General features: G+C 38.2%; 4 protein-coding genes and 3 pseudogenes across 11 annotated transcripts; 2 read left to right on the top strand and 5 right to left on the bottom strand.

Moving 5' to 3' along the window:
* The first annotated feature begins 6,539 nt into the window (after nucleotides 1–6,539).
* On the top strand, nucleotides 6,540–10,704 carry OR1F1 (olfactory receptor family 1 subfamily F member 1). Its single transcript, XM_069106960.1, is given in 3 exon segments — nucleotides 6,540–6,859; nucleotides 6,861–7,352; nucleotides 10,674–10,704. Coding segments are annotated over 3 exon segments (783 nt in total). The 5' UTR covers nucleotides 6,540–6,599.
* A 10,503-nt stretch (nucleotides 10,705–21,207) lies between these two features.
* LOC138176182 (gap junction gamma-1 protein-like) lies at nucleotides 21,208–27,563 on the top strand. Its single transcript, XM_069106957.1, has 2 exons — nucleotides 21,208–22,347; nucleotides 22,760–27,563. The coding sequence occupies exons 1-2, from the start codon at nucleotides 21,447–21,449 to the stop codon at nucleotides 22,765–22,767; spliced, it is 909 nt and encodes a 302-aa protein (XP_068963058.1). The 5' UTR covers nucleotides 21,208–21,446; the 3' UTR covers nucleotides 22,768–27,563.
* Nucleotides 27,564–38,118: 10,555 nt separating this feature from the next.
* LOC138144130 (eukaryotic initiation factor 4A-II pseudogene) lies at nucleotides 38,119–45,347 on the bottom strand (annotated as a pseudogene).
* A 1,865-nt stretch (nucleotides 45,348–47,212) lies between these two features.
* Nucleotides 47,213–50,655, bottom strand: LOC138176147 (gap junction gamma-1 protein-like). Of its 5 annotated transcripts, none has more exons than XM_069106941.1 (4): nucleotides 50,549–50,655; nucleotides 50,000–50,063; nucleotides 48,857–49,804; nucleotides 47,213–47,705 (listed from the first exon to the last, which is right to left on the bottom strand). In XM_069106941.1, exons 3-4 carry the CDS (start codon nucleotides 49,770–49,772, stop codon nucleotides 47,698–47,700), a joined length of 924 nt encoding a protein of 307 aa, XP_068963042.1. In that variant the 5' UTR covers nucleotides 49,773–49,804; nucleotides 50,000–50,063; nucleotides 50,549–50,655; the 3' UTR covers nucleotides 47,213–47,697. The 5 variants fall into 5 exon arrangements, with proteins under 5 accessions (XP_068963042.1, XP_068963025.1, XP_068963036.1 ...); XM_069106924.1 differs by having other exon boundaries at nucleotides 49,996–50,063; nucleotides 50,549–50,653; XM_069106935.1 differs by having other exon boundaries at nucleotides 49,996–50,063; nucleotides 50,556–50,653.
* Nucleotides 50,656–71,128: 20,473 nt separating this feature from the next.
* LOC138143933 (voltage-dependent anion-selective channel protein 2-like) lies at nucleotides 71,129–81,664 on the bottom strand (annotated as a pseudogene).
* A 395-nt stretch (nucleotides 81,665–82,059) lies between these two features.
* On the bottom strand, nucleotides 82,060–110,142 carry ZNF200 (zinc finger protein 200). Of its 4 annotated transcripts, none has more exons than XM_069106920.1 (6): nucleotides 109,716–110,142; nucleotides 105,809–106,279; nucleotides 104,115–104,464; nucleotides 103,242–103,333; nucleotides 102,764–102,893; nucleotides 82,060–83,586 (listed from the first exon to the last, which is right to left on the bottom strand). In XM_069106920.1, exons 3-6 carry the CDS (start codon nucleotides 104,362–104,364, stop codon nucleotides 82,841–82,843), a joined length of 1,218 nt encoding a protein of 405 aa, XP_068963021.1. In that variant the 5' UTR covers nucleotides 104,365–104,464; nucleotides 105,809–106,279; nucleotides 109,716–110,142; the 3' UTR covers nucleotides 82,060–82,840. The 4 variants fall into 4 exon arrangements, with proteins under 4 accessions (XP_068963021.1, XP_068963023.1, XP_068963013.1 ...); XM_069106922.1 differs by lacking the exon at nucleotides 109,716–110,142 and adding an exon at nucleotides 109,608–109,628; XM_069106912.1 differs by lacking the exon at nucleotides 105,809–106,279.
* A 10,129-nt stretch (nucleotides 110,143–120,271) lies between these two features.
* Nucleotides 120,272–121,662, bottom strand: LOC138176216 (adenosine 5'-monophosphoramidase HINT2 pseudogene; annotated as a pseudogene).
* Nucleotides 121,663–131,328: the final 9,666 nt, after the last annotated feature.

Below are 131,328 nucleotides of genomic sequence, written 5' to 3'. Positions count from 1 at the left end.
AGAAGAAGAAGAAGAAGAAGAAGAAGAAGAAGAAGAAGAAGAAGAAGGAGGAGGAGGAGAAGGAGAAAGAGAAGGAAAAAAAGAAAGTCATACCAAATTCTTTTTATTATGCAGATATGGTTCTGATACCTAAACTGGGAAGAACCAAAACAGAGAAAGAAAATTATAGACCAATTTTCCTAATGAATATAGATGCAACCATTTAAAATATTAGCAGAGATTACAATAACTTATCACAAGGATAATATACTATGACCAGGTAGGATTTATGCCAGGATTGCAGGGGTTGGTCCAAGATTAGGAAAACTATCAGAATAATTGACCATATCAACAACAAAACTAACAGAAATTATATGATTATCTCAATAGATGCCAAAAAAGCTTTTGACAAAATACAATACCCATTCCTATTAAAAACACTATAGAGCACAGGAATAAATGGAGTCTTCCTAAAGTGATAAGTAGTATCTATCAAAAATCATCAGCAAACATTATATGTAATGGGGATAAGCTAGAAGCATTTCCAATAAGATCTGAGGAGAAACAAGGATGTCCATTATCACTACTGTTATTCAATATTGTACTAGAAATGTTAGCAATAAGAGAAGAAAAAGAAATTAAAGAAATTAGAATACGCAAAGAAGAAACAAAGCTATCACTCTTTGCAGATGATATGATGGTAAAATTCTTAGAGAATCCTAGAGAATCAAGTAAAAAACTGCTTGAAATAATTAGCAACTTAAGCAAATTTGGAGTATATAAAACAAACCCTCATAAATCATTGGCATTTCTATAACTAACAAAGTCCAACAGCAAGAGATAGAAAGAGAAATTCCATTTAAAGTTACTGTAGACATTATAAAATACTTGAGAGTCTACCTACCAAGACAAACGCAGGTAAGTAGTATGAATATAGGTAATATGAACAAATATGGACAAAATTATAAAATATTTCACACAAATAAGGTCAGATCTAAATAACTGGAAAAATATCAGCTGTTCATGGGTAGGCCAAGCTAATATAATAAAAATAACAATTCTACCTAAATTAATTTACTTATTCAGTACCATACAAATCAAACTACCAGAAAATTAATTTATAGAGCTAGAAAAAATAATAACAAAATTCATCTGGAAGAACAAGAGGTCCAGAATATCAAGGAAATTAATAAAAAGAAATGCAAGGGAAGGTGGCCTAGCTGTACCAGATCTTAAATTCTATTATAAAGCAGCAATCATCAAAACTACTTGGTACTGGCTAAGAAATAGAGTGATGGATCAGTAAAATAGGTTAGGTACACAAGTCAATGGCTTTAGTTATTTACTGTTTGACAAACCCAAAGACTCTAGCTTCTGGGATTAAAAACTCACTATTTAAAAACTGCTGATAAAACTGGAAAATAGTATGGCAGAAACTAGGCACAGACCAATATCTTACATTGTATACCAACATAACTTCAAAATGTGTACACAATTTAGATATAAAGGCTGATACTATAAGCAAACTAGGAGAGCAAGGAATAGTTTACCTGTCAGATTTATGGAGAATGGAAGAATTTATGATCAAACGAGATGAAGAACATTATGAAATGTAAAATGGATAATTTTGATTACATTAAATTGAAGTTTTTGCATGAATAAAAAGAAGCAGAAAGCTGTGAAATAATTTTTTACAGTGTCCCTGATAAAGGCCTAATTTCTAAAATACATAGAGAACTGAGCCAAATTTATAAAAATACAAATCATTCCCCAATTGATAAATGGTCAAAGGATGTGAACAGGTAGTTTTCAGGGGAAGAAATTAAAGCTATCTATAGTCATATGACAAATGCTCTAAATCACTATTGATCAGAGAAATGCAAATTGGAGTAATTTTGAGGTACCACATCATACCTTTCAGATTGGCTAACATGACAAAACAGGAAAATGATAAATGTTGAATAAGATGTAGGAAAACTGGAACACTAATGCATTATTGGTGGCATTGTGAACTGATTCAACCATTCTGGAGAATAATTTGGAACTATGCCCAAAGGGCTATAGAACTGTGCATACCCTTTGACCCAGCAATACCACTTCTAGGTCTGTATCCCAAAGAGATCCTAAAAATGAGAAAAGGACCCACATGTACAAAAATATTTATAGCAGCTCTTTTTGTGGTGGCCAAGAATTGGAAATTGAGGGGATGCCCATCAATCAGGGAATGGCTGAACAAGTTGTGACATATGAAAGTAATGGAATACTATTATTCCATAAGAAATGATAAGTAGTTGGATTTCAGAAAAACCTGGAAACATTTACAACAGCTTCCCAGAATCCATATCAAATCACAAAACACTTCTCAAAGTGAGCCCCCAAAACAAAGCTACACATCAGGGCTTATATAGCCTTCTCCTGGCTCAGAGAATGTAACAACCTTTTTGACTCAATGGCCAATCAAGAAGTATCTACTGAAAAACAAGCCTCCCACCCCAGGCTTCAGGTGCACCTAGGGGCAGGGAAGATCTTCCAAATTTGCATTCCCATTACAAACTCTCCATCTCTTAAAGGACAAGGAAATAGGTTGTCCTATGACAATTATGGGCAGGAGGCTGGAAGGGGGGTGCCATCTCTCTTTTAGTCATTACCAGTAAGAACATTGCTAGTGTCTTCCTTAATAAGCTAATCCTGCCCCTGAAAGATAGGCATTTACCCAAGAACAAGTACAGCTTCAGAAAGAGCCAAGGAACAGTCAATATGGTGTTTGCTGCCCAACAAGTCCAGGAGAAATGCCAGGAGAAGAACAGATCATCTGTCTGACCACAGTCTTTAATACTGTCAGTCATGAGGTCTCATGGAAGATCATGGCAAAATTTGGTTGCTCAGAAAAGTACATCAGTTTCATGATAGCAGGCCTGCATGAGTTCTAGATAATGGATGATTTTTGCTTTCTCAGTCACTAATGGAGTGAAGCAGGGCTGTGTGCTTCCTCTCATGTTTTTCAGCACATTTTCAGCAATGTTGTCAGATGCCTTTAATTAGGGTGAAAAATGGCATCAAGGTCAGTCAGTGATGGCTAATTATTTAACATGAAGAGGCTGCAAACCACAACTAAAGTGGAGGGAGAGTTGATGCACAACTTTTTGTTGACAGATGATTATTCATTCAGGGAAACCTGAGCTTGAGATGCAACAGAGTATGGAATGATTCTCTGACATTTGTGCTAATTTTGACCTGATGAAAAAAACAAGAAAACAGAGAGTTTTTGAAATGCTATGGATAAGTTCACTTAGTGTGGCAGTATACTTTCCAGGGATGTACACATAGATGATGTACACATTGCCAGAGGAAACTCCAAAGTTAAGTGTGGGAGAGGAGAGGTATTAGACTGACTACTAGACTGATCTACAGGGCCACTGTGCTGACCTCACTGTTTTATTCCTGTGAAAACTGGACAGTCTACCAGCACCATGCCAGGAAACTGAATGATTCCATTTGGATTGTCTTAGAAAGATTCTGAAGGTTACCTGGAAAGATAAGGTATTGGACACCGAGTTCCTTCTGCCAGCTGAACTGCCAAGCATTCAAACTCTACTGCAGAGAGCATAACACCAATGGGCTGGTCACATTGTTCAAATGCCAAACATATGTTTGCCTAAAAGACTATTTTATAGAGAACTTAGCCAAAGCTAGTGCACACACAGATGTCAGAACAAGTGATACAAAGACACTCTCAAGGTCTCTCTGAAGAACTTTGGAATAGATTGTGAGACATGGGAGACACTGACACAGGACCACCCAGTATGGCATGCCCACATCAAAGATGGTGTTGTGCTCTATGAGCAAAACAGAATTGCAGTAGCTCGAAAGAAATGTGCGATGTGCAAATTTAGAGACATCTCTACTCTAAATGTTCATATGGACTATTTGTGCCTGTATTCCAAGTTATATTGATACGATCAGACACAGTCGGACCCACTGAACATTGACCCTGATATAGTGATGTCATTTTGGTCCTCTCTGAGTATGAAGAACAACCACCACCAGCCAGCCAACCAACTACGTACCAGGAACCGTGCTAAGTGTTTTATCATTTGTTCTTCATATGCTCCTTACAACAAACCTGGGAAGTAGGTGCTATTATTTTTCTTATTTTATTATGGATGGGAAAACTGAAGCAAACAGGGGTTAAGTGACTTTCCCAGGGTCACACAGCTAGTAAGTATATGAAGCCATATTTGAACTCAGAACTTCCTGACTCCAGGGTCAATACTCTATCCTCTGCACACCTAGTTCAGTAATTTGAGAATTTCAGCAACCTGAGAATCACTGGACATATGAATTGTTTCCAGTGCACGTTTTTGGCCATTTAAAAAAATTGTTATAATTTTTATTTATTCTGTTTGTATTTTTACCATCTATAGTTAGAAAACTGATAAACTTGGAATGTATAAGCACATAGTGTGAAATGTTTATTTAATCCAATTTTGTTATGCTATCATCTAATCTAGCAGAGTTTTAATCCCATTTTTGCCACGATGCTAAATAATACAGCTTAATCTAGCAGAGATTTAGTCATCTGTCTTCACTCAGATTTCATCATCCTTGACATAGCCAAAATTCTAGAAAAAAAAAGTCATTAAGTTTTTGGGTGTAACTTCATTGCCACTAGAGTGTTAGGTCCAACAGGACCAGGGAGAACATGCGGCAATTATTTTGTTTGCCTTTAATGGCCCTCTGAGGGAATCATGTCCCAGGGGTCAGGTAACACACCTGTGTTTCCCTTCTTACCCCTCAAACATTTGCTCCTATACTGGGAACTGAAGATAAGAGCTCACAATGGTCCCAATGAGCCATTCTTTTTCTGGAGCATGTTGGGAATGGGTCCAGTTCAGCAGAGGAGAGGAAGAGCTTGATGCTCTTCATAGCAGTGAAGTCAACCAGGTCCTTCCAAGTAAGATAAGCTGCACAGGAAATTTTATCAATGTGTATTTGGCCTGATACAAATTCTCCATAAGACTCCTCAATTTTATTTTTTGAAAATAGTCATTTTATTTTAGATTTCATTGACAAATAGTTATTCAGTCTATGAACTTATTTTAAAGAAATTTTATATTACAAACTTAGTAACCATTAACAGAAACATGTAGATCAAAATGTTTAAATTGAGTTATCCATAAAATAAACTAATTTATTTTCAATATATATTTATCTTAAATATATATTATCTTTAACAAAATAGTAAAAAGTGGGTGCTTTTTTCCTTCCATGTTCTCTTCTAGTCTTTTTTGTGTGTGTGCTTTTGCTAAATCTTGTTATTTTTCACACATAGTCATAATTGTTTTTACTCTATTTTCTTCACTCTGCCTCATATTACACTTATCTTTTAAAAGTTTCTTATGGTAAAATATTTGTTCAAACTAACATACCACAACTTATTCAGTTATTCCACTGTCAAAGAACATACAAGTTGTTTTTAGTTTTCTTGTAATTTAAAATAAATAAGTTACTAAAAATTATTTTTTTGTAAATTTGAAGTTTTAAAAATCTTTTTGTCATGGTGGTGGTGGTTCATCCATCATCCTTGGAGAGGACCAATGACATCACAAGGGTGATGCCTTGACTTGCACATGAATTGGATTTAAGTGAGGCAGAGTCTCACTCTCTCCTCCAGAGCCATCAGAATCCAATGTCAAGAAAACCAGAGATGGCCCAGGACACAGTCTACATTCACATTCACAGTCGTGCTGTGTATTTCTCTCCATCCTATTTTTCACTGTTTAGTCTTCTTTCTTTCTCTTTTTATCCTGTCCCTTCTCAAAAGTCTGCTTCTCACCACTGCCTCCCTTAATCTACTCTCCCTTCTATCAGTCTCCTTCCCCTTTGCAAAATCTCTTGAATATACCCCCTTCTATCCTCTGATACTACAACTACAAAGGTACAGGCTCTCATCTCCGTTAGCCTGGACTATTGCAATAGCCTGCTTGACCTGCTTGCACAAGTCTCTCCCCACTCTAGTCCATTCTCCATACAGTGATTTTCCTTAAAGTTCAGGTTCTACCATATCACACCCCCCCTGCCCATACCCAATAAACTCCAGTGGCTCTCTAACATTAAGATCAAATATAAAATCCTCTTTAGTTTTCAAAGTCCTTCATAACCTAGCCCTTCCTACTTTTCCATTCTTCTTGTACTTCATACTCTGCCCCAGTGATACTGGCCTCTTTACTGTTGCTCAAACAAGACACCTCACCTCCCAACTCCAGGCATTTTCACTGCCTGTTCCCCATTCCTGGAATGGTCTTTTTCCTCATCTTTGCCTACTACTGGTTTCCTCCAAGTGCTAGCTAACATCTCACCTCCTACAGGAAGCCTTTCCCAACCCTTCTTAATTTTAATGCCTTCCCTCTGTTGATGATTTCCAATTTACCCTTCCTTATAGTTTCTACGTGGTTTTTTGCTTGTTATCTGCCCCATTAGACTCTGAGGTCCCTGAGGGCAAGGACTATCTTATTGCTTTTTCTGTGCTGTTAATGTGAATCTGTATGAAGACTTCATGAATATTAGCTTACTAAATTTGTAGTTTATCTGAATTTGAATTTAGAAGCTACATTTGACCTATGGAAAAAGGAAATCAATCCACTGTCATGGAATTTCTTCTCCTGGGGCTTTCCAGTCAACCAGAACATCAGCAACTCCTCTTTGTGTTATTTCTATGTGTGTATTTGATGACGCTTCTAGGGAACCTTCTCATCATCCTGGCCATTGTGACAGACTCTCACCTCCACGTTCCCATGTACTTTTTCCTTAGCAATTTGTCCTTTGTGGATATCTGTTTCACCTCAACTACGGTTCCCAAGATGTTGGTGAATCTTGTAACAGGAAGGGTGCCTGACACAAATGTACTTTTTATTTGTATTTGCGGACATGGACAATTTCCTTCTGGCTGTGATGGCCTATGACCGATTTGTGGCTATATGTCATCCCTTACACTATACTACAAAGATGAGCCATCATCTCTGTGCCCTTCTAACCATTGGATCCTGGATTGCTGCTAATCTGAATGCACTATTGCATACTCTCCTAATGGCTCACCTCACCTTCTGTGACAATAATGTTATCCCACACTTCTTCTGTGATGTGTCTCCTCTCATGAAGCTTTCCTGTTCTGATCCCTTGATCAATGAAATGGTCATTTTTACAGAGGGAGGGCTGATAATGATCACCCCATTTATCTGTATTTTGGCCTCTTATATCCATATTACCTCTGCTGTCCTGAAACTTTCCTCCATGAAGGGAAAATGGAAAGCCTTTTCCACCTGTGGGTCCCACCTTGCTGTGGTTTCCCTCTTCTATGGGACTATTATTGCTGTGTATTTTAGTCCCTCTTCCACTCACTCGATAAAGAAAGATATGGCAGCAACTGTGATGTACACAGTGGTGACCCCCATGTTGAATCCCTTTATCTATAGCTTGAGGAATCAAGACATGAAAAGGGCCCTGAGAAAAATGGTTAGCAGTAAAAATCCCTGCTTGATGCTTTCATCAGAGGTTCCATGGACCATAACTTAGACTAGGATTGGACCTGTGTTTTCATTGATATAGAGAATTTTCAGATAAGTAAACTCCCTCTACCAATGTAGGTTAGCATCTTCTCTGCAATTTAATCTTAGAATGTTGCCTAGGACATTGAAAGGTTAAGTGACTTTTCCAAGGTCATACAGCCAGTACGTGTCAGAGGCAGAAACTGAATTCGTGTGTTCCTAATGCTCTGGCCAGATCTCTACTCACTATGCTATAGTTGTCTCTTCCAGAGTCCATAGAAAAATGATAACTCACATTTATTTCATATGTTAAGATTTCAAAGCTCTTTCCTCAAAATATATCTCTGGGAAGTGGGTTAATGTAAGGTTGGGGTCTTTTTTTTTTTAATCCTGGTCTGTGATTTCATCAGTGTGGGAACTGCTTAGTGTAGCAATTCCTACACTTATGTAAATTCTGAAACATCAGTGATTTATAGTCTTAAAAATGTTGCTGAGGGTTGTAAGAGGTTAAATGAATTTCCCAGAACCATGTTGCTACTGTGTTTCAGTGGCAGAACTTGAACCCTGGTCTTTTAGACCCAAGAATGGTTGTCTCTTCACTACTCCATGCTGCATGTTTGGGCATTATTATCACTACTTTATAGATGTGAAAATGAGATTCAGAGAAGTTAAATAACTTGTACATGAGTATATAGCTCTTAATTATCTAAGGTGAGATTTGAGCCTAGTTCTCCTTAATTCACATCCAAGATTTTACTCACTATTCCATGCTGTCAGAAAATCTTGTTGTGGCAATGAAGGCATCTGTTTTGTATGAGACAGTATCCTCCTTGCATCATCTCTAACCTAAATGGAAGGAACTCTTATTGTCTATCCAAGTATGTAGGCTATGTGTATGTATAGATGTGGGGAGGCATGCCTAATAATAAATTATTATTTGAATTAAATTAAATTAGATTTAATTTAATTTAGGTCTACAAATTTGTCAAACAAAGTTACTGTAACACAAACATTTGCTGCTGTAAATTGTAGGTCTACTTTGTACCTCTTTTCTTTAAAGGAAACTTTATGTAATACAGAGCTATGTTTTCGTATACAAACTTTTCTGTCCCACTTTGTATATGGAAATGTTCTTTTTTTGGTGTTAGTTAAATTTTGAATTTTAAAACAATTTAATTTGAAAAATATTGGGGCAGCTAGGTGGCGAACTGAATAGAGCACCAGTCCTGGAGTCAGGAGGACCTGAGTTCAAATCTGACCTCAGGCACTTAACATTTACTAGCTGTATGACCTTGGGCAAGTCACTTAACCCCAACTGCCCTGCCTTTCCCCCTCCAAAAAGACAAAACAAAAACAAAAAATATTGTAGCCATTTTGTAGATGAGGAATCAGACACAGGAAGGCTAAGTGACTTGCTGTAGCAGCAAGCACCCTAGCATACCCAGGGTGGCTGCTAGCATAGGTTCTTAGATCTGCTTTTTTAAAGGAAAGCAACTCAAAATGGGTTAACAATCTTATTTTAATCAATCAAACATCAGAGAATACAAACAGAAGTTACAAGCAGACAGAGAGACAGATTAGCAGACAGGGCTTCCCACTGTCTTCCCACATCCATACCTAGTTAGTTACCAGAGAAGGAAGCACCAACATCTGGGTTCTCAAAACCTGGGGGTGGGGGGTGTGCTCAAAGACTGCTCAGAGTCTCATCTGGCAAAATCACACAACTCTTCCCAAAGTGAGTCCCACAGCAAAACCTCACATCAGGGTATATAAAGCCTTCTCCTGGGTCAGAGACCATCACAACCCTTGTGACCTATGCTCAATCACAAAATAACAAGGTGTGGGTGATCCTGAAAAACAAGCAGGCTCCAGGTGAGCACATTTAGCCTATTAGGGGGCAGAGTATATTCTGAAATCAAGGAAGGTTCTCGGAGTCACTTAAGCCTATCAAAGGGCCAAGGGACAGGGAAGATCTTCAGATTCTCATTCCCATAACACTTGCCAAGGGTCATATGGCAGTTAGTCTGAGGTAAAATTTAAACTCAAGTCACCCTGATTCCAAGTTCAGTACTCTTGTCTACTTCACCACTAGCAACCTCAACAGAAAGAGCTAGGAGACCTGAGCTTTCATACCAGCCCTGCCACTGAGGGTTTGCTTGGCCTTGGACAAATCAGTTTCCCTCTCTTGATGTTAGCTGCAGCATCTGTAAAATGAAGAGGCTGGATTAGATGATCACTAAGGTCCCTTCTAGCTCCAATGGTCTATTTTCAGTGTTCCAAGGCCTCTTTCAGTTCTGGCATTCTTTGACCCTGCTTTATACTCTCATTTGAGTTTTATCATGAAAAAGAACCCATAGGAATAATTTTTTAAAAATTACCACTTGGTTTTAGTATTTGTTTATAATATGTTTCTTTTTCTTTTCTTATTGTGTATTTAAGTTTTATTCGGGTTTAAAAGAAATTAATTTTAAAAAAAAGTATGACCTGGACAAAAGAAACTGGACAGTTCCTTCAGATTTAAGAAAGAAGGTTTTGATTTTGAATGAAAATTGGCAACAATCAGGACTTCTCTTTTTTTTTTATTTTACTTATTATAGTCTGAACTTAAAAAATAAAATAAGCATTTCCATAGCATAGTAGAATGTGGAAAAAAAGATGATTGCACATGAAACAGTAAATCTTTTACGTACAACTTGCTATTCCTTTTAAGTATATGATAAAGTTATCATGTAACTTTCTTTTTTCCCCTTGAAGTAAGGTACAGCTTCACAGAGGGTGCAGTGGCAAGACTGGCTTTGGACTCAAAGGACCAGAGTTTGGATCTCAGTACTGACCTTAGGCAAGTCACAGTTTTCTAGACTTAAATTTCTCATTCTCAAAAAATGAATGGGCTGAACTAAATAACCTCTAAGGGTCTTCTCTAGCTCTAAGAATCAATGATGTAGCCTGTGCCATGAGATTAAGGGAAGTGGCTAGAGTTGGAGATCAAACAGCTTATCAACTCTGTTTTACCCCTTGACTTACATTCCCCATTTCACCGGGAATTTTAAAATTTCCTTTTATTATTTGGGACTCAGGGCTATTCCTCCCACGATTTGATTTTTGGTTACTTAAAAGTCTGTTTCAGTATCACCTTCACCTGAACAAAAGCTGTGCCCTGGTATACAAAAAAGTTACTTAAGCCTTAAGTATTCACTAGATAAGAAGCCAGAGGAAGAATTTCAATTTATATGTTGGTAACATGTAAATTCAGTTCAGTGGTTTTTCAGTCTAGTCTAACTCTTTGTGATCAAGTTGGGTTTGTTTGGGGTTTTGTTTTTTTTTTTGGCAAAGATTTGCCAAAGTGGTTTACCATTTCCTTCTCCAACTCATCTTACAGATGAGAAAACTGAAGCAAACAGTTATATGACTTGCCTAAGGTCACACAGCTAGTAATTGTCTGTGACCAGATTTTAACTCAGGAAGAAGAAATCTTCCTGCCTCCAGGATGGGCAGTCAATCCTCTGTGCTGCCAAGCTGCCCCAAGATATAAATCCTTCTTTTCAATCAGTCTGTTCATGAATCCTCTAAATGGGGTTTAATCTGTAACCTGACTTAGTTTACCTATAGAATTTGTTTGATGAAGTTTGTTTCCTTAGGGGAAGTTTGAGATTATGACTCTTTTTAACTGTTTGTTCAACTTTTATGACTTTGAAGGAATTATAGGACTATGGACCTATCTTCTCTTTAACTTTTATGACCTAAGAGGAATGTACAAGATTGCAATATATAAAAGAATTATTTCCCTATCACTCTGATACAATTTTGCCCATAGAAAGCCTTTTCAAATCCTTGTGATGGTTCAGGTTTTCTTTGAGGATAAAATAAAACCTCGAGCATAAAATAAAACCTAGGTTCTTGCCTCCATAATTTCTGTGTTGTGGATTAAACATATATGTGAAAGCAGTTATATACCATATGAACTGAGAACAAAGATAGTTCTTCCATAAGAGAAGGGACCTCAGTGGAAATCTAGGTCAGCCCACACCTGAAAAAGAATCATCTTTTTAACATTCTTTGTAAGTTTTAGCCAATCTTTGCCAGAAGACTCTTATGAAGAGGGACCTAATACCTTTGTAGACAATCTATTTCATTTCTGGAAAACTTGCTTAGAAAGTTTTTCCTGATTATAAAGCTAAATTTGCCTGTTATTTCAGGAACTCTCCCGCCCTTCTTTTTCTCCTTTAGTCCCAGATCCCAAAAAGATTGAATTAAATTGAGATAAAACAAAATTAAAATTTATGCAGTACACTGACTTTATACACAAGTCTGGGTTCCCCAAATAGATCTTCAACTCCTTAAAGGCGGGGACTTTAAATTATAAATACATTTTTTATTCTTTCCCTTTTTTGAAAACAGAAACTCAAACCTTTTTTTTTTTTGTATCTTCCCTCCCCTCCCCCCAGTTCACTCATCGTATTAGCCTCTGGGCAAACATTTGTCTAAATATGTAGCAAAAAAGTATAGATCAATGACTTCTTTCACTTTGACTTTAGTTGGAGGTAATTTTAGTAAACTAGAAAAAATTCTAAAAATGAATAAGTTAAAAAAAGATTAAAAAAAAGAAAAGAAAAACTGAATAAATGCATGTGACCTTTTGTATCGAAGTGAGGAAAACACAAATGCCTGACTACAGGAAGGTCAAGTATAATAACAAGCACAAAGGACAATCATGAATATAAATGTCTCATCTCCACCCATATTAGCAGACTACTTTCCCCCTCATCCCCACCCTGCACCACCCTAGAAAGGAAGAACTTGTTGATTCAATACAAAGATCTGAGAACTAAGACAAGAAATTTACATAGGCAGCCTATAGTGGCTGGTCCGGTTCCTGTGTCTCTCACCTCACTTCCTCCTTATGGAGCTTTGAGCAGGTGATACACAAAACTTTTCACAAAATAAAATTGTAGGGGTTAGTGAGAGTCAGTTAGTCAATCAGTATGTATTAAAAGTACTTACAATTTTCCAGGCATAGTGCTAAGTGCTGTGGATACAGCTAAAGGCAAAAACATTCCCTACCTTCAAGGAATTCATTAATGGGTGAGACAATCTGAATATTAACTACATACATAACAAGAAATATTCAGCATAGGTTTAAGGTAATCTTCCTTAGGGCACAGTGGGGAGAATGCTGGATCTGTAGGCAGATAGACCTGAGTCCAGATCCAGCCTTAGATATTACTAGCTGCATGAATCTAGACAAGTCCCTCCAGTTTCCTTGCCTGTAAAATGGGGATAAAAATAGGACCTATCTCCCAGGATTGTGGCAAAATAAAATGAGACACCATGGATTGGTAAAGCACTTTGAAAACCTTAAAACACTATAGAAATGCAAGTTGTTGTTTTCTGAGAAGGGAAAGCAAGGTGGGACCAGGAAGGGCCTCCACTAGAAGGTGGCACTTGAAGCAAGTCTCCAAGGAAGACTAGAAAACCAAAAGAGGTCAGCATATTCCAGGCAAAAGCAGTGACAGGAGACGGAATCTGAGGAATGGCAAGGAGGCCAGCATAGATCACAGAGTTCTGAGGAGAATGGAAAGCAGGAAGAAGCTAGAAAGCTTTAAATGCCAGATAGAGGAATTCACATTGGATTCTGGTGATAATAGGGAGCCACTGGAGTTAAGTGAAGGGGGAGGGGACAAGGTCAAACATACACTTTAGAAAAATAAATTAACTTGGCACTTGGGGAGAAATAAGGCAGAGCAACCAATTAGAAAGCTATTAAAGTTGTCCAGGAAAGAGCTGATGAAAACCTGATCAAGGTTCCTGGCTATGTGAGTGAAGAGAAGTGGATCTATGTGAGAGGTCCTGTGCAAGTAGAAAGGACAAGACTTGACAATGGATTGGGTATGACCAATAAGAGTCACTGAAGATGACACGGAGGTTGGGAGTTTGGGAGACTAGAAGGATGACATCCTCAGGAGTAACTGAAAACTTAGGAAGGAGAAAGGGTTTCAGAGCAAAGACAATGAGTTACTTTGAAAAATATTAAATTTAAAATATCAATCAATTTAAGATGTCCAAGAATCAGCTGGTAATGATAGCCCAAGAGAGAAACTAGGAGTGGATATATAGATCTGGTAGACATCTGTTGAGTGATCTTAACTGGACCCATGAGTGCTAATGAGAATGCCAAGTGAGACAGTTTGGAGCTAAAAGAGAAGACGAAACAGATCAGCTTTGGAAAACGCCCACATGACATGGATGAAAAAATAACCAATAAGATTTAAAAGGAATGATCAGAAAGATAGAGGGGAGGAGCAGCTAGGTGGCCCAGTGAACAGAACAACAGCCCTGGAGTCAGGAGGACCTGAGTTAAAATCCCGCCTCAGACACTTAGCACTCACTAGCCTTGTGACCTTGGGCAAGTCACTTAACCCCAATTGCCTTGCCTTCCCTCACTCAAGAAAAAAATAACAAGAAAGAAAGAAAGAGGAAACAGGAGAAAATAGTGTCATGAAAAACAGAAAGGAGAGAGTACAGAGGATGAGATGATGATGGCAATAATGATAAGAGCAAGATTATTATTATTATAGCTGACATTAACATAGTGCATACTATGCACCAGGTATTGTACTGAGTACTTTACAATGATCTCATTTGATCCTCACAACAACCCTGAGAAGAAGGTGCTATCATGATCCTCATTTTATAGACAAGGAAATAATTTTATAGACAAACAAATAACAAAAAACCCAGCCACAACAAAAACTGCCTTGCCCTTCAAAGAAGCAAAGGTAACACCAATTAGATCATCAGTCACCGGGAAACAGGTGAAGGGAGAGGCAGCTTTGTGGATAGAGTGCTGATGGGGAGTCGGGTTTAATTTAATCATAGCCACTTACTAGCTGTGTGACCCTGGGCAAGTCACTTAACCTATTTTCTTCAGTTTCATCATCTGTAAAATGGAGGTAATAATAGCATCTATCTCCCAGGTTTGCTGTGATGATAGAATATTTATGAGCTAATTTGCAAACCTTAAGATATATATAAATGCTAGCTCTTCTTCTATTATTACATGTGGCAGTAGAAATAGTCCCTATTCCTACCTGACAACTAAGGCAGGAGACATATAGAAAAGTAAGGCACCTTTATGGTAGCACTCAGTTAACAAGCACTATTAAACACTATGGGTCAGGTACTATACTAGGTGCTAGGGGATACAAATTAAAAAAATTAAACACCACCAGCTAGGTTAACTCTGTTCTATAACTCACTCCTGTGTTCCCTTCCCTTTATAGAGGGCTCAGACTCCCCTCCCCACCCCCTAACTTCATTACCTTCAGTTGCTCACTTTGGTTTGACTCCTTGGCTATCCTACCTTCCCTCACGGTAAGCTCATCACCCAAAATCTTGTCATTATGGAGATTGATAACAGCTTTCATATTCAACCTCCACCGAATGCTTAGCTGACTCTCATCTCTGACTGGACTGCTACAGCACTACTGTACAGAGTGTGTCAATGAACTTCTGAGGCTTCCTTTGTAGAGGGCTCAGCCTTTTCCAGCTAATATCTTTCACTATTTCTGCTTGATTTCAACTCAATGAAAATCATGTCCTCTTGCTGGGTACCATCTGATGTCCCCACTCCCCTCTTCCTTCTACCTCTTTACCTCTTTCTCTCTTCCACATTTTTCAGCTTCCTTTAGTGGGTTGTCTTCCTCTATTAGATTGTAAGATCTTTGAGGGCCGAACTGTCTTTATTTTCCTTCTTTGTATCCCCATCACTTGTCATGATACCTGGAACAAGGTAGGTACTTAATGTGTTTATTGATGATTGAATAGATTACATGCCCCAGAGAAGAAGGATCTGGGGTGGGCCTTTTACTCTGGATTGGTGACCCATGTGGGATGGCAGGACAAAGGTGGAGTAGGCTGGGGTGTCCCTGCTCCTGCATGTACTTTTGCATCTTTTTTGTTATTATATGCCCCTGTTCATAGCTTGTTTTTTGGCCTGGACCTACGACTTCATTTGGTTTAGGGAACTTTCTATGTGGAATGGCCTTCCCTTTTAGAAACTAGGGAGCATGTTATTAGGGGTTTCTAATAGGGAGAGTCACATTCTCTTTGGGGCTATCTTGATCAGCCAACACGTGTATGATCAACCAGCTGGAGAATGGAAGATTCATCAGTAGTTCAGTAACTAAGAAGTTGTGACTAGTTCTCAGATCCTTGGTCTAATCCTCTATTCTATCATACCTAGAGAAAAATTTCAGAGGGACTTCAGGAGCCAGAGTCTAACACATGCCGAACAAAAAGCCATTCTGCAATCTGCCTGACAAATAGTCATCTACTTTGCTGGAAGATCCCCATCCCTCAGGGTAGGAAGAAGGGAGGAACCTACTCCTAACTTATGTTGAAGAGTAGAGACTCAGCTTAGGTCTTCTGACTGCAAGTCTGGTGCCTGTCCTAATACGAGACACGACACATTGCTTCTCTATGAATGCTACCTAGAAAATGCACGGTCCCAACATCAAGAGAGGGAGTAATAGGACTGGCTGGCATGATGGGGGTGTAAATTCTGGAATCCAAGAGCAGAGGATGCCAACGCAATGGCAATGATCCAGTTCATTGCTTAGCCTGCTTTCTTCAAACAGGAAAGATAAAATAATTCCAAATCCTGGGAAAGAGTGGGAAAAAAAGCACAGTCTAAACTTCCAAATCCAATTGAAGTGAGTGGTGAAGGCATAGATAACATTCTTTTCAAGTCTGAAAGTGGCACAGAGAGTGATAACTAAGGGACTTGATGCTATTGAGTGTTAAAATCTCTATATAAAGATGGGACTCAGACTAGACCTGACTTTGTTTGTTACATACACCCCCCATATTCCATAGAGTACAACACCGCAGATTGCAGTTGTAACATTTATTAATATTTTATAAATGAATAGCTTTATTGATAGTTCTTATTTTATATAATGTTAATTTCTAAATATATCCTTCTTGCTCCTCAACCCATTAAGCCATATATCTTATTTTTTTTTTACTTTTTGGGGGGGAGGGAGGAAGGCAGGGTAATTGGGGTTAAGTGACTTGCCCAAGGTCACACAGCTAGTAAGCATTAAGTGTCTGAGGCCAGATTTGAACTCAGGTCTTCCTGACTCCAGGGCCCATGCTCCATTTACTGTGTCACCTCACTGCCCCCAAGCCATATATTTTAACAAAGATAACAATAATAATGATAACATCAATAAAACAAAACACTCATGAAAAAGAGTTGGAATCAAAGTAGAGGTCTAAGATCCTTATGATTCTGAGTTGTAGGTTGCCAAAGCCAAAACTCTCTTCCTAATCACAACTCCCTGATCCCTTATACCCATCTATCCATCTGAGCCCTATCCCTTTAATGTCCCTATTCCTTTCTTCCTTACCCTTCTCTTGCAGCCTTTGGGACTCCTGTTCTATTGTTAACAAACTACCTTTCATATTAGACCTAAGCCCACCCCACCCAAGCCCCCAAATGCTAGCTCCTTGGGGCAAGGACTGTATAATTTTTTTTTTTTAATATTCAGTGTCCGACATAATATGCACCTCATCATTCAACTGACACTGCTGTCTCCAAGTTACCAATGATCTCTTTTTCCAAAAAAATAAATTTGCTGTTACAAGTTACATGATAAGAGATAGAGATAACATAGTAGTAATAATAATACCTAGCATTAGTGATAAGTAACTAGCATTTTTTTATGCAAAATGTATTTCTATGTTAGTCATGTTACAAAAAAAAAAGCAAGAAAAATAAAGTGGAAAAATGTGCTTCAATATGTATGCAGAGTTGATCATTTTTCTCTCTGGAAGTAGATAGTATTTTCTATCATGAGTCCTTTGGAATTGTCCTAGATCAGAGTAGTTGTCTTTCACAGTTGACTATTGTTACAGTATTGCTGTTACTATGTACAATATTCTGGTTCTGCTCACCTTACTTTGCATTAGTTCATACATGTCTTCCCAGTTTTTTTCTGAAACGATCCCCCTCATAATTTCTTTTTTTTGCCTTTTTGGAGGGCAATTGGGGTTTAAGTAACTTGCCCAAGGTTACATGGCGTGTGTGTGTGTGTGTGTGTGTGTGTGTGTGTGTGTGTGTGTGAAGTGTCTGAGGTCGGATCTGAACTCAGGTCCTCCTCCAGGACCTGCTCTTTACTCACTGCGCCACCTAGCCGCCCAGTGTTGATAATTTCCAGTCTTGCATATATACCTCTTCTACATCTTGCATTGGATGTCCTGTAGACATCTGAAACTCAACATGTCTAAAACTGAACTTTCTTCTCTCAACCGAACCTTCCCCTCTTCATAACTTTCCTAATACCGTTAAGGGAACCATTGTTCTCCCAGTCACCCATGCTCTTGACTCCTCTTTCTCTCTTTCTCCTCCCCCATCCAATTTGTTGCCAAGTTTTCTCAGTTCTACCTTTGCAACTGCTCTCCTCTTAAACTGCCTTCTCCCATGCTTTTCATCCCTACACACCTAAATTATCCCCAATAATTGCTGTTGGTCTCTCTATCTCAAGCCCCTCTCTACTCTAGTCCATCCTCCATTCAGCTGTCAAATTGATCTTCCTAAAGCGCAGGTCTGACCAGGTCATTCCCCTACTCAATAAACTCCAGTAGTTCCCTCTCACCTCAAATAAAATTCTCTGTTTGGCTTTTAAAGCCCTTCATAACCTGGCACCTTCTTACCTTCCCAGTTTTCTTATACCTTGTTTTTGTTCAGTCATGTCCTTTGTGACCCTGTAGACCATGGGATTTTCTTGGCAAAGATACTAGAGTGCTTTGCCAATTCCTTCTCCAGTGTTTCCCCATTTTACAGTTGAGGAACTGAGGCAAATAGTGACTTGTCCAGGGTCATACAGCTAGTGTCCAAGGCAAGATTTGAACTCAGGTTTCCCTGATTCCAAGCTTAGTGTACCACGTAGCTCCTCAGGGACATGCACCTCCTTTCTATTCCTCACACAAAATACCCCATCTCCCTTCTCCAGACATTTTCACTGACTGTGCCCCAAGCTTAGAATTCTCTCCCTCCTCATCCCTGTCACTTGGCTTCTCTGGCTTCCTTCAAGTCTCATTTTCTGCAAGAAGCCTTACCCACTGCCCACTAAGGCTAGTGCCTTCCCTCTAAGATAATGTCCAAGTTATCCTGAATACATCTTGTTTCTATATAGTTGCTTGCATGTTATCTCCCCCCTTTAGACTGTGAACTCCGGGAGAGAAGGGACTTTTTTTTTAACCTTTCTTTGTATTCCCAATGCTTGGCACAGTGACTGGAACATGGTAGGCACTACATAAATGCTTGCTGACTGACTCAATAAATGCTTGCTGAATCTAGTTGAAATCAATCATGTAAATAAAATGACAGTTCTGAAAAAGAAAAGAATATTTTCATCTGGGAAGATGACCAATGGCTTCACAGAGAATGAATGCCTAAGGTGGAGGATGAAAACGGCTTAGAATGTCAAATATGAGACAGTAAATGGAAAATCTAATTTACTGCTTTATGAATCTTCATGTTCTGTAGGCAAAGTTTTTTCTATTTGCCCATTCTTCAACCCATACTCTCTAAACTTACTGTGCCCAGGGACTGTGAAAGCTGAAAGAAAACTGGACCACTGCTTAATCCAGGATGCTTCCAGAGACATTCCATAGGTCCCAGAAGTCGGAACCAAGTTATGTGAAGGGTAATTTTCACTTATTAATTCGCTATATACACTCTGTGAATTAGATGAAGTTATAACACAGCAATACACTTCTGGGGTTGTATCCCAAAGAGATCATAGAAGTGGGAGGAGGACCTGTATGAACAAAAATATTTATAGCAGCTCTTTTTGTGGTGGCAAAGAATTGGAAATCAAGGGGATGCCCATCAATTGGGCAATGGCTAAGCAAGTTGTGGTATATGAATGTTATGGAATACTATTGTGCTATAAGAAATGAGGGACAGACTTCATAATAACTTGGAAGGACTTATATAAACTGATGTTGAGTGAGGAAAGCAGAACCAGGAGAAATTGGTACACAATTACAGACACAACATATGTATGATGACTAACCTCAATAGGCTGTACTCCTCTCAGCAATATAAGGTTATAAGACAACTCCAAAAGACTGGTGATGGAAAGAGACACCCACATCCAGAGAAAGAGCTACAGAGTCTGAATGCAGATTGAAGCAAACTACCTGCTCTCTTTCTTTTTCTTGTTTTGTTTTGATTCCTCTTTCCCATTGTTCATTCCATTGGTTATAATCCTTTACAACCTAAGGTTTAATGTGAAGGTATTTGTAGATCCTATATTTGAATGCAGTCTGCCATGGGGGAAGGAGAGGGAGGGCGAGAAAATTTGAAACTTAAGGGATTGTGGAACTGAATGATGTAAACTAAAAGTAAATAAATAAATTAATTTTTTAAAAAACATGAAAATATGGATTTTTCTAAATACCAAAGTAATTTATGAGGAGGCAGAAAAGCACATATGGGAAGAGGAGAGGAAAAGAAAGAAAGGGAAGGAGACAGGTGTGGGGGAGGCGAGAATGAAGATAGAAAAGGAGAGAAAAGGGGAAGGAGAAGAGGAGAATAGGAGGGAGCAAAAATGACTTTCGTATCTTTCCAGCCTCAAGCTTTCCAGGTGATCCTACCTTAATCATTCCAAAACCTCTTCAGGGGAGCAAACCAAACCACTTAGCTCAAGGGATGGGAGTGGAGAACTTCATTTAGTCTCAGACCTTTTCATATTAGAATCTGAGCCTGAGAGGCACCGGTGTGTAATAATATCTTGCTCATACACAATTGTTTTCATGTTATCTTCCCCATTAGACCATGAGCTCCTTGAGAACAGCAACTTTTTTTTGGCCTTTCTTTATATCCCTGACACTTAAGAGTGCCTAGCACACAGTAGTCACTCAATAAAAGCTTGTTGACTTCACTACACTCTTTTCCAGACTCTTTCTCCAGCAATCCAAACCAAATATGGGAGGGAGGGGCAATGCGCAAGACCCTGCCCCAACTTCCTAAGGTCCAACCCCTAGCGCCTCTCAGCCTAGGATTTAAATTTTCCCTCGGTTCACCGCCACCTCTTTTCTCTGGTGTTACTTTGGAATCTCGGATCCTAGGTGAGCCTGGGGCAAAAAGATAGATTTAGGGTGAAAGTGGAGGGAGGGAGGGTGTTCTAGGAAGATTGGAGTGGGAGATGGTGCAAGAATGTGTGTGTGTGTGTGTGTGTGTGTGTGTGTGTGTTGGAGGGAACGGAGGGAGACTTTCTGTGTGTTGGAAGGGAGAATCCCCCAGTCCCCAAAGCCTTCCAGGACACGTGGGAAGACAATCAGAAAATGAGCTCTTCTCACACTCCGCCTAGAAGATAGGCAAAGCCAGTATTCACCGCACAACTGTTAAAAGGTCCTTGCAGGGGGTTGAGACGACCCTATTGCTTTCTGACCACTACAATCCTTATCTTTGCCTGTTGGGGAACTCGTTGTTTGGCCACTTACCTAGAGTCGGCTCCCTAAACCTTTTAGGGGGCGGTGGAGGAGGAAGCGTCTGCCCAGGGTTGCCGGTGTTGGCCCACTCTTTACTATTTGTTCCAGCTAAGGACTTCACCCTCCCCATCCCTCCTTTCTGGTTCAGCTTCAGCACAACCCCAAGATCCAAATCAGCCTGACTGGGAAAACTGGAGCAGAGGATTCAGGGGAGCAGAGCAGATCCTGGGTTTGTGGTAGAGGGAAAGAATGTAGAGAACAGGGGTTTTCGTAGGTAAAGGTTGTGGATACGGGAAGGTCAGATACTCGGGGATTAGGGTCCCCGAATCTGAACGATCTGAATTGGGGTCTGGGACACCCACGCGTTCCTCACTCGCTCCTCCGTCCTCAGGTTACGCCGCGTAACCAGGAAGATCGAAGATGAGCTGGGCCTTCCTGACGAGGCTGCTGGAGGCTGTGACCCAGCACTCCACCCTGGTGGGGAAATTCTGGCTGTCGGTCCTGATCGTGTTCCGCCTGGTACTCCTGGCCGTGGGCGGGGACGCCATTTACCGGGACGAACTAAGTGGTTTCTCCTGTAACACTGCACAGCCGGGCTGCCAAAACGTTTGCTACGACGCCTTCGCACCCCTCTCCCACGTCCGCTTCTGGGTGTTCCAGATCATCCTGGTCACTGCGCCCACCGTCTTCTATCTGGGCTATGCCGTGCACCATCTGTCCCGGCGCCAGAGCACCCAGAAGCAAGAGGAGGAAGAGAAGGAGCCCATGATCAAAGAGAAGAAGCCCCACAAGTCCCCTGAGGATGGAGCCCACGATGGTCGCAGGAGGATCCGCAGGGACGGGCTCCTGGGGGCCTATGTTGGGCAGTTGCTGGTGCGATCTGCCTTAGAGGTGGTCTTCCTGCTGGGCCAGTACCTGCTCTATGGCCTGGAAGTGCCTCCCTCCTATGTCTGCCAGCGCAGCCCTTGCCCCCACACCGTGGACTGCTTTGTATCTCGTCCCACAGAGAAGACCATCTTCCTGCTGGTCATGTATGCAGTCAGTGGCCTCTGCCTCCTGCTCAACCTGATTGAGTTGCTGCACCTTGGTCTGGGAAGCAGGAAGAATGGGGGATACAGCTCTGCCCCACCTCCCCATTCCAAGGGTCTCAAGTTGGAGCTGGAGCAAATGCAGGAACAGCTGCATCAGGTCCAGGAGCACCTGGACTTGGCATTGCATTTAAATGCACCTGCCTATTCAGGCCACTCTCCATCATACAGAGTATGTGCTCAGCAAGATCTGCAAAACCAAGCCCCAAAAGAGGCTCCATTCTCTAAGACAGGTACGTTTGGGGTAAATTAAATCCCAGTTTCTATTGCACTATTATTCTGCCTTGTCTCCTTTAGTTCTTTCCTAATAATCGAAATTCTTTCTTTATATTTTTCCCATTTCATTTCCAGCTCAACCTACTCCTTTTTCCCTTAGGGGAGTTTTGCAGGCATTGGGAGGAGCTAGAGGAGACCTCTGAAAGGGAGAGAAATAATCAGCTTTAGTATATGATCAAACCACTGTACCAGGAGTCCAAGAATCTTACTAAAAAACCTATGTAACTTTCAGTAAGTCACTTAACTCCAGGACTCCCCTTTCCTCCTGTAAATAAGAGGAATGTACAAAATGATTTCTAAAGTTCCTTCCAGGTCTTAATCTTATGATCTTTTTCATTGTTATTGATGCTGATTTTTTTCCCTTTGCAGATCTGTGAAAACTAAATTTACTATTGTTTACACACTTCAATCTGAACTTGATTTGGGGAAGACAAGAGAAGCTGGTTTCTGGACTCTAGAAGAGAAAACCTGGAGATGTATCTAAAGGAAATGGTGTTTTGTTTAGTACTTTATATTTTAATTAGCTATTTGGTGAGTGTGATTAAAGGTAGTCCTTTCTATACCTCCCCAGGACTTGAAACCAGTCACAATCCAATGCCTACCTTTCCCTCAAACATCACCAAATAAAATAACTTAATGAAATAAAGGGACTATCTAGGAATAATGGACCTGGAAATAATCCTGAGAATTGGGCCCACAATGGTCACAGAAGAATCTGCAGGGCTGGGTTGGGGGAAGGGGTTGTTTTGGGGCATTTGCTGCTGCTATCTTAGAGATATCCTTCTGCTATTTGTCCTATAACTGAATGTCTTTTGGTACTTGAGTTTGTAAGTTTTGTGGGCCAGTAAATAGCTGTTTGTATTAAATACTCTTCCTTGAATTTGTTTTGGATGGGAAGGAATGTTGAGTTGAAAAAAGAAAAGTCCCAGAATCCCAAGCTACCATGGAACCCATGGTCCCATGAAATTGGGTTTTTAGAACCCAATTCAAAGCCCAGGGGACCATATTATTTTCAGCCTGGATTTTGAGAGATGTTCTGGTATAGGACTGAGAGTCCTTCCTTTCCATAAAAAGAACCGGGGGCCCTGGATCCAAACAGATATGAGAGAGTAGGAGGCTTTGAGATTATAGTGCTCCAGATATCAGGCACGATGTTCCCAATTGTTCCCAGGTCATCCATTATGTTGGTCCTACAGAGACTGAGAACTGCATATTTAGAAGGCAGAAGCCAATCTCATTAGAAAAATGAAGGGGGAAGGCTCTGGTCATATAGCACAGGATAAGGCAGATGCTTCATTCTAAGAGAAAGGGGGGAAAGAAATAAACATTGATATAATGGCTTTTACAAATATTGTCAAATTTAATCCTCATGACAAACTCTGCCAGGTGGGGTCTATTATTATCTCCATTTTATGGTTGAAGAAATTGAGGCAAAGAAAAGTTAAGTGACTTGCCCAGTTATACATTAAGTGTCTGAGGCCAGCTTTAAACTAGGGTCTTCTGATTCCAGTCCCAGTGCTCTCTCCACTGCAATACCAGCTGCCTGAGTTTGGTGCCTACTTAATAAAATGTCTTTCATTCATTCTACCTCCATACTTTTTGCTGATTCTGAATACAGTGTAAGTTCTAGAGAGACATTCCAGTTATGGGGCTTTACCTCTCACTACTAAAACTTAGAAGATTAGCACTTGCACACACATCCTTTGGTAGCATAGAAACAATTTGGCATAGTACCTAGTTGGGAAGATTAAATAGTTAAAACAGGGATCTATCAGAAGGCAGCTTGTCCTGCCCCAGATGAGACACTACTCTCCCTGTTCATTTCCTGAGACATAACCTTCCAGATCCATAGTCTTGTCGTGAATTTCATGTCATCAGTTCTCAGTTGAGGTAAAATTTGTCTTGTGTTAACATTTCTAGTTCTCCTTGCTTATTACCCCTGTTTTATGTGTAGTCATCTGAGACAAGGATTTTGTTACTGATTCCTGTCTTAGCTTTTGTCTCCTGTGAATTTCTTGGTGTTTCTGCTGCTATTCTTCCTATATTGTAGCTACTTACTGTATGCCTTCTAGCCTAGTGGATAAATATTTTCCTTTTTTGATTCCATTTTCCTTTTTGATTCCATTTCATTTTGAAGCCCTCATAATTAGATGTGTGAGACTTCAGACCAATACATTCTTTTTAGCCCTTGTTAGGTACACAGTCCTTCCCTGGACAAGAGCATGTCATAGCATATTTTACGCTTGATCAAGAAATCCACATTCTTGGGGCCGCTAGGTGGCACAGTGAATAGAGCACCAGCCCTGGAGTTATGGAGGACCTGAGTACAAATCCGACCTCAGACACTTAACACACACACACACACACACACAAACAAAAACTAGCCATGAGACCTTGGGCAAGTCACTTAATCCCAACTGCCCTCCAAAAGAAAAAAAGCAAAAAACCCCCAAACAAACAAGAGAAATCCACATTCTGTTCTCAGTTACTATCTTAACCAGGCATTCAATGGACATTAATAAGCAGAAGAAAGTCAAGAGGAGAGCAATCTAGATGGTGAAGGGGTGTAAATCTAAGTCATGAACATCAACTGAGGGAATGATATCTTGGAGAAGAGAAGGTTCAGGGAATTCATTGCAATGGTTGTCAAGTATTTGAAAGACAGTAAATAGTTACTGTTTGACTCTTGCAGATAATAGAAGTTACAAGGATGTAAATTTAGTTGATAGGAGGAAAAATTCATAAGAACTAAAGCTTTCCACTTATTAGGATTTTTTCCAGCTATATGTAGAGAAAGTTTTCAATATTCACTTTTATAAGATTTTGAGTTCCAAAACTTTTTTCTCCCTCCCCTCCTTTTTCCACAAGAGGGCATGCAATCTGATATAGATTATACATGTACAATCATATTATACATAAGAACCAAAGCTTTCTGGAGTTTGAATGAACTAGGAGGTAAGGTGAGGAAAGGAAGGATGGATAGTGGATTCCTTTCCCTTATTGAAGGACTTTTTTTTGCTTTTTGGAGAGGAAATTGGGGTTAAGTGACTTGCCCAAAGTCACATGGCTAGTAAGTGTTAAGTGTCTGAGGCCAGATTTGAACTCAGGTTCTCCTGACTCCAGGGCCACTGCTCTATCCACTATACCACCTAGCATCAATTTGACTGAAATTTGGAATGTCAGGGAAAACAATGTGAAACTAATCTAGAAAGGTAGACTCGAGTCATTGTCAATGACTTTCAGTGCCACGTTGTAGAGTTTGTATTTCATTATAGCACTGGTAGGAAGTCACTGAAGTTTATTGATCAGGGGAATGACATGGTCAGACTTGTGTATTAAAAATATTGTTTTGAGGCTGAGTACCAATTCAAGAAGGAATTAGGATTAGGAATCAAGGAGTCCAATTAGGAGACAGTAGTAATAATTCAGGAGAAAGAAGATGGGGGACTGAACTATGGTGGTAGTCAAATGAGAAGAGAGACAGAAATGATTGTGAGACCTTGTAACAAGATTTGACAGTTGACTTTATATGGGATGGGGGGAAAAGAGGAAAGGACTGAAAATGGCTCCATGATTGCCAACCTGGGTAATTGGAAGAATGGTGGTGCCCTCAACAGAAATAGGGAATTTGGAGACAGGCTGATTTAGATTTAGGAGGTGATCGGATACAGGCCCTGGGAAGCCCCTTGAACTCTGATTGAATCTTCCCATTTGATGAAACATTTACTTGAGGTCATAAGCCTTTCATTATTGCTAGGCCCAAATCTGTTACCCTAAACTAGTTTAGCCCTCCATTGTCTGTCATCTCTAGGTAGCCTTCAGCTATTTTCCACCTTTAATCCCATTCTTAGAGTCTGACCTCAGTCCCATCTAGAACCTCTTTAGATAGCTCCTCAAGACCCTCCCCAAGCCCCTCTTCTAGACCACCCCTAGATCCCTCCCACAGTCTTTCTGTATATAAGATCCATCTTGACTCCATGAGATTAATCTAGTGCAGACTCACTCTGTGTCAGATTATTTTGGCTGCTTTTTCAATACAAATATCACAAATACTTAAGAGTCTACCCATTATGGTGAATCTTTAATAAACTTTGTTTTACTTTGACTGAGAGTAGGCTTGAGTCGAATTCATTCGACAGGATCTGGTGTGTCAGTATTTTGGGGTCTCGACCACTCCTAAAACCCCCATACCTCAAAAGAGCGAACATGACAAGTTCCATTTTGAACTTGAGACCTCTATGGGTCCACCAGCTGGAAATGTCCAGTAAGCCATTGGTGACACAGGGCTTGAACTCAGGAGAGAAATTTGAACTGGATGTATAGCTGGGTACCATCTGCAAAGAGGTCATAACTTAAGCCACAGCAAGATGACAAAGTTTGTGAAAGAGTATATGGAAAGAAGAGAAGTCCCATAAAAGAGCCTTAAAAGACCCTTAAAGTTATGGTTGATACATGGAGGGAAAAATAGCATAGGAAACTAAGAATAAGGGGTGGCTAGGTGGCTCAGTGAATAGAGTACCGACCCTGGAGTCAGGAAGATCTGAGTTCAAATCCAGCCTCAGACACTTAACACAAAACTAGCCGAGTGACCTTGGGCAAATCACTTAATCCCAGTTGCCCTACCTTTCCCCCTCCAAAAACAAGAAACTTTAAGAATACAATTGTTATTTGTTGTTTGTCTTTAAAGAGGACCTTGACATCAGGGAGGTGATGTCAGGACATGTAAATGAAGTGAAAGAGGATTGTGCAAAGTCACTAGCCTCACTTTCTCCTCCAGAGCCATCTTCAAGAATTCAGTCAGATTGGGAGAAAATGACAAAGAAATTGAGGAATGTGTCTATGAGGAGGGCCTGGGGGACTGGCTCTTAATCCTGGGAGAGGTCAGGAAAGGTAAGGAGTGGTGAGAAGCTATCAAAACATTATCAGGTACAATTTAGGATCCACTTAACTAATTATCTTAATTAAAGATAATTCTTGGGACTTGTGATAAGAAATTCTCTTCACCTCCAGAGGAAGAACTGATGGGATCTGAATACAGATCAAAGTATTTTTTTTAACTTTTTTTATCCTGTGGAGGGTTTTATTTGGGGGGGGAGGGGCGGTGTATGTGTTTTCTTTTATGATATGGCTAATATGAAATATGTTTTGTATAATCTGTTATCTAATTTCTTGTTCTTAGGGAAGGGGTAGAGAATTTGGAACTCAAAATTAGAAAAAAGAAAGTTATTTGTTTTACCATGTAATTTGAAAAAAATAAAAATTTTCACCACAAAATTCTCTCCTTCCTCTGTCCCTTACTTGGTATCTCCTCAGATAATACCTATAGATAATATCTAAGTTCCTGAAACCATAAGCAGCTTCCTCTTTGCACCTGGTATCTGTCTCCTTCCAAAAAATCCTCATACCTATTGGTTATAAATCTCCAATGGACTTTTCCTTTCTCTGCTACATGACATTCTAGCTTCAACTGTCTTACCTCCTGAGGGTTCAGGACTCCTAGTCCTCTTGAGATTTTTTTTTCATATTCCTTGATCATCTCCATAAGGGAAAACTAATTTCTTTTTGAAAACCTTTTGCCACCTAGTCCCTACCCTTCTAGTCTTCTTACATTTTACTCCCCTTCACGTAGTCTATGGTCCAGAGACACTGACCCTTTTGTTATTCCTTCAACTAGACTCTATGTACTGCCTTTTCCCTCGATGTTTCTCATCCCTTAGAATATTCTTCCTTCTTACCTTTTCCTTCTGTTTTTCCAAACTATTGTCCTGGTTTTTCCAGATTCCTTCACACAGCTCAAATTCAGACAATCTACTAGAGGTCTTACCTTATCCCCCCTTAAAGTTAGTGTATGTGTGTATATGGCACATATCCTGTTTGTATTTAGTTGTTTGCACGTTGTCTCCTTTATTATACCATGATGTCCTTGAGGGCAGGGATTGTTTGCCTTTCTTTATATTCCTCTTTGTTTAGCTATGTGCCTGGCACATAGTAGGCATTTAGCAAATGCTAACTGACTTGACTTCTTTCTATAAAATTTTCTGATTCTTAATTTAGCAAATATCACACAATGTGTTTCCATAGATGTTGCAGAATAGAAGGAAAGGCCTGTACATTGAATGGCAATAATGATCACCATAACTAGCATTTATATAGCACCTACTATATGCAGGTGCTTTACAAATATTATCTCATTTGATCCTCTCAACAATTCTGGGAGGAATCCTGTTATTATTATCCCAATTTTACATTTGAGGAAATTGACTGAGATTGCACTTACCCAGGCTTTACACAACTAGTAAGTGTATGGGATCACATTTGAACTCAGATCTGACTCCAGACCCAACACTATTGACTGACCACACCACCTACCTGCCTACTTTTGACTTTATAAATCTCCATTACCTCGAACTTGCTTGAGCCCCTCCCCCTTAGTCTTCTAGGAGGGAGAACGTCCTAGATCTACAGCACAGATAGTGATTGTTTTGCAATTCCCAAAACACAGATACCACACACTCATTGAAAGTCCCCTAAAAAAACCCCAAAACTCCCTTTACTCCACAGCCTAGAAATGAGGTCCTTAGTCCATTGTCATAAATTCTAGCAGCTCCCCAGAATAGCTGACAGGGTAAACTGCCAATGGGTGAGTCTTTAATTCTTTTTTTCTCTTTTAGGGTTTTTTTTAGGTTTTGTTAAAAAAATTATTTATTTTTTGTTTTCAACATTCACTTTTATAAGATTTTGAGCTCCAAAATTTTCCACCTCCTTCCTGTCTCCTTCCCCAAGATGGCATGCAATGTGATATAGGTTATGCATGTATAATCATGAAATATATTTCCCAATTAGTCATGTTGTCAAAGAAGATTCAGAACAAAAAGGAAAAACCATGAGAAAGAAAAAATAAAGGAAAGAAAATACTTCATAGTTCTTTCTCTGGATGTGAATAGTATTTTCCATCATGAGTCTTTGGGAGTTGTCTTAGATCCTTGCATTACTGAGAAGAGCTAAGTCTGTCAAAGTTAGTCACTGCACAATGTTGCTGTTATTGTGTACGATGTTCTCCTGGTACTGTTCACATCACTCAGCTTACATTACATCACATCACTTACAGTTCCTGTAAGTCTTTCCAGGTTTTTCTGAAGCCTGCCTTCTCATCATTTCTTATAGCACAATAGTGTTCTGTTACATTCATATACTTACAACTTGTCCAGCCTTTCCCCAATTGATGGTCATCCCCTCAATTTCCAATTTTTGTACATGTGGGTCTTTTTCCCTTTTTTTATGACCTCTTTGGGATACAGACCTAGAGGTAGTATTTCTGGGTCAAAGGGTATACATAGTTTTATAGCCCTTTGGGCATAGTTCCAAATGTTTTCCAGAATGGTTAGATCAGCCCACAACTCCACCAATATTAGTATTCCAATTTTCCCACATCTCCAACATTTATTATTTTCCTTTTCTCTCATATTAGCCAATCTGATAGATGTGATACAATACCTCAGAGTTATTTAATTTGCATTGCTCTAATCAACAGTGATTTAGAGCTTTTTTCACATGACTATAGATAGGTTTGGTGCCACAGTGAATAGAGCACTGGCCCTGGAGACAAAAGGACCTGAGTTCAAATCAGACCTCAGATACTTGACACTTACTCGATGTGTGACCCTGGGCAAGTCACTTAATCCCAATTGCCTTCCCAAAAAAGTGAAAGTCATTCCTCAATTGACAAATGGTCAAAGGATATGAACAGGCAATTTTCATTTGGTCTTTAATTCAAGAACCTCCCCTCATGGTGATTGTCCTCATTAGCACTTTCTCACCCAGTTTGTACCTTGAAAGCCAGACCCAACTTCTTTTTACTTTTCTTAAAGCTCTTATGCTACCAACCTCCCTTTTCTCTAGGTCTTCTAAAGTTATTTTCCTTCCACATTTTCTCCATTTCTCCTCCTCCCCAACTCCTTCTGCTGTAGTCCACAGAATCACAGAATTTAGGAATTTGGGGGGACCTCAGAAACCATCTTGCTCAATCCATATCTAGAAAGGAATCCCTTAACAAGTGATCATCTAGCCCAGGGATGATTTTTTCTGTGAAGTTTGGATTCAGTCAAAGGGCCACACTTGAGGACCTCGAAGGCCACATGTGGCCTCAAGGCCACAGGTTCCCCACCCATGAATTCTAGCCTCTACTAGAAGGAGAAACTCACTACCTGTAAGGTAACTCATTCTACTTTTGGCATTCCTGTTTCCTTTGTTGACCTCTAGACACTCTCCAGAGCACAGGTGTTCTTATCCTGGGGTCCACAGACCCCAACATGATCTGTGAATAGTGTTTGGGATCCATGGATTTGAATGGGAAACAATTACATTTTTATCTCAATATAATTGATTTCATTCATAATCCTATGTATTTTACATTTAGACACCATTTTGTAGTTAGTCATGTCCAACTCTTGGTGACACCATTTGGAGCTTTCTTGACACTATAAGTATCTAGAGTATACTAGAGTACTTTAGAGTATGTAGTATAGAGCACTATACTATATACTAGAGTAGTTTGTTATTTCCTTCCCTTGCTCATTTTACAGATGAGGAAACTGAGCCAAACAGGGTAAAGTGACTTGCCTAGGCCATATAACTAGTAGGTATCTAATTAAAATTGAACTCAAGTCTTAGTAACTCCAGGTCACCCAGTTTCCCTTCAAAAAAAATGTTGTGAGTAAAGATCCATAGGCTTTACTAAACTTCCAAAGGGATCCTGCCACAAAAATGATTAAGATCCTATGCTCAACAGTGTCGATATTCAATGACAATGTGGCAGAAGGACTCCAGGGGACTACCCCAAGGATCTATTCTTAGTCCTGTGCAATTCCAACACCTTTAACCATGATTTGGATGAAGGCATAGATGGTATGCTCATCACATCTGCAGAGGACCTAGAACTAGGTGTTACAATCCTTCTCCTTTTAAAATTCTATCTAGCCTTCAAATTCAAACACTATCTCCTCCATGAAGGCTTTTTTGATGGCCAAGTATGAAATAATCTTCCCTTGCATGGACCTTATGTACTTATAATGTTTTAAAAGTGTACCATATATATTATATGCCTTATAGAGAATGTATGTATTGTATCTCCCTCTTAGTTTATAAGGTGGACTGTAACACTTTTCCTTGTCTCTTCCAGTGTCCAGCTTTGTGACTGTACACATCAGATACATATTTAACTTAAATTTGGCAAAAGGAGGTAATATCTGCAAGCCTACCTCACAAATCTGTTTTTTGGGGGAAGGCCAGACCTGTTATTTTAACCAATATAAAAAATTCCTGGGTGAAAAAATTCTCTTTATCAAAGCATATCAGTATTGATTCTGTAATTTAGAACTTTAGAGAACTGACTATGGCACTAAAATCTTATAAATGCCTTAGCTAGGGTCACAGAGCCAGTACTCATCAGGTAAGACTTAAAACCAGGTAGCCTTTACTTTAAGAAGGCCAGCTATAGATAGTTCTCTCTCCACTATTTCTATCTACCCACTATACACTCACAAATATTCACTATTGTGTTTCCTAAACTTTCTGGTCTGTCTTAAAATGTTTACAAAAATAATATAAACAATGTTGTTGTTTATATTATTTGTATTTATCAGTATTATTCCATTAGAAATTATAAAATATCTTTAGTATTATGAAAATAATTTTGGCCTCATCGACCCCCTGAAAAGGAAGGTCCTCAAACCACAATTTGAAAACCATCACTACTCCATTACTGCCTCTCAAAGAACTGCTGTGAGGGATCAAATGAGATTTTAGGTGTGAAAGAAAGTATTTTCCAATCTATAAAGCTTGTAGGATAGCATTAGATATCTCTCCCTTTCTCCATTTTATTCCTCTTTGCAATAAATGGAAAATGGTCCTATTTTCCTAGAATCTCCTTTTGAGAATCTCATACTTTCTTCTTTTAACAATTCTGTTTGAAGAGCAGCTGTGAATAGAGCACTGGCCCTGAAGTCAGGAGGACCTGAGTTCAAATCTGACCTCAGACACTTAACACTTACTAGCCACGTGACCTTGGGCAAGTCACTTAACCCCAATTGCCCTCCAAAAAAGCAAAAACAAAAAACAAAGAACAACAATTCAGTTTGTCATCTGTTTAAGGACTACTCTTGGCAGACAACCATGTCAGGTACTAGGAGCCTTACAAAGCTTGGATAACGTACAGACCCAGCCACTGGGGGGCTGATAATTTACCAGGAAGTTAGAAAACTAATACAAAATAAAATTTAAGAGCATCAGAGAGGTATAAGCAAGATGCTATGTCAGGCCCAAGAAAGGGAAGATCTCTGTGCTTTGAATCCTTCATCTTGGACAAGAAGGGCCTCTCAGCCCACTAGCTACTCTGTAATGATGGCCTCTTTGATGATAGACAAATCAATGAGTTCTGTCTCTCCAGCATTTAACCATATCCATTCTGAGGATCACTAACTGCTGGTCTGTCAATGGATTATAGAAATGGAAACAGCCATGGATATTATTTAGTCCAATTTCCTTATGTTGATATTATTGAGTAATTTTAATCAGGTCACACTCTGTGTGACTCCCATTTGGGGTTTTCTTTTTTCTTTTCTTTTTTTTTGCTTTTTGGAGAGGGGAAGGTAGGGAGGGCAGTTGGGGTTAAGTGTCTTGCCCAAGGTCACATGGCTAGTTTCGTGTTAAGTGTCTGAGGCTGGATTTGAACTCAGGTCCTCCTGACTCCAGGGCCAGTGTGCCACCTAGACACCCCCATTTGGGGTTTACTTGGCAAAGATACTGGAGTGGTTTGCCATTTCCTTCTTCAACTCATTTTTACAGATGAGAAACTAAGGCAGAGTTAAGTGACTTGCCCAGGGCCACACAGCTGGTAAGTGTCTGAGTCCAGATTTGAACCCCTGACGATGAGTCTTCCTGATTCCAAGCCCAGTACTCTAACAACTGTGCCACCTAGCTATCCCAGTTGAAGGCCTTATGTTAAAAATGGAAAAACAAAAAAAGCAGGAGAATCAGAGAGGAGAGGCTGCTTATGGTCAAGCAGCAAAGTTGGCCTTGGGATTAATACTCAATACCTCAGTTTCTAGATTCAGTGCTAATTCTGCTGTACTATGGCATCCATGGAAGAATTCTTTCCACTGAGTCACTAGTTTCCAGGATCTCAGGAGTTGGGACTAGAGCCAGAATATTTAAAAAAAAGGATAGTCTCTAGAAACAATCTAGTTTTGCACTAGATCCCCCTCCTCTAATTTCCCCATCTAAATCCTGTCCACCCCTTCTTATTCAATTTAAATCCCATTACTACTTGAAGCCCTCTTGGGCTACACAAGTTTTCACGGATCTGATCCTCTGATCTCCTGGGGTATATGTTCACTGTACAATTTAGTGAACTCTTCTAGGTCTATTGAGGCTAAGATCAAGTTTAGTCATACACATACATTACACTTATAGGGTTAGTGTAGCTAGTTATTACAAACATACGTGTAGCAATCCTACATGAATGAGACTCCACTTGTAGAAATCACAATCTCATAGAACCTTAGAGCTGGAAGGATCCAGGGCCCCCCAACCCCAGTCTCCTCACTCTACAATCCGTCCTCCAATCAGTTGCCAGTTGACATACCTAAGTATGGTTTTATCCTGTCACTTCCTTGCTGAAGAAACTTTAGTAGCTTATAGTAACCTCTGGAATAAAGTATAAACTCCTATGTTTGGCATTGAAAACCCTCAAAAATTTATCTGCAACTTACCTTTCCAGTCTTCCTGCACTTTACTTTGTTCACACACCCTCTTTTCTAGTCAAGCTGCCCTTCTCAGTGCTCTCAATGGCTGAGGCAGCTAGGAAGAGGGGTGGCTAGAGCACTGGACCTGGAATTCGAAAGAACTGGTTAGCTATGTGATAGTGGGAAAATCACTTAACCATTGTCAGCCTCAATTTCCTCATTCATGGAATGGGAATAATAATAGCACTTACCTCATAGGGTTGTTGTAAGGGTCAAATGAGATATTTGTGGGGTCTTTGCATTATTAGATTGTAAACTCCTTGAAGACAGAAACTTGTTTTTGCCTCTTTTTTTTATCCTTAGAACTTAGCACAGTGCCTGCTTAATACATGTTTATTGATTGAATGAGGATGAGGAACAGACACCATTGCCTTGTTAGTTCACATCTAGTTTTGAGATGAAATGAAACAAGCTTAAATTATTGAATAGCTAACTAAAGGAAGTTTACTTAGTTCCAACAGGGCAAGGATATGCAACTGGGATACATTACATTTAGCTTCTATAGATGCTGGTATTCATATGGAAATGAACCTGGACCACAGGGTAGGACCACCCACTTGGGTGCAATTTTTAAATGTCCTTAGGTGACCAGGAAGCTGCATCTAGGAAGGCAAGGTCCAATCACATCCTGGAGATAGCTTTGTATCCTTTGAGGAAAACAAATCCCTGTTTCTGTGAAATGGAAGTGAACCTTTGGCCTATCAGACCCATATATCACACTCTTTTTCCTGTCCAAATGTTTTTACCCAGACTTTTCCCCATGTCTACTATAATACTGCCACTCCTCACTTAGCATAGTTCCTACCACTAGTAAGCACTTAAATGATCAGAGTCAAGACTCACATTTACCTGAACAGGAATTCACATGTAATATATTACAAATGGACACCCAATCTCTTCTTGAAGACTTGTGGCAGCAGGAGCATTCTATGTTCGGAGCAGTGCATTCCAATTTGAATAGCTCAAATTGGTAGGATCCTAGTTAGCTAATTCTCTCCTTGTATCTTTTCTGCAATTTCCTAGTTCTCTCTGAAGGAGGAAAACAGAACCAGACTCTTCCCTTTTCCATATGGCTGTCCTACAATTATTTGATTTTTATTTTGAATATTATCGTGTCCATCTTAAGTCTTTTCTGGGCTGAATATCTTTACCTACTTCCTTCAACCACTCCTCATATTGCATGGCCTCCTATATCATCAGCACCTTGGACATCCTTTGCATACAGTCCAACTCATTAATACTTCACAGAATCACATAATATATGTTAGGTTAGAAGGACTTCAGTGGCCATTTAGTCCACCACAGAATCCTCATTACATCAGCTGATAAATGGTAACAGCCTTTACTTGAAGGTGTCCACCACCATTCCGGGCAGTTCATTTCACAATTCAAATTGTTAGGAACATTTTTCCCTGATGCCATGCCTCAATTTCTCTCCTTTCTATCCATTGTTCTTGTTTCTGTCCTCCAGAGCCAAACAATAGGTCTGCTCCCTCTTCCACAATAGCCCTTTTAATACTGGAAAATAGCTCTCATGTCTTGTATGAATATTTGCTTTTTCAGACAAAAAATCCAAGTTCCTTGGACCAGTCTTCATCTGATATGGACTCAAGGTTCTTCTTCATCCTAGTGGCCCTCCTCTGGGCATCCCAGTATGTCAATGGTTCGATGTCCACATGGCAGAAAGACTCCAGGGATCTATCTATACTTGACCCTGTGCTGTTCCACACTTTTATCAATGACCAGGATAAAGGCACAGGTGACACACTCATCACATTTGCAGATGACACCAATCTGGGAGGAATAACTAACACATTGGATGATAAAGTTAGAATACAAAAGCATCTTAACATGCTATAACATTTGATTGAATCTAATAAGATCACATTCAATAGAGGTAAATGTAAAGTCTTGGATGTAAAAAATAAATTTCACAAATATAAGATAGGGTAGGCAAGGTGAGAGAGCCATTGTTCTGAAAATGATCTGGGGTTCTTTGTGGATTGCATGCTCAATGAGTCAGCAGTGCAATGTAGCAAGCAAAAAAAGTAAAGTGATCTGGGGTTACGTTGAGATTATATCTTCCAGAAGTGGAGAGATTATAGTCTCACTACACTTTGTCCATGTCAGACAGGTGGAGGGAGTACTGTGCTCAGTTTTAGGTACCATAGTTTAAAAACAATGATGAGACAAGAGAGCGTTCTGAGGAAGGTAACCAGGGTGATAAGGGACCTTGGGTTCATGTCACATGAGGATCAATACTGTACTACTCACAGGACTTATGGTTTTCTGAGTGTGGGAGAGAGAACTCCTAGTGCGAGATCTCCCTCCGCTAATGAAGATTACAACCTATTTATGATTTAGTGGATAATTCTGAGAGCATTACTTGAAATGTACAGAAGTTACTTGCTCAAGATCACATAATAGTGGAAAAAGATGGGATTTTGGACACTTCTTGACTCCAAGTCCAGCACTCAATAACAGAGGTGTCAAATACATGGCCCAACACTCTTGAATGGGGGCCAGAACCAGATGAAAGTGTAATTGGTAAATATTTAATTAAAAAATGCAATAGAACATAGATAATGTTAGTATGTGGTTTTCTAAGTCAATATGTAGGTGGCAGGGGTATGTACTATTATGTACTATTTGAGTTTGACATCACTGCAGTACACCATGGTGCCACTATTATCTTATCAATATCCTTCCTAAATGTGACACCAGAAATGAATGCAATATTCCAAATTTGGTCCAAAAAGGGTAGAGAACAATGAGGTTATTACCTTCTTTCTTCTGGATACCAAGCTGCTCAATGCAGCCGAAAATCACAATTAAAAAAAATTTTTTTTGACCCATTCATATTGATTTGTAGCGAGTTTCTTTGATAAAAGTCTCATTTCCATGATATATAAAGAACTGATTTGAATTTATAAGAATAAGAGTCATAATTGATAAATGGTCAAATGATATGAACAGTTTTCTTTTTAAATATACAAGTAATTTATTAAACATTCAAACTTCAACTAAAGCATGTAATATGGCAATTTTATAGAGTTTTAGCCTTATCTAGCTTATGGTTATTTGCTGGGGCTTACCAACAGGGTCTAGTTCACAATTAGCACTAATCAAATAATACAACACTAAGTAAAACATATTGAAATGATTTCTTTAAAAAATTAGTCCATTTGAAAAGCCTTTCCTAATCAGTCTACTGACTAACACAAGAAAGTTTAACATAATTGACTGCACTTATGTCCACAAGTGAATTAATAAATGTTAAATAACATCTAACACATCATTTCTAAGTCTTTTTGTCTTTTTTGGAGGGGGGAAAGGAAATTGGGATTAAGTGACTTGCCCAAGGTCACACAGCTAGTAAGTGTTAAGTGTCTGAGGTCGGGCTTGAACTCAGGTCCTCCTGACTCCAGGGCAGGTGCTCTAGTCGCTGCACCACCTAGCCACCCCTAACACACTATTTCTACAGAACTAGGAAAAAAAACTAGTAGAGAGATATTTTATAGATCCCATATCTTTTACCTTCAATCTCAGCAGTCTGACTAAAGAAGAAAGCTAATATCTCTTACCCAAAGAGATGTGACACCATACAGTATTGTTGGAATTCTAACTGTGTTTGATATGCTACATAGGAGATATCTTTTTCCAAAATGGATCAAGTTATTTGTGTTGGACAAAGCAGATGAAACAGTGAGTTGTGGGTTTAAATATCAAATCTACAAGATTTTACAGAAATGAAGTATAAATATTCAAGTTGTATTGTTTTCTGCAATGCACAACTAGAGGCCATGATTAAGGTTGCTTTGCTATCAAAAAAAATGTATTTATGAGAACTGAGATATTCAATATTCCCAAAGAAAGAAGCACAAGGCATATTGTTAACCACCAATTCAATGATAGTGAATACTACATTCAAAATAAGCTCCACCCAGGGATGTCTTCTTCAGTAACAAAATTTATACCTTTCCTCCAACAGGCATCTTTGCTAAATCTGTTAATATAATTTTCCCAATTGGTAGATATTTCATAGTTTATGAGCAAAGACATTTGCTGCACATTAATTTAATGAACCAACAAGTGATCAGAACTGAGCTTGACCCTGATCTGAAATCCCTCATGATAACATCTTCCTCCTTCTGGTCCATGTCACCATGCAAAACAGAAATTGAAATCCTGGCAGGCATTTTTATTTTTTATTTTTAACCTTCCTTCTTGTGTTCAGATAGTCGATGTCTCAGAGAGTATCCAGCGTCTATTTCTCTCAAATTCATGTAGGATCATTTGATTTCTCCCCTCTCCCCACAAAGGTCAATTCTTCCTTCTTTACTAGAATATAAACAAAATCTCTTATGAATTTTTTGATTAGTTCTAACACATCAGTTGGCATTGTGATGGAAAGTAACACAATTTGAGTATGTTTACTTCATTTCTAGAAAATTTCAGAGATTTGATCCTTAAATTCTCAATTCATCATTTCATCCTTTTTGTCCAAGACATACATCTTGATCCATTCTGGAGAAAGATATCTACTATCTAGCATATCAAACACTTACCTTGGTGTTCCAACAATATTTTGTAGTGTCTCAGTCTGCAGTTTTTGCATTTCATTTCTAACATTGGTGTCACTGAATCAGGTGTGGCATGTAGTCCCATATAGTCTCCAAGAGCCAAAAGTACCTTCTGGCTCTTTAATGCAGGGGATGATAGCTTTCTGCTGAATAGTGGAAAGCTTCTCAAAACCACAAGCATAGACACCAGAGAAGAGATGTTTTTAAGTTCATATCATCAAAGTTATTCACAATTTCATTGCAGTTGCTCTCAATGATATCATCAGGGTCTGTTCTAGGACCTACCACCACTCCTTACCCTGAAACACTACCCCTAAGTACAGGTCCCCTCCTCAGCCTGTCCTGGATTTATGACTTAGAATTGGGTAATGAGTTACAAAATTGCCAGTTGGCAGCTGTTCCTGCACCATGCACATACTTTAGTCTCTCGTGGTAGATCTGAGATTCCTTCTTCCCCAGAGATGATTGTTGCAGGAGGAAAGGTATAAATTTTGTTACTGAAGAAGACATCCCTGAGTGGAGCTTGTTTTGAATATAGTATTCACTATCATTGCATTGGTGATTAACAATATGCCTTGTGCTTCTTTCTTTGGGAAAATTGAATATCTCAATGCTCATAAATATGGTTTTTGGATAGCAAAGCAACTTTAATCATGGCCTCTAGTTGTATGCTGCAGAAAACGATACAACTTGAATATTTAGACTTCATTTCTGTAAAATCTTGTAGATTTGATATTTAAACCCACAACTCCACAGATTCCTTCTTTCCCTGCGCTGGACTTCTTAGTGGTTGTTCTTTGCTGAACACCAACCCCAGTGTCTACACATCTCTCTGTCTCCCTATGCTGTGTTGGTTTAGAAAAAAATGATTCACTGTGATTTTTTTTCTCCTTAGATTTCCCAATTAGGATTCTGCTTTCTCTAAAAGTATTTGGAAAAGTTGTAGGTACAGGAGAAAGCTTAGCACATGTCTTTTTGCCATCCTACTATCTTGGCTCATCGCTCCCTACCCTCCCCCCCACTTCCCCCAAGAGTTCTTTAAGTAAACTAACACATTACGTCCCCAAAGTGATAATTTTGTTTCCTCTTTGCCTATGCTTTTTCTCTCAATTCATTTTTCTTGTCTTATTGCTATAGCTAGCATTTCTAGAACTATATTAAATAGTAAGGGTAATGATGGACATTCTTGATTTGCCCCTGTTCTTGTTGGAATAGCAACTAGCTTATTCCCATTACAAATAATTCTGGCTCTTGGATTTACATAGAAATGCTTATCAAATTAAAGAAATATCCACTTATTCCTATGGTTTCTAGGTTTTTAATCAGAATGGACATTGTATCATATTAAAAGTTCTTTCTCCATCTATTGATATAATTATATGATTTTTGCTGTTTTTAGTATTAGTACGGTCAATTACATTTACAATTTTCCTAATATTGAACTTGCCCTGCATTCTTAGTTTAGCCCTGCAATCCAGCTTGGTCATATGTATAATATCTTGGTATTGTGTGTTTATCCTTGATATTATTTTATTTAAAATTGTATATGAAAATTCATTAAGGATACTGGTCTATAGTTTTCTTTCTGGTTTGATTCTACCAGTCTTAGGTATCAAGACCATATTTGTATAATGGAAATAATTTTGTGGGATCCCTTCTTTTCCAGTTTTTCCCAAAAGTTTATGTAGTACTAGAATTAATTATTCTTTAAATATTTGATGAAATCTGTTCATAAATCCATTTGGTCTTGATTTGGTTTTTTGTTTGTTTTGTTTTGTAGTTCATTTATGGTTTGTTCAATTACTTTTTCAAAGATAGGTTTAAGTCTATTACATATTATATTATTTTATCTTTCATAATTATAATGTAGTTATATACAGTACATAATTTATAATACAACATATAATAATTATATTACTATATATCATATATCTTCCTGCTTTGTTAATTTGGGCATTATATCTATATCTATATCTATATCTATATATATATATATTTTTTTTTTTTTTTTGCTTTTTGGAGGGCGATTTGGGGTTAAGCAACTTGCCCAATGTCACACGGCTAGTTTTTGTGTCAAGTGTCTGAGGCTGGATCTGAACTCAAGTCCTCCTGATTCCAGGGCCGGTGCTCTACTAATTGCGCCACCTACCCACTCTGGTCATTTTATATTTTTGTAAATATTTACCCATTTCACTTATATTGTCAGTTTTATTGGCATATAATGGGGCAAAATGGTTCCTGGTGATTTCTTTATTTTCTTTTTTGTTAGTTGTGAATTCGTCATTGATTTTTGATACTGGCAATTTAGGTTTTTATCTTTTTTTTTTAATACCAAGTTAGCAAATGGCTTTCTCTTCTATTTTACATTTTTAAGAACAGCCTCTAGGCACAGGATCAGTTGAATAGGAAGGAATGATATCTGAAAAATAAAATTAAGAGGTGAGAGAGGAATATAATGAGAGAAGGAGAAAAGGAGAGATAGAATAGGATAAATTATCTCATATAAAGGAGGCAAGAGAAAACTGTTACAATGGAGGGGAAGAACAGGAAGGTGAAAGGGAATGGGTCAACCTTACTCTCATTGAATTTGGCTTAAGGAAGGAATAACATACACATTCATTTGGGTATCTTACCCTACAGGAAAGCAGGGGGGAAGGGGATAATAGGGGGGATGATAGAAAGGATGGCATATTGGGGGAGGAGTTAGTTGGAAGCATACACTTTTGAAAAGGGACAGGATCAAAGTAGAAAATAGAATAAGTGGGGGGAGGGATAGGATGGAGGAAAATATAGTTATTCTTTCACACTATATCTACTATGGAAATGTTTTGCATACCTACACATGTACAACATATATTGAATTGCTTATCCTCCCAGTGGGGGTGGGTGAGGAGGGAAGAAGGGAAAGAAGCTGGAAATCAAAGTTTTAAAAACAAATGTTTAAAAAAATTGTTTTTTTACATGCACCTGGGAAATAAGATATACAGGCACATGGGGTATAATTGCCCTACTAGAAAGTTAGAGGAGGGATGGGGGAAGATATAAGAGAGAACAGATTGGGGAAAGGGGTATTCAGTAGGCTCCTTATTTTAGGGTGGGAGTAGGGGAAAGAGGGAGAAAATTTGTAATTCAAAATCTTGTGGAAATGAATGTTGAAAATTAAAAATAATCAAAAAAAGGAAAAAAAAACCAACCTCTAGTTTATTATTTCAATGCTTTTTTTTTTACTTTTAATATTGTTAGTCCCTTTGATTATCAGAATTTCTATTCTGATGTTTAATTGGAGATGTTGAATTTTTTTGTTTTCTAGGATTGATTGGTTTTGGGGGTTTTTTGTTTTTGTTTTTTGCATGTCCAACACATAGATATGTTCTTTCACTCTTTTATTGATCAAAGTATTTAGAGATATAAATTTTCCCTAAGTAATGCTTTGGCTATATCACAAAATCTAATCTTTCAAATTTATCTTCCATAGAGCTGGAGGACTGATATTCCTAATCTGATCATATCGCTCCCCTATTCTATTAGTTTCAGTTTTACTCTGTTGCCTCTTGGATCAAATAAAAATTCCTCTATTCAGCATTTATTACCCTTCCAAATCTTATCCAGACAATCTCCCAAGAATTATTTCACATTACTCCCTCTCACTCTGTGTTTCAGCCAAATTGGCCTACTTCCTGTTCCAAAAGTGACATCCCATCTCCCCACTTCCATGCCTTTACAAGACTCTCCCACTCCTACCCCTCATCTTTATTTCTCTGAATTCCTGGCTCCCTTCAGGGCTCAACCCATGTGCGACCTCTTACATGAGATTTTTTAGCTCTAAATTTATGATCCTATGATTATCCCAATTGTTCATGCTCCCCTCTAAAATTATTTTTTTTTACTTTATATACTTCATATGTTTACTTGCACACATGCTGTACATGTAAACTACCTAGTAGTAGAATGTAAGTTTTTTGAAGATAAGAACTTCAAAATTTTTGTCTTATATCCCCAATCCCTGGATCTTTTGAACACACTTGAGATTTCATTGTTGAAATTGAACTGATTTGAAAATCACAACCCCTTTCAGTCTCAATTTCTTTATATGTAAAATGGGTGTAGTAATAACTCTTACCTCAGAGTTGTTGTGAGGATCAAGTAAGAGGAGGTTAATTATAATTATAAGCTAAGTGAAATAAGATTACTATTATATTCATGCCAATACTCTAGCTTTCCAAGGTCTTTTTGGATCTCATCACCCAACAGGTAACTCCATAGCTTCATGTCATCTGTAAATTTGTTAATCATCTGTTGATTATTTCAACTAATCTTTTATATAATTTGTTTGTACATAGTTATTTGCATATTGTCTTCTTGAGAGCAGGGATTGCTTTTTACCTAGCTCACAGTAAGAACTTAATATAAGTGTTTACTGGCTGAATGATTGGCTGAGTCCATCCAACTCACTGATTAAAACATTGAACAACACGGGACTATGAGCAGCTTTTATTCCACTTGAGATCCTCATTCAGGTTGACATGGATTTGTTAATAAGATTTTTCTTATTCAATCATCAGTCTCAAATCCCTCCTAAAATGATATCTTTTAGAAATGGAAAAAAATAATTAGAAGGCTCCAAATGATCCAATGGATATGAATCCATCAGAGGCCAAACCAAATATACTGTGGCTCTGGTTACCTTTTCATATAGTTTTGACCACAGCTCTAGAGTTAGATTCCTGGTTTCCCTGTTTAATTTTTAGCAAAATCAATATGAGACATTGCTCTAGTCCCAGCTGCCATATTCAGAATTGTATTTAGCCTTCTGACCAAAGGAAGGAGGCACAAAAAAGGAAAGATTTATTAGGAAATAAAAGAGATGAAAATAATACATGTTTCAGTCTGGGAACCAGATGGTGAAAGAGACAACTAATTGGCCAGTGGGAAAAACACTAAGCATGCAGTGAGGAGACTCTTATTGATGGGATCATAGACCAAGAGCTAGAAATAATCTCAGAGGCCATTTAGCCCAACCCCTTCATTTTACAAATGAGAAAACTGAGGCCCAGTCACACAGGAGGTATATATCAGGGGCAAAATTTGAGCTCAAGGCCTGTTAGTTCAGAGCCAGTCCCCTCTCTTCCCTTATAATACCACATTTAAATCACTCCTGGGGCACTTAGTCACTGTGTGACCCTGGACTAGTCACTTTTAAACTCTCTTAGTCCCAGTTTCCTTGGCTACAAAATGGGGCTTATAGTAAGCATAGCACTTACTGCATGGGGGTGTTGTGAGGATAAAATGAGATGATACATTTGAAGCAGTTATCACAATTAAATTACTATATAAATATCAGTTATTATCATTGGTAGAAAAGATTCTTATTGGAGAGCGTGGGATTCTGAGTTGGTGTACTTTCCCTTCCTTGTTCCATCACTATTAACACTGTGAAATTAGCCAGATCCCTTAACCTGTTTTCCCCATGGTAAAATGAGTGAAAGGGAATAGAAGGTTCCAAGTCCCTTCCTGCTCTCATCTTACATTATTCTAAAAGGAAGTATCACTCATCATAGCAAGTATTACTCATCATAGCAAGGATGTTTTACTTGACAGTTTGTCAAGTATTAGGATGAATTAGTCATTGGCCTATGGAGCCTCCTTCTTTAAAGACAGAGTGGAAAATGGCAAAGCCACAGTTGGCCTTCAATGAGTCCAATAGAAGAATGGGGGAGGAGCTCTGGAATTTGAGTGCAATTTAGGGATGATATAATTTAAGGAAATGAAAAATCCTTTATAAAAATCTGCCTGCAATGTCCATGCTATTTTGTCTTTTTGAAATTCCAGACTTGTAGAAATAAAACTACAGACTCTTATTGCTCAAAGTACCTTAAAAATTTCTGAAACAACCCTCTCATTTTATAGAGGAAGCCTAGATCAAAGAAAATAACTTGCTGTAGGTCCCACAAGCAATTATTATCATTAATGGCTGCAAACATATAGCACTTTAAGGTTTGCAAAATGCTTTATCTATTTTGTTTCCTGTGATTCTTATAACTTTGTAAGGTAGATGCAATATCTCTATTTTACAGATGTGGAAACAATCTAAGAGAGATTGAATGTCTTGCCTAGTCACATAACCAAGACACTTACACATAATAAATGTCTGAGGCAGTGTTCAAACACCAAGCCCAACACTCCATCTACCTTGCTATTAACTGCCTCAGGTCATTGGACCGGCATGTTTTCCAAAACACCATAACACAAGTTGGTAGAATTAGTTCCATCCTTTTTCTTGAGGTATAGTCCTGTATATCTAACTGTCCTCTGGACTGTTCCATCTGAAAGTCCTAACAAAACTCAATATTTTCCCTTCGGAACTAGCTCATCACATTTTCTCTATTGAAGTCCAAGGTACCATCCCCATCACTCAAGCTTACGCTTTGGAGTCCTTGGTGACTCCTCCCTGTCCTTCGTTCTCTTCTCACTTGGTGACTCATGAGTTCCCATAAGTTCAATGATCTTCTCTATGAAGATAATTAATCTCCATAACTCCAGCCCTAGACTTTCTCCTAAGCTCCAGTCCCACATTGCAAATTGTCTATTTGACCTTTCAAACCAGATGTCTCATAGGCATCTGTAACTCAACCCATCCAAAATAGAACTCATTATCTTTTCTCCCAAACCCACTCCTCAGCTGAACTTCTCTGACTGTAGATTGTATCACAACCCTTTCAATCACCTAGGTCCATAACTTTGTCATCCTTAACTCCACCTTCTCATTTCAAATCACCCCAAATAGCCAGTTTTGAAATTTTGCCATCTCTATCTCCAAAATAACTTTCTTATATATTCATCCCTTTCTCTGCACTCAAAGCCACCTTTCTAATTCAGGACTTTAACATCTCTTACAGAATGATTACAGTTGTCTACTTATTGGACTCTGTCTCAAGTCTCTTTGCCACTCTATTATCTTGTGCAACTAGGTGGTGCAGTGGATAAAGTGCTGGGCCTGGAGTCAGGAAGATTCATTTTCCTGAGTTCAAATTTGGCTTCAGACTAGCTGTGTGACCCTGGGCAAGTCATTTAACCCTACTATTTGAGTCAGTTCTTCATCTGTAAAATGAGCTGGAGAAGGAAATGGCAAACCCCTCTAGTATCTCTACCAAGAAAACCCCAAATGGGGTCACAAGAGTCAGAACTTACTGAAAAATGACTGAACAGGAAATCTAATTGGTCTCTTTTCCATCTGTTCTGTTTCTTGTGTATGTCTATTTAGGTACACATAAATTTATGTAATTTCATAAACTTATGTACATATAACCACACCCCCCCCATGAGAATGTGAGATCATTGAGGGCAAACTTTTCTAGTTTTCTCTTGTAGCTTCAGCATTTAGCATAATGCCTGGCACATGGTAAAGGCTAAGAAATGTTTGTTGATTTATCAATGGTCTCTATACAGTGAATCCAGAAGTCCTTATAAAATGGGCACCTTTACAAAAAGATAGGTTCCAATAATTCACACCTTAAGTTTGCATTTAATTTAAACTGAGAAATAGACATAGCCACTGGAGAGTTTTAAGGCCTAGAATGTGGGCTTACCAGTTTTGTCATCTTATGCAAATCACTTATTCTCCCTCAGTATGAGGGGAAATTCCTCATTTTAAATTGGATAAATGTAGATAGGACACATTTTGTAAAGTCATGATGAAATGAGATAACATATAAAAAGCATTTTCTAATTAGTGATACAGAAATGTCTATCAATACTCCAAGGGATCTGTGATCTTATTTAGATGGTAATTCTATCCACAGAGAAGGCCAGAAATCCATGCATGCCCACCCATTTTGTGAGAAAGATACACAGAAACATAGGTAATTATTCTTTCTCCTGAGAAATTATCAATATCAGCACTATTCTTCTTGAGAGGAGAGAAAATATATTACTTATAATAGCCAATATGTGGTTCATAAATTACTATATACACATTCTCATTTGATCATTATGTAAACTCTATAAAATAAGCAAGGCATACAAAATTCTTGTCATCTCCTACTTTACTGATGAGAAAACATGCTTGAGGTCACAAATCTAGCAAGTTTGGGACTCAAGTTCATAGCTCCACATCCCCCCTCCCCCCATTATTCAATCTACTGTACTGTTTTTGCCAGATTTGTGTAATCTTGAAGAGGGAGGAATCCAATTGAAGCAGGGCTAGTACTTCAGAAAGGAAGGTCATAGTAGGTACCAATGGGGTTGGCTCTGAATAGCCAAGAGAGTATCAGTGCTACTTAAAGTGAACAGAATGGGAAAGAGTCCCCACTTAGCAAGCTTCTTCAAACTTCAATATTTTACTCAGGTCCACACAGCCCAGTTTGTCATTTTATGTTAGCTTTTGTTGTGATTCACTCACTCTCCAGCTACATCTATACTTAGTGATGGAAGAAACTGTGGACAGAACAAAATAAGTCTTTATTGGTAAAAAAAAAAAAATTCAGGCTTCAATGCCAATTGGCACCACGTTTGGAGGCTAAGTCCCTGAGATGATCAAAGTTTCAAGTATCTAGGTTTCAAGTTTCCAGGTTCATTGTCCAGTAAAGCCAGTGTTCTGGGATTTGGGGGGAAGGGGAGGTGGAAGAACATCAGAGAGAGGGTGAAGAGAATGATCTCTAAGGAGATCTCTAAGGAGAATTACAGGCCTTGATGGTCTATCCTCCACCTTCTTTGGGACTATGTGTGGATACATATATGTATCCACATATACATATGTATACACATACATACATATATCTCAAAGGGTACAAAAATTACTTTAAAATATAAAGCTTTTATGGGTGGAGATTCTCAGGTCCTTAATCCTGTGGATCCCAAAGCTCTCATTTCTCCTCATCATGTGTGGTGATCCAAATGCTGTCGAATAAGAAACATCCCCTGTAGGTCACAGCTCTGTGGAGAATAAGATAAGAGTAACCACCGTACCCAGGAAGGACTATGACTATATCACTTTGGGAAGGAGACTGAGGTTCCCCAATTGCTTAAAAGGACTCATATTCAGTCTTCAAGAGGAAAAATGAACAGGGACTGTGGATGCATAGTGTCTATTTCCTCCTGCTATCTTTGATCTCTATGAGCCCGAGGCAAGTTATTTTCCCCCTCTCAGCAACAGTAACCATCTGTAAAACAGCAACAGTACAACTTGCAGTACCTTGGAAGACATTTTCTGTATTAATAGCAAATGGTGCTTTCTGGTTTACAAAGTGCTTTCCTCACAAAAATTTCATGGGAATACTATTGTTTCTAATTCATAGGTGAGGAAATAGATTCAGAGAGGAAGACAGAATTGGTTAAATTCACACTTGAAGAGAGTGCTAGGATTCAAATCTAAGGTCTTGTGACATCAAGAACCAAAAGCATTATTGGGCTACTTAAAAAGGAATTTTGACAATTCAGTGCACAACATTAGGTGGAGGGGGTGGGGAGGGTACACAAAAGACCCAAATCACAGCCTTTAAGGAACTAGCATTGCATGAAAAAGAACAGATGGTGAGATGAGAAGTAGGAGAGGGGGTGGTGACCAGACTGAGTCGGTGGAGCTCCATTTGGAAGAAGCAGTTTGGCTCAGTGACTAGCCTGAGGGCCAACTTGGAGACAGGAAACACCAGATTTGGGTCTCATCTCCACCACTTACAAGTTGTGTGCTAAAATCCCTATCTCTCCAGGGTTAGTTATCTCTACTGTAGAAAAACAGGACCATCGATTTAGAACTGCTCAGAGTCCTTTGCGGACATCTGGTTCAGTCCTTTCCTTTTGTAGGTGAACAAACTGGGGCCTGGGGAATCTAAATAACTTGCAAGTAGTAGGTGAAGGAGAAGAGATTTAAATCCACGAGTCCAAGCCCAAGTCTTATACTCTGTTCATTATGGGAAATCAACCCAAGGTAGTTTCAAGAAAAGCACTTTGAATGACTTTAGGTCCTATGGAGCCACCAGGAAGGTCCTGAACAGGGAAGCACTCAGACAAAAACGTTATTGCTCTTCGGCTTCACGGGAAGGAAGAGGGCACTAGGCTGAGATTCGGGTCAGGTTATTCCTACATACCTGTCTTGGAGAGCCGGGTCTCTCTCTGGGCTTGGTTGTGCCGGTTTTGCTGAGTAGAGATATTGTAGATTGGAGGCCGACCCGAACAGTCAGGCGCTGTTGCCAGAGGTGTGCCCAGATGCAATGCCATGTCCATTTGCTTCTGGACCAAATGCAGCTGTTCCTGCATTTGCTCCAGCTCCAACTTGAGACCCTTGGAATGGGGAGGTGGGGCAGAGCTGTATCCCCCATTCTTCCTGCTTCCCAGACCAAGGTGCAGCAACTCAATCAGGTTGAGCAGGAGGCAGAGGCCACTGACTGCATACATGACCAGCAGGAATATGGTCTTCTCTGTAGGACGAGATACAAAGCAGTCCACGGTGTGGGGGCAAGGGCTGCGCTGGCAGACATAGGAGGGAGGCACTTCCAGGCCATAGAGCAGGTACTGGCCCAGCAGGAAGACCACCTCTAAGGCAGATCGCACCAGCAACTGCCCAACATAGGCCCCCAGGAGCCCGTCCCTGCGGATCCTCCTGCGACCATCGTGGGCTCCATCCTCAGGGGACTTGTGGGGCTTCTTCTCTTTGATCATGGGCTCCTTCTCTTCCTCCTCTTGCTTCTGGGTGCTCTGGCGCCGGGACAGATGGTGCACGGCATAGCCCAGATAGAAGACGGTGGGCGCAGTGACCAGGATGATCTGGAACACCCAGAAGCGGACGTGGGAGAGGGGTGCGAAGGCGTCGTAGCAAACGTTTTGGCAGCCCGGCTGCCGGGTGTTACACACGAATCCGCTCAGTTCGTCCCGGTAAATGGCCTCCCCGCCCACGGCCAGGAGTACCAGGCGGAACACGATCAGGACGGACAACCAGAGTTTCCCCACCAGGGTGGAGTGCTGGGTCACAGCCTCCAGTAGCCTCGTCAGGAAGGCCCAGCTCATCTTCGATCTTCTTAATAATTACTTTCCACGACCTGAGGAGCGAGAGGGCAAGTGAAGGAACCCGCCTTCTCCGCATCCCACCCCCCTTCGCTTCACCTCAGGCTGTTCCTCTGGGTACTGTCCTCCCCCACCCACTAGGGCCCCGACCTTCAGGCTCCCAAATCTTTCCCAACATCCCAGGCCACTTCCCCCCCCCCCCAACCCCCCACCCCTTCCCTCTTACCTACAATCTCTTCTTCAGGAGCCCAGGCTAGTCCGAAGCCGGGTTAGCAGAAAGACCTGAGGGGAAAGCTGCAGGATTCGCAGGGTATTACAGAGGGGCTAAGTGGCGGGAACAGATCCCCTTTCAGGCAGTGCCCTCCTTTCACCACCCTCCCCCAACCCTGAGGCGGGCGCTGGGCGTGGGGGGGCTAGGAGTTGGGAACAATACTGAGGCTGAAGAGTCTAGAGAAGGGGGCGTGGTGGAAGTGGAGGGGAGGGCACAAGGCCAAGGGAAGCAGAGAAAAGAGAGCAAAGGAACCCAGGCTCTCTGCTTGTCCCATAGTCCCAGGCTCCGGCGCCACTTTGAAGCCAGGAGCCAGGAAACCGCAGCAAGTTTCTAATCAGTCTCGGGGACAAAAGAAGTGCAGGAAAAAGATGGATTTGGGGCAAGGCCAGGAAAGAGTGTTCATCCCGCTCTGGAAGTTTACACCACCGACCCTCAGTGCAGCCCACCTCCTTCAGCGCCGCCTCGGAGACCCCTTATCTCCTCCCTCTTCTCCCTGGACCATGCACACCTCTTACGGGAATTTTGTTCCTGCCTCGGCACGGCACAGCACTCAGGAGGGGAGCTGCAGTTGCAGGCGCGGGTGGGTCGAGTCCATCTTCAAATCCTTGGTCCCTCCCCTGGGGCGGGTTCCAAAAGGGGTCCGCCCCTCCAGGGCGGGTGGCCAGATTAAGATTAGGTTCTTGTTCTCTGAGGTCTGTTTTGAGTCCCTGGTCAAGATTCTGCCGAACCTTTGGATCCCACACTCAGAAATCAAGTACTCCGAACCTGGAGCAGAGGCTGTGTCTCCCTCCCAGATGCTGAATGAGTCGAATCCCACCCCAGATAATTACAATTGTTGGAGCCAGGAGCGTAGCGGAAAGTGGAATAGCGGGAAGAACTGGACCTTGAATCTGCAGACCTGTCTTTGAGTCTTGTTTCAACCACGCTTTAAACTTACTTGTCCAATGCACTTCGCATTCCTAGTCACAATTACCTGCTCTGACAAAAAGGAGGATTGTATCTATAAGGTTCCTGAATGTGGAGATAAAAATGGGTTAGCACCTTGGCCCATGGTTGTAGGAGATGTGGGGCTCCCCTTCCCCTACCCACCACCTCAAGGAATTCTAAGCAGGTAATGATTTCCAACATTTTTATGGCACTTTAAAATTTCCAGAATACTTTAGGTACAGTATATCATTTGAACTTCTCAATAGCCTTACAAAGTAAGTCCTTATAGTTATTATTATCCCCATTTTGCAGAGGAGAAAACTGATATTCAGAGAGGATGTTTGCTCTTGGTCATAGATAACTCTTGGTGGGCTTTGAATTCAGGTCTTCCCCATTCTTAAGGCCAGCACTCAATGCACTACATCATATTGCATATTCGAAACACCTCTGGTGTCTTCTCTTTGATTATAGAATAAAATAAAATTCTCCTAACTTGACATTTTACAATTTCCACAATCTGCCACTAACCTAACCTAATCTTTGTTGCATATTATTCCCCTTTACACAGTCTATATATGTAAACTGTAGCACTTGAGATTCCCCTTGATATCCTGCTCTTTCCCAACCGATAAAATGCTCCTTATTCTTTTGTGTGTTTACACTAAAAAAAAAATTTTTTTTTCAGTTCCAAATTCTCTTTCTTCTCCACTTTTCCCACACATTGCAAAGGCAAGAATGCAATACTCAATAAACATAAGAAGCCATGCAAAACATATATCCCCATTAGCCAAGTTGGGAGGTGGGGGAAGCAAGAAAAATAAAATGAAAGAAATATATGCTTCAATCTGCATACTCAGTGTCCATCAGTTTTCTCTCTGGAAAGGAATAGTTTTTTTTTTTTTTTAAACAATCACAAATCCTTTTGAATGATTGTGAATCATACTATTCAGAGCCACTAAGCCTTTCACAGTTGATCATTGTTACAATATTGCTAGTACTGTGTACAATGTTTTCCTAATTTTGCTCACTTCATGTTGCATTAGCTCATATAAATCTTCCCAGGTTTTTCTGAAATCGTCTCCTTCCTCTTTTCTTACAGTACAATATCATATACTATAATTTGTTCGCCATTCCCTAATTGATGAACCTCCCCTCAATTTCAAATTATTTGTTCCCACAAAAAGAGCTACTATAAATAGTCTTGTACATATGGATGCTTTCCTTTATTCTTTTTTTTTTTTTTTTTAAGCAATGGGGTTAAGTAACTAGCTCAAGGTTACACGGCCAGGTGTTTCTGGGTGGGTGCTAAGTGTCTGAGCCCGGGATTCGATCTCCAGGTCTTCTCAACACTGGAGCCAGTGCTCTTACTCACTGTGCTACCTGGCTGCCCCTTTCCCTTATTCTTTGATCTCTTTGGGAAACAGACCTAGAAGTGGTATTGCTATGTCAAATGGGATGCAGTTTCCTAGCTTTTTGAGCATATCTCTAAATAGTTCTTCAGAATGGTTGGACCAGTTTACAACTCCACCAACAATGCATCAGTGTACCTATTTTTCCACATCCCCTCTAGCATGTTATTTTCCCTTTTTTTTGCCTTCAATCTTTTCCAACATCAGAGTCTTTTCCAATGAGTTCTGTCTTCTCATTATGTGGTCAAAGTATTTAAGCTTCAGCTTCAGTATTTGATCTTCCACTGAATAGTCCGAATCAATTTAAGTATTGATTGCTTTGATCTCCTTGTTGTGTCCAAGGGACTCTCAAAAGCCTTCTCTCCAGCACCACCATTTGGAAGCATCAATTCTGTGACACTCAGCTTTCCTTGTAGTCTAACTCTCACAGTCATACATTGCTGCTGGAAAAACCACAACTTTGACTATATGGACCTTTGTCAGCAAGGTGATATCTCTACTTTTTAGTATATTGTCCAGATTTGTCATAACTTTCCTTCAATGGAGCAAGCATCTTTTAATTTCATGGCTGCAGCCATCATTTGCAGTAATCTTTGAGCCCCCAAAATATAAAATCTGACACTACTTTCATTTCTTCCCCCTCTATTTGTCAGGAAGTGATGAGACCAGTTGCCAAGATCTTAGTTTTTTTTTTTTATGTTAAGCTTCAAGCCAGCTATTACAATTTCCTCTTTCACCCTCCTCAAGAGGCTTCTTAATTCTTTTTCACTTTATGCCATCAGAGTGGTATTGTCTGCATATCTGAGATGGCTGATATTTCTCCCAGCAACCTTAATTCCAGCTTTTGATTCATCAAACCTGGATATTGCATGATGTACTTTGCATGTGGGGCAGCTAAGTGGCACAGTGGATAGAGTGCTGGGCCTGGAATCAAGAAGTCTCATCTTCCTGAATTCAAAGCTGACTTCCTGAAAGTAAGCTAGTCACTTACTAGCTGTGTGACCCTGGGCAAGTCACTTAACCTTGTTTGCCTCAGTTTCCTCATCTTCAAAATTAGCTGCAGAAGGAAATGGGAAACCATTCTGGTATCTTTGCAAAGAAAATTCCAAACGGGGTCTCAAAGAGTCTGAAATAACTGAACAACAACAAAACACTCTGCATATAAGTTAAATAAGGTCACAATATATAGCCTTATTGGACTTCTCATCCACTCTTAAATCAATCACTTGTTCCATGTTTGGTTCTAACTGTTGCTTCTTCACCAGCATAAAAGTTTCTCAAAAACCAAATAAGATGATATGGTAAACCTATCTCTTTGAGGATTTATCAGATTTTGTTGTGATCCACAGTTAAAGGTTGCAGAGTAGTCAATGAAGCAGAAGTAGATTTTTTTTTGGAATTTCCTTGCTTTCTCGATAATCCAGTGAATTTGATATTTTGGTCTCTAGTTCCTCTGCTTCTTTTGAAAACCAGCTTTTATAATTTTAATTAGTCTGTGCCTAGTTTTTGCCAAATTGCTTTCCAGTTTTCTCAGCAATTTTTGTCAAATCATGAGTTCTTACTGCAAAAGCTTACATCTTTGGGTTTATCAAATACTAGATTACTATGGTTATTTACTTTTTTGTTTTTGCTTTTTGGAGGGCATTTGGGGTTAAGTGACTTGCCCAAGGTCACATGGCTACTTTTTGTGTTAAGGGTCTGAGGTCATATTTGAACTCAGGTACTCCTGACTCCATGGCCGGTGCTCTACTCACTGCACCACCTAGCTGCCCCTATGGTTATTTACTACTATGTGTTATTTACTACTATGTATTGTGTACCTACTCTATTCCACTGAAATTACATTTTATTTCTTAGCCAGTACCAGATTATTTTAATGATTACCACTTTATAATATGGTTTGATAATCTGGTCCTTGCTAGGTCACTCTCCTTCACATTTTTTTCATTAATTCTTTTGTGTCAATGAAATCCTGCTGGGTTTTGTTGTTGATATATAGAAATGTGAAGTGCCCATCAGAAATTATACACTAGAGCCCCCTTAAATTTGCTAGAGGGGACCCCTACTGGGTTCCTTGGAAACCACCTAATAGGCTCCAATAGTAAAGAAATGTTTCACTTGTGTTGCTAAAACATGCCAAAGATTCCCATGGATTCAGGTCTGTTTATGTTTGTATCCAAGGCTTTGCTAAGGAACTATGGCTTTGCTTCGCTTTAGTAGAAATAATACCAAGGCTTTGTTTCAATAGGAATAATACTGAGAATGCTCTGCTTCAATGGGAATAATACTGAGAATGCTTTGCTTCAATAAGAATAATACAGAGAATGTTTTGCTTCAATAGACACAATGCTAACCCCTTAGAAACATATTCTGTTGCTAGCAATCACATTGTCTATAAAATTATGTCTAACAGAAAGCTTGAGGCTGTCTTTCGGTCTGAGAGGCAGTCCTGGCCAGTTAATAAACACTCCTATCAAATTATAATTGGACTAGCTGTCCTGTTATATCTTGGTGTCCATTACAAAATGCTGATGATTTTTGTGGGTTTATTTTATATCCTGGAACTCTGTTAAAGTTATTAATTGTTTCAACTGATTTTTAGTTGATTCTCAAGGGTTCTCTATATATACCAGCATATAATCTGCAAAAAAGTGACAGTTTTGTTTCCTCATTTTCTATTCTTATTTCTTCAATTTCTTTTTCTTGTCTTGTTTCTCCAGCTAGCATTTCTAGTGCAATATTGAATAATATTGGTGATATTGGACATCCTTGCTTCACCCTTAATTGTAATGAAAAGATTTCTAGTTTTATCTCCATTATAGACAATGTTTGCTTTTAGTTTTAGATAGATACTACTTATCATTTTAAGAAAAACTCCACTTATTCCTATGCTTTCTAGTGTTTATATAATAGGAATAGGTGCTATATTTTGTCAAAAGTTTTTTTGGTATCCATCTAATTTTTGTTGTTTTTGTTGTTTTGGTCAATTATGCTTATAGTTTTCCTAATAATGAGCCAAACTTGCATTCCTGGAATAAATCCAGCCCATTCATACTGTATAATCTTTATGATATTTTGATGAATTTTCCTTACTAGTATTTTATTTAAAAAATTTACATCAATATTCATTAGGAAAACTGATCTATAGTTTTCTTTCTATGTTTTAAATCTTTCTGGATTTAGGTATCAAAATTATATTTTGAAATAATTTGATAGGACTCCTTTATCAGTTTTTTCAAATAGCTTATCTAATATTGGAATTAATTGTCCTTTAAATGTTTGGTAGAATTCACTCATAAATCCACCTGGTCCTGGATTTTTTTATTTAGGGAGCTCATTTATGACTTGTTAAATTTCTAAGATAGGATTATTTAAATATTTTATTTCTCCCCTGTTAATTTGAGCAATTGATTTTTTGTAAAAATTCATCAATTTCATTTAGGTTGTCAATTTAATTGGTATATAATGGGGCAAAATAGCTCCTAATAATTGTTTTAATTTCACTTTCATAGGTTGTGTATTCACTCTTTTCATTTTTGATACTAGTAATTTCGTTTTCTTTTTTAAAAAATCAAAGCAATCAATGTTCTATCTATTATATTGTGTTCTTTTAAAGCAGCTCCTAGTTTTATTTATTAGCTCAATGGGAATTTTTAACTTTCAATTTTATTAATCTCTCCTTTGATTTCTAGAATTTTTATTTTGATGTTTAATTGGGGATTTTTAATTTGTTTCTAATTTTTTAAAAAGACATTCCCTTCATGGTGGCTAGGTGGTGCAATGAATAGAGCACCAGCCCTGGAGTCAGGTGGACCTGAGTTCAAATCTGGCCTCAGACACTTAACACAAAAAAATTAGCCGTATGACCTTGGGCAAGTCACTTAACCCCAACTGCCCTACTTTCCCCCCTCCAAAAAAAAAAAGCAAAAAAGAAAAGACAGTCCCTCCTTTCAAAGGGTTTACATCCTTATGGGTGTTAGCATATACATAAACCAGAACATACAAGATATGATAAATGCAGAGTAAAGGAAAGTTAACCACATAGTTGATGGCAATAGCAACTGGGGGAAGGGAGAGACTAGGAAAGTCCTCCACCTCAAGGTGATGCTTGAGATGAGTCTTCAAAAAAGCCAGGATTCTAAGAATTAGAAGATGGGAAGGAGATAATTTCAGACATGGGGAACAGTCAATACAAAGGCATAGAGATGGGAAATGGAGTAGTATCCTGCATGAAAATGAACAAGTAGGCCACTATATATAGATTGTAGATTGTGTGGAAGAAAATGGAATGTAAGAAGATTGGCAAGGTAGGAAGGAGTCAGGTTGTAAAGAGCTTAATTTCTTTTTTATTCTGAACTTAATAAACACCAAATAAAATCGACATTTCCGCAAATATAATAGAACTAAAAAAGAGGATTGTAAATCAAACTGCAAGTTTCTATTTACATAAAGCTTTCTTTTCAAGTATATAAGTCCAACATGTAATTTTCAAAACTGTTCTGGTCCATGCTTCTTTTTGGTCTTCTTTATATCTTCTTTCCCCCTGGATTTTAATAAAATAAATTTGAATAACTTTTTTTCTTTCTTTTTATTTTGGCCACCCTATTTATTTGGCCACCTTTTTATTTTGACCTTCCTCTCAATCTCCCACACCCATCCCCATTATAAAGGGGGAAAGAAATAAATTCTTTATAACACATATGTATGGTCAAGTAAAACAAGTTCCCACATTAGCTGTGTCCAAAAATGTATGTCTTATTGACATTACCTTGAGTCTTCTGTCATAAGATGGATAGCATGCTATTATCACCAGTCTTCTGGAATCATAGTTCATCAAAGCACTAATCTAAAGTCTAAAGCCTTTCAAAGTTGTTTTCTTTGCAATGTTTTTGTTATTGTATAAATTGCTCTAGCTCTACTCACTTCAATTTGAATTATTTCATACAAATCTTCCAAGGTTTCTCTGAAACCATCAATTTCATCATTTCCTAATTTAAATTTTTTTTCTTTTTGGAGGGGGGAAGGCAGAGCAATTGGGACTAAGTGAATTGCCCAAGGTCACACAGATAGTAAGTGTTAAGTGTCTGAGGTCAGATTTGAACTCAGGTCCTCCTGACTCCAGGGCCAGTGTTCTATTCACTGCACCACTTAGCTGCCCCCATTTAATTATTCCTTAAGGCTCAATAATGTTCTTCTAAAAAATTTGTTTTAAGAAACTTAGATCTGTCTTTGTACCATCCTACGACCCCCAACTCCCAATTGAGAATGAGAAAAACAAAATCCACTACAAAAATGTATATTAAATCAAAATGAATTTCCACATTGGCTATATATTAAAAAAAAAGTTCTCTGCATTCCCAAGTCCTTCGCCTTTCTATCAGGGGATGGGCAGCATAATTCATCATTAGGTCTCTGGTATCCTGGTTGGTCATTATATAGACAAGAGTTCAGCAGAATAGCATTCCATCATATTTATATATAGCTTGATATATTTTTATATATGTGTACACACATATATGTTTTTAAAGATATACACATATGTATAATGTGTATATATAATTTACATAACTTGTTTATAGCCATTCCCCAAATTATAGACAGATGCTCATTCTCTGCCACCTCAAAAAGTTATATTTTTTGTACCTTCTTAGACTTTATTTTGCTTGAGACTAATCCCTCCCTTAATGTACCTTCCCTCTAATTCCCCCTCCTCCCTTCTCCCCTTTCTTTCTTATTTTTCTGCTTAGTGAAATGGTCTCTATATCAAACTCTGTGTGTGTATTCTTCCTTCTTTTGACAAGTTCAGATGAGTGTGAGGTTTAAATGTCAAACTCTACTCCCCATCTCTTCCTCCATGTTTGTATAGATGTTTACTTCTGCACCCTGATTATATGAGATAATTTTCCCCTTCCCCCAACTCAGTCATAATGGGAACCCAAAAACCATTTCATCCCAATGAACAATGTTACAGATGGGCCTAACTGAGGTTAGGCTAACAACACCTTGTTGGCTCAGATTTGATATTAGGGCTAAATGAGGCAATCATACATCATTCAAAGGTTAGCAAAAAGAGTTTACTTAACCTTTAATTGGAAGGACATTCAGCATGGATACTCCAACACTTAGCTGGGTGCATACAGACCCCCTACCATATTCATGTGGAAACATGTCTGACCATCAGGAAACATGTGATGACTTATGTGATCTTGGGACATCTTCCAAGTCTGAATGACCCTTACTCCATTCTTTTTTCCCTTGGGAGACTATCTTTGGTTTGGTCAGATAGAATTATTACAGTGTGTGTCCACGAATAGGTTCTGATAGACCAGTTCTATGAGTTACCCACCTGAGTGCATATAATATTTTGAAAAATAGTCATTCTTTGTTCACTTGGCCTTTTTTCCCATGTGGATAAAAATAATAGTTCACATTTACAGAACACTTCATGAGATTAAACTCTTTTTGAAATATTACATCTGGGAAGATTTACATGAACTGATGCGAAGTGAAGTGAGCAGGATAAGGAGAATGTTGTATACAGTAATAATAATATTATAACAATGATCATTTGTGAAACTCTTAGTTACTCTGATCAATACAATGATCCAAAACAATTCCAAAGCACTCGTGATGAAAAATGCTATCCATCTTCAAGGAGAGAACTCATGAACTCAGTGTAGACTGAAGCATACTTTTTTTTCCACTTTATTTTTTCTTGCTTTTTTTTTTTTTTTGTAATATGGGTAATATGGAAATGTTTTCCATGACTTCACATATTATTTGTCTTCTCAATGGGTGAGGGAAGGCCTGGAGGGAGGGAAAGAATTTGGAACTCAAAATTTAACAAAATGAATGTTAAAAATGAATAATAATTTTTAAACTATTTTAAAAAAAGAAAGATTACAAATCTCATTTAGTAAGATTCATAATGTTCCATGGCTTGATACAATCAATACCATGTCATCTTTAAGCAGAAATATATGGAAGATCCCAACAATCTATAGTTGGGGTTCATAATTCCAGATTTGTGAATTTGTTTTCAAAAATATATTGATAACTGCATCTTTGTATAATTTATTTCCTCTGTAGTTTTAGATATTTTATTTTATGCATTTAAAAAAATTATTTGAGAAGTCATAGGCTAACCCAGACTGCCAAAGGGGTCCATGACACAGAGGGTCTATATGGAAACTTTTTTTTTTTGAAGTCTGGAATGACATTGCACATGACAATGAGAAATAACTTTGGTGAGCATACATCTATCTCCCTTTTTTACGCCTTGATAGGTGTAAATAAAGAAGTTTGTCTGACAAAGTTTTCTCTGTTGTTAAGTATTTTGGAGAATCTCAGATTATTTTGATATATGCATAGGAGCTACCTTATCAGAGAGGAGAACCTTTAAGGTAGTGTTTGTTCAGCTGAATCAACTGATTTTTTAAAAAGTCAACAAATGATAAGTGTAGTGGGCTCTTGTATTCACTATACATTTCAGCCAATTAGCTAGAAAGGCTAGAAATGGCTAGAAAAATGTGGTTTACTGTGGAATATCACTTGCCAAAGCATTCTTATGACCTCAAACCTTCATTAAGTATATCCTTGATGTGTGTTAATAATCTAATAAAAATAACACTGACTTCCCAGGGGATATTGTGAGGATCAAAAGGGATGATATATATGAAACACTTTTAAGACCTTAAAATAGTATATTCATTTTATCTAACAGTATATTGTGTTGATTACACTTATAAACATTTTACAAATTGAGGAAAGTATACAGTTCAGTATCTATTGAGATGTTCTTTTTTTTAAAGTAAAAATAAGAATTTCCAAGTTTTTGCATTTCTCCCTTTTATAGACTTATCCTTTAATACACTCAAAATTGTATTGTCTGAAAGTTTATATATAATCTGTTTAGTTTATTTTTCTTTCCTTTTGTTTTCTTCAGTGCCACTTCTACTTTCCTGTCTCCATCGTCACTGATGGGGAAAAGAATCTGATGTAATAATTTTTATAGACCTACTTTTCTCATTTGTTTCTTCTCCAGTTTCATACTTAAGTGCCCTTGGGGTGACTTTGCCCTGTCCAGCATTTCCCATATTTTTATCAAAGCAAAAATGAACTATATTTATGTCTGAAACTTCTGTATAACCTACAATTCTTTGTCCTCTCTTTTTTCTTATTCCCAACCACCCAATAATCTTTTCACAACCTTCTTTTATGCTCACTTTTGCACTGAAGTCGCTGAGTATTTAAAACTTATGTTGATTGAATTTGGAAGGCCTCATCAAGTTCTTTATAGAATTTCACTACCTCTCATTTTCTGCAACAGATGTTGATGTACAAAATGAAAATATTTTTGTGGCATTCTTTCTAGGAATACTTATCATAAATATGCAACATGAAGAGACCAAATATTTCATGATCTGGCATATCTTTTTGCCTTTGTATGCATATAGAACTGACTCCAATTTATTTGCCTTTCCAAGGAAAAACCATTACTAAGTTTTCCATTTATCTGCCCATTCCTTTTGTTTTCTAGAATGTCAAATGGATATGATTCAGATTTTCCAACAGCAGGTACATTTGTTGGTCTGTATCCACTGTGATAGTGGCATAGGGGAATGTCACATCTAGACTATCAACAGTTATTGATTTGTTTATTGATTTAGTCTAAAACAATGTGATTCTTAGTGTGTTCTACTAAGGTACTAATGAAATATGCTAATCTTCCACCATTCAGAAAGGATAGTACTGGAGCTATTCTGTATTTTCCTTTGTTTAATAGATTGCCATGATAAAAATATTCATCATCAAGTGGCCAGCCTACTAGTAAGTAGTAAGCCTCTCTCTGGTCCTTGGAAAGCAGAAATGGTTTTCTAAAGCTGTTAGCTATCTCCCACATATTTTCATATGTTATATCATGGTTATTCTCTCCAATATTTTTCTATTTCTATGAAATAAATATATGTAAGCTATATTTTTTATTCTCTGTTAAGGATGATAGCTTTTCTTCATACTTCATTCACTGATTACTATTTTTATTACTATAAAGAATATAGTTAAGGTAATCTGCCTTTCTGTAGGTTTAAGTTCCTTATGCTTGGAGTATGATCAGTTTTTTAGGAAAGTCCTACATATCTCACACACATACATATATATAAACACAACAGATATACACATGTGTACATATATGTGCACACATGTAAAGAACATCATTTAGTACTTTCTACAAATCTGTATCATTTAAACATTTTCCTTTTTTATTATGAAGTTTAATATGGACATTCCAACATAAAAAGTCATGATTAAGATGGTACTTGAAACTGTAAACTTCCATTAGGTGTTGTTTTTTTAAAATGCATATTTAATTCCATATGATAGTAACAAAAATGCTCTGCTTGTATGCACCCTTTTCTGAACTTCCTTCTGCATATTTTTAAAATAACTCATTATTATTTGTTCTTTTCTTGCATCATTATCACTATCCACAATTTTCTCCTAACATCCTGTAAATAAAGTTGTCCCTTGTAAAAAAATAAGTGCAGTTAAGTAAAACATCCACATAGTGGCTGTGTTTGAAATTTGTCTTATTCAGCACCATGCATCTCTTCTCTGAGGAGGTCTCTCATCAAACTTATGAAGTCATTATTAGTCATTGCATTGATCAGAATTCTGAAGATTTTTAAAGTTGTTGTTCATTAAAATGTTATAGCCATTGTGTACATTATTCTCCTAAGTATGCTCACATCTCTCTACATCAGTTCCTACAAGTCTTCCCAAATTTCTCTGATTTATTTGAAGCATAATGAATTCTGCTCCAGCACCTCATTTTAATTTTACAATTATTTTCCATTGCATAAATTGTTCTGTTGGTTCTGTTCACTTCACTGTGTCCATTCATACAAATCTTCCCAGGCCTCTCTGAAAACATCCCCTTCATTATTTCTTAGAGTACAGCAAGGGTTGCTTCACATTTATTTATCATAACTTGTTCAGGCATTACCAATTAAGGGACACTTTCTCAGATTCCCATTCTTTGCCACCTCAAAAAAAGCTACATTTTTGTATATCCTTAGAGTTTGTTATATTTAGAACTCCTCTTTCCCCTAATCCACCCTCCCTCTAATTCCACCTTCTCCTCCATCTTATTTCTTTGTTGGATACATTTCCTTAAAATATATTTCTCTACACAACTGTGTGTGCATTCTACCCTCATTTAAACAGTTCAGATGAGAGTGAGATCACATGTCAGTTACCCTAACTCATTCCTCTGTATAGACTTCAACTTGAGCATGCTGATGATGTGAGATAATTTTCCCCAACCTTCCTGTGTCTTACCCCCAAAGTGTATTATTCTTCTCTTCCAATTCATTAGGACACAATAACTCTTCAAGATCTTATTCTTCGTTGTATAAATTGTTCTTCTGGTACTGCTTACTCCATTCTCTATCAATCCATACTTCCCAGAATTCTCTGAAACTATCTCTTTTAGAATTTCTTACAGGGCAATAGTATTCCATCATATTCATAAACCATAATTTGTTTAGCAATTCCTCAATTTTCTGAGAAGTAAACTAAGGCATCATTTTAAATTCTAATTCTTTGCTATGTGTTTTATTTTTTTCCCTCTTAATCCTCTACTTCAGGATCAGGAAATTTGTTTTGCTTCTTTCTGCCTATTTCTTCCTAGTATTATCTTTCCTCTTAACCTTCCACCTTCCCATCCTCCCCATCTTCATTTGTTTCCCTGTTGAGTTTTGTGCATTTCTACACCAAGCTTTTTTTTTGGGGGGGGGGAGGCGTGTTCAATCCTTTAACCAGTGAAGGGTGAGGCTTATTTGGTGTCCATTGTCCCCACATCTATCTCTTCATTTGTATGATCTCACACACCAATTAAGAAAAATAGGAAGTTCCACCCTCTTCTTCCTTGCTTTTTCTATACTGATATATTACACTGACCCTCCTCTTCCTATTCTTTAAACCATGAGAATAGAACCAACCTACCTGGTTTTCTCAGTATCATTTGAAGAAATTAAAGTATTGAAGGGTCACTTGCTTCTTTTCCAACTTTAGAATGTTAGCATTACATCACCTTACATCTACCAATTACTGAAATATATTTTGAGAAAAACCTTCCTAGGTGTCTTTATACTCTTCTGTTTGTATTTCAACATTCTCACCTATCTCTTCATAAAAATAATCCAAAGTCCTCCAGTCCATTAAAACTCCATCTTTTCCTCTACAGAATTAGATTCCACTTTAAAAGGTAAGTTATTGATTGTAAGCCTCTTTAAATTTTTAAAATATTGTATACCAAGATCTCTCAGTTTTCATGGAAGTTGCCAAGTTTTGTGTGATCTTGACTGTGTTCCCTTTTTGTACTTAAAATGCTTCTTTTCTGAATGCTTTAAGGTTTTTTTTTTCTCTTGAAATTGGCATTAGTTCCATCTATGGCATTGTTGGGAACTTTTGTTTTGGGGTTCCTTTCAGGAGATGACTGGTGGATTATTTTTATCTTTATTTTGCTTTCTAGTTCTAATAGATTTGGGCAGTTTTTATCATAATCTTTAAACAAATTGTGTTCAAGCTTTTATTTTGTTAAAAAAAACATTTTATTATTTGCTTTTAAACACTTTTTTCTTTGAATTCTCTCCCTCTCTTGCATCCCTTCCCACATCCACTGAGAAGGCAAGCAACATCAATTATACATGTGAAATCATGCAAAACACATTTCCATGTTAGTCATATTTTTTTAAGCATGAAAAAGAAGCTGAGAAAATTATACTTTAATTTGCACTCAGAGTTCATCAGTTCTTTCTTCATCATGAGTCCTTTGGAATTGTATTGACTGCCAATTCTTTCATAGCTGATCATTATTACAACATTGCTGCTACAATGTACAATGATCTTCTGGTTCTTCTCATTTCATTTTACATCAGTTCATATAGTTCTTGCCATGCTTTTGTCTGAAACCACTCCCTTGTCATTTCTTACAGCACAATAGCATTCCATCACAATCATATGCCACAACTTGTTCATCCATTCCCCAATTGATGAGCATCCATTCAATTTCCAATTCTTTACCACCACCCCCCCCCCCCAAAGTTCTAAAAATCTTTTTTTTTTTTTTTTTTTTTACATATAGTCCTTCTTCTTCTGTGATGTCTTTGGATTACAGATCTAGTAGTAGTATTGCTGGGTCAAAGCGTACGTATGCAGAGTTTTAGAACACTTTAGGCATAGTTCCAAATTTTTTTCCAGAATGATTAGACAAGTTCAGTATTCCACCAATAACGAATTAGTGTAACTATTTTCCCCTGATACCCTCCCACATTTGTGATTTTTTTGGTCTTTATTAATTTGTTTGTTTACTTTTAGTTGATAAGATTCACTTCCACAATCCCTTGGGTTTCAAATTTTCTCTCCCTCCCTCTCTCCCCTCCCCCCACCCCATGGTGGCATGCAATCAAGTATAGGATCTGCAAATACTTTCATATTAGACATTAGTCAGGTTTTGAAGAAGGATTGTAACATGGTGGGGAAGAGAGGGAGGGATGTGCTACCCCTGCTTTTTTTAATTCAGCAAAAGCATACTAGATTCTGCTCAAGCCCTTTAACTCCATATGTATTTTTATTTCAAGAGTGTCTCTTGTAAACAATTTATTGTTGGATTCTGGTTTCTAATCCAGTCTGCTATCTGCTTTTGTTTAATGGGTGAGTTCATCCCATTCACATTCACAGTTATGATTATTGTGTATTTCTCTCCACCCTATTTTCTTGTTTCTTCATCTTTTTATCCTGTTTCTCCTCAAGTCTATTTTGCTTCTGACTGTTGCCTCCCTTAATACACCCTTTCTTTTATCATCTCCACCCCCCCCCCCTTTTTAAATCCTCTTCTCCTATTATTTCCCTATTAGGGAAGCTACATTTCTACACACAACTGTGTATATATGGTCTTCCTTGTTTAAGCTAATTGCAAGGAAAGTGAGGCTCAAGTATTGCTAGCCACCCCCTTCCTATTTTCCCCTCCCTTGTGAAAGTTATTCCTTGTGTACCTTTTATGTGAGAAAAATTTCCCCATTGTACCTCTCCTCCCTTCTCCAGTGCATCCTTCTTTCTTATCACTCCAATTTTTTTGGAGGTCATTCCAACATAATCAGCACACTCCCTATGTAAACTCTTTCTATGTAAACTACTTTTAACAGCCCTAATAATGATAAAGCTTTTAGGAAGTACATGTATCACACCTTCTGATATAGGAATGTAAACATTTTAACTTTATTGACTCCCTTTTGATTACTCTTTCATATTTACCTTTTTTGTTTCTCAAGTCTTATGTTTGAACATCAAATTTTCTATTCAGCTGTGTTTTCATTAGGAATGTTTAGAAGTTCTCTATTTCATTAAATGTGTATCTCTCCCTTCAGTTTTACTACATAGGTTATAATATATATATATATATCACATATCATATCATATAATATCATATCATATTCCTCCACTTATTTAATGTAAAAGCTGCTAAATCTTGTGGGATTCTGACTGTTGCTCCACAATATTTTAATTACTTCTGTCTGCTTGGAATATTTTCTTTTTGACCTGGGAGTTCTGGAACTTGGCTAGACTATTTCTTGGAGTTTTCATTTTGGGATCTCTTTCAGGAGATCAATGGATTCTTTCAATTTCTACTTTACCCTCTGGATCTAAGATATCAGGACAGTTTTCCTTGATAATTTCTTAAAATATGATACCTAGGCTCTTTCTTTGATCATGACTTTTAGGTAGTTCAATAATTCTTAAATTATCTCTCTTCAATCTATTTTCCAGGTCAATTGTTTTTCTGATTAAATAGTTCACATTTTCTTTTATTTTTTTCATTCTTTTGACTTTGTTTTATTGTTTCTTGCTGTCTCATGGAGTCATAGCTTCCATTTGCTCAATTCTAATTTTTAAGAAATTGTTTTCTTCAGTGAGATTATTATTATTTTTTTTTACTTTTCTTCCATTTGGCCAATTCTGATTTTTTAAGCAGAATTTTTTCTTTTGTGAATTTTTCTTTTTCTTTGTGAATTTTTGTATTTCCCTTTCCATTTGGACAAGTCTGCTTGTTTTTGTTTTTGTTTTTTAAGGAGTTATCTTCAGTGGATTTTTGCACCTCTTTTACCATTTGGTGAATTCTTTTTTTAAGGTTGTTTTTTCCCCACAGAGGATCTTTTTTTTTTTTGTGCATGTGCCTCTTTAACCAAGTTGTTAATTATCTTTTCATAATTTTCTTGCATTGCTCTCATTTCTTTTCCCATATATTTCCTCTACTGCTCTTACTCTTTAACTCTTCCAGGAATTCTTGTTGGGTATGGATCCAATTAGCATTTTTCTTTGAGGCTTTTTGGATAGCTATTTTCACATTGTTGTCTTCTGAATTTGGTCTTTTCTGCCACTATCGTAGCTTTTTATAGTCAATTTGTTGATTGTTTTTTTTTTTAATTTTAATTTTGCTCATTTTTCCAATCTATTTCTTGACTTTAGATTTTATATTAAAGTTGGGCTCTGTTTATCTTGGGGTGAGAAGGCACCAAGATTTCTGGCTTTTTCATGCTACTATTTTCAGAGCTAGTTCTTGGCACTTCCAGCATGATGTGATTCTGGGAAAGGTATGGTCACTGCTCTCCTGGTCTGCACCCTAGTCTTTACCCAGAAAGAACCCTTAGTTCCCTGTAGAAGCTCCTCTTTGTTTTGGAACTGTGACCAGGACCCCTGCTCCATTGTGATCGACTACCAGTACTCCTCTCCACCCTGGAATAGCAACCCAGAACTGTGTACAAGCAATAAAGTTGCCAATCAGAGTCAGCTGTACCCACTATCAGCAAAGAGTGCCCCATAATCTCTTTCTGACTAGTTGTCTAATTGCTATATCATCTCTAGGCTGAGAGCTCCTGAGCTGCTTCTGTCAAGTTCCATTTGTATTTCCTGTAAGTTCCATTTGAATATGGTGAGATGTTGATTTAAATTAATCTCTACCAAACTGCTTTTAAAAAAAAAACTGCTTTTCATTTTTTAAAATAGTGAATTCTTACCCAAATAGTTGGAGTCCTCAAGTTCATTAAGCACAATGCTACTGTGTTTAATTGCTTCTGGATCTTGTATGCCTAATCTGTTCCAATGGCCAACTCTTCTATTTTTAAAATTAGCAACAAATAATTTTGAGGATCATAAATTAGTATTGTAGTTTGAGATTTTGTCCTTCTAGACTGTGGACTGTTGCTACTGCTCTATGTGTGTGGGCTCCAGATAGGCCTCTACCTGGTGCCAGACTTTTCTGGCTCACCTAAGTTTTCTTAGGCTGGAAAAAATGTCTCTTTCCAACTTTTTGCTGACTCTGCCACTCCAAGATATGATTCGAATCATTATTTTAAAGTTGTTTAAAGGGGAATGGTGGAAGTGTTTAGGAGGGTGGTTGCCACTAATTGCCATCTTGACTCGGTCCCTCATGTTTAGGTTTGTTTTTTTTTTTTTAAAGAAAATCATCATTTTCAAGGAATCCAATGATTTTTAAAATTTCCTTTTTTAAAAAAATCTTTTGATTTTGTTCTAATATTTCTTGCTGTCTCATAGGCATTATAATATTTTGTTTGATCTATCCTAATTTCCAGGGAGTTCCTTTATGAGATAAAGTTTAGCACTTTTCTCTTCTTTTTTTTTTTAATTTTCTGGAAAACTTTATTTTTCTCATAGGTGGAATGGGGACACAGCAAGTTAGATGATTCCAATTTTGTTGGCAACATCTAAAGCATCATAGTCTGGAGCAAGACGGACATAGGCTTTCTTCTCTCCATCGGGCCAGATCAGTGTGTTGACCTTGGCCACGTCGATGTCATACAGCTTCTTTACGGCCTGCTTGATCTGATGCTTGTTGGCCTTGACGTCCACAATGAAGACCAGGGTGTTGTTGTTCTCAGTCTTCTTCATAGCAGACTCGGCGGTCAAGGGAAACTTAATGATGGCATAGTGATCGAGCTTGTTTCTGCGAGGGGCACTCTTCCGAGGGTATTTGGGCTGCCTTCGAAGTCTCAGTGTCTTGGGTCACTGGAAGGTGGGGGATGTTCGGATCTTCTTCTTTTTGTGGCCATGGACACCCTTCAACACTGCCTTCTTGGCCTTCAAGGCCTTGGACTTGGCTTTTGTCTTGGGGGGGACAACAGCTTCCTTCTTTGCCTTCGGCACCATGTTGGGGGAAAAGGCTAGCACTTTCTCTTCTAAGCTACTTATTCTCCTAATTCTTTCCTCTGGAGGTTTTAAATTCATTTTAAATTCTTACTTTAAGAAAACCAATTTTTTTTCTTTTGAGAGTTTTAAGTTATAATGAAGTTACTTCAAAGGAGTCTAGATTTACAATAATTGTTTTATGATGTCAGATCTTCTTTGATTCATTCATCTCTTAAGCCTTGGTTCTTGAACTGGGGCTTTGTGATGAAGTCTGACTCCAACTGTCACTTTTTCAGTGTGGTAGACAGCCCTTCTTGATCTCACTCAGTTTTCCACATAACTGCTACAGTATTAGGGGCCACCCCCCACCCCCACCCCACTCCCTCACCCTTGATCTTAAAGACTCAGGATTATGGGGCTTCAGAGCTGTCTCTGGCACCTCAGGACAAAATTAGCAACATCAAAGCCCCAGGGCCTTTCTTGTCAGTGGGTATAGAAGCACTGCACTGATTATTATCACTCCCTGGGGCTTCCAAGGTTCCTTACCCTGAGGCTTTCTGACCACCCTGAAGCTTTCTCAGAGGAATTATCCAATCTAGCTGGCTACCTGTACCTTCATTGTAAAATATGCCAGCACTGGTGTTGGCTTTGCTGATGCTTCCTTTCCTAGGCAGTAAGTACTTATTAACCACTAAATGACAGGTTAAATGCTTGGATACAAATCCAAGCAAAAAGACAGTCCCTACCCTCAAGGGGTTTGTATTTTAAAGTGGGAAGACAATAAGCAAAAGGGAGCTAACAAGGAGATAGGGAAAGAATGAAAGTATCCCATCCAGAGCATGGTTTAGAAGTCTAGAAAGTCAGGAACATAGACTGAAGATGAAGGTTGGCTGACCAGGCCCCTCCCCAAAATGGAGGAACCTAGAGGAACTCACCACTGGGAGAAGGGGAATCACATGGTAGAGGGAAATTTTATGATAAGACTGCAGATGAAGCATGGTGTTAAAGTTGCCTGGGAGGCTCTGACTGATTTATAGGAAGGAAGTTCTGGGATGGAAATCACAGTAGTTTTTCATTGAATTTCCTGATTATTAATTGGTTGTGTGAGGCTAGCAGTCTTTTGCCAAAACAAATATGTGGAAGCTGGGTGGTTTGTCTCCTGTTCAGGAAGCTAATGTGTAGAGAGTCCCATTTATATTCACTATATATCCTGAATATGGTGTGAGATGTTAATATGAAATTAATTTCTGCTAAATTGCTTTTCATTTCTGTTTTTTTGAAGTGAATTTTTACTCAAATAGTTTGAGTTCTCAACTTTATTAAGCATAATGCTACTGTGATTAACTGCTTCTGGATCTTGTATACCTAATCTGTTCCACTGGTCAACTTTTCTATTTTTTAATTAGCAACACATATTTTGAGGATCATAACTTGGTATCCTTCTAGGCCCCTTTATTTTCCCACTTTTTTTCATTATTCTTCCAATTTGTGACTTTTTCTTCCTCCAGCAAATTTAAAAAAATTAATGTCTTCTGTTGTTACATAGTCTAAATTGTGTCCTATATACCCCACTCTCTTCCCTTTGGTCATTCAATATAACAATTATTTTTAAAGTAAAAAGAAAAAAGGAAAATTAGCAAAAATGATCACTTCACTAAAAAAGAAAAAAACCTGACCATATAAGCAATGCAATGGTCCTTACTTATGAAATCCTCCTCTCCCACCTCTCTAAATCAGTGAGAGGTACATTATCAGGAAAAAAAGTTGTAATTTAAAAACATTCATGATTATTTTGTAGTTCTTTCCATATACATTATTATCATCACTGTTTGTACAACTTTTTTTTTAATGAGCAATCGGGGTTAAGTAACTTGCTCAAGGTTACACGGCCAGTTATTTATGGGTGTGGTGCTAAGTATCTGAGCCCAGATTTGATCCCCAGGTCATCCTGACACTGGAGCCAGTGCTCTTACTCGCTGAGCCACCTGGCTACCCCTAAGCAATTGGGGTTAAGTAACTTGCTCAAGGTTACAAGGGCAGGTGTTTCTGGGTGGGTGCTAAGTGTCTAAGTGCAGGATTCGATCCCCAGGTCATCCCGACACTGGAGCCTGGCTGCCCCTGTACAACTTTCTGCTTACTTCCCTTTGCATCAGTTTATGGAAGTTTTTATGTGTTTCTCTATAGTCATTATATGCATTGTTTCTTTTCAAAAATTTTTATTTTGTTTAAATGATCAAGCATCTATTTTTTTTCTTCCTTCTACCTCTTCCTCCATTGTGGAAAAAAAAAAAAACATTGTAACAAATAAACATAGTTAAACAAAACAAATTCCTACATTGGTCATGTGCAAAAATGTGTTTTCATTCTGCATATTAGCCTATTTCCTGTCTGTCAGGAAGTGGAAAACATTCTTCATCGCTAGTTTTCTGGAAACACGATTGATGACTGTGATCAGAATTCTTAAAGCTTTCAAAATTGCTTTTTACAATGTTAATGTTACAGTATAAATTGTTTTCCTGGTTTAGCTTACTTCACTCTGCAATAGCTCATACAATTCTTCCTAGGTTTCACTCAATTTCTTCCTATCATACACCACAGTATTATATTTCATTCATGTACCAAAATTTTTTCCCTCATTCCCAACTGATGGGCCTTATCCTTAATTTTCAATTCTTTGCAACTACAAATATAGTAGCTTTTCTTTCCTTGATCTCCTTTGGGCACAAAGGCAGGTAAACAGTGCAGTGGATAGAGTGCTAGGCCTGGAGTCAGTCTGTGTTCAAACCTGGCCTCAGATACCTACTAGCTTTGTGATCTTGGGCAAGTCACTTAAGTCTGCCTCAATTTTGTCCACTGTAAAATGGGAATAAAAGTACCAGACTCATAAGAGTTGCTATGATAATCAAGTGAGATACTTGTAAAGTGCTTAGAACAGTGCTTACTGCTTAGATCTTCACTTTCTCTTTATTATTTATTAACGAAAGTGTTTAGATCAGAGGTGTCACACCTGCAAATTCTAAAGTGAGGCCTGAACCAGTTTAAAACATAATTGGGAAATGTTTAGCAAAACATCAAAATACAACAGAACAGAGATAATATTAATTTAGGGTTTAGAGATATAAAACACCCTTAAAATACTGCTTTGGCTTCATACTAAGAATTTTGGTATATTTTACTATTATTGTCATTGTCTTTAATGAAATTATTGTTCCTATTTTTTTTTGACTCATTCATACTTTAGGATTTATTAGTTTCCAGTTAACTTTTTTTTTTGGAGGGCAATTGGGGTTAAGTAACTTGCCCAAGGTCACATGGCTAGTCTTTGTGTTAACTATCTGAACACGGATTTGAACTCAGGTCCTCCTGACTCCAGCCACCTAGCTGCCCCCCAATTAACTTTTAAATTAAATTTATTTTCTGTTTCAAATTCCCTCCCTCCTTCCCCTCTCCCATTCCTTGAGAAGACAAGAAAAACAAGATCCTTTACAAATACATATGTAAAACAAACTTCCACATTATCCATGTCCAAAAAAAAAAAAAATAGAAAAGGAAGAAGAAAAAGAGAGGGGAATAAAGGGAGGGAGAGAAAAAGTGGTTTGATCTGCTCTGAGTACATCTGTTCTCTATTTGGAGGTGGGCAGATTTCATCATGAATTCTTTGGAATTGTGGTTGACCTTTGCATATCTCAAAATTACTAAGTCTTTTAAATTTGATTATTTTTATAATATTGCTGTTGCCAGATAAGTTGTTCTCCTGATTTTGCCCACTTCGGTTTGCATCAGTTCTTATAGGTCTTCCTGAGTTTTTCTGAAACTATCTCCTTCATTCTTACAGTACAATAGTATTCCATCACATTCATGTGACATAAATTGTTCGGCAATTCCCCAACTGATGGGCATGCCCTCAGTTTCCAGTTCTTTGCCATTACAAAAAGCTTCTATAAATAGTTTCATACATATGGGTCCTTTCCCCTTTTCCTTGATCTCTTTTGAGACATAGGTTTAGTAACAGTATTGCTGAATCAAAGTGCATGCACAGTTCAATAGCTTTTGGGGCATAGTTCCAACTTTGGGCTTTCCAGAATGGTTAAAGTAGTTCACAGCTCCATCAACTGCACTAGTGTACCTGTTTTCCAACAGCTCCGGTATTTGTCACTTTCCTTTTTTTTTTGGTCATTTCAGACAATCCTGAGGGGTGTGAGGTGGTACCTCAGAATTGTATAAATTTACAATTCTCTAATTACTAGAGATTAAAGCATTTTAAAATACAGATATTGATAGCTTTGGTTTCTCCCTCTGAAAACTGCCTGTTAATTACCTTTTTATGCTTCTCTTGAGTTGACTCCTGTGTCTGTAAGTCAAATTTTCTACTCAGCTCTGATCTTTTCATCTGGAATGTTTGGAAATCCTCTATTGTATTAAAAGTCTATTTTTTTTTCCCATGTAGGATTATACTGTTTTGCTGGCTAATTTATTCTTGGTTCTAAGTCTAGATCTTTTGCCTCTCTTAGAATATCATTCCAAGCTCATTATCCTTTATTGTGGTGACTGCTGAATCATGTGTGGTTCCTTGGCACCTGAATTCTTTATTTCTGGATACTTAAAGTAATTTTTCTTTGACCTGGGAATTCTGAACTCTTAGCTATAATTTCTGGGAAGTTTTTATTTTGGGGTTTCTTTCAGGAGGCAATAGTGCATTCTTTCAATTTCTACTTCAACTCTCCAGTTCTATGAAGTTTTATTTTTTGAAACATGGTATGGGGGGGGGAGGGGGAGGGCAGAGGCAGAGATTGGTGGTTGTTATGGTTTTTAGATAGTCAAATGATTCTTAAAGTATCTTAATCTATTTTTCAGCTCAGTTGCTTTTGCTATGGTAGCTCACATTTTTTCTTTTTTTTGTTTTTTGATTTTATTTCTTGATGTATCATGGAACCATTAGTTTATATTTAATCCATTCTCATTTTCAGGGAGTTATTTTCTTGGGCAAAGTTTTATACCTTTTGTTTCAAACCAGGAATCCTCTTATTTTTCTTCCCTACTCCTTGTTTTTTATTCCATTTTCAAATAATTTTTTTGGCTTTTTAAAACTCTTGCTTTAGCTGTTCCAGGAATTATTGTTGTTTTTTTTTGTCCATGTTATATTTGTCTTGCAGCTTGTAGGTGTTTTTGAGTCTTTTTCTTCCTCTGAGTTTATGTCTTAGAGCTTCCCTGACATCACTTAAGCTTCCCTGACGCTCTTTATGGTGAGATTATTTGCTTATTCTTCCAGTCCATTGCTTTATTTTAGTCTTTATGTTAGTGTTGGGCTCTGCCTAGTTCTGGGGGTGGTGAATGTCTAGCCTAAGTTTCTGCCCTCCCATGTCCCTCTGTTGCTTTCAAAACTCAGGCTGGGGGCCTGTAGACTTTCAGTGTTCCCAAACTGATTTGTTCTGGGACAAAGACTACTTATTGGCTTCCTATTCTGAGCCCTGCAAGTTTCTGAGCCAGGTTTGGGAATGTTGGCTTGTCGCTGGTGGGAAATGCAGCACTATACTGCTGGAGTCAGCCACTATTAGCCTTCTGGGAGTCTCTGAAGGTACCGAGTTACTGAATTGCAGGCTCTCCTTTAGGCTGGTATTCCTATCCTGGCCAGGCCATAGCAGGCTTCCATTATTGACTGGAGTCTATGGCTGAGTGTCCACTTTGGTCCTGGAATCAGAGACACACAGCTACTGTTTGCTTTCAAACTTGTTCTTTGCTCCTACTACTCTCTACCACCCCTATCTGCAGATTTCTTTTTTAGTTTGACTCAGAACTGGGTACTAGGCAAGAGTTTCCAAATGACACCTATCCCCTGTACTCTGCACTAGTTCAGGGATCTACTATTTTCTCTTCCTACTCCAGCACCCAGTCTCGGCTTTCATTTTCTGTGTGCTGCAATGCTCTGCATGCACTCCTGGTCAGATCCTGACATCACTGTCCATCCCTATTGCCCACAGGCCTTTATCCCTTAACTATCCTGGGCTGAAAAATGACTCAAAGTGACTTTTTCTTGGACTTCCCTATCAGAACATTTTCTAGATCATTGTGGAGTTTGGTGGGAGAGGCGGGGTGTACTTCTTCCTGTTCCTCTGCTATCATAACCACATCTCTATAATATGGTATCAAGGTTTTTCATTTAGTCATGAATTTCAGGGTGTTTGTTTTTCTTCTCTACAACTTGTTCTCTTTGAGTCTTTTGACTTTGTTCTAATATTGTTTCATCAAATCATTGTTGTTTACTCCATTCTATTTTGTCAGTGTTCACACTAATTAAGTTTGTCCATCTTCTAAGTTTTTTCTTCTTTTTTATATGTCCTCATATTTTACTTTTTTTTAAAAGCTGGAGATTTTAAAACCAGATATGAAGAGCTTGTGGAAAATAAATTAAAATCTAGATAAGGAGACAAAAGGGAATGCTTCATTTTACTCTAATTATAAAAGCTTTAACTCTGAAAATACATGTAAGCACAACTATACATATTTTATTTATAAACTGTATTGTTCTAGGATACCAAAAGTGTCTCTAATGAAAGTGAATTAACAAATTTTTTTGTATCTCATCTCAAAATGTCCACAGATTCATCTCACCAAATGCAATATTAAATATTAAAAGAAATAAAAACAAGCATGAACACAATTGCAGTTTTTAAAAAGGTCTATTTCATTATAGGTGGGTAGCAATTTAACAGTAAAATACATTTAAATAATGTATAAGTAACTGCACTACTGCAGCATTGGTAACTAGATAACCAATTTAACTAGAAACCAACTAACAAGTCTATAAAATACAGTTTTTGTTTGGCTCATCTTTTATTTCAATCATCTCTCTTGAAAAAAAAAAGTCAGCAAGTCACATTGGAAGCATATTTTATGGCCAAATCTTCTGATATCCCTTCCTTACAAGTTCCTTCAGAGGTACTGAACTTCCAACTCCAAGGCAAGTCCAAATTTGTGACCTCCAGCATAAATGTCCTTTCCATCTACCAAGGCAGACCACATAAGTCTCACACTGGGCCTCAGGGTCTGAGTGTGGCCCTCACCAATTAAACTAGAATCGCGATTTTTGCAGAAATAGAAGCCATGGAATACAACTGATATTAAGTGCAATATCAAAATGAATGCAGGTGATACCTGATGTCCAAGCTAATTTACAGAAGTATCAAGAAGATCACATAGTTTCTAATAAACTGATTTCCAAATTCTGTTCCATCACTGACAATAGTGCACAGCTGGAAGGCTCTAGTCCTGTAACCCCTTGCAGTCATTCCACTAAGGTCATCTAGTAACCAGAAAGCTGGCTTTTGTAGCCAAAAACAGATGATCTAAATTGTAAGTGTCGGTCCAGCAAAATCAAAGTTAATATTACAATCAAGGTTTGTATATTTCCATTTGTGAGCAGATTTATTTTTACCACTTTTCTTAACTGTTTGGTGAAAAGGTATATTTAAATGTCAGCTTCAAACAGTGGCAAATCTAATATTTAACTGTAATTTTAAGTTTCCAGAGTAATCAGTGTTCCAATTTTTTAAAATCAAATTTTATTTAAATTTTGTGAAAGACAATGCTCACATCATTTATATTTGGTCTCTAATTTCACTATAACTTTGGTCCCATTAACTTTACTAGTGTCTGTACTAGGCAAAACAGAAAATGATAATTCCACTCCATTACAGAAATTTGTTTTCACATCAAGTTTCACCAACCATAAACTAAATCCTTACTTGAAAATATTTCTGGCAACTTTGCCAAGGTCACAATATAAAGGACAAATACACACTGAAAGAGGCTGACAAGACTGTAAAATGACATGACAAGACTACAGGAGGGGGTGACTTGGTGATCAGTGCACTAATATTCTAGACAGGTGTTGAGGCTGGAAGGCAAAGTAAAGGAGACATCATCATTCTCTGCCTTCCAGGAACCCACCCCCACCCTCCACCCTGTCATAGTTGCACACTGTACTGGTCCAACCATAGTCACCCTTCAAGACACTCTTACCTCCATGAGAATTCACCACTTCATCACTCCTCCTCAATAAAGCTACCTCTGTGTCTGCCTCTTAGATACCAAGAGGGCATAGGTAAGGAAAGCAGGCAGTAGTGAGAACAGCTTGTGCTCAAAGGGAGGGAGGAATGGTGGGAGTCCTATATTGCTTCTTTCTATTTTTTTCTTCAATAGGTCTAATTTCACTTTTTAAAATGTCCTGAATCCTTCTGACCATATTATTCCTTTTTCTGAGGCATTACTTATATTTGTTGTGAACTCTATTTTTTTGTGGTATTACTCAATTCTTCTTTGGCTTCTCTTATCCCATTATATTCCTTTCAATTCTTTAGTTTGGGACATTTGCAAATTGAATATCATTCTTAGTTTTTTCCTCGATAAACTCTTTTACATGCCCCCTCCTTTGTTGGATGTCTTTTTTTTTATTGGTAAGTTCAGGTTTGCAAAGTATATCACTTTGCATTGGAGCTTGAGTTCCTTTGCTTTTCAGAATATGGTATTCCATTCTCTTCAGCAATTTCTTGCGCCTGTTGAATAATCTTGTGTCATCCAAATTTTCTTTCCTTTATAAAGATATTTCTTCTATTTGAAGAATTTGCCGCTAGTAATGGAAATTATTAAATTTAACCACTGTGACTTGGAGTATAAAACACAAGTCTTTTTTCTGAAGACAAGCTGATTCTTGAAATTGATGTTTTTGTTTTTGTATTTAGAAATTCTGGGAAGTTTTCTTGCATTATTTGTTACATTGTGGAGTTCATTTTTTCATTCTTTTGGGAGATCTTTGATACTTAAGTTATCCCTATGTATCCTTTCTTGTACGTCAAATCACATTAGTGTGTATTTTCCATTGCTGCCTTTTAGTTCTTTTATACCAGATTATCTTCCACTCATTTTTTTTTGTTTTGTTTTGTTTTAAACTGGTTAATCTCTTTCCCTTCTTTAGACTCCTAATCCTGAATTCAACTTCTTCTAAATTGCTTAGTATTTAAATTCTGCACTTCAAGTTATAAATTCTGAACTATATTTACTCCCAATTTATTAGGTGCTTTCCTAGCATTCTCATTTTAACTTCACAACTCTCTGACATATGTGCTATTATTATTCCTATTTTATAACTGAGAAAACTGAGGCACACAGTTTAAGTGATTTGCCCAGGGTCATGTAGCTAGTTAAGTGTCTGAGGCTGGATTTGAATTTGGGTCTCCAGGCCCAGTACTTATCAACTGTACTAGTTTCTTCTTCTTTTCCATACTCTCATATTAGTCCACAAGATTTTGCATTCTGAGTTTTTTTGAGGAATTTTTCTATAATATTTCATTATTCTAATAATAATGAGTTTTCACCTCCCCCCATCCATCACTTTTTGGATCTTCCCTTTTTACAAGATCACAAGGCTGCCTTAGTCTCTAGATATCAGGAGATACGGGTTTTGCCAGCCTATTTCCCTACACTGAATACACCTTGGCAGGGCAGGACTAACTCCCTCCCCCGATTCCTCTCTGGGCTCTCCTTTCCTTCCTCAGTCAGATTGAATCATTATCTACTGATTTTTTAAGGAGGAAGAAAAGATGAAGAGGATATTCAGCAAAGAGTCCTTGCAGTCTTACAAGTTCCCTTACCTAGGCTAGGACTGGGGTCCAGACAGGTTTCACATTTTCAGCCCCTTCCTGCAATCCCCCAAGCTGGACGGTCTGCCTCTTATTTTTGAGTGGGACAACAGAGAAAGTGTGCTGATAGTCCCTGCAATGGAGGGAAGTCTCCTGATGAGTCCACAATACAAGCCTGCATGTTGGCCTTTGTCTCCACCACAAGTTTGGATGCTGGTAGGGAAAAGGTATTGAGTTACTGCTTTAAGTACATGAGTTCTCTAGTGTAAATTCATAAGTATTTTTATTTGGTCAGGGTTTTCTCATTGTCCTGTTTATTCAACTATAATTGTTGGATACTTGTGCATAATTCTTTTTTGTTGGGAGTATTAGACAGTTAAAAGGAATTGACGAAAGTGAATAATCTGCTATCTTCCTCATTCTATATTATTTCTTCATTGTAAAGTTTTCTTCTGTTTATTCACATCTTTAGCTTCACTTCTTAAACTGGGATTTAACATCAGGAGAAAATTCTACCCTCACCCACATTCTTGGATGATGCAAAGGTGCCAAGGTGCTATGATACTGTAACAACACCACAGCCATTGCCCTGCTATAATTCTCCATGAGGTGGCTGGTTTCTGGTTTTCTTTCTTACAAGGCTGTAACTTGTCTTCCTTCTGTAAACCTGACTTGGGACAAAGAGCCAAGCCAATACAAAGGACCAAGCTCAGTCTTCAGCCTCAATCCCTTATTTACTGTTGGCCCAATATGTATGCTGGCCTCTACCTCATTTATCTCCTTTCATAGTCACCTATTAGAATTCGACTTTTCATCCTAATGTAGCTGAGGCCAGTCCTAATCCAGTATCAGAGATTACTGCTTCAGACCTCAAGCATTATGCAGTATAAATTGAACAAGTGCATTTGCCTCATTTAATTTCCTTGGGCAAGAACTAAGAGGTGTCTTTACTGTCTCATGCAGATCTAACAGGTCACTGGAGATGGAGTTGGTTTCAGGCATCCTAGAGGACCCTATAGCATAAGCTTCCCATGTATCTTTGCCCCTTCTCCTAGGGGAGTCATCTACTGACTGCTGGTTTTGTCTTCTGCTGTAGCTCTGACAGTACAGAGATCTCACTGGCTTCAAGTTACCCAACGAGAATATTCATGATCTTCTGTGCCATCTTCTTGTGTAGTCCTGGACTGGATAGAGCAACTCACCAGTTTTTTTCTGGTCTTATCAAATCTTTGCTTTATGATATTCTGTTTAATCTTTCCTGGGATATTTCCCAGAGAAACTGGGTTTGGCTGAAATCTTTCACAATGTCATCTTTACCAGAAATTTAAACAGGCTTTCCAACAAATCTATTCAAGTCAGTAATAACCTTTATAGTTATCTTTATTACACTTGTCAAATTATAAGAGGAATATAAACTCTAGTGCACTATCTTTTAAAAATTCTCAATTAATAATCAATCAATAAGCATTTACTGAATATCTATAATGACCAGGCATTAAGTTGTGGGCTTACAAAGAAAAAGGCAAAATAGTTCCTGCAGTAAGAGAGTTTTTTATTTTATTGGGGAAGACAGCATGTACAAGATAATCTTGGAAGAGAAGGCACTAGCACCTAGGGTAATCAGGAAAGGCCTTTCACAGAAGGTAATATTTGAGTTATGTCCTGAAGGAAACCAAAGACTCCAAAAGGCAGAGTTGAGGAGAGAAAGCATTCTAGGTAGTAGACTCAGTCAATACCAAAGCACAAAGATAGGGAACAGAGCACTATAAGGCAGTAAGTGGATAGAAAAAAGATAGGGAGAATAATTTGTAAGAAGGCAGGAAGGATCAAGCTGTGACAAATGTTAAATATCAATTAGCTTACATTTGATCCTACAGAAAAAAAAAGAGAGCCAATGAAGTTTGACTTGGTTATACCTATGCTTTAGGATCATCACTGGGCATCTGTGAAGAATGGATTGGATCAAGGCTTGAACTAGTGTGGTAGAGAGAGTGGAGAAAAGGGTATAGATGCTAGAGATGTTACAAGCCTAGAAATAACAAGATGTGACAACTGACTGAATATGAGTTGAGACTGAGGACTTAAGTTTGTAAAACTAGGTGAATGAAAGATGGTAATGCCCATGACAGCAAAAAGGAAGCTTGGAAGAGGGGTACGTTTGCTGACAGGAAGGGGGAGAATAATAAGATGTTTTGGAAATATTAAGTTTGAGATGCCTATGGGACATTCAGTTTGAAGTGTCCAACAAGTAGTTTGTGATATGGAATTAGTGAAGGAAATAGGCTAGGTTTAGAATACATAGTGAGAGCAATCTGTATAGAGATAATAATGAAAGCCACAGGAATTGATGTCACCAGATAAAATAGTGTGTAAAGAAAACAGAAAGTCTACAACAAAGCTTAAAGGACAACCAGACTTGGTGGTCTTGACATAGATGATAACCCTGCAAAGGAAACTGAGGAGTGGTCACAAGAATCAAAGAGCTGTGCCATGAAAAACTGGAGAGAAAAAAAGTACCCAGTAGGAGAAGTGGTCAAGTGTCAAATGCAGAAAGATCAAGAAGGATTAGAATTGAGAAAAGGCTATTAAATTTGGCAATTAAGAGATCACTGATGACTTTGGGGAGAGAAGCTTCAGTTGAGAGAAGAGGTTTTAAAGACATATTACAAAAAAAACAGAAAGAAAAGCATTAAATACAGACCGACTTTTCAGAAAGTTTTGCTGAAAATCGAAAGAGAGATAGAGAATGATATCTAGCAAAGACGGTGGGATGAAATGAGGCTTTTTTTACAGATGGAGGGGATCTGAATGTATCAGGTAAGTAAGACATAGACAAGGAGAGACTGAAGTTAAGCTGGATATCATTGAATGCTATATCTAAGACCCTACTTTCTTTTCTCTCCCTTTAAACAGTCTCATCAGGTTCCAGAAGTTCAATCATCATTTATTCAAATGACCCAAATAAATATATCTCACCCAATTTCTTTCTTGAACTTGTCACATCAATTCCCACTTGGCCATCTCCATCTGAACTTCTGAAATTCAGGGTCCTAATCACCTCTTTCCCAAACTATTCTAAAAACCTTTTAAATTGGGTTTCCTGGCTTCTGGTTTTTTGCTTCTATCATTCACAAAGTTGCCAAAATAATATTCCTAAAATAAATTTGACTATGTCATTTCCCTATTCGAAACTCTTTAATGGTTTCCTAACGCCTCTTATGACAAAAATACAAGCTCCTCAGCTTGGTGTTGAAGTCCCTTCAGTTTGGTCCCAACTGACATTCTAGGCTTGACCCATTTGTATAGTTTTCTTTTTTCCTTATACATTCTTCAAAGAGTAAATAAACTAGATGACAAAAGGCTCTATGTTTTCTCTCTATGCCTTTGCATGAACTGTACCCTATGTCAGGAAAGCTCTCCTTCCTCACCTTTGCTTATTAGATTCTTCATGTTTCCTTACAACTCAGGCCAAGCGCCAAATCCTCCATCTCTGCAGTCTTCCCTGGTCATCCTCCAATTAGTGTTCTCTCACTTCTCAAATTATCTTGTTTTACATATTTATGTACATGCTGTATCCCCCATAGAATAAAGGTTCTGTGAGGGCAGATATCTCCGGTACCTAGGACAGTGTCTCACACATAGTAGGTCCTCAATAAATATTTACTGGATTGAATCATATATACACTCTCAACTTCTCATATGAAGGTAACACTAGTTGTTTTCCCATTACACATGAACGTCTTTTTGTACACTAGATAGCTGTGAATCATTGTTAGCTCAATTTCCATAATGAAATACTGAGATGGATGCTGATGGAAAAAGAAAAGACCTGTTGCAGACAAAAATAAGAATGCAGAAAACTTTTTTTAATCACATCAGAGGAAAAAATGGGCATTTTTCTGATAAATCATGAATATTCAAAATAAGTCACAGAATACAGATATTGTATTGAAATGGCAAAAGCTATACAGGACCAGAAACTGCACTTAGGTGTAATCCAAATGGGAGTGATCCACTTTGTAGACCCTTTACATTAATCCATGGTGGTTCCTTGTTTAAAGTGAAATTTTCCTTTTAGAATTTCAAGTTTTTAGTCAGTTATTTATTTAACAGACTTAATAAGAGTTGTTGGTTCACTATATCCAAGACTCTGACAAGTATATAGCATGTGTCAGTTATATTTGATTCATCTTCATATTGCCATATTTTAATGCCGATTTTCATGTAGAAGAAAGCAGAATACAACTACATTAGTAAAGGGTTCATACTAAGCCTTCACTCTGGTCACTCCTAAGAGAAATCTGTAGATAGACAGAAAAATGCAGAGGAAGATTTTCCTTGAAAGAGACATTTGGAGACTTTACAATTCTTTTGCATTGCTTTACATGATAATTATCCTTAGTCCTTTGTCTACAAAGGCTTGGCCCATTCATATATTTTTTTTTTTCCTTATACATTCTTCAAAGAGTAAATAATGCCTGAGCTGCGATGGTTGGATATTTGTCTCATTTGGACTATTAACAAAATTTCACTAGGTGAGTTCAGAGTTTCAAATAATTTTTCTTACATTCTTAGCATTTAGAGGGTCACCACAGAGAGAATCATGTCAAGGTAAACAAGGTCTGATTAACTCGACAATACTTGCTTTTGTGGTTTAGGTATAAAGTGGGCTTTTTCATGTCTGGTACAGTTTGATTGTCGACTAAATCTTCTCCCACATCTACTACATCTATAGGGTCTCTCTTCTTCATGAGTTTCTTGATGAAGCAAGAATTCTTCATCTCCTAAGAAGCTTTTCCCACATTCTTGACATTTAAGGAGTTTTTCCTTTACATGAATTACTTCATGGCGACTCCGGTGAGAGTTCTGACGGAAATTTTTTCCACATTGTGAGCATGTATAAGGTTTCTCTCCAGTGTGAATTCGTTCATGTTTATTAAGGTTTGTTTTATGATTGAAGCTTTTCCCACAGTGAATACAATCATAAGGTTTTTCTCCAGTATGTGTTCTCTGATGGGAAATAAGGTAAGAGCTTTCAGTAAAATGTTTTCCACATTGTGGACATGTATAGAATCTTCGTGTTCTTCGATTCTGAGAAAGTGCAAGAATACTCATGTCCACATATTTTGAAAGGTCCTCTAGTGGGGCATCATTTTCAACAGTAATTAAAAGACTTTTTAATCTCTTTTCTTGAGGGACTGAGGTATTTAGTCTTTTTCCTTCATGGCTATCTGGATGCTTCTCATAGCCTGTTGCCTGCTTAAAAATCTGGGAACCATCCCTTTCACAGTAACCTGATGACATTTCATGATGTTCTACATCCTCTGGACTTTCTGGCTGAAGATCATCTTCCTTATTCTCACTGCAATCTACTGTTGAGACAAAGACAGAATTCATATAATATATCCTCTTAAGCATCGTGTAAAAAAATAGGAAGAAATACCAAAATGTATGCTCTAGGTTGTTACTAACTTAAAGACCACAACTCAAGGACCTCTATCAGAACTTGTGGTAAACCTGAGGGTTGAAAATAATACTAAATTTATAAAGCATTTCATTACTTAATTTGAGTGAAAAACTAGGAAAAAAAAATTGCCCTGACCAAGATCAGAAAGGGACTGAGAATTTACAGATTTATTTTTCTTCATCTCACCTATCACCATTAATTTATTCAACAAGCACATATTGATACTTATGTTGTGAAGAGCATTAAAGAACAGAAAGGAAAAAATACTCATGAGGACTTAGATATAGTCACTGAAAACTACTATACTTTATGCACTGAAATGAAAGCAGTATTACTAAGTCAGCTTAGTTTGGGTGCATTGATGCTTAAGGTAAAGCTTTTAATAAAACTTTTTTTTAAAAGAAAAGTTACAGAAGACAATTTTTATCCTTGAGGAGCTTACAATGTTAGTAATCTCTAAGTTTTGAGATCTGGAATCCATGTTTATAAGCTAGGCAGGGAGAAAAGTTGTTTCTTTATTTCTATATTGTACTAAATTGATATTATCATATTGTGATTGTCCCTTTACTGTTTATTCCCAGTTCCCATCCTTGTCAAGAGGACAGTGGTTAAGGAATCCTGTAGGAAATTTTCCCATCTATAGAGTTAGTTGCAGGACTTCTGCCTGGGATTCCCTAAATTTTCCCAATATAAAACTTACAAAGACAAGGTGAACAAACATGGCCAACACGTTGTTTGCTACAATAGTTCCTCAGGTAAAACTGTCATAGGTGCAACCAACAAGACAGAAATTTTCACTTGCAGCACAAGAGCAAAGGAAATTCTAAAGTGATCTTCAGGCTGCACATCTGCTAATGCCAAGGAATACAGGGACAGGTGCACAAAACAAGGTGGTTTCTCATTCTGTTTTCTAGAGTAATTAGATGAATTTATGAAAAGAACAAAAGAAGCAGTTCAAAGTAAAAGCAAAGAATAAAAAGGATATTAAGAAAAAGAGAATATTCCTGATCTGCATTAGGAGTTTAGAAGGCAAAAAAAATGTAACAAAGAGAAGAGAAAGAGGACTACTGAATCTTTGGAGTTAATAGACATGAGTCTTTTCTCCTAGGGAGGAAAGCTGAATATTTTCAAAAGGAAACAGGTTTTTTTTGTCTTTTTTTTTTTGGAGGGGGGAAGGTAGGGCAAACGGGGTCAAGTGACTTGCCCAAGGTCACACAGCTAATAAGTGTTAAGTGTCTGAGGTGGCATTTGAACTCAGGATCCTCCTGACTCCAGGGCCTGTGCTCTATTTCAATGTGCCACCTAGCTGTCCCAAAACAGGTTTGTTTGGGGTTTTTTTGGTGCTCCAAGGAATGTTTGGATGGATCCAAAAGTTGCAAACAGAGTTAAGTCATCCAGGAAAAATCAGAGGAAGAAGAAATAGTATGAGTTTGTGACTCTCTGCTTAGGGATATACTAAGGCAGCTATTTGATTTGACTTTTTACAACAGGTAAGGCAGATGTCTCCACAGAGACCATGTTAAGGATGTAACAGAATTAGCTGAGACTTGTTAAACCTGGTAACCCACTATCCAAATCTGATGATTCGCGTGGGGACATGTCACCAAAAGGAATCCTATAAAGCATTATAAGGGTTTATAAAATCGTGGGCAAGAAAGTGAAGATCTTAGGAACACAGATGTTTCAACCACCAAGAAAATAATTTCAGTTTATGTACCACATCCACTGCAGAAGATAAAAAGATAGAGTAATTCTATTAAGAATTCAATTAAGACTCTCCAAATTAAATCTGCATGGACATTTAATACTAAGTAACTTCAAAGTAATAGGGGAATCCTAAGTAACTTCAAAGCAAAGGCATAGGGGAAGAAAATGAAAAATACATTGGAAAAATATGGCTCAGAAGTAAAAAACAAGAAAAGTCAAAGACCAGTAGACTACACATAAGCCTTACCCCTAAATATTGTAAATCCTTTACTTGGGAAAAGTTAGAAGTCCTGAACTTGGCAAGCACCAAAGAAGTGTTTGTTCTTTAACTGACTGTATTTTAACAGTCAAGAAATGCTTGATTATAGATGTGGAAAATCATTTCTGGATTAGCTGAGTACAATCAGATAGATTATTATATAGAAAGACTTAGAGCAAAGATCAAAACCACTTCTAAGTTAAAATAAGAATGAGATGCAGTATACAACTGAGGCAATTCCAGTCTTATGTTCTGAACTAAGCTATTGATCCAAAAGGAGAAACATGGAAAAAAGATTTGTCACTGACAGACTGTCACCACTTTCCAAACAAGTTTAGCCGATGTAAATAAAATAACAACAAGAAAAACCTAGAAACTAACAAACTAAGAAACACTTGATCTCTTTTTCAAACAGATAAATATGACAGACAAAGGAAACAACAATTTAGAAGATAAATTAGTGGGCAAAATGTACTGGAGGAAGATTAACAGCATTATCATCATTTCACAAAACAGTAAGAAGCAGCAGAGGGGGCAGCCAGGTGGCACAGAAGGAAAAATCACTTTGAAGAAAGCTTGTTTTGAAATCTAAGTAGTTATCACAGAAAGGCACTTACTGACAAAATCAGAGATTTTAGACTATAAAAGAGAACTGTAAAATCTGAAAAAAATCTGTAAAGGATAAATTTTTATGGTACATGAAAAAGAGAATAATACCTAAGACTTGGGAGAAAAAGTCAATCCTTTTTATTACACCTCCTAAAAAAAAAACAATAAAAGATGACGGAGTAGAAGCAGGACCTCCCTGCAGCTCCGGCTTCTACCTTCCCCAATCCATGTAAAAAGGGACTCTAAACAAACTTTGGAGCTGCAGAACCCACAAAATGATACCTAGAAGCTAACCTCCTGCTGAGATCAACCCGGCAGGCCAGCAGGGATCAGCCAGCACAGCACTCTGGGAGCTGAGACCAGGCCCCCATGAGCTGGAGGTTTTAGCCCCAGGGCAGGCCTGACCAGCCGCCAGCCCAGAAGGACTCCAGATCACCAGCAGCTGTGGCCATTTCCAGATTCATCAACACATAGATGCAAAGCACAAAATGAGAGGTCAGTGCAGTATAGACTCTGGGACCAGTAGTTGGGAGAGCATCAGCTTTTGCCCCCAGGGCGAGAAGTCGCTGAGACACCCAGCACAGTCAGTGCCATGTGGCAGCTTCAGCTCCTGGCCTGCAGAGTGTAGAAGGACCAAGCGACCAGTCTGAGGGGTAATTGCTCTTGCTTTAACCTGCTCGGATCTGGATTGGAGGTCCTAGGGTATGTGACCAGCTTGCCAGAGCATGTGGAGCCTTCAGAGAGGGCACCCATCTAATACCTCCGGCAGCTGAGAAAACGCCAGCGTTTGCCCCTGTCTGGTGGCAGAGTCCTACTATAGCAAAAAGCCCGGGGGTTAAGTGACTAAGGGGCGACATGACCTGACAAAGGAAGCAAAACAAACAGAAGACTCCAACATTAGACTCCTATTTTGGGGACAAAAAGGAGCAAAGTATGGAACAGGAGAAAGACAGTGAAGTCAGAACTCCTGCACCAAAAGCTACAAAGGAAAATATGAGCTGGTCACAGGCCATAAAGGACCTTAAGAAGCAAATAAGAGAAGGGGAGGAAAAATTGGGAAGAGAAATGAGAACAATGCAAGAAAATTATGAACTGAGAGTCAACAGCCTGACAGGAAAATCACACCTTAAAAAACAGACTGACTCAATTGGCAAAAGAGGCTCAAAAAGGCAATGAGGAGAGGAATGCCTTAAAAAGCTGAATTTGCCAGATGGAAAAAGAATCTCAAAAGCTCAATGAGGAGAATTGTTAGATTGGAGCAAAGAGAAGCTAGTGACTTTAAGAGAAATCAAGATCATGTTAAACAGGTCCAAACAAATGAAAGAATAGAAGGCAATGTGAAATATCTCATGGGAAAAACCACTGACCTGGAAAACAGATCCAGGAGAGATAATTTAAAAATTACTGGACTACCTGAAAGTCATGATCAAAGAAAGAACCTAGAAATCATCCTCCAAGAAATTCTCAAGGAAAACTGCCCTGATGTTTTAGAACCAGAAGGCAAAATAGAGGTTGAAAGAATTCACTGATCACCTCCTGTAAAAGATCCCAAAAAGAAAACTCCTGTGAAAATTATAGCCAGGTTCCAGAATTCCCAGATCAAGGAGAGAATATTACAAGCAGCCAGGAAGAAACAATTTGAATATTGTGGAAACACAATCAGGATAACACAGGATCTGGCAGCTTCTACACTGAGGGATCAAAGGGCCTGGAATAGGATATTCCGGAGGGCAAAGGAGCTGGGATTAAAACCAAGAATCACCTACCCAGCAAAACTGAGTATCATGTTTCAAGGGAAAATATGGTCATTCAGTGGAATAGGGGACTTTCAAGCATTCTTAATGAAAAAACCAGAGTCGAATAGAAAATCTGACATCCAGATACAAGAAGCAAGAGAAGTTTGAGAAGGTAAACAGGGAAAAGAAATCATAAGCCACTGATTAAAGTTGAACTATTAACATTCCTACATGGAAAAACGACAGTTGTAATTGATGAAACTTTTCTCAGTATGAAAATAGTTGAAGGGAATAGAAATATATATATGTCTATATTGGAGGGTATACAGGAGTATGAATACATGTGTGAATGTGTATATATATGCTTACAGGTATACATAGACAGAGGGCACAGGACCAATTGAATAGGAAGGGATGATACTTAAAAGAGGAAATTAAGAGGTGAGAGAGGAATATAATGAGAGGAAATGGAGAGAGACAGAATGGGGTAAACTATCTCATAAAGAAGAGGCAAGGGTAAAGGGTTACAATGGAAGGGAAGAATAGGAAGGCAAAAGGGAATGGGTCAACCTTATTCTCACTGAATTTGGCTCAGAGAAGGAATAAAATACACACTAAATAGGGTATCATCCTATGGGAGAGTAGGGGGAAGGGGATGAGAGGGGGGATGATGGAAGGGAGGGAAGGAAGTTGGAAGCACTCACTTTTGAAAATGGATGGGATCAATGTAGAGAATAGAACAAGTGGGTGGCGGGATAGGAGGGAGGGAAATGTAGTCAGTCTTTTACAATATATCTACTATGTTAATGTTTTGCAATAGCTACACATGTACAATCTATACTGAACTGCTTATCTTCCCAGTAAGGGTGGGTGACAAGGGAGGAAGGGAATGAATCTGGAATTCAAAGTTTTAAAATCAAATGTTTAAAATTATATATACATATATACTATTAATAATACTATCTTACATGTAATTGGGAAAGAAGATATACAGGCACTAGGGCATAGAGATCCACCATGCCCTACTGGAAAAGTCTAAAGGGGGTATGGGAGAAGATATGGGAGAGAGCAGATTGGAGGAGGGGCTATCCTGTGGGACTACTATTCTGGAAAAACAGGGAGAAAATTTGTAACTCAAAATCTGGCAGAAATTAATGTTGTAAATCAGAACCTAATAAAGCATTTGAAAAGTGAAAAAAAAACCCAATATAAATTATTACCAATATACATCAGCTTTCTCATAACATTTCTCATGAAAATAATCTACACACTTTGGGGACATCTTTGATGAAGATTTAAGAGATCAGGTAGACCTATATAACTCATTCCCTACCACATCCTTAGTATTCATAAAACTAACTAAAAGGTAAAGTGAATATAAGATTGCATTGTGTTTATTGTCTGACTATTTTAAAAGTATTTAATTCAGTAGGACAAAATATTTCTTTAAAGGATTCTCCTCTAACGAAGAACCTCCCCTGGAAATATAAAATTTATCCACAATTTCTTTCAAGTTAAGACAAAATACATAGCTTTGTTTGATCCTCTGATCATTAACATCAAATGAGGATAAAACAGAAAGACATATGCTAACTAAAGGTCAGCCACTGTCATGGAGAACATTTAGAATACAATACAAAAGGAAGAGAATTTCTCTACAGATCATATTTTAGAATTGAAAGTAAACTTAAAAGTTATCTACTCTAGCACCCTCATTAGAGATTAGAGAAATGTGTCCCAAGAGGTTAAATGACTTTCAAAAAGGTCATCCAGGGACCAAAACCAGGATTTTAACTCTGGTCCTCTGACTCTAAATTTAGTGCTTTTCCACTGTACAACTTGTACAAAATAAGTGATACCCCAGCAGAAGGACAAATATCTCAATTTTCAAAAAGAGGGAAGAAAATGGAATCTATAAGCAAAGAGCAATGAGCCTGACTTAATTCCTGACAAAATTCTAGAATGCATTATTATAGGGATGATTCTGATTATTTAGAAAGGGAGAGTAGTGATCAGTAAGAGCCAAGATGGGCTCTTCAAGAATGGATCAGGTCTTGGGGCGGCCAGGTAGCACAGCGAGTAAGAGCACCGGCTCCAGTGTTGGGACGACCTGGAGATCGAATCCCGGGCTCAGACACTCAGCACCACACCCAGAAATAACTGGCCCTGTAACCTTGAGCAAGTTACTTAACCCTGATTGCTTAGTAAAAAAAAAAAAATGGATCAGGCCAGCTTAACTTCATTTGTTTTTCTGATATGGTTAATTAGTCTGATAAGTTGGAAGAACATTATTATATAAGCATAGAATACTTCAGTTTCAGTAAAGCACTTAAACTCTCATGCTAGCCCTGTAGACAGGATGCAGAGATATAGACTTTCTAGTCACTAGATAATAGCATAATATAGATAATAGTATAGGATAATGTAGCATGGTATGGTCTGGTCTGGTCTGGTATAGTAAAGAGTTAGTACATGTTTAACAGAATCAAAAGAGCAGTCACAATGGGTTCATGTCATTTTCGAATGGAGTTCCTAATGGAATGAAAGCAGAGGTTTATACTCAGCTTTATACCATTCAACATTTTTAACAATTACTTGGATTCTGAAGGTGTGTTATTTGTGTCATGAAATTTACAAACAAACATAAAGCTCGAAGGAATGGCCAATATAGTGGAAAACAGAATTAGTATCAAAAAGGACATGGGCTACTAAGATGAAATTTAATAAAGATAAATTTAAAGTCTTAAATTTGGGTTATAAAAAGTAATTTTAGGAAGCACTAAAGAGGTCACGAGTGGAAAAACTTTAAGAAGTCCAAGGACAGAAAGCTGAATTTCTTGTCAAGAAGACCTGAGTTTGGGGGCGGCTAGGTGGTGCAGTGAGTAAAGCGCCAGACCCGGAGTCAGGAGGACCTGAGCTTGGTTCCGGCCTCAGACACTTAACACTCACACAAAAAAAACTAGCCGTGTAACCTTGGGCAAGTTACTTAACCCCAACTGCCCTCCAAAAGGAAAAAAAAAAAAAAAAAGAAGATTTGAGTTGAAATATGGCCTCAGATACTTACAAACTGCGTGACTCTGGGTAAGTCACTTAAATTTTCTAGCTCAGTTGCCACAGTAAAATTAGAGAAATAGAACCTACTTCCCAGGGTTCTTGGAAGGATCAGAGAATTGTGAAGTACTTAGCTCAGTGCCTAGCACATAGCAGGCACGTGATAAATAAATTCCTCTTGTCTGGCTCACCCTGGTACCCATCTTTCCAATTACTAAGGTGTGGAACAGAAGTCTCACCTTAAATATAGACTGGAAGATACCTTTCCATTCAAAGGGAGAAGGGAAAGGTTTGTTCTTAGACCATTTAAAAGTAGTAATCACCAAAATGATTTGGTACTGGCTAAGCAGATTAAGTGATGTAACATATGGAAGCAAATGAACATGGTGATCTAGTGTTTGATAAATCCAGAGACCCCAGTTACTAGAATAATAACTAAATTATTTGACAAAAACTGCTGGAAAAACTAGAAAGCAGACCAACAGAAACTAGATACAAATCAACATCTTCATATCATATACTAATATAAGTTCCAAATGAGTATATGACTTAAAACATAAAGGTTGATATCATTTATAAAATTAGAGGAGCAAGGAAAAAAAAATTCCCTTGGATCTTTGGCTAGGGGAAGAATTCACAACTAAATAAGGGATAGAGAGGATCACGTGAGATAAAAATGGACAATATGAATTACAAAAAATCAAAAGGTTTTTGTACAAATGATTCAAGGAAGCTAGGAATTAGAATGGAAACATTTAAATGATGAAAATATTTGCAGAAAGTTTCTCTGAAAAAGGTCTCATTTCTAAGACATATGTAAGGAAATAATTTAAATTTATATGAGGTTTTGCCTTTTTAATGGTCAAAGGTTAAGAACTGCAAGTTGTCAAGGGAAGAAATCCAAGCTATCGGCAGCCATATTTTTAAAAATACTCCAAATTACTAATAATTAGGGAAATACAAATGAAAACAATTCTAAAGTTCACTGTCAGGCCTATCATATCAACAAAGAAAAATGACAACTGTTGAAGGGGTTGTAGGAAAAGGTACACTGATGTGCTATTGGGGCTACTTTCCACAGTCATTATAGAAAACAATTTGGAACTATGACCAAAAAGTTACTAAGCTGTGCATACCCTTTGATGCAATACCACTATTGAAGCTATACTCCCAAAAGAGATCATAGAAAAAGGTCCTCTTTATAATAGCTTTTTTGTAGTGACAAAGAATCAGAAACTGAGAAAATGACCATCAACTGGGGAGTGGTGAAACAAACTAAGTATATAAATTTATGGAATACTGTTGTACTATAAGAGGAGACTGTTTCTGTGAAACCTGGGAAGAATGAAATCTAATCAATGCAATGATTAACTATGATTCCAGAGGACTAATGATGAATGCCACTCACCTCCAGACATAGAGGTGGATGAATTAATAAGCAGAATTAAAAAAGACATTTGGGAATTTGTTTTATGGACTGACTATGCTTGTTACAATGGTTTTGTTTTATTGTTGTTGTTTTTTTTCTAATAGGGAGAAGAAGTTAGAAAAAGAAATGCTTAATCCTTTAAAAAATAGAAATTTAATTTTTCTTTTGGTGAGGCAATCAGGTTAAATGACTTGTCCAGGGTCACAGAGCTAGTGTCAAGTATCTGGGCCATATTTGAACTTGAGTCCTCCTGACTCCAGGTCAGGTGCTCTATTCACTGTGCCACCTAGCTGCCCAAAATTTAATTTTTTAAAAAGAAAGCAGGTGAAAGTAAGTTGTTATGCCCAAGATGGGGGAGTAGAAACAGGACTTCCACACAGCTCCGGCTTCCACCTACTCCAATACATGTAAAAAATTACTCTAAACAAACTTTAGAGCTACAGAACCCACAAAGTGACAGAGAGAAACAAATCTCCCACCGAAGGAAGCCTAGCAGGCCATTGCAGTGCATTGCGAGCCTGTGGCAGTCCTGACTGAGCGGAGGTTTTAGCCCCAGGGCGGCTCCAATGAGTGGTAGCTAGAGCAGACTTCACGGGAGTAAATCACCAGCAGTTTTAGTGGTTTCCAGACTTCTCAATCCATAAAGGGCAGTGTGGAACTAGCTTGGTCCAGGGGAGGACAGAAGAGTGCGGTTCAGTTGTTACCCCTGGAGCGAGAAGTGTAGGAGGTGTGGTGGCTGTAGTCTCCATGAAAACATGGTTGCTGCAGAGCTCCTGGCCTGCAGATTGTGGGGGGACCAAGCGACCCCGCAGAGGGTAATTCCTCTTGCTTTGATTTGCTTGGATCAGGATCATGGTCTTGGGGTGTGTGACCAGAGAGCCAGAGCGTCTGGGGACTGTAGAGAGGGTGCCCATCCAGTAGCTCTGTAGCTGCAAAAACCCCAGCGATTTGTGACATAGCTCTCTCCACTCCGGAAGTAGAGCTCTACAGTCAAGCAACTGGCTGCCAATGTGAGTGAGAACGGAAGCACAAACATGACAGAATCCTTTTTGGGGGACAAAAAGTATCAAGGCATGGAGGGGGAGGAAGGCATGGAAGTCAGAACCCCTGCATCAAAAGCCCCCTAGAAAAATATGAACTGATTATAGGCCATGGAGGAGCTCAAGAAGGATTTTGAAAATCAAGTAAGAGAAGTGGAGGAAAATTTGGGAAAAAAAATGAGAATGATGTAAGAAAATCATGAAAAGAGAGTCAACAACTTCACTGAAGAAAATAACATTTTAAAAAATAGACTAACTTAAATGGCAAAAGAGGCTCAAAAAGACAATGAGGAGAAAAATACCTTAAAAAGCTGAATTTGCCAGATGGAAAAAGAATCTCAAAAGTTCACTGAAGAGAATCATTCCTTCAGAATTAGACTGGAGCAAATGAAAGCTAATGACTTTATGAGGTAATCAAGATACTATAAAACAGATCCAAACAAATGAAAAAATAGAAGGCAATGTGAAATATCTCATTAAAAAACCACTGACCTGGAAAATAGATCCAGGAGAGATAATTTAAAAATTATTGGACTACCTGAAAGCCACAATCAAAAAAAGCCTAGACACCATCTTTCAAGAAATTATCAGCAAAATTTCCCTAGTATTCTAGAACCAGAGGGCAAGATAGAAATTAAAAGAACTCACCCACTGCCTCTTGAAAAAGATCCCAAAAAAGAAAACCCCTAGGAATATTGTAGCCAAATTCCAGAGTTCCCAGGTCAAGGAGAAAATACTGCAAGCAGGCAGGAAGAAACAATTTGAGTATTGTGGAAACACAATCAGGGTAACACAAGACCTAGCAGCTTCTACATTAAGGGATCAAAGGGCTTGGAATGATATTCTGGAGGTCAAAGGAGCTAGGACTAAGACCAAGAATCACCTACCTAGCAAAACAGAGTATAATGCTACAGGGAAAAATATGGTCATTCAATGAAATAGAGGACTTTCGAGCATTCTTGATGAAAAAAAACCTAAACCGAACAGAAAGTTAAATACAAGAAGCAAGAGAAGCATGAGAAGATAAACAGGAAAAAGAAATCATAAGGAACTTATTAAAGTTGAACTATTTACATTCCTACAGGGAAAAATGATAATTGTAACTCATAAGATTTTTCTTAGTATGAAGACAGTTGAAGGGAAAATACATATATATAGAAGGATGTATGTATATACAAATATAAATGTGTGGGCATTTGTATGTTCATGTATACATAGAGGGCACAGGATGAGTTGAACATGAAGGGATAATATCTAAAAAATAAAATTAAGAGGTGAGAGAGGAATTTATTGGGACAAGAAGAAAGGGAGAGATAGATTAGGGTAAATTATCTAATATAAAAGTGGCAAGAGAAAACTGTTACAATGGAGGGGAAGAGCAGCAAGGTGAAAGGGAATGGGACAACCTGATTCTCATTGAATTTTACCTGAGGGAATAACATACACACTCAATAGGGTATCCTACTCTACAAGAAAATGGGGGGGTAGGGGATAAGACTGGGGAGGATAGAAGGGAGGGCAGATTCGGGGAGAGGGTATTTAGAGCTAACACTTTTGAAAAGGAATAGGATCAAAGGAGAAAACAGATTAAGTGGGGGGTGGGATAAGATGGAGGGAAATCTAGTTAGTCTTTCACAATATAACTACTATGGAAATGATGTGGGTAACTACACATGTACAATCTATATTGAATTGCTTATCTTCCCAGTGGGGGTGGGTGAGGAGGGAAGAAGGAAAAAAAATCTGGAACTCAAAGTTTTAAAAACAAATGTTCAAAAATTTGATTTTTTTTTTTACATGCAACTGGGAAATAAGATATACAGGAACTAGGGTACAGAAACCCATCTTGCCCTACTAGAAAGTTAGGGGGGTGAAGGGGAAGGATATAAGAGAGAATAGATGGGAGGAAGGGGTATTCAGTAGGACTGCTATTTTGGGGTGGGGGGTAAGAGAAAGACAGGGAGAGAAAAAATTGTAACTCAAAATCTTGTGGAAATGAATGTTAAAAACTAAAAATAAATAAATTTAAAAAAATAAAAAGGAAGCAGGCAAATGGGAAAAATATTTGCAGCAAGTTTAAAGTCTCATTTCCAAGATATATAAGGAACTGATGCCAATTTATGAGTCACCTACCAATTAATAATAATAAAAATATATGAATAGGCAGTTCTCATAGGAAGAAATCCAAGCTATCACAACTCTATGAAAAAATGATCCAAATCATTAATGATGAGAGGAATGGAAATTAAAGCAATTCTGAGGGGTTTTCCTCATATCTATAAGATTAGCCAAATAGACAAAAAAAAGGAAAATGTCAAATGTTGGTGATGTAGGAAGACAGGCACATTGATACTGTTTGTTGGGCTATGCATAGGTCTAGCCATTCTGGAAAGCAATTGGGAACCAAATCCCAAAAGTCACCAATCAGTCTATACTCTTTGACCTAGTAGTAATAACGCTACTAGGCCTATGCCTCAAAGAAATAAAGGAAAAAAAGAAAAAAAAAGGATCCACATGTACAAAAATATTTCTAGACATTCTTTTTGTGGTAACAAAAAACATGAAACAAGGGGCAGCTAGGTAGCACAGTGAATAGAGCACCAGCCTTGGAATCTGGGTAAGTCATTTAACCCCAACTGCCCTCCAAAAAGCAACAAAACAAAACAAAACAAAACAAACCATGAAACTAAGGACTGCCCATTAACTGGGGAATGGCTGGATGGATATGATGGAATATTATTTTGCCATAAAAAATGAAGAGATGGTTTCAGTGAAAACTGGAAAGATGAGTGAGCAGTTCAAGGAGAAAAAAAATATGTAATAACAACAACACTGTAGAAACAAACAATTGCAAAAGATTTAAGAATTCTGACCGACACAACGACCAAGCAGAATTCCAAATGATGAACCATGCTACAAATTCTCCTGACAAAGAGGGGATGATGTAGAATGAGACGTATGTATTTTTGGACATGACCAATGTGAAAGGAAAAATCAGCTGTTAATGAAAAAAAGAATTGTTAAAAAAATAAAATATGGAGGTTGGAGACCAAAAAAAAAAATACAACTGCTTCATTATGCAAACTCATCTTCCCCAAGTGTTCTCTACATTAAATATATCCAGTTCTATAAATCAGTCTTCATATGGTATGGTTTCTAATCCACTTACCATCAACATGGTCACCCACTTCTGCAGCTCATGAATACTCCTAAAATATGGGAGCCAGAAAATGAGCATACTATTATAGATGCGGTCTGACCAGAACCATTCCCTCCCTCCTTCTGGACACCAGATCTCATTCATATAGCTTATATTGCATTAGCCTTTATGGCTTATCACAGCATGCTGCTGACTCTCACTGAATCATTAAAATGAGTCTATGGAAATCCTTGTTTTTCCCACATAATCTTGCAAGATCTCTCTCACATACCCTCCTAGCTATCTGCCTTCCAGTCTTGTGCCAGTTAGGCATCTTACAACTTTCTGGTTGCTCTGGAACAAGAAATCAAGGAGAAACATATTATCAAGCACTTCCTCAACTACCTGAAATACTTTAGATACAGTTCTTACCTAATGAATCACAGGGGAAAAGGGAAGGAATGTATAGAGCAGCCAAAAAGTAAATTAATACCATATCCTGAACTAATGTGGTTCTCCTATCACTGGAGATGGAACTCTCAGCTGAAAAAAACAACCAACATGTCCAGGGTGCATCACTGGGTTAGGCATCACTATTATTTAATCATTTATTGAATGCCTACCAAATGTACTGAGTACTGTGTCGTACAAGTACTATTACTGAAGCGGCTTTTCTGTGACTTGGGAGGCAGGAGTAAGATAGAAAGGTTTGCTTAACAATGAGTTTTCTCAAACAGCAAAATTTTAAAAGGGTTGAAAAGATGCAGAGGCTAACAGGCTTGATGTAAAAAAATTTCCTAACAATTAGAACTCTTCAAAAATAGAATGGGTTAAGAAGTAGTTGGCCTACCCTCACTAGAGGCCTTCAAAAAGAAGCTGGACTACTTGTTGGATATCATAGAGAAAATTCTTGTTTAGGAATAAGCTGGGTCAAATGGCTTCTACTTTCTATTCCAATTCTAAGATTCTATGATACAGCGCAGTGACAGTGTTTCTGAGGATGGTGGGCTGCAATAAGCCTATGTACAAATGTTTTTTATGGGGTCAGAAATTAATTTATTCTACCAGCCACTCTTCCAAAGTCAAGACTAACTCAGGTTTCTATATTGCTTATCAAATAGCAACCTGAAGAAATGAACAAAAGCAAACTCTCTCCAAATAGAAGACTTCAGAAATGCTGCCCAAAGTGAACCTGAAACTTAAATAATATTATCATTATCAACATTTAAATAGCATTTTAAGGTCTGCAAAACACTTTACAAGCATTCTCTCATCAAACAATTCTCCTTACAACCCTGTGAAGCTACTCTTCTGGATTTCTACCCCGATTATGTACTGGCCCCTGCCTCCAATACCCAGCAACTCTCAACCTAAGTGTGTTAGAGACATTCACTGTAAATTCATTAATTAGCATAATATTTCTATTTTGTCTATATGTCCTCATCGTGTTTATGTCAGAGGGTAAGAGCATTTGTACAAGCAACAGAACATCCAATAAATGCTTTGGAGGGCAGACGTGACATCACAGTAGCTACTAAGTCAAGACTGGAAGAAAATGATAAAAATTCTTAGATATTCTTTCTAACTGGTTGTTCTCCATCTTCTTTCTACCTCTTACAAGCTAGTACTCACTCAGCCTTTATTCTTTTCTCTACAGTTTCTTCTCCAATGACCTCACTGAGTTCCACCACTTCAACACAAGTGAATGTTCAAGTTAAATCTCTACTTTTGACCTCACTACACAATTCCAGCTGTAGATATTCAAATGCACACTGAGCACCCTGACCTGGATGTTTTACAATAATTTAAAATTAAATTTTTAACATGAATTTAATCTGCATATTAATGCTTTGTATTTTTTGGAGTGACTTAAGTTTTACTTATCTATGGACACGTTTTAGTTATTAATAGAATGTAAGTTTGAGAATGGAGGCAGGCAGATTCACTCTTTGACTTTGTATCCCTGACCCCAAATGTTATTGGTCCTATTTGAGTACAAAGAAAGAACAACATCCCTAATACCTAGTACATAGTAGGTGCCTAATAAGTGTTTGCTGAACTGAACCAAACCTTTCTTCCTAACCTGACTCCTCTTCTTAATTTTCATATTTCTGTCAAAGGCACCATTTTCCTAGTTCAATCAGTCAACTCTTAGCATCATCTTTAATTCCTTTTATTTATATCCAAAAACCAAGTTCTATTGATTTTTTTCTTAATAACATCCTTTAAATTCATCCTTTCTATTTGTATCCTGTCACTATGCTAGTCCAGTTCACCCCAATTTCAAGATTACTATGACAGTCACCAAATTGCACTCCCTGCCTCCAGTTTCTCTCCTCAGTCTATCATGCAAATCCTGCCAGACTGTTCATTTTAAAATACTATTCTTATCATTCAATCTTAATCATTTGAATTTAGTCCACACTTATTAAAGACTATATGCAAGACAATGTAAAGGATACAAAGATAAAAAAAAAAACAGCAGTCTCTGTCCTCAAAGAGTTTACAACCTTGTGGGGAAAAGTAAGCAAATATTACATAAAGACAATTAATTGTGTTCTAAGGTCCCTTCTAGCTCTAGAATTCTAGGACAGATCTGAGTATCAAAGTTCATTAAAAGAGATATGAAGGGGGCAGCTAGGTGGCGCAGTGAGTAAAGCACCCGCCCCGGAGTCAGGAGGACCAGCCTCAGACACTAACACTTAATACCCACACAAAAAAACTAGCAGTGTAACCTTGGGCAAGTTACTTAACCCCAATTGCCCTCCAAAAGGCAAAAAAAAAAAAAAAAGAGAGAGAGAGATATGAAGTTCTATGAGGCTTCAAATGAGGAAGGGGATCACTTTCAGACAGGGGATTATCAGGGAAGGTGTCATACAGGCACATTCTCATCAAAGACAGATAAAGTATCAAAAGGTAGAGATGTGGAGAAAGACATTGAAGAAGAAGATGGTGGCATGAACAAAGGCAGAGAGGAGGAAAAGTAGAAGACATTTTAGAGGAATGGTAAGTTGAATGATTTAAGAGCCCACTGGGACAATGAGGAAGAATACTTGTAAAGTGTAAAAGGTATTGAATTATAAAAGGTAATACTGTAAAAGGTACTGGATTCCAAGTTAAGGAACTAAGACATTATTTGACAAGCAACCGTACATCAAATCTCTACTCAATTTGTCCTCAACTTACCTTTCTATCCCTTTTTCCACAATACTACCCAATAAAAATGCTACGGCACAACCTGACTGGTCCTTCAAACACACACTACATCATTCATAGAATCAGATTCTCCAAATTGGAAGAGGCCTTCAAGGAAATCTGTTCCTACATGACCATCACCTCTATCATATCACTAACAAGCAGCCATCTAGTTTATCCCTGAAATGTCTAGTGATGGGGACTCAAAATGTGTCCTGTAGCAGTTCACATAGCTCTTAAGTTTTTAACTTATATGGAACTAAAATGTGTTTCTTAGCAACTTCCACTGATTGCTTCACATTTTGCCCTCTGGGATCAAACAAATTAAATACCTCTTTTCCATGACAGATACATGAAGAAAGCTAGTATGTCACTCCAGAGTTTCTTCAATCATCTCTTAGGCATAGTTTACAGTTTCCTTATCATATCTGGATCCCAGCTTATCAATATTCTTCCTAAAATAGAGTGCTCAAAAATGAATCTGATACTCTAGATATAGTCTGATCAGGGTAGAGTAAAACAGGATACTATACCTTCATTAATGTAGCCTAAGAATACACCAGATTGGGGTGGCCAGGTGGTGCAGTGAGTAAGAGCGCCGGCCCCACAGTCGGGAGACCTGGGATCAGTTTAGGCCTCAGGTACTTCACACCCACACACCCACAAAAAAAAACTGACTGTGTAACCTTGAGAAAGTTACTTAACCCCAATTGCTTTAAAAAAAAAATACACCAGATTTTTCAACCATTATATAATATTCAACTCATGCTGAACTCAACTGTCCACCAAAAACCTGAGATTTCTTCCCATATGAAGTTTTAGTCATGTCTTCTTCATTTTGTACTTGGATTTAAAAATTCAATTGCACTTGACCTTCCAATTTTTATATTCAGACTCTTGTTTCAAAACAAGGATTCTCAAAGCATAATTCATGCTGGAGGTCCTCAAGATCCTCTCAGGGGGTCCACAAAATGAAAACCATTTTAATAATAACAACACTAAGACATTTTTAATATGGTAAATATCAGCAGCTATAACCCACTTAAACAAAAGTTACTTGGGGAGGGATTCTCAATAGTTTTTAAGAGTGTAAAGGGATCCTAAAAACAAAAAGTTTGGGAACTGCTGTTCTAGGTATCTCTGCATCTTGATTCTCTCATTTAATGTGTTAGTTATCCCTCCCAGATTAACATATAAAACTGAACTGTTAGCTAGCTTATATCTCTCCATCTTATCCGTGGAAGGCATCATGAAAAACTTTCTCAAATTGCTTCCTGAAATGCAAGTACATTTAGTCAATGCACTATTCTGATTTATTAGTCCAGTAATACTGTCAGAAAGGAAATTAGGTCAGTTTGATATGACAGCGTTGGGTTTTACTGGGGGGCGGGGAAGTGGAGGGAAGTATTGATGTTGACTCATCATTGACTCCTTTTCTTTCTTTTCTTCTTGCTTTTTTTTTTTTGGAGGGGGGAAGGCAGGGCAATTGAGGTTCAGTGACTCGCCTAAGGTCACAGGGCTAGTTTTTGTGTTAAGTGTCTGAGGCCAGATTTGAACCCATATTCTCCCAACTCCAGAGCCAGGGCTCTATTCACTGTACCACCTAGCCACCCTGCCTCCTTTTCTAAATGTTCACAAAACATCCCTTCAATAGTGTGTTCCATAATTTTTATAGGAACTGAAATAAAATTCACCAACCTACTTCCTTTCCCCTTTAGAAAGAAGAAAAAAACAGGCATTTACTTTTTTTTAGTCCTCTGTCATCTCTCCTACTCCATGATTTTTCAAAGATTATCAATAGCAACTGAAAAGTCACATCTGCAAACTAGATTAGTACCTTGGAATGTAACCAGACCGGGGACTTGAACTCACTAAGGTCAACTAGGTTTTAATTACCATTCTAGTCTTTTAGTTGACCACAAGTCGAGTGGCAGCCAGCAGTATGTTGTGCTAATACTTTTTAAAATACAACATTTAACATAGATTACATCAGAATGTAGTAAATAACACTTCCATTATATCTTGTAATAATTAAATCAACTCTAGAACACTGTGGTTCACATGTCTAGGTGCCTCAATAGAAGGATACTGATAAACAAAAATATATTTGAGGAAAAGTGAAACCACCACATAAAAGAAACTTGAAGAAAGCAAAGTTCTTTAGCTAGGAGAACCATAATAAAAGGCAAAATATGCTGAAGTGACTGAAGGGCTACTATCCAGTAGTAGTAGACCTGTTTTGTGCTGGACAAAAAGAATTAATGCCAAGGAACATAAGTTATAAAACAGGCAGAACTGAGCTCAAAGACTGTCAGTGTTTATGGAGTGTCAATAAATAAATCCCATCATACGTGTAAACTTGCAAGAGTTTATGTGGTATCAAGCCGATATCTTTAGGAACAGTCTACCATTGCCTGTTAGCGCTTGTTCCTATTTGTATTTCTGATATGATTCTGTAACATATCAACATATCAACCCACAGTGTTAACTGTTAGTGGATGATCTCTATCTAGGGGCATAGACTCTAAACAACAAATTAAGCTCAATGTCACGTCTAGAGGGGTAGAGGGCGAAAAGGAATGTGTGCACACATGTACAGTAGATACTTTTTCAAAGGCTCTAGAACTAAAGAAAGATGATACTATCACAAATAGTAGAGTTGGGTGTGAAATCATTCAGGTATCTTAGGATTCGGGGAGAATGTGTTGCTATAATGAAAAGGCACTGATTTGGGAGGTCCAAATTCTAGTCTCAGGTCTAACACTAGCAAGGGAACCTCAAGTATAAGTCCTTTTATTTCTGTGGGTCTCAATTTCTGTACAAAAATGAGAGGGCTGGATAAGATGGTCTCTAAAGTATCTTTCAGTTATAATGCTCTATGATACCCCACAGTTCCCAAAATTTAAGGAATTCTTACCTTCTAAGATCATGTCGCCAACGTCCTCCTCTCCATGATTCCTGGAGAAGGGGGACCTCTGAGCAAGATCCAGGCCCACATATTCCTCTTGGGAGTGATATACATTTAGATCCTCAAATACCACAGGCTCCTGAAATAATGACAGACTCCTCAATTAGTACTTATTTTCTCTGAGATGGTCCTAACTTCCTTGATGAGATATTAAGGTAAAAGAAGAAAGATGTAATGAAGATAAAACAAACTTCTGAGTATTATTATCAATATGGCATATATGGAAACATATCAGAGACATAATGATAGCAGCCAAGGGTGGGAGCAGTGAAGAAGTAGCCTACAAAGAACATCTAGCATAGGACACCCAATTTCTTCCTTGAAAGCTAAACATAAAGCTTTTGGAAAATTAGGTTTTCTGGGCAGGAAAGATCTGAAAAAGGAAAGAGAAGGCTGCATTCAAGAGAAAGAAGGAAGCAGAGCTTACCTGAAGTTCAGATGGAAAGGTCTGGGGCCCCACCTCCCGTTTATGGACACGTCTGTCCTTGGGAAATATTGTCACCCAGGAAGCAGGATGGGCTGAGAGGAGAGAAGGCAGCAATGACAGACAACGTTGAGACTCCAAATTATTAGAGTTCAGATTCTCCCTCAGTCTCTAGGGCTAGGCTGCCCCCTCCCCTTCTGTATCAGACTTAGCAATATCAACCTTCTTTAGAAACCAAGGAACAAATATTAAAATCATAGTGTCGTCAAAAGTCATCTAATCTAATCCTTACCTAATACAATAAAATTCTTCCCCCCACCCCAAAGTGATCATCCAGCCTCTGCTTAAATATTTTCAGTAAGAGAAAGTAACTGCTGATACCTTCAGGGCCACTCATTCCAATTTTGGACAACCCCAGTTATTAAAAATGTAAGCCTAACGCTGCCTCTCTTCAACTTCTACCCACTGATACTAGTTAAGAATAAGTCTAATGATGATTCTTCATGTGTCAAGGCTTGGCTCATCTAAATTTTCTCTCCAGGCTACATATCCTCAATTCTTTCAACTCCTCTTTAAATGAATTGACTTTAAACCTCCTGCCTTTCCTGGTTACTCTCTACATTCACTACCCTAGATGGGATTTGACCAAAGCAGATTACAGTGGGACTATCACCTTCATACTACCTTTTATGCTGAGAACATAGTTACTCTCTTGATTACTGAAACATGGTAGACGGAGGAAAGGAAGAAATATCAACTAAACAATATCTACTATCCCAGGCAAGGAATATCTATTGCTCCCCACCTCTCACCTGTTTTTTGGGAGAGAGTGGTGCTAAGATTCTCCCTTTCTCCCCAGTGAAATTTTTGTCTCACCTCTGTTCTGCAGAGTTGAAGTAACATCCTTCACTAAGATTATGGTATCTTCCTTGCCAGTCTTATGATTTGGGGACTGGTTCTTCTCTGGCAGAAAGGTAAAGAAGTGCTCCAGTACTAATTGGTGGATGGTCTTGGGAGGTACAGTAGATTCTTGTAGAGCATCCTGACCCATTTTAGGGCCTGGCACCAGTTTCAGTATAAGAGACCCTGTTTGCTTTGGAGGTGTCAGGACCGCTTCTGCCGCCATTGTTAGTCTCAGATTTTCCACAATTTCAGCTATATATTAAATATCTTGCCCTTTCAAACAGGATCCTGACTTCTACTAGATGAATATGTCACACAGAACCCTAAGGAAACAGAGAAGACAATATAACTATCTAAAGGAAGCAAGAAAACAAGCATTTATTAAGTAACTAATATGTATCATTTTACAGATGTTATCCCATTTGATCCTCACAACAACCCTAGGAGATAAGTACTTTGATTATTCCCAATTTACAGTTGAAGAAACTGAGGCAAACAGAAGTGGAGTGAGATGTCTGTGGTCACACAGCTAGTAAATTTCCAGGTTTAAATTCAGGTCTACTTGATCCTAGGCCCAGCACTATACCACCTAGGACTATACAGATCTTACCTCCTTTCCCAACCTGTGAATCACCCTCCTGTATCCCCTCATGTCTCTAGAGTGAAGCTGAACAAAGAACCCAACAACAACAAAAGGCAGAGCTGAATCTATGGGAGTCATGTGAAACTGGAAGTTACAAAACAGCATAATTAAAAATATCAGATGGGTAAAACTTTAGAAACATCAACCTAACTTCCTCATTTTTCTTCAAAAGTCAGAAAAAAATTTGAGGCTTTAATACCAGAGGTCATATTATGACTGGTTAGTTCTTTATGTTGATGTATTTAAGTCTGAGTTGAATTGAGAGAAAAAACACTTCACCAGGTCCCTAAATATCACTTGTTCAAGGTTTATCACAGTGCTACTTGAAATTCAAAAACCATTAGGTCCCAGCATGTTTAAAACACACCATGCTAGATGAAACGCAGTCCTTATCCTCAAAGAACTTATAATCTTAGGGAGAGTCATGATACATATGTAGATAGATAATAAAATTAGATTACTGATCATCTTAAGTGTTTCTCCAAAACATATGTACTAATGGATTGGTTCAATACATTTTCCAACCAACTGAATAGATTTTAGTCTAGAAAATAAGCATTCTTTTATCCACTTGGTTTCTGTTTTCCTGTTAGGTCAAACTCTTTTGAATAATTATGAATCTCATTTAGCAGGCTCTGCAATGTTCTAAGGCTTGATAAAATCAAAACAATGTTATTTGAAAACTGTAGCATTTGGAGGACTTCATCATTTGGATCCTTCCACTTGCAGTCTGAACTAGATGTCTTCCATGATAAGTGAGTCTGTTTCCCAGTTTTATGCCTGGCTTGATAATAATAATGGAGAATGAAGCTTCTTTCTATTGTCTTTCGAGGAATCTTATGATATTTACATGCACATGAGGGACATCTTGTTGGAGAACCTTTAAGTAGCATTTGAATCAGCTGAATCAAATGCTTTTTTACAGTAAAATAATATACAGAGATTTTGTATTTTTTCTACCTTTTAGTCAATTGCACGACTATAAAGATGTGGCCACAAAAGAATATAATTTACAAAAGCTTACTTGCTTCTTCTTCCTCATATGTTCATGTAGGTTGTCCTCAATATTATTTACAAATTTTTCTCAAAGCTTTTGTAGAGTATTCCATCGATGTAGGAAATTGCCAGGGAAGAAATTCCCTTTATCAATGAAGATCAGTAACTGTTCTGCAATTTATGGCCTTACAGAAATTGCCTAGAACATTGAGTTAACTTGCCCAGAGTCACACAACCACTCTGTGACACATGTAAAACTTGAACCTAGGTCTTCCTGACTTTGAAGCAGGTTCTTTTATCCATGATGCCTGGTCTATTTTTTTTCCCCCTAGCATCTGTGTACTCTCCTTTCAGAGATCTTTAGAATCAATCCTTCAAAATCTTGTCATGTTCTAAATGGAAGTCTGGTCTTGGTCTTCCTATCTGTTTTCTTTAGTACTATTTCTGATTTTTTCATGCAGCACATGAGACAGATATTATCATCCAAATGCGATGGTTACTGAAAGAAAAAATAGTTTGTTGTAAAGAAATTAATGTATCTTTTTCATCTACTCATCTTCCTTCCAGGGCCAGTTTAACTGATTCTCTACCATGTGTTTTTTGCACTAATCTTCACTCCTGTACGATTTTAGGAGATGACACTGCTCATAGTGTTCCATTACCCTTCTACATTATATTCTGCAAACGAATTTATGTTCTTAACAGGCACTTCCCTTAGCTGCCACATACCACTAAAAGTAGAGCAAGTATTTTCTGGCTGAAGTAACTTCCTGGCTTTTTTGGTTTCCTCATTGTGGTGATTGATTTTTATCAAACTTCAAAGGAAAGAGTGACAGTCTAAGTTGCTATCTGTTCCTTCATCCACTTCTTATTTTTCAATGTCAACAACTTGTTGGTCAGACTAAAACTCTTTTAGCGTTATTCTACAGTCTCACATTTAACACTGATTTTGATCTGTTTTAATAACTCAATTACAGTACAAATACCACTGATTCAAAAATGACTCCTATATTAGTAACTAGTTGTTTCCCAACATATAAAGTCAACTTTACTTTGTTATGATGTTACTTAGTGATCACTATGTATCTAACATCTTTTCTTGAGAAAAGTACTCATTGGATAGCAGGGTTGAGGTAGTTTACAAGCCTCTGACCTCTTTTGTTTCTTGTTCCTGATCCACATTCTCTAATACACTGAATGTAAAGTATAAAATGCTATGAGATTAGGTAAATGAAATGTAATATTTTCACCCGATCTTCAAGTGCATGATTCAGAGACTGGATTTACAAATTAAGCCTTGAACTATGAGTTAATCTATCAAAAGATGGAGATTGAGGGGAATAATAGAAACAAAGATATAGAGGTAGAAGGTATTCAGGAGGAAATCTGGAAGACTGCAATTAGTTTTGTGTTAGGTCTTAAATGTAAGAATAAAGCTTTTTTTGCTTACTTTACTTGGTAGGTAAATAAGAAGCCATCAAAGTTTTTGAGCAGTAGAATGAACAGATCAGATTATTTGTGTTTTAGAAATAATAATCTGGAAGCATATGTAGGATACACTGGCATCTGGTTAACATATTAGAAGATATGCGGATTAAGGATGAACTAGAATTACAATAAATGATAAGAATTAATTCAACATATTTTGGAAGAACTGACCAAATGTGAAGTGGAAAAGGAAAAGTCAAAGACACTGTAAATTACAATGATAAATGATGGTATATTGACAGATATAGGAAATCAAGAAAAGAAGGTTAAGGGAGAACAGAGTTCAGTTTGGGATTTATTGAGCTTGATGTGCCAACAAAATATTGAAACAGAAAAATCTAGAAGACAGATGAAAATTTAAGTATAGAACTCTAGAAAGAAGTAAGAGTTGGAGGGGTAGCTAGGTGGCGCAGTGAATAGAACACCGGCCCTGGAGTCAGGAGGACCTGAGTTCAAATCTGGCCTCCGACACTTAACACAAAAAACTAGCCACGTGACCTTGAGTAAGTTACTTAACCCCAACTACCATCCAAAAAGAAAAAAAAAAGAAGAGTTGGAGATTTCGGTGTTGCCCACAGAGAGGACAACTGAAGCCAAAGTAGAAAAGATTACCTGGTGAGAAAGTATAGAAAATACCCAAGAATTCAACAAATACTATTTTTTATTTTTTGCTTTTTGGAGGAGAGAAGGTAGGGCAATTGGAGTTGTGACTTGCCCAAGGTCACATGTCTAGTTTTGTGTTAAGTGTCTGAGGCTGGATTTGAACTCAGGTCCTCCTGACTCTAGGGCCAGTGCTCTATTCATGGTGTCACCTAGCCTCAACAAATAGGAGGGCAATCGGGGTTAAATGACTTGCCCAAAGTCACACGGCCAGGTTTTTTTTTTTTCTGTGTGTTAAGTGTCTAAGGCCGGATCCAAATCCAGGTCCTCCTGACTCCAGGGCCGGTGCTCTATTCACTGCCCCACCTAGTCACCCCGAACAAATACTATTAAAATAACTAATATGTGCCTCAAAATCAAAAGGCTCTACCATCAAGTAGCTGACATTCTGTGGAGCTAGAGAAAGCAAAAGACAGAAGCATAGTTAACACCTATGGTAGTAAGAAAGGCATCAAAAGAAAAGATATAGAAAAGGAAAGACTGTAGAAATCAAGGCAATAGAAAACATCATAAAGTGCCAAATACTTGAGAGGTCCATAAAGATGAAGACTGACAAACATAGTTTAATTATGAGCAATGAGAATAAAGTATAATGTTAAAGCACCCTAAACTGTAAGTCAGAAGACCAGAGTTCTAGTCTAAGGGTACTGAGAGCTAAGAGAAGAGTTTGTGGGTTTTGTTTTAACTTGGATGGGGGAAAAATTTACATCTTTACTTTTTTCACCATTAACCCTGAAGATTTATCATGTCCTTCAATATTTTATTTTATTTTTTGTCTTTTTGGAGGGGGGAAAGGCAGGGCAACTGGGGTTAAGTGACTTGCCCAAGGTCACACCACTAGTAAGTGTCAAGTGTCTAAGGCCGAATTTGAACTCAGGTCCTCCTGACTGCAGGGTCAGTGCTCTATTCACTAAGCCACCCTGATGTCCTTCAATATAGAATTGTTAAAAAATAAATGGGGTAAGTAAGCTTCACCAGATTGCCATAGGGGTCTTTTTACCTGGTCTAGGAGTTCAAGACCCAGAAAATCATTTAAGTGTGGTCTCTGACAAGTCATTTCTTTGCTTTAGGGATGAGTAATCTCATTCCAAAAAAACCGGAAACGGCTTAATTGTATAATCTCTAAGGTCTCATTGAACTTAATATATCTTCTAATAATAAAGAAAAGGAGGTCTGCAAGTCACGTCTTACAAGAAGACCAGGGCGCTAAAGTATATTAGGGCTCACCTTACTTCGGTTTTTGAGAATCAGTGAGGCATGTGGCTCTGCCTGACTTATGACCTATGAACTCGAGGGGAAATTCCCACACAATATATTATGTCAAAGGTTGGTCCAATGTCTCCTTCCTCTCTAGACCTTCATAGGACGCCTCCAACCCAGCCCTTTTGTCTCCCTCCCCGTCCCAATACTCCCGGGGTCCCGTGGGCTGAGGGGCGTGCGGACCCAGGGGTCTCCGGAGCCGCCTCTGAGGGGCTGCACCTCACAGCGCATGTCAAGACTCGGCTTCGGCTCAGGGCGCAGGCCCGATTCCGGCGGTCCTCCCGGTCTCCCCCCCGGCCCTGCCGATGCCCAAATCGGCCGGGGTTTGCCCAACCCTCGGCCCCTGCGGCCCCAGCCTGGCCCTCCCCACCCTTCCCCACTCAGCCCCGCCCAGCAGCTTCTCCCTCCCCGGGGATCACCTGGCCAGCAGTTTCCTCCACCCTAGCCGGACTCGCGGAGTCTCCAGACTCCGGTCAGAGGAGACCAGCTGGAATGAGGGAGGGGCCGCAGCCCACAAATCCACTCACCTCTAGGGTCGGGGGAATCAGGTATTCCAGAAGAGACCAGGAAATAGAACTAGATGGGAAAAGCCCACCGCTCCTCGCCTGTGATTGGTCCGGTTTCGCGCCCGCGCGGAAGAACCCTCCCCATCTATTGGTTGAGGCAGCTGTCCCTCGGAGATGGCGGCGGTGACGCGTGTTTTCTGGAAGACAGTGAAGGCTTAGTTAGCCGTGGCGTCACTCCCGGTGCCTCGTTTCCACTTCGGATGTCTGGTCTCCCCGCTCGGAGCGGCGCTCGGAGCCAGGAACTCGAGTCACTAAGCGGTGGAGCCGGCAAGGTCGTCAACGCTGGCGAGCTGATCAATAGAGCAAAAGCGCTGTACCATCTACCAGCGACCTTTCGAAGGAGAGCCGGGAGACAACCGGAGTCCCATGAAGGGCTGAAGCCACTGCATGCTGGGAGTTAGAGGCTGCGGACTCTTGTGAAGGCTTCCGGGAAATGGAGTTCCGGCTCCCTCCCCACCCACGCGTGGGCGGTGTGAGGCGGAGACAGAAGAGGAAATGAAATTTAACCTCTGACGTTAATGCTTTGTCCCTTTGGTTCCAGAAAAGCTGGTGTAGGGGGACCTTGTGGTGGTGTTTTCTCCTATGTTAGAAGAGGAAGGGAAGAAGAGAGTAGGCGCAGCCTCTGCGCAGTCTCCGTCATGGATTTTAGTGACCTGGGCAGCAGGCTCTTCCGCAAGAGTTCGGCCCTTCTCACCAGGGACAGCGACCGAGAGTGGGAATGGATCCTTTTAAAACTTCCTTCTGCTGGAGTGACCGTCATCCTGTCTGCGTCCCCTCGCTACAAGCATAGTGCGATAACGACAACTCGCCTTTCTTATACTGTCAGAATATAGGTTTTCCTCTTTTACACGTTTTTCCTTAAATCTCCATTGCAGAAAACCCTCGTGCACTGGTACTTTTTTTCCATAGTGCATTCACTTATTAATGAATGGCTGAATATATACATATATATGTACACACACAATCTGCAAATCTACGCACTTACAGATACACACATACACACACTTTCCTTTTAAGAAGATCCCATTTTAAAAGGAAAATCCTACATTCAGAACAATGTAGGCATATTGGCTTCCTGTGACGCGTGACTTGTAACATATTTTAAAGTACTGGTTGGGCAATGAGAGATTAAACGATTTAGCAGTTAAATTGCTAGCATTTACATAGCTAGCTTCTGCACTCTGCTAACCCCCTCCTAGCTACCGTGATTCACCCAACTAGGATGTGTCAGATAAAAGACTTGTTTCCAAGTCTTTCAGGATTCAAGGCCATTCTCCATGCCACTGTCTCCCGTATAGTCAAACCCTCTCGTTGCAGATGAGGACACTAAGACTCAGGAAAAGTGTGTTTGTGGAGAGAAACGCTCTTAGTTTAATCATGTCAGGGACTAAAACCGCATAGAACTTTTATACATCCCACAGAAATTAATCTGAAATAAGATAAAGTTTAATTTCTTTAGTTTTAGGGCAAAGAAGGCAGGGTGATGAGTGTCCTTTTTTGTTCTGTTTTTAAAACAAAAATCAGTGAATTCAGGGCTTTATAATTTATAGAATTCCTCCAAACCTTGTGAATTAGGTACTACAAGTAGTATTTTCCCTCCTTTTACAAATAAAAAACTAAAGGAGACATTAAATGACATGCTTTCCAACTTCAGGTCAATTAGTCTGTGGTGGATCTTGTATTCAGACATCTCCCAAATTCAATTTCTGTTCTCCTATCAGTACAACATGTCCAATTTCTTTCTAGGCTGCTGCTTCCAGTTTTGCTCCCATTTTGTGGTTTCCCCTACCTTCCGATTACTAGTATATCTCTTCTTACTCCTATCACCTCAATCAGCATTTATTAAGCCCTTAATTATGTGCCCTTGGCTATGCTAGGGACTTAAAATAGAAAGACAAAAGTGAGTATTTACCCTCTAGAAGTTTACAGCCTACTGGGGCTTGGGATGGAAACAACATGCACATGTATCAGTATGTATAAAATAAGTAAAAGGTGATTTTGAGGGAGGCCACTGGCAGATGGAGGGGAAGAGATACAGAAAGGCTTCGTGTAGAACTAAATCTTGAAAGAAGCTAAGGATCCTAAGAAGCAGAGGTGACGAGAAAATGCTTTCTGGGCATGGGGGAAATCCAGGGCAAAAACTTAATGCTGGGAGTTGGATCATCATGTATAAGTACTGAGTGAAAAAGTAAATATTAAATACTGTGTGCCATACACTGTTATCAATGCTGGGGATAGAAACAAAAAAGACAGTTTCTACTCTGAAAAGTTCACCTCTTAATCAAGACAACAAATACGTAAGGAAAGTTTCACCTGTTAGTCAGATGAAAAAGTCTCATGGTCCTTAGGGTATAGTGGTCCAAAGACAAAATTGAGGATATTATATAGGTATTTATATAACAAGAGAGAAAACAAATTCCCACAAATTTTTTGTTGGTGGAATTGAAAATATAAAAATAATAATTGAGTACAATTGTTTGTAATACAGATCTGCTAGTGAAAAAAATTGGGTTCTTTTGAGGTGATGACATTTCCCTTAACGGATTCAAAGGTAGTGTTCCCCATGCAATTGATCAAAATCAATTATTAATGCTGATATGTAATGAGATTTTATATATTTCATCTTTAAAGATGTCTTTTTACATAGGCATTGCCAAATATTTGTAATCATATGCCATGAGCATATGATTTTAATTGAATACATTCTTTTGATACATGCCATCCTAATTGCAAATGACTTTTTTTGCTTTTTTTTGTTTGTTTTTTTGGAGGGCAATTGGGGTTAAGTAACTTGCCCAAGGTCACACGGCTAGTTTGGGTGTGTGTGTGTGTGTGTGTGTGTGTGTGTGTGTGTGTGTGTGTTTAAGTGTCTGAGGCTAGATCAGAACTCATGTCCTCCTGACTTCAGGGCCGGCTCTCTACTCACTGCGCCACCTAGCCACCCCAAATTAATTACTTTCAATTGAAGATTAAGTGGAATTTCCTCAATTGCACAGCTAAATGGATTTTCAGATATAGAAATTTCTCTTCCATTTGCATAGAGATCCAAAAAAAAATTGCTGGAACTATAGTTTGAATATCTGCTGCAAATTAATGGGGAAATGGGGATTTTGCTTCTTGTTTTATCTTTTGACAGAATGAGAAGTGTACACAGCAGTAAATTGACATTATTTATGATTCAAACATTACTTGTCATCAAATTGATTTTACCACAGTAAAGGTTAGACTTCCAGTGCTGTTTTAGCTTATAGTTTTAGGTTGAATTAATTAAAAAATAAAGTCTAGGGGCAGCTAGGTGGCGCAGTGAATACAGTGCTGGCACTGGAGTCAGGAGGACCTGAGTTCAGATATGATTTCAGACACTTGAGGCTTCTAGCTGTGTGACCTGGGGCAAGTCACTTAACCTCAATTGCCTTGCCTTCTCCCCTACAAAAAAACAAAAAAATCCAAAAACACAAGTGTGCAGCAAAAGCTAATTTCCAGAGACATTCATTGTTTAAGAATAGAAATGGAGGGCAGTTCTTCTTTAGAAAAATTTCAATCCTGGCCCTGAGGTAAGAAATACTAACAAAACTTTTTTCCCCTCCTTTCTTGATTTGAAAATTTGGGTAATTAAAAAAAAGTCACAGTACAGCAATACATGTGGTACTCAAAATGCTGACTAGTTTTAACTTCGTCACTATGATTTGTGGTACGGAAGCAACAGTGGGAAGTTATGAGAATACCACATATGTTCTCAGTTATAAGTATTCAGCTTTGCCATTGTGGCAGAAAAACAGTTGTAGACAATACATAAACAAAGGAGCATGACTGTGTTTCAATTTTATTTAAAATTTTAAAAACCATTCTTAGCTCAGAGGCAGTATAAAAACAGGCTGCTGGCTAGATTGGCCCCAATGGCCTTAGTTTGCCTATGTTAAAAGGTAATGGAAAATAATTGGGGTTTATTGAATAGTAAAGTGACAGGTAAGTCCCAAGTTTTAGGAAAATCACTTTGGCAACAATGTGACAAATTGGGATGCTAATTACTGGTGATAAAAATGAAAAATAGAGGCAGACCCTGCCCCCCCTGAACTTACATTCTAGTAGAAGAAGGCAACATTTTTAGGGCAGTAGTCACCAGGGAAAGGAGTAGAAATTCACAGAGATGATAAATTTGATTTATGACTCAGGAAAGTGGCACTTTTCAAAAGTAGTAACACTATTGATTGAATTACTGTAGTCAGAGCAAAAAGTGGAGGGGATGCAAAGAGGAGGGCTATAGCAAGGAGATGATAAAATGGTCTGGGTAGAGATCTGGATACACTGTGAAGGTGAAATGGTCTGGTGTCTAAGGCCAGCAGTGAACATAGTGAGCTAATCCTGTTGAGTCACCAAACAATGGGACTGGACCCTAGAGCAGAACTGTACAGTAGATTAAATTCCCCAGACTCTGGGTAAATGGATTTTGGAGGTCTGAGTTGCAGAGGTTTAGGTCTAGAGGTCCAGATTTGGTGTGTAGTTTGTAGGATGCTGGTTCAGTGGTAGCATACTGGCAGGTGGTAAGATGACCCTAATGGAAAACTGGATGCGATGTAAAGGTGAAGCAACATCTCAGAGTTGTGAATCTTTGGACCCACTGTGACTACAGAGTTGATGTTGCATACATTCCTATTCCATATCCTTTTGCTTTGCCTAATGTCCAACTCTGTTGGACCTCCAGTAGGGAATATTGCTGTGATTTTCTTTACTGTCTAGTAAAGAAACCGAAGATGACTAACCTGAAGCATTTGGAATTTCAAGAATGAAGTAAAGCAACTCTATAGTCAGGCATTCCCCATAAGAACAAGCAGGAATAGGGGAATCTCCCCAATTCTATGTTGAAATGCTACCAGTCTGTGGTTTGCCATGATACAAAATTTGCAAATTCACAAAACTGTTCCCTAAAATACTATGAGATGCAGAGCAATCTTTCAGTGATGATAAAGACATTGAAAAGATGATGATGTTTGCTTCCTGGAGCAGTATAAGATAGTGAAAATTTTATATAACTGGAAGGTAGGCTGGCTTCTTTTAACTCTCAGAAGGAAAAATAAGTTTAAGAAAAAAAAGAGCAGGTTCAGGAAGGACTTTAATGGTTTCAAGCCAAAAATAAAAATAAGTTGGCTAATCTTACACCCCACTGCTACAGGAGACATTGATGACAGACCACAAACAGAGAACCTGAGAGCCAACTCCAGAAGTTCACCATGAGGGGGGTGGCAATGCTAAACTGGCAGGCAAGCATGATAAGTCTCAGTGATTTAGGGTAGGGTTCTAGGGTGGGGAAGAATGGAATATTGAGTTCTGGATGGGAGTCTTTCTGAATTAGGGGAAGGTTAGTGAAGGGGATATATCTGTTAGCTTACTGTTTAAATCTTAAGGAAATAGACCAGACTCAGTCATTATCTCTCTGGTATAATTTATTTTAAATTGCATTTTTTTTAAATTTTATTTTAGACTCAAATGCCACAATACAACTATAGAACAGAGAAAAGAAACAAAAACATATCATAAACTGAAATAATGGAATTTAAGTACAAAGTTAGAAAGAAAAATAAAAGCATGTTGTATGCATAGCAGAACAAAAGAGAGGATTCAAAATATGTAACAATGAATTTTCATTTCAAGAAAGCCTATATGATAAATAATACTCAATTGTGTTGCGAATTCTCCATCTTTTCTTTGCTTCCTTGTGAGTTTTCTCTTGTTCTATGCTTTCTACTTTTTTACTTTGTTCTTTTTTCTTTCCCCCCAAACAGAAGGCCACAATAAAGTTTAGATATGTTTCTCTATAACTATACATATATACATACCCTTCCCCACCCCTCCAGAAAGCTACCATAAAGTTTAAATGTTTCTCTATAGCTATAGATATTTACATACACATATACATACATATATAGACATACGCTTTCCCCAACTTATTCTACTCCTGATCTTTGTTTTTAATGTATGTGCATATCTCTTGTTTCCTATCCTTTCTGCCTCCTCTATTTTACTTCTACTCACTACCTTGCCCTCCTATGACTTGCCTACCCCCTTCCAAGGATCCGTCTCCTATCCTCCCATTCCCATAAATCTAAATGACCTCCTATACCCCTATTTTACCTATTCCCTCACCCTCCCCTCTAAAGATCCCTCCCTTGTCCTCTCCCCCTTCCCTATACCCCTACCAGCTTATTTCTTCTGAATTTATATTCTAAATATATATGTATTATTCCCTCTTAAACCCATTTCCAATTAAAGTAGGTTACCAGAACTACCAGCCCTCCTCCCCCATCTAATTCCTCTGTCAGTACTTCCTCTTGCAACTCATTTGTATAAAATAATTATTCTTTTAAGGTGTCCTAAATGGTTTTGCTTTTTAAATTCATATCATACTCAGGTTTACCCCAATCTTTCATATGAGCTACTGTATCAGCAATGCCATATTCACAATGCCTATGGAAATTACAAATATGCTGATATAATTATCCATCACAAAATACATCATGCTTGCCATATGGGGGAATAAGCTAGAAAATTTATTAAAATACCAAAAGACTGAGTCCCAAAACCAGAAAGTGAAAGCCATCAGAGTAGTTATGACATTGGCACAGGTAGATAAAGTAGAAAGCACCCACATTCTCAAGCCTTTAAAACAGAACAGGCTACCTCAGGCAAAGGTCCTCCTCTCCCCACTCACAGCAACCACCCAGCATCCAGGAAGCGTGCTCCCAGCAGCTCTGGCCCCTGGCAGTCCTCAGCAGGAGTCCTTAGCAGAAATTCTGGCTGACTCAAAAAGGGCTTCGCGCTGCTGCCGCCGCTGCCTCTGCTGCTGCTGCCGCCACTGCCTCTGCTGCTGCTGCCGCCATCACCACCACTGCTAGCCACCACAGGAACTCTAGTTTGGCTTCTGCTTCCTCTTGCTCCGCCCCTTCCTGCTACGTCAGCAAGTTCAATGGGGCATGGAAGATCTTTAAATCCCATAACCCTTACAGCTACCCAATTATTGATAAGAATTTTAGACATACATTTTACATATATAAAAATGTCTCTACTTACATATTCCTTATGATGAGTCTTTGTTATGTGCCTTATATTTCTCTGGGTTTTTGTATGTAGAATCTTCTATTAAGTTCAGGATTTTTTTTTAACAAAGTCTTGAAAATCAGTTTATCAAATGACCATTTTTTTTTTCATTCAGATTACTACCTAGCTTTGCAGGATATGATATTTTTGGCCAGAGTCCCAGTTCTTTTGCTCTTCAATATGTTATGCTCCAAGACCTGTGGTCCTTTAATGTCTCTGCTGCTAGGTTTTGTGTAATTCTAATTGTGACATCATTATATTTATTTTGTTCATCACATTGTTTTACATATGTGACATCATAATGTGTTTTTTTTTTAAGCAATTGGGGTTAAGTAACTTGCTCAAGGTTACATGGCCAGTTATTTCTGGGTGTAGTGCTGAGTGTCTGAGCCCGGGATTTGATCTACAAGTCATCCCAACACTGGAGCCAGTGCTCTTACTAGCTGAGCCACCCGGCTGCCCCTCATCATAATGTTTTAATCTTGATGTTTTTAATATTTTTTTCCTTGAGCTGGGGGTTTCAGAATTTGACTATGATATTCCTATGAGTTTTCTTCATAGGATCTCTTTTAAGTGGTGATTGATGGATTTTTCTATTTTTATTTCTACTTTCCCCCCTTGTTTTAATGCTTCAGGACAATTTTCTTTAATTATTTCTTGTATTATTGTATTAAGATTCTTTTTTTTGATCATAACTTTCAATTAGTTCAATTATTTTCTTGATCTAGTCTTCAAATCTGTTATTTTTCTTATATTTCACTTTTCCTTTTATTTTTTTATTATTCATATTTTATTTAATCATTTCTTGATCTCTCTCTTATAATTTCACTGACTTCATTTTGCCTAATTTTAATTTTCAAGGTGTCATTTTCTTCCTTAAGATTCTGGATCTTCTTTTCTAATTGGTTGACTTTCCCTTCATATCCTTCTAGTTTTTCTTGGATTATTCTTTTTTTTTTTTTAGTTTTTCCTCCATCTCTGTCATTTGATCTTTAAAATCTTTTTAAAAATCTTCTATGAAATCTTTTTGGGCAGGTGACCATTTGACGTTACTCTTTGGGGGTTTCTTTAGTTCAATATCCTCCTTGGAAGATGAACCTCTGTCATCTCTATTCCCATAATAGCTTTCTATGGTTGAATTCTTTCTCCTTTGCCTATGCATTTTTTTGGGTAATAGCCTGATTATTGTAATCACCTATATCCCTAGGGTATGGGAAATGGTGCCTCTTGTCCCAGATCTTCAGTTCTCCCCTCTAGCCTGGAATCAAAGCCAAACCTCCAACCTCCTCTAAGTGCCCACAATCAGGGACTTTCTGCCCTACTGCTTCTGTATTCACTGGGCATGTGCTGGTTCCTTCTCATCCCTGCTGCTCTTTGCAGCACAGTTAGGTCTGGCATTCCTTGTCAGCAGAGGTTCCCTCTATCTTCCCAGGCTCAGACACCCAACTCCCCTCACTATCCCTGGGGTAAAAGTTTTGTTGGCTGGGCTGAGCTGGGCTACTCGTTGTTAAAACGGAACCTATCTTGGAAATGTTTACTCTTCACAGGGACCAAACCTTGTCCTGGGATTTTTCTTTCAATCTTCTCAAATTGTCCTAGGAGGACCCCAGTTATGCCCCTATCCTTATTTATCTCTACCCACACTTTGTTTGCCCTAAGGTGCTATTTTAACTCTCTTGTGAGGGAAAATCTTGAGAGCTTGCAATTTTCTAACCTACTCCACCATCTTCCCAGAATCCTCTCTAAATTGCATAATTTACCTGTAGGTTCCCCAATAAGAGAATGAAAGCTATGATAATGTGGGAACCTAAATGAAAACCTTTGAGACTGCCCTTACTATGGCAAATAATTAGTAGAAACAAACAAATAACAACAACAAAAAAAGCCAGTACCACGTTCCTGGAGGAATTGATACAATAAGAACCACGATCAGAAACCCTGTTAGGAGCATAGTGTATCTCATTACCAATAAATGTAAGCTCCTTGTGGTCAGGGACAGTTTTTTCTGCCTTCTTATACCCAGTGCTGGCAGTGGAGAGTACCAAATACACAAAAATACAGTCAATTAAAGTTTAACAGAAAGGAAATGACTCTTGATGATATAAGAGTCATTCTTCAACCACCTATCTGTGTATAGTCAGACCACTATTAGAACAAAGATCAAAATGATTGCAAAACCAGAAAAAGAAAAAATAAAAATCTGGAGAAGAAAAAGTGTGCAATTAAAATGTCAACCCTCTGACAAAAGGAAAACGAAGGATAGAACAATTATTGTTACTGATTATAACAATCTTGCACAGAAATCTATCCACTGAAAAATCTATAGCCATAATGAGACAAAAGAAACCTAAAAACAGCATTGCCAAGTAGTTAATCTCCTTTTTAAGCAGAACAAGGAGAACCCAGTTTGGAATAGAAACTAATCTGTAAAATTTTGTGCAGGGGGATGGTAGAAGATTATAAGCAGTGTTGCCTAAAAATACCAAGATGCAAAGGAACTAAAAAGCAGTTTAAAAAAGTTAGATGAGACTTCTAGGTCATGTGATAAATAAAATGGAGGACTAGATATTTTCTGTCATCTTCACAATCTTTCAAACCTCTTCAAAATTAAAATAATTTGCAAGAGGAAAATAATTACAGCTGCGTGGCTAGGTGGTGCAGTGAATAGAGCACTGGCCCTGGAGTCAGGAGGAACTGAGTTCAAATTGAGCCTCAAACACTTACTGTGTGACCTTGGGCAAGTCCCTTAACCCCAATTGCCCTGCTTTCTCTCCTCAAAAAAAGAAAGAAAAGAACCCAGACAGCATTTTTTGAGAAATTATCAAAGAAAATTGCATTGATATTCTAAAACCAGAAGGTAAAATAGAAATTTAAAGAATCCATTTATCACTTCCTGAAAGATCTCAAAATGAAAACTCCTAGCAATATTGTAGCCAAATTTCAGAACTCTCAGGTCAAGGAGAAAACAGAACAAGGAGCCAAAAAGAAATAATTCAAACATTAAGGAGCCACAGTCAGAGTAACATAGCAGCTTCTACATTAAAAGACTGAAGGGCTTGGAATATGATATTCCAGAGGGCAAAGGTGCTAGGATTACAACCAAGAACTGTATTCCCAGCAAAACTGTGTATTCAGGGGAAAATGTAGATATTTAATGAAACAGAAGACTTTCAAGCATTCCTGATGAAAAAACTAGAGCTAAATAGAAATTTTAGCTTTCAAGTAAAAGACTCAAAAGAAACATAAAGAGAGCCAGAAAGAAGGTGGAGAGAGCCAGAAAGAAGGTGGAAGAGAGAGATTCTCAGTCAAGGAAAGAGAGAGGTTTTATCTCCCTCCTACTTTTAAAAAATGTTGGGGTGGAGCTAAGATGGCAGAACTGAAGCAGTAACTTTTCTAAGCTCCTCTGTGAATCCCGTCACTAAACATTATTTTTTTGTTTTTGCTTTTTTTCAGGGTTCAACAGGTTTATTAACAATTATAGATTCCTACACCCTCTCGTCCTATTCAGGGTCAGCCTGGTGGCCACTGAAGTTGCCATCCCCCAAGTATGTGCAGATGCAGGTGATACACAGATTGGGCTCCAAGCTTCCCATAGTTGATCACTAACCGGTATTCACCTCCTAGACCCTCAGCTTTTGCTCTTTGTGCAGCCACAAGTAGTAGGTAGCCCAGGAGCTGTTTGTCCTTTTCTTCAGCCTGGCTGATCGGAGGAATAGGCTTTTTGGGAATGACTAGAAGATGCACTGGAGCTTGAGGGGCCACATCTGGAAGAGAATGGTCCTCATAAAGGATGTCAGCAAGACTGCTTTTGTCAATGATCCGGGATAAGATGGTAGGGGCTGCTCCTCCAGGGGCTGCTTGCTGGGCTTTGAACACCTCAATCCTCACCAGGGACCCCTGAAACTCCTCAAACTTGCAGCCACACGGCAGCCCCAGTCACACATTGCGTCATTCGGAAGGGCAGCCCAGGCAATTACAGCCTCCATAGCAGCCTTGGAGCCACAGTCTGTTCTGAGAGCCCCCATCACTAAACTTTAAAAAGTGAATCTGAATGGATTTTGGAGTGTCAGAATCCACTGGGAAACAGCGTGGCAGAATGCAGCCCAGGAAAGTGCCCACGTGGGTCTAGGCAGGGAGAGCGCAGAGCATGTGGGGGCTGCAGCTCTCTTGGAAGAGAGAGCAGACTACAGCAGAGAGAGAAGGAGCCCCAGCCTGTGGAATCACCCACCTCAAGGGCGATTTGCAGCCATCTCACCAGCATCTCACCAAGGGTTGGGAGGATCCATTGGAGCCCAGTAAGAGAGGGCTTGGGGCCCCCAACAGAGACAGCAGCTTCTTCTGGGGCTATCAGCCCCCCGCCTGGAAGTTTAGAAACTGCTTGCCTGACTTTCCAGAGCCTAGGATGACAAAGTGAACTCTGGCTGCTCAATTCCCCCTCCCTGACCTAGAAAACACAGAGATAAGTGTCCTGCCCAGAGTGAAATCCTGAGACAGTGGAAATAGCTTGGGAGTCATTGAGAAGAGGTGTAGCTGAGGCAGCAAGGAGTCTGAAGAGAAGAGGGGGAGGGGTCCCAACAAGCCCTACCTCACCTGACCAGCAAAAGCCTGCTACAGCGGTAGCCCAGGGGCATAGAGGCAGAAATCTGGAGTGGACAGACCACCCCTTCTCCACCGAGTACTCTGTGAGCATCAGCATAACTTAACTGAAACACTGAGAGCCCTTGCCTTGGCCTCAATCTACACACCCAGAGGCTACAACACAAAGCCAAAAACCAGGCACCTAGCTCCCAGCCTAAGAAATTAGGAAATAGGAAGTTACAATGGGAAGGAAGGAGAAGGAGAAGGGGAGACGAGTAAATCTATTAGAGCTTATTATAGCGAGCAAGAACAACCAAATACAGAGGACAACACGGACTCTATCCTCACATCTGAGACCACAGAAGGAAACATGAACTGGTCTCAAACCCCAAAAGCACTCTTGGAGGAGCTCAAGAAAGATTTTGAAGGCCATATTAGGGAGGCAGAAGACAAATTTAAATCTACAGTTACCAAATTGGAAAAAAGTTTCACTGAAGAAAACAAATCCTTAAAAAGTAAAATTAGTGAAGTAATTGGAGAAAATACCTCTCTAAAAGAGGACCTTCAAACCTAAGCAAAGAGAATAATTCACTAAAACATAGAATCAGTCAAATTGAAGCTCAGGTCTCTATGATGCTCCAAGAGTCAATTAAACAAAATATGAAGACTGAAAAATTGAAAGAAAGTATAAAATATCTCACTGGAAAAACAACTGACCTAGAGAACAGATCCAGGAGAGATAATTTAAGAACTATTGGTCTACCAGAAAACACACTATAGTAGAGGGGAAGGAAAGAGGGAGAGGAACATCATTTGAACATTATTCTTACTGGTTCTGGTTCAAAGAGGGATCAACATAATCAGTTAAGTTTAAGATTCTAACGAGAAAAGACACGAAAACTCATTAGAGGGAAAGGAGGGAGGGAGAGGAGCACTGTATGAAATTTACTCTCATTGGTTTGGGGTCAAAAGGGCAATAACCTACTCTGATAAGTATAAAAATCTATTGTGTCCTATAGGCAGTAGGAGGGCAAGGGGGGGATAAAAACGGGGGGACTAGAGGGGAGGGAAATAGTAGTAAGGGGAGAGGGTAGGTAAAAAAGAGGGGGTTACTGGGAGGGAACACTGAGAGAGGTGGTGGTCAAAAGGAAAACCCTCAAGGAGGGGAAGGGAGAAGGAAGAAACAAAACCATAAGCAGGGGAGGGGATAGGATGGAGGGGAAGGGACAGATAGTCATCATTACTGTGAATGTGAATGGGATGAACTCTCCCATAAAACAGAGGTGGACAGCAGAATGGATTAAAAACCATAATCCTACAATATGCTGTCTACAAGAAACACATTTGAAACAAAGGGATACCCACAGGGTACAGGTAAAAGGCTGGAGTAGAATATATTATGCCTCAGCTAAAGTAAAAAAAAGCAGGGGTAGCAATCCTTATCTCAGATAAATCAAAAGCAAAAATAGATCTAATTAAAAGAGACAAGGAAGGAAATTATATCCTGCTAAAAGGCACCATTGAGAATGAAGAAATATCATTACTTAACATATATGCACCAAGTGGTATAGTATCCAAATTCCTAGAGGAGAAGTTAAGGGAATTAGAGGAAGAAATAGATAGCAAAACTATACTAGTGGGGGGCCTTAATCTCCCCCTCTCTGAACTTGATAAATCTAACCTCAAAATAAACAAGAAAGAAGTTAAGGAGGAAAATAGAATTTTAGAGAGGCTACATATGATAGATCTCTGGAGAAAACTGAATGGGGATAAAAAGGAATATACTTTCTTCTCAGTGGTTCATGGCACATACTCAAAATTTTACCATGTTCTAGGGCATAAAAACCTCACAATTCTGTGCAGTAAGGCAGAAATATTAAATGCATCCTTCTCAGATCATGATGCAATAAAAAGTATATGCAATAAAGAGCCATGAAAAGACAGACTAAAAACTAATTGGAAATTAAACAATTTAATTCTAAAGAATGAGTGGGTTAAACAAGAAATTATAGAAACAATCAGTAATTTCATTCAAGAGAATGATAATAATGAGACAACATACCAAAATTTGTGGGATGCATTAAAGGCAGTTCTTAGGGGAAGTTTTATATTCCTGAGTGCAATACATGATTAAATTAGAGAAAAGGGAGGTCAATAAATTGGGCATGCAATTGAAAAACCTAGAAAAAGAACAAATTCAAAACCCCCAATTAAATACTAAATTAGAAATATTGAAAACCAAAGGAGAGATTAATAAAATTGAAATCAAGAAAACTATTGAATTAATAAATAAAACTAAGAGTTGGTTTTATGAAAAAACCAATAAAATTTATAGACCCTTAGCCAATATGATAAAAAAAGAAGAAAACCAAATTATGACTATCAAAAATGAAAAGGGTGAATCTACCTCCAATGAAGAGGAAATCAAAACAATAATTAGGAATTATTTTTCCCAATTGTATGCACATAAATTTGACAATCTTAGGGAAATGGATGAATATTTACAAAAATACAAGTTGCCCAGATTAACTGAAGAGGAAGTAAATTACTTAAATCTCAGAAAAAGAAATTGAACAAGCCATCAGTCAACTCCCTAGGAAAAAATCTCCAGAGCCAGATGGATTTACTAGTGAATTCTATCAAACATTTAAAGAACAATTGATTCCAATACTCTAGAAACTATTTGGGAAAATTAGTAAAGAAGGAGTCCTACCAAGTTCTCTTTATGACACAAATATGGTACTGATACCTAAATCAGGAAGAGATAAAACAGAGAAAGAAAATTATAGACCAATTTCCCTCATGAATATAGATGCAAAAATTTTAAATAAAATATCAGCAAAAAGACTACAGCAACTTATCACAAGAATAACACACTTTGATCAGGTAGGATTTATTCCAGGAATGCAAGGATGGTTTAATATTAGGAAAACCATCAGTATAATTGATCATATCAACAAAAAAGCTAGCAGAAACCACATGATTACCTCAATAGATGCAGAAAAGGCTTTTGACAAAATACAACATCCATTCCTATTAAAAACACCAGAAAATGTAGGAATAAATGGAGCCTTCCTTAAAATAATAGGTAGCATCTATTTAAACCATCAGCAAATATTATATGTAATGGGCATAAGCTAAAAGCATTCCTAATAAGATCAGGGGTGAAACAAGGGTGTCCACTATCACCCCTCTTATTCAATCTGGTACTAGAAGTGTTAGCAGTAGCAATTAGAGAAGAAAAAGGAATCAAATTAGGCAAAGAAGAGACCAAACTATCACTCTTTGTAGATGATATGATGATATACTTAGAGAATCCTAGAGAATCAAGTAAAAAACTACTTGAGACAATAAATAAATTTGGCAAAGTTGCAGGATATAAAATAAACCCACATAAATCCTCGGCATTCCTGTATATTTCTAACAAAACTCAACAGCCAGAGATAGAAAGAGAAATCCCATTTAAAGTTACTGTAGACATTATTAAATATTTGGGAATCTACCTGCCAAAACAAACCCAGGACCTATATGATCACAACTATAAAACACTTTAATTGGAAAAATTTCAATTGCTTGTGGCTGGTCGAGCTAATATAATAAAAATGACAATTTTACCTAAATTAAATTATATGTTCAGTGCCATACCAATCAATTTACCAAAAAACTACTTTATAGAGCTTGAAATAATAGTAACAAAATTCATTTAGAAGAACAAACAGTCCAGAATATGAAGGGAATTAATGAAAAGAAATGCTAGGGATGGTGGACTAGCTATACCAGATTTCAGTCTGTATTATAAAGCAGCAGTCATCAAAACTACTTGGTACTGGCTGAGGAATAGATTAGTGGATCAATGGAATAGATTAGGCACATGAGATTCAGCAGTCAATGATTATAGTCATCTATTGTTTGATAAACCCAAAGACCCCAGTTTTGGGGATAAGAATGCACTATTTGACAGAAACTGCTGGGAAAACTGGAATATAATATGGCAGAAACTGGGCATAGATCATTATCTAACACCATATACCAAAATCAAGTCTAAATGGGTGCATGATCTAGGTATAAATGTTGATACTGTAAGCAGTCTCGGAAAGCAAGGAATAGTTTACCTGTCAGATTTGTGGAGAGAGAAAGACTTTATGACCAAACAAGAATTAGAGAGCACTATAAAATGCAAAATGGATAATTTTGATTACATTAAATTGAAAAGCTTCTGTACAAACAAAGCCAATGTAACCAGGATTAAGAGGGAGGTGGGAAACTGGGAAAGAATTTTTACAACCTATGTCTCTGATAAAGGACTCATTTCTAAAATATACAGAGAATTGAGTCAAATCTATAAGAATACAAGTCATTACCCAATTGATAAATGGTCAAAGGATATGAACAGGCAGTTTTCAGAAGAAGAAATTAAAGATATCTATAAGCACATGAAGAAATGCTCTAAATAACTATTGATTAGAGAAATGCAAATCAAAACAACTCTGAGGTACCACATCTCACCAGTCAGATTGGCTAAGATTGGCTAAGATGACAAATGCTGGAGAGGATGTGGACAAAGTGCAACACTAATGCATTGCTGGTGGAGTTGTGAACTGATCCTACCTTTCTGGAGAGCACTCTGGAATTATGCCCAAAGGGTTATAAATCATTTCATACCCTTTGACCCAGCAATAACATTTCTAGTGTTATATCCCAAAGAGATCATAGAAGTGGGAGAAAGACCCATATGCACAAAAATATTTATAGCAGCTCTTTTTGTGGTAGCAAAGAATTGGAAATTAAGGCGGTGCCTATCAATTAGGGAATGGCTGAACAAATTGTTATATATGCATGTTATAGAATACTATTGTGCTATAAGAACGAGGAACAGATGGACTTCATATTTACCTGGAGAGGCTTATACGAACTGATGCTGAGTGAGAAGAGTAGAACCAGGAGAAATTTGTACACAATTACAGACACAACATATGTGTGATGACCAACTTGTATAGATTGGACTCTTCTCAGCAATGCAGTGATATAAGTTAATCCCAAAAGACTCATGATGGAGAGAGATGTCTACATCCAGAGAAAGAGCTAGAAAGAACTGAGTTTGAATCCAGATTGAAGCAAACTACCTGATCTTTTTCTTTTTCTTGTTTGGTTTTATTTCCTCTTTACCATTTTTCATTCCATCTGATACAATCCGTCTTTATAATCTGACTAATGTCTAATGTGAAAGTATTTGCAGATCCTATACTTGACTCTATGCTGCCATGGTAGGGGGGGAGGAAGGGAAGGCGGGGGACAGAATTTGAAACTGAAGGAATTGTGAAATTGAATCTTGTAAACTAAAAGTAAACAAATTAATAAAAAAAATTTTTTTAAGAAGCATAAAAAAGTAAACAGGAATGAGAAATCATAAGAGATTCAATAAGGTTAAACTGTTTACAATCCTATATAAGAAGATGATACTTGTAACTACTATGACCTTTATCATTATTAGGGCAATTAGAAGGAGTATACATAGACAGAGGGCATGGGTGTGAGTTGACTATGTGGGATGACATACAAAAAAATTAGGGGGTAAGATAGAAGGACACATGGTGGAAAGTGGAAGGGAGCGGTAAAATGAGGTAAGTTATCTCACATAAAAGATGTGCAAAAGATCTTTTACAGTGAAGGGGAAGATACATGGACAACCCTTGAACCTTACACATAGAGTAAAGGGCAGGGGTTGGAGCAGAATCTACTGTACTTCAGTTGAACAAAAAAAAAAGTAAAGGTAGCAATCTCAAAGCAGAAGGAAAAATACACCTAATTAAAAGAGATAAGCAAGGAAACAACATCTTGCTAAAAAGTACCATAGACAATGAAATAACATCAATACTAAACATATATGCACCAAATGGTATAGCATCCAGATTCTTAAAGGAAAAGTTAAATGAGTTACAGGAGGTAATAGACAATAAAAATAGACTAGTAGGGGACCTCAACTTTTTCCCCTCTCAGAACTAGATAAATCTAACCAAAGGTAAACTGGAAAGAAATTGAGGAGATGAATAGAATTTTTAAAAAGTTAGATATGAGAGACCTTTGAAGAAAACTGAATGAGAATAGAAAGGAATATATCTTTTTCTCATATGTACATGGCACTTACACAAAAACTGACCATATATTAGGGCACAAAAACCTCACAACCACAGAAAAGAAGAAATATTAAATGCATCCTCTTTGTATCATAATACAATAAAATTTACATTCAATAAGGTACAGAAATTCCACTTAAAACAACTGTAGAAAATATAAAATGCTTGGGAGTCTACCTACCAAGACAAACCCAGGAACTATATGAACACAATTACAAAACACTTTTCAAATGAATAAAGTCAGATCTGAACAATTAGAAAAATATTATTTGCTCATGGGTAGCCTGAGCCAATATAACAAAAATGACAATTCTACCTAAATTAATTTACTTATACAGTGCCAAACCAATACCAAAAATTATTTTCTAGAACTACATAAAATAATAACAAAAATTCATCTGAAGAACAAAAAGTAAAAAATATCAAGGGAATTGTTAAAAAAAAAAAACATATGAAGGAAGGCAGTCTAGTTGTGCCTGATGTCAAACTATATTACAAAGTGGTAATCATCAAAACAACCTGGTATTGGCTAAGAGATAGAGATGTGGATCAGTGGAATAGATTGGGTGCACAATAGACAGTAGGTAATGACTATAGTAATCTAGTATTTGATAACTATCAAAAATCCCAGCTTTTGGAACAAGAACTCACTATTTGATAAAAACTGCTGGGAAAACTGGAAAGCAGTTTGGCAGAAACTAGGTATCGATCAACATCTTATACCATATACCAAGATAAGATCAAAATGGGTACATGATTTAGACATAAAGGATTATATATAAATTAAGAGAGCATGGAATAGTTTGCCTATCAGATATACGGATAAGGGAAGAATTTATGATCAAATAAAAGAGAGCCTCATGGGGTGTAAAATGGATAATTTTGATTTTGTTATTATTTAGACATATCTGACTCTTCATGACCCCATGAATCATAAGAACATACCAGACCCTTCTATCTTCTACTGTCTCCTGAAGTTTGTCCAAGTTCATGTCATTGTTCCCATGATACTGTCTATTCATCTCATCCTCTGCTGTCTTCTTTTCCTTTTCCCTTCAATCTTTCCCAACATCAAGGTTTTCTCCAATGAATCCTATCTCCTCATTATGTTGCCAAAGTTTTTAAGCTTCAGCCTTCTAATAAATAGCTTGAATTTATTTAGCTGTTTACTGACTACCTCCTTGCTATTCAATTTTCAAAAGTCTTCTCCAGCACCACAATTCAAACGCATTAATTCTGTAGCACTCAGCTTTCCATACAGTTCAATTCTTCACTGTCAGGAAAAGTTATAACTTTGACTATGTGGACCTTTGTCAGCAAGGTGATGTCTCTGCTTTTTAGTATGCTGTCCAGATTTGCCATAGCTTTCCTTCCAAGGAACAAGCATCTTTTAATGTCCTGACTGCTGTTACTCTCTGCAGTGATCTTTGGGGCTTTTGTTTTGTTTTTTGCTTTTTTGGGGGGAGGAGGGAATGCAGGGCAATTGGGATTAAGTGACTTGCCCAAGGTCACATGGCTAGTAAGTGTTAAGTGTCTGAGGCCAGATTTGAATGTGGGTCCTCCTGACTCCAGAGCCAGTGCTCTATTCACTGCGCCACCTAGCCACCCCTCTACAGTGATCTTTAAGCCCAAGGATATAAAATCTGACATTGCTTCCATTTCTTCTCCATTTGCCAGGAAGTGATGGAACATATTGCCAAGATCCTACTTTATGTTAAAAACTTCAATCCAGCTATTATATTCTCCCTTTTCACCCTCATCAAGAGGCTTCTTAATTCCTCTTTACTTTCTGTCATCAGAGTAGTATCATCTGCATATGTGAGATTGTTGATATTTCTCCCAGCAACCTTAATTCCAGTTTGATTCATCCAGCCTAGCATTTAGCATGATATACTCTGCATATAAATTAAATAAATAAGGTATACAGCATTGTACTCCTTTTCCAATCTTAAACCAATCTATTGTTCCATGTTTGATTCTAACTATTGCTTCTTGGCACACATACAGTTTCCTAAGGAGACAAGTAAGATGATCTGGTACTCCCATCTCTCTGAGCTCTTGTCACATTTTGTTGTGATCCACACAGTCTGTGACTTTAGTATAGCCAATGAAGCAGAAGTAGATGTTTTTTTGGAACTCCCTTGCTTTCTCCATAATCCAGTGAATATAGCAATTTGGTCTCTAGTTCTTCTGCCTCTTTGAAAACCAGCCTGCTCTTCTGGTAATTCTTGGAAATTCTTTGTATTGTAATTCTTGATTCACATATTGCTAAAACCTAGCTTGCAGAATCTTAAGCATAACCTTTCTTGGTGTGTAACAGAAATGAACAAAATTGTTAGGTAATTTGAACATTCCTTGGCATTGACCTTCTTTAGTTAGGATTGGGATGTAAACTGTTCTTTTCCAATCCAGTGGCCACTGTTGTGTTTTCCAAATTTTCTGGTGTATTGAGTGCACTACTTTAACAGCATTATATTTTAGAGTTTTAAATATCTCAGCTGGAATTCCATCACCTCAGCTAGCCTAATTGTTAGCAATGCTAAGGCCCACTTTGCTTCATTCTCCAGGATGTCTGGCTCTAGATCATTGTGATTATCAGTGAAGTTAAGATTTCTTGTATAGTTCTTTTGTGTATTCTTGTCACCATTTCTTATTCTCTTACTTTCTTCTGTTTCTGTTAAATCCCAACTTTTGGTCTTTTATTGTGCCCATTTTTGCATGATACTTTTCCTCTGACCTCTCTAATTTTCTTAAAGAGTTGTCTTGCTTTTCCATTCTATTGTTTTCTTCTATTTCTTTGCATTGCTCATTTATCTCTCCTTGCTATTCTTTGGAATTCTGCATTCAGTTGGCTGTATCTTTCCCTTTCCTTCTCTCCTCAGTTATTTATAAAGCCTTATCAGACAGTCATTTTGTTTTTCTGCTCTTCTTTTCTTTGGAATGTTTTTTGTTACTGTGTCCTCTTTTAATCACATTTAGTAAATGCTGTATTTTGAATGATGTCATGTTTTGACCTTCTCTGTTCTCGGTCTGTCACTGAATAAAATGGAGAGCACCTATGCTGGTATTTTGAACCTTGGGAAGTTGCCTTTCCTTGGCATTACATTACATTATGGCGTAGTCGGCATTACATTACACCTCTACAGTGTTGCAAACAACTGTCCATAGTTCTTCAGGCACTCTACCTACCAGATCTATTCCCTTAAATAACTGTACGATCTTATGGTTTTCCCTACTTTCTTCAATTTAAGTCTGAATTTTTCATTAAGAAGGTCATGATCTGAGCCACAATCAGCTCCAGGCCTTATTTTAACTGACTGTATAGAGCTACCCTGCCTTTGGGTATAAAGAAAATAATCGATCTGATTTCTATATCCACCATCTGGTGATGTCCATGTGTAGAGTCACCTTTTAGGTTGTTGAAAAAGCAAACTATTTTCTCTTTTTGTTTTGTTTTATTTTTTTTCTTTCTCATGGTTTTTCCCATTCATTATAATTCTTTTATGCAACATGACTAATGTGAAAATACATTTAATAGGAATGTATGTGTAGAGCTCATATCAGACTGCAAGTCATCTTGGGGATGGGGGAGAAGGGAAGGGGAGAAAATTTAAAACTTATGGAAGTAAATGTTGAAAAATAAAAATAAAAAAATGTTAAGAGTAGGAACTGCAATCACTATTAAACAAAGCAAAAACAAAAATTCACAACATAAAAAGATGTAAATAAATAAACTGCATTATGGTGAAAGGATCCATAGGTAAATCAAT

This window comes from Petaurus breviceps, unplaced genomic scaffold, assembly GCF_028583685.1.
Source record: "Petaurus breviceps papuanus isolate PSGF00001 unplaced genomic scaffold, PetGlider_PUasm1.0 138, whole genome shotgun sequence".
Lineage (NCBI taxonomy): Eukaryota > Metazoa > Chordata > Mammalia > Diprotodontia > Petauridae > Petaurus > Petaurus breviceps.
The sequence above is the reverse complement of the archived record's forward strand: the minus strand, read 5'-3'. Positions and strand labels throughout refer to the sequence as shown.

Coding starts and splice junctions, on each gene's coding strand:
- ZNF200 (XM_069106920.1), bottom strand. CDS start 104,364: ATGGCGGCAGAAGCGGTCCTGACACCTCCAAAGCAAACAGGGTCTCTT. Junction 103,334..104,114: donor TTCAACTCTGCAGAACAGAG/GTGAGACAAAAA, acceptor CTCTCCTCTCAG/CCCATCCTGCTTCCTGGGTG. Junction 83,587..102,763: donor TGGCGACATGATCTTAGAAG/GTAAGAATTCCT, acceptor TTGTCTCAACAG/TAGATTGCAGTGAGAATAAG.
- LOC138176182 (XM_069106957.1), top strand. CDS start 21,447: ATGAGCTGGGCCTTCCTGACGAGGCTGCTGGAGGCTGTGACCCAGCAC.
- LOC138176147 (XM_069106941.1), bottom strand. CDS start 49,772: ATGAGCTGGGCCTTCCTGACGAGGCTACTGGAGGCTGTGACCCAGCAC.